Raw genomic sequence first — 106138 nt, forward strand, 5'->3', positions numbered from 1 at the left:
CCTTTTGCTGCTGCTGCTGCTGCTGCTGCTGCTGCTGAGCGGCGGGCCGAAGAGCCCCTGCTGCTGCGGCTGCTGCTGCGGGCCACTGCCACGGCAGTGCCCTGGCGGCGCCTGGAAGACAGCCTGCGCTGCTGCTGCTGCTGCTGCTGCTGCTGCTGCTCTGCTGCTGCTTCCGGGTCGCTGTCCAGGGTCTCCTGGTATGTTGCTTCCTCTGTGTCTAAATCTGCTTCTGTCCCATCTGCTGCTGCTTCCGTTGCTGTGTCTGCTGCTGCTTCTGTTGCTGTGTCTGCTGCTGCTTCTGTTGCTGTGTCTGCTGCTGCTTCTGTTGCTGTGTCTGCTGCAGCTTCTGTTGCTGTGTCTGCTGCTGCGTCTGTTGTTGCTTCCGTTGCCCCATCTGCTGCTGCTTCCGTGGCTGTGTCTGCTGCAGCAACTGATGCTGCATCTGCATCTGCTGCTGCTGCTGCTGCTGCTGCTGCTGCTGCTGCAGCTGAGTCACCGAGCAAGTCATGGCTGTTGTCCACACTCATTTGCTGCTGCTCTTCTCGAGAGACCGGCGAATCGCCCCTTGCTGCTGCTGCTGCTGCTGCTGCTTCTGCTGCAGCTGCTGCTGCAGGGGCATCAGCATTAAGCGAATGCGAGAGCTGCTGCAGAGCTGCATTGAACTCGCCCTTGCTGCTCATGCTGCTGCTGCTGCTGCTGCTGCCGCAGGTTGGGGAGCCGTGGGCTTCAGTAAGCAGGGCATGCAGTCTGCTGCTGCTGCGCTGCTGCAGAGTCGCTTCTGCTGCTGGCGCTGCGGCTGCAGCAGCTGCTGCCGCTGCTGCTGCTGCTGCTGCTGCTGCTGCTGCTCGTGTCTGCCCCACTTTAAATGCAGGAGACTTGCTAGCAGGAGCAGCACGCACAGTCTTGAGGGAGACGCTGCTGCTGCTGCTGCTGCTGCTGCTGCTGCTGCTGTTTCTGCGAGGAGGGGGAAGGGAAGGAGCTGCTGAGCCTGGAGGCCCTGTGCGGCCAAAGCGTGCTGCTGCTGCTGCTGCTGCTGCTGCTCGCGAGGGAGTTGCAGCAGCAGCAGCAGATTCTGCTGCAATAGCTGCTGCCGAAGAAATCCGGTGGCTTGTTCTCATGACCCTAAACCCTTTGTACCACCGAGGGTTTAGGGTTTAGGGTTTAGGGTTTAGCGCTTCGCAACCAGGGGAAACACACCCCATCACAGAAGCCCCGAAGCAACAGCTGCCTGGTGCAGCAAAGTGAGAAGCGAGCTGCTGCTGCTGCTGCTGCTGCTGCGATTGCTGCTGCTGCTGCTGCTGTTGCTGCTGCGGCTGCAGCTGCTGCTGCTTCTGGGGTCTTCGCCGACTACTTCTGCCAGAGGTTGCTGCAGCTGTTTGAGATGCTGCTGCTGCTGCTGCTGCTGCTGCTGCTGTCAGTCACGCTCCCGCAGGGGGCCCCCTGGGGCCCCGAGGGTTTGGCTTGTTGTCTGCTGCTGCTGCAGGTGGCAGATCTTCTGGTGGGTGGGGGGCAGCAGCCATTACGAGAGGGGGAGTGATTGCAAACCCTAAACCCTAAACCCTAAACCCTAAACCCTAAACCCTCGCAGCTCGCGACCCTGTGAGCTGGGAGCAGCTGGCCTCCAGCGATGCCAACCCCAAACCCCAAACCCTAAACCCTAAACCCTAACTTAGATGCAAAAAGAAACATAAAATGGCTGTTGTTGGTCGCTACTGAGAGAGTTGGGGGTCTCGTGGCCCCACCGTCTAGGGTTTGCTGTACGTACACCTGGCGCTGGGGCAAGTGGAAACCCTAAACCCTAAACCCTAAACCCTCAGCCTAAACCGCGGCCCCGAACTAGAACTTTAACGCAAAGGCGCCTCTAAAAGAGAAGAAGAGGCTGAGGGAGCCAGGGGATGGCTTTGGCCCTGGGGTGTAGTGACACCTGAGGGCGGCTGTAGGTTTGCTGCTGCTGCTGCTGCTGCTGCTGCTGCAAGCTGTCTGTACACTCGACGGACTTTTATGCATTTATTTCGCATTTTAAACCCTCAACAAACCCTAAGACCTGCAAACAACCCCGAGCCTCCCGCAACCCCGCAGCGCCACCGCTGCTGCCAGCAGCAGTCCTGCTAGCCTCTGTTTGGACCGAACCCGAGGCGAACTGAATTAAATAAGTTCTTTAAAACATTAAATTAATAAAATGATGCACCAGACATAAGTCTGCGGCCCAACTTGGCGCCGCAACCGCTCCCGCCGGCTGTCCTTCCAGTGTCTGGCCAGCTTGAGGTGTATGTACACCTCACCCTTTACAACTAGTTCTTGCCTCCTTCGACAAAACAGCAAAAGGCATAACTTCACAGTGTTTCGCCTCCAGCCCCACAAGCCCAGAGAAGCCGCGAGACAGCAGCACCGATCGCCAGCTGCTGCAACAGCAGCATATTCCTCTGCAGCAGCAGCAGCAGCAGCAGCAGCAGCAGCAGCAGTTCGTGAAGAGATTCATTTATGCTTCCCTAGCTTTGGGGGACCCCAGTGCATGCGGCCCCCTGAAACCCCTCATTCGCCTTCTTGGCTTTTGGCCTTCTCTCGAAGTCGCTGCTGCTCAGTTTGTCTTCTTAACAAAAAGTCGAAAATGAAAAGTTGGGGTTTTGTCTTAAGAGGAACACTGCAGCTAGCTAGCCTGTGGCGTGCTTCCTACCTAGCCGGCTACACGGGTAGCTAGCTGGCTAGCTGGCTAGCCACCTGGGGAGCTAGCTAACTACTGGACAAGCTAGCTAGCTACCTGACGAGCAAGCTGGGTACCTAACTAGCTTGCAAGCTATTGAGTAGCTGGCTAGCTGTCCGAGTATCTAGCTGCTGCTGCGGCAGCAAATCGCTAGCTGAATACTTCCCATTGCGATCTAGCCAGATCTATTTGACTGGCTAGCTAGCCAGCTCGCTATCTGGGCGAATGGAAGTGGCTGCGTGGTCAGCTAGCTGGGCAGTTCTTGCCACTGAGCTAACTGGATAGCTGCCTAGCCAGCTAAGTGTCCACTCCAGTTGAACTAGCTAGCTAGCTAGCTAGCCACGCAGCACCTACTTCTGTTGCTGCTTGTATTTCCCTTTTAGTTCTGGTGCTGAGGAAGTCTTTGGACCTCGCCAAAAATGAGAGAAAGTTGTGCTTCGGTCAGAGGCGCCCAGGAAGGAAGCAGCAAAAAAAGAAAATTAAAATCTCTTTTGCTGCTGCTGGCAGCACGGCCCTGCTGCTTGTTCCTGGCTTGTCTTTTGCTGCATCTTGGCTTCGGGGACACCTGGCAGCTCCAGTCCTCCTTTTGCTGCTGTCTCCTCTCTGAAAACTCACAAAAAATCCCCCATTTGCTGCTGCTGGGCCTCCTGCTGCTGCAGCGTGTGCCTGCCAGAGGCAGCTGCAGGAATGCATGTGTTCTCCATGCGGCAAGTCAGGCTTTTGGGGATTTTCGCAAGTTTAGAGATCTCTGATGAATCCCGAGGGCCTCTCTCTGTCCTTCTTCAATCCTTCTTGAATATCCCTTCGAGTCCTCTAGACTTCTTCTTAACTAGATTGTCTTCATTTTCTGTTCTTTTGCTGGGTCTCTTCGGGGTGCTTTTACTTCTCCATTTTCTTGCCAAAGGTGCAAAAGCAGCAAAATCTTTCTTTCTGAGGCCACAAAGAGAAGGGCCTGTTTTTCTTTTAATTGTCTTCTTAGTTATACAGTTGTAGGAGGCCTACGGCGGCAGCAGCAGAGATGCACTCAGCTTCAGCTGCAGTCCTTTACGGCAGCAGCACTGCAGCAAAAGTCAATCTTTAAGCTGCAGGCCTAGGAGACTTTCTGCAGGCCCAACAAAGAGGGGGCCCCAACACTTGCTTGAGAACCCAAGTCCAGAAGTACTTTTTCTTGGCGGAAAAGGAAAACCTGAAGCCACACTCCTCCGGAGCAACTCACTGCACACCAGGCCTTCAAACTTTCTTGAGAAGATTTCAGAAAGGCCCTAAAAGCCCCGCGGTTTTGCAGCTGCATGCATGCTCCCAGCGGGGAAGCCCCCTGGGGCCTGTTGGAGGTTCCCTCGGATATCCGGGATCCCAGATAGTCCACCCGCTTTTGTCTTCTTGAGATTTTTGCAGAAAATAAACATCTTTTGTCTGTAGCCCAAAGCCCAGTCGACCCCGTGGCGGTCTTTCAAGTGAGCCAAACTCACCTGTGCTGCCACTTTCTGGCTTTTAAGTCTTTGTCCTTCTGACTACGGAGGTGGACGCCTGCCAGTGCGCCCAGAAGTCATTCCTAAAACATTAAAAGAGTCCAGAGAACATCCTCGTTGGCCAAATTGCCAAAGGACACAGCTGTTCTTTCCTACCTGCAGAGCCCCACGGGACCGCTTTCCCTATCAATGAAGCCTTTTACATGATAATAACTTCCGAATTGTTTTTTGAAATTCAACTTTTTGAGCTGTGGACCCTGAAGGGTATTTCTGGGCTACAAGGAGCGCTGCGCACTCCAGGTGCCCCCAGCCAGAGGCTGTCACAGGAGGCTTCCTTCTCCTCTCGCAACAAAATTTTTCTCTTTGAAAAATAACGAAGTTAAAAAACTTTTGCAAAAGATACTAGTGGGGTGGCCGCATGGTGGCTGTCTCCCTCAATCTGCTGCCGGGGCCTACAGGCACTTGCTTCGTTGTTGTCTGGCCAGTCCTTAAGAGGGGCAGCACTTGAAGATTTTCTTAATCCGAAGACATCGCTGTATTTAGTCTAAATGCCATTTAGAAAGAACTCCGAAATATTCTCTTTAAAAACGCCGGCAGGAAGGCTTAAGTCAAGAGTGCCTTCTATGTCGCTTATTCAGAAAGAAAAAGCACCGGCTTCAGCAAAAAAGCTGCCAAAGAGGGGTTAATGAGTGTTTCTGTCTTGAAATCCTGTTTCATTTCGACAAAAAAGATTTCAAAAAGAATATTAACTTTTGCGGGGGAAAACCCAGTAAACGCCGTTTGGACTCAGCGCGATTGCGGCCCTTATTTGCTGCTGTTTGCAGCATTCTGCAGAAGGTATTTGTTTGGAAAAGGGAAGCAATTTAATTTTCCAAACTACGTTTCGAGAATTGTTTTCAAAGAAAACGACTTCAGAGTTCTATGTGGGTCCTCTCACTGGTACTCGGGCACTTTGGTCTTTCCTTTCCCTCCATATAAGGCGGCCTCAGTAAGCCATTTGTGTTTATTTTCACAAATTGCAGAACAAATTTAAACTTTAAGAAATTTTTTAACGTTTCAACTTAGACTGTGCTGCTTGCAGGAGCAAGACTTGCTGCCAATCGCAGCTAAAGCGGTCCACCAGCGGCTTCTAGAGCTGTGGGCCATTTTCATGTAGTTTAGGGCTTTAGCTTTGGCATTTTTTTAAAGTGGCCTAATGAATTTCTTCCGTTTCTCGCAAAGACAGACAAACATCAAAAAATTAGCTATTCTTCCGGTCAACTTTCTTAGAAAAAAGAGAGAAATAGCTTTTAAAACTTGGCCAAATTTAAAGAAAGATGAAACTTAATACTTCACTGTCACTAAGTGAAGTTTTCCAAAGCCATCATTAGGCAAAGTTAGCCCTTGCTGCAGAGGCTACTGGGGCCCCGTAGCCGTCAAGTATAATGCAGCATTCTTAAGAAATGTTTAAAGTGCCTTTTGGCAGCTGGGGAAGATAAGAAGGGGTTGTTGAAGAGAAAACAATTACAACTTCACTGTTTTGCTGTCTCAAGCTCAAAGGGGGCAGCAGAGCTTTGCTGCAGCAGACGCTGCAGCAGGAACTTGCCGCAGCAGACGCTGCAGCTGCGTTTTGCTGCAGCAGAGTTTTGCTGCAGCAGACGTCGCAGCAGGGCCTTACTACAGGAGACGCTATAGAAAAGCTTTGCCGCAGCAGGCGCTGCAGAAGAGCTTTGCTGCTGCACACGCTGCAGCAGGAACATGCTGCAGTGAACGCTGCAGCAGAGCTTTGCTGCAGCAGAGCTTTGCTGCAGCAGAGTTTTGCTGCAGCAGAGTTTTGCTGCAGCAGAGTTTTGCTGCAGCAGACGCTGCAGTAGAGCGCTGGCGGAAGCACGGCTCCAGCGGTTTGGCTGTGGCTGCTCGGGCACTGGAGTTCAGAGCTTGTGCTTTGCGGGGTTTAGGGTTTAGGGTTTAGGGTTTAGGGTCTAGGGTTTTCCTCACTCTATTCGGCTAGAGATTATACCTAAACAGCATTTAAAACGGCATTTATTACATAACTTAGGGTCTAGAATATAAGGGTCTTGATCCAAGGCATTCTTTTGTATTAGGTTAATCTGTAAGAGGGGCCCCCAGGGGCTCTCGGGGCCCCCAGGGGCCCCCAGGGGCCCCGGGGGCCCCCAGCAGCTGCTTTGGAATCTTTTTGTCTTGTTTGGCTTATGTCTGTAATTGCATTTCTTCTCTTATTAATTCATCAGAAATTCGATTTTTATTTGCTATGGCGTAGGGTTTAGGGTTTAGGGTTTAGGGTTTGGCAATGGGACTTCTGGTGGTTCTCACGCTGCTGCTGCAGTGTTGGGGGGCCCTCGGATTTCTAGGGTTGGGGGGCCCCAGGGCCCCTCGAGGAACGCTTGAAGCCAAAGATGAGGGAGGTAGCTGCTGCTGCTGCTGCTGCTGCTGTTGCTGCCAGTTCTGTTTTTGCTGCTGCTGCTGCTGCAAGTGCTTTTTGCTGCTGCTGCTGCCGCCGCCGCCGCCGATGTTTTGCTGCTACAAGTGCCGCTGTTGTTACGGCTGCTGTTGTACTGCGGATACTGCTATTACCATCGCTGCTGCTGCTGCTGTTGCTGCTGCTCGTGCAGCAGCCAGAGCTGCTGCTGCTGCTGCAGCCGCCTCTCAACTGCTGCTGCTGCTGCTACTGCAGCTAATGATCTCCGCCTTTGCTGCTGCTGCTTGCGCGTGCAGACGTTGTCCGGCTGCTGCGCGTTGAAGAGCTTCAAGCCATCAGCAGCAGCAGCAGCAGCAGCAGCAGCCAAGAGGCTGCGGTGCTGCTGTTCACCTCATGGGACTCAAGCAGCACGTACTAAACCCTAAACCCTAATAAATAGCCCCTGGCAGCAGAGGGTTTAGGGTTTGGGGTTTAGAAGGGAAAAAGTTACTCCTAAGCCTCTCCTGCACTCTTGACTTACCTCTGCTGCCTTGTTTACTTGTAGACTCCAGAGTTTAGGGTTTAGGGTCCAATTTAGGGTTTGGGGTTTAGGGTTTAGGGTTTAGGGTTTAGGGTTTAGGGTTTGGGCGCGCAGGTTGCTGCTGCAAACGTGGCGGCAAGCGGCTCTCGCGTTTCAGCAGAGCCAGCGAGGGTCTCTTTCTTTGTTGTCTTTGTCTTTATCTCTTTTTCAAAAAAGAGACAAGACGCAGCCCGCCAAGCTGCTGACAGCAGCATTTGACTGCGCGCAGCAGCAGCAGCAGCAGCAGCAGCAGCAGCAGCAGCAGCAAGTGCAGCAGCAGCAGCAGCAGGATGCCAGGTCCCTGTGCCGCAGTCTCGGCGTTTCTGCCTTTCCTGCTCTTCTGTACTTCACTCCACAGCCGATACGCCCGACGCAGCAGCAGCAGCAGCAACCGCAGCAGCAGCAGCAGCAGCAGCATAGGCAGCTGCAGCAGCAGCAGCAGAAGCAGCAGCGGTACTGGGGGATTTGGGACGACCAGGAAGATCTCTCTCTGCATCCCCGAGCGACAAGGTAGGAGCTGCGAGAGAGATGAAAACGCTGTTGCTGCTGCTGCTGCACCCTTTTGCTGCTGCTGCTGCTGCTGCTATTTTTGCGTGGTGTTGCTGCTGCTGCTCACTTGCTGCTGCTGTTCGCTGCTGTTGGTTTTACGGTGGTGCTGCTGCCGCCGCTGCACACCTGCAGCAGAAGAAACGGGAGACGAACAGCCCAGCAGCAGCAGCAGCAGCAGCAGCATGGGAAGCGGTAAGCCCTAAACCCTAAACCCTAAACCCTAGTTGCTCACATTTGCTGCAGGTACAAAGGAGACCTCTTGATGAAGGAAGCAATCGTTGATTGGATGAAGCTGCTGCATGCAATCTCCCGCCTGCAGCGGGTAGTTAGCAGCAGCAGCAGCAGCAAGGAGGCGCAGCAGCAGCAACTAGAGGAGCGGCTGCAGCAGCAGCAGCAGGTCATTCAGCAGCAAAAGCAGCTACTGGAGCAGCAACAACTGGAACTGGAGGCGCTGCGTAGGCAGCTGCGTCAGTAGTAGCAGTTGCTGCTGCTGCTGTTGCTGCTGCTGCTGTTGCTGCTGCAGCAACTGCTACTGCTGACGCAGCTGCAGCAGCAGCATCTAACCCAGCAGCAGCATCCAGAGCAGCAGCAGCATCTAGAGCAGCAGCAGCTGCAGCAGCAGCGAGACTAGCAGCAGCAGCAGAATAGCTGGTCGGAGCCTCCGCTTAATACTTCTGTTTCTGGGGAAGTTCCCCAGCATCAGAGCAGCAAGTCGTGCAGCAGGAGCTGCTGCTGCTGCTGCTGCTGTTGCGGTTCTATAAGCAGTTCCTGCTGCTGTAACGGCCAGCGGCGCCGTCACAGCTCCGCTGCTGCAGCTGCTGCAGCTGCTGCAGCTGCTGCTGCTGCTATGCAGCAGCAGCAGCAGCAGCACCAAGATGTCGCCAAAGGTTCGCAGCTTGCAAGGCAACAAAAACAACTAATAAATTGTTGACGCAGCGGTCGCTGCTGCAGCACAAGCAGCAGCTGCTGCTGCAGCACAAGTAGCAATTGCTGCTAGTCGTGTTGCTGCTTTTCCGTTGTTCTGTTTATTGTGTTGCACCAAACTACTATACGGGATGCAATGCTTTGCTGCTGCTGCTGCTGCTGCTTGCCATTCTCTGCGGCTCTGCTGCTGCAGGCCCCAAACCCTTCCCCAATGGTACAGCATTGAGGGTTTAGGGTTTAGGGTTTAGGGTTACTTTCTCGAGGCCGCTGAGCTCGCTGTCGCTCGCTGCTGTGTTTACTGTTTCATTTGTAACAGCAGGAGGGTACAGTTTCGCGCTGCTGTCTACTTTTTGTTTGCTGCTGCTGCTGCCGCTGCTGCTGCTGCTGCTGCTGGGAGATACCAAGGAAGCTCCCTGCACTCGCTGTTCTGCTTGCACCAACTGCTGCTGCATTGCAACGGCTACTTTGAGTGCAAAGATGCTGCTGCTGGTTTCCGCAGTTGCTGCTGCTTCCGTTGCTGCTGTTGCAGCTGCTGCTTCAGCTGCTGCTGCTCCTGCTGCTGCTCCGTCTTCAGCAGCAGACACAGCAGCGGCGCCTGCTGCAGCACCCACCTGCGACGGGGTGGAAAGCATGTCTTGCAGCTCGCCAGCTTCGGCAGCAGCAAGCGCAGCAGCAGCAGCAGCAGCAGCAGCAGCAGCTTGCTTCTCTCTTTGCATCCAGCTTTTAATGGTAAAAACGGCGAGAACAATTGCAGAAAAGACGATCAAGCCAGCCCCACACAAGGAGGCTACATTGAAACCCTCGCCAATGATCAGCTGCTCGCATTCACGCAGCAGCAGCTCCCAAGGTTAGTGGTAGGGTTTAGGGTTTAGGGTTTAGGGTTTACGAGCCGGATGGCTCTGCACGAGTTGAGCAGCCACGGCGTTGGCTTTAGGCCTTGGAAACAAATATACACTGCGGGGCAACGCCAAAGCGCCGCACCGAGGGTTTAGGGTTTAGTGTTTAGGGTTTAGGGTTTAGTGTTTAGGGTTTAGGGTTTACTTGGAAGGAGTAGCTGAAGACAGCATCCAGGTTTTGGACAATGGCGATTGTCGCCGCAGACTCAAACTCTAGAGCGCTTATGAGGCACAGCTGCGCCCCCAGACCCAGACAGGGAAGCACTGCGAAAAAGCGTAAACCACTACGGTTTAGGGTTTAGGGTTTGGCGCTTAGGGTTTAGGGTTTAGGGGTTTGAATCTGTCGACCTGGCAGCTGAAGATGTGGAAGCAGCAAGGACTCGCGGGAGTTCAGCAGGCAAGGGTTTACAGGCAGCTCCGCGTGGTCCCCCGGAGGGGGCGTGGAACCTCGGGTTTAGGGTTTAGGGTTTAGGGTTTAGGGTTTACGGATGAGGGCTGTCCACTCGGCGGGCTCGAGGCTTTTGAAGAAAGAAGCCGTAAATGGAGAAACGGATAGCACCAAAGGCAAAAAGAAAACAAGACCAAAAAACATCATAAACAAAACCGAAAGAATAGGGGGCCCCCTTGTGGCCACGTGCCGCCCCAGAACAAACGACACGCCGTCTGCCCTCCACAGCCACACAAACCCTAAACCCTAAACCCTCAGCCCTCAACCCTAAACCCTAATCCACATACAACCGCCCGAACCCTGTGTGGCCATTCAAAACCCTAGGATTCCACTCCCCTTCTACGGCCCAGCTTCACAGGTTTGAGACTGCATAGGAAATTTACTATCTAAACCCTAAACCCTAAGTCCTAGACCGTTTTGGCTAAAGCCTATGCTCCAACTCTCTTGTAAGCAACACTTTAAAAATGCTTTCTTCTTTTGGCAGGCCTGCTCAACCTCTGAGGGTTAAGGGTTTAGGGCTTAGGGTTTAGGGTTTAGGGTTTACGGAGAAAGGCGCCGACGACCAGCATGATAAAAGCCCCGCCCTTTGTAATGTTGTCAATCATTGCGATCTCACTTTTGGAGTTCTCGGCGATAATTGCTGCAAACAAACCCTAAACCCTAAACCCTAAACCCTAAACCTCAAACCTCGTTCTGGGCCTGAAGCAGCACCATGGCTCCGTGATGTGCTAGGGTTTATATCGCCTCAAATAACAATCCAGGGCTTAACTTGTGCTAAGGACTAGTTTAGGGTTTAGGGTTTAGGGTTTACTGCCGCCCCCGAGGGTCGCGTGCATGAGGCCCGGCTTCGCAATGAGCAGAATGCCAAGGCAGCAAACCAAAACCATACTCCATAACCTGCAGCAGCAACAGCAGCAGCAGCAGCAGAAAAGCAGCAGCAGCAGCAATACCGCCCCCGGAAGCACAAGTTGTCCATTCAGTTTCGTGTTTCTTCAACTCAAAATGTCTGCCCCTACCACAGCAGCAGCAGCAGCAGCAGCAGCAGCACGCACAGCAACGAAACCAAAAAAAGCGGAACCACAGACAGCAGTAGCAGCAACACAGATAGCAGCAGCAGCAGCAGCACAAACAGCACCACAAGCAGCAGCGGCACAAATAGCACCACCAGCAGCAGCAGCCCAAACAGCACCAACAGCAGCAGCGGCACGAACAGTACCAACAGCAGCAGCAGCACAAACAGCCGCGGCAGCAGCAGCAGCACAAACAGCCGCGGCGGCAGCAGCAGCACAAACAGCCGCGGCAGCAGCAGCAGCACAAACAGCAGCAGCAGCACAAACAGCAGCAGCAGCAGCAGCACAAACAGCAGGAGCAATATACCAGCCAAGTCCTTCCTTTTGAATTACAGCCCCAAGAAAAGCGGCCCAAATTGTCGCCGACAGCCCCACAGCTGCTGCATCTCCCAGAGGCAGGCGCGAGAGAGCAACATAGTAGAGAGCTGAAGAACAAAAAGAAAAATTAAAAACAAAATTAAAAACCCAGCAGCAGCAGCAGCCACTGCAGCAGCAGCAATACGAACAGCTCGGCCCGCAGAAACGGCACCAACAGCAGCAGCGGCATCAACACCCCAGTCGGCAGCAACAACAGTGACAGCAGCAACAGCAGCGACGGCAGCAGCAACAGCAGCAGCAGCAGGAACAGCAGCAGTAACACCAGCAGCAGCAACAGCAGCAGCAGCAGCAACAGCAGCAGCAGGAACAGCAGCAGCAGACCGTGGCAGATAACGGCAATGATCCCTCTGGCGAGTAAAAATTTGGCGAGAGGTTCTTTGTAATGGAGATATTTGAAAGGGTTTATTTTGCGGACTTGACAAATAACGACACAGAGCACAGACTGAAATATAAACCGAAAAAGCAAGACCTGCAGCAGTAGCAGCAGCAACAGCAGCAGCAGCAGCAACAACACCGAAACAAAAGCAGCCAACCACGTCAAGAACAGCAGCAACTGGCCCCTCCCGAACTCTTTAAAACGCCTCCCGAAAAGTTCGCCATGAGATTGGGGTGCCCCTGGGGGGTTAGGGTTTAGGGTTTAGGGTTTAGGGTTTACGTTGAGTATAGGGAGCCCGGCCGAACAAACCACCTTTGTGAGCACCCCAGTGCAAGAGTAAAGAAAAGCCCCAATTGCTGACAGCAGAATTCCTTTAGAAGCAGCGCAGCAGAGAGACACGCGGCTGCTACGCTGCTGCTGCAGCGGAGACAGCCGCTGCAGTGCCGATGATATCATTTTGCTGCAGAAGGAGCCGTTTTGCTGCGAGTGCAGCAGCAGAGAAAAGCACAAACGCAAATGTGTATTTCAAGCAGCTGCATTTGGGCGCATGCGGGGCTTCAGTGTACGTACACCTGGAAGTGCATGCACGTGTCATTCATTCATTGATGTCTTTGTTTCCATCCAAAAAAGATATTTCAGATGATTCCGGACTTGTCTTCAAATTCGCGTCACAACGATGTGTTTGCTGCGTTGCATGCATGCAACTGGAAGCAAAAAACACAAGAAATAAATAAAACGTGCACGGAAACCCGTGCACCTTTGCCCACAGTGTGAATAAGCGCAAAAACACACTTTTCTGGAAATGTGCCGCATGCATGCGCGCATGCATGTATTTCCTTGACCAAGAAATGCACAGGCAAAGAAAATGTATAAGAAAAGGCTTGCTCTTACACAAGAATATATACATATATATATAATGTATACTCGAATGCAGGTAAAGATGCATGAATATATTTATATCTTTGCATGCATATATTAATTTCATATGCGCCTTCTCTTGTACCTGTTTTCTCGGCTTTTCCCAAACGCAGCAGCCAAGTTTGGCCCGGAAAAGGAATTGTAGAGGGCCAGCAGAAAAAGAAATCTAGGGTTTAGGGTTTAGGGTTTAGCCTTCAGAGTTTCCAGTGGCTCCAAACAAAACCCGTTCTCAAGCCCAAACGCTAAGAGCCAGGAACGGGGGTTACCGCAGCGGGGAACCTAAATAGAATTAAAAGAAACGGCAGAAAGCGGCAAGAAAGCCTCGAGACAGACGGATCGGGTAAAAAGATTAAAAAGTGCAAAGAGGGGGTTGCTTCGAGCCCCCGAGAAGACCTCGCGGAGAGTTCTTCTTCATTCCAAACCCTAAAACCTAGCCCCAAACCCTAAGCCACCGAGCGGCAGAGCTCAACAACAAAGTAAAGCACTCCGCAGCCGCTGGGCATCATCAACAGCTAGCGAGTTAGCTGGGTTCCGCCTGAAAAGCAAGACAGAAACACCATCAAACCCTAAACCCTAAACCCTACTGCGGCCTGCACGTAGCGACGCTGCAACGAGGCTTGATTTCGCTCTCGTTTCCCTCAAAGATTAACCTCCTGTTCATGGGTAAAAATCTAAAAAAAGGGTTTGTGGCTGAGAGGGAAGGGTTTAGGGTTTGTGCTGCAGGGCGTTGGCAACAGACCAGTGGCACAGGCAAGGCGCCGGGGGGTCGGCCACTGCGGAGAAGGGAAAGGCAAAAAAAAACAAACCCTTAGTCCCCCCAAAACGCTTGTTAGCCAACCTAAATAGAGTTTTTGGCTTAGGGTTTTCTTACTAGGGTTAAAACATCGGAAGACAACTGTTTAGAGGCGCTCTCGCGGTGTTCCCGCTCGCCCAGCAGCAAAAGCTCCTGTGCTGCTGCGGCTCAAGCTGCCACTGGCAAGCCCCAGTCGGCAGTGTGCGCTCGTTTAGTAGTTTTGCCAGGAATTACCCCACCGAATAATTCATTTTAAAGTAATTCTTATCTTGTTTGAGCTGCTCAAATCCGCACTTTCAAACCCAGGCACCAAGCGCTAGGCGCCTGGCTGTGGGTCGGCGAGCTGCGGGATTTTATCAAGTTCAGCGACAACGACTGACAGGGAGTACAAACTTGCATTCTAGACGCTAAACCACGCAAAAACCCAAACCCTAGCTGAATACATGGGTCATAAACGCTTATTCCTTAAAAAGGGATTAGGGGAATTCGAAAAAAAATCTCAGAGCTACAAAAAAGCACACACACAAGGCGCTAGAAGCCGCGCCCTTACTCTTTGCGGGCTTATTCTTAGTGCTTCCAGTTTCCGGCGACAGTTACACTCGTGTGATCCAAGTTCAGCAATTTCATGAGGCATTTGACACTCTCCTATGAAGGTAATACTAAAGTTAGAGGTTCCATGAGGTCCCATACGCCATTTTTAACCAAGATAAACTCAGAAAGACATTAGAAAGGCTTCCCCAAGGAGGCAGGCTGCTGGGGCTTCGGCCAATGATGCTAGCAAAGGGAATAGCAGGAAGAGTAGTGACGGGGAGGTGCCAAATAGTGTCTTTTCCATTTTATTTAAGAGAAAACTCCATCATGTTTCAGCAGCTAGTATGAAAGGGGCTGATGCTACGTAATCCTCTCTGGGCTAGCGACTCTGGAGTTCTTATGTGGCTCAAACTGCACACTTTAGTGGAGGCGAGAGCCGTTCCGCCTCGGCAAAATTTCTTCGTCGTAGTGAATCAATTCCATTGCCATTTTCAGAGAAACAAGCAACAGGAAATCGGATTGTTGCTGAGAAATAGGCAAGTACAGCAACAAAGTTATCCTATTGCACACGCAAGATGCTGCTTTCAGTTCAACCGCCTTTCTGGGGAGCTTATCTATATGCAGTTCCACTTGTTTTAAACGCATTTTAAAATGCATTGGTGCACGCCGACTGGCGTAAACTGAGAGCGAGAATGCACCACCTACAGATGCTGAAGAATTTTAGTTTCTCATTACACGGCCTGTGCCCATGCTGAAATGTGCAGAAGTGCACCGCTTTCCAGTTGTGGACTCGCAGCAGCGTAGATTCTTGATCTGAGCTAGATTTTCTGACCTTTGGTTCACACTTAACAGAGAACAGTGCACCGAAACGCCAATAGATGTTGGGTTTTTCATGTTGTTCAGAGTGGTCTGGGCCTTGTCACCAGTGCCAGCGTAGAGGGTGTCCTAAATCTGCATAGAAGTGTAGGCTAAAAACGTTCTGTTCAACCACACCGATAGACAAAACAATTTCATACGGCAACTGCACCATGGTGGGCAGCAGATAAGATAACGACGCTGGCACACTGGGGGTGGTGAAGGTAGAGTCATTTCCAAGGAACTGCGATGATCATCCGCTCATCAGGTCGCAGTAACCCTGGGGGCTGATGGTGCCAACGGCTCTGCAAGTTTTTTTCTGGATCGGCTGAAGTGAGGCACCTGGCCCTGTTTTATGGCCCTTGACGAGAAAGGAGGCTTTTCTGCGACTGGCGAAGCCAAAGTTCTTTTCGTAGTTTCAACCCTAGTGTTTGCATGCATGAATGCAGAGGCGTAGAGGGAATTGTCTAGGTTAGAGTAAAATTTCGGTTTCTTGTGCGAATCGCAGTTCGGAAAGTTCTGAATGTATTCCGTATGATATCCTTGCTCAGGCAAATTCCTAGAACGGCAATTTCTACGAAGCCTGTAGTGTTATGGATGTACCAGGTCTGCAGGAGCTTGAGGGTTCCTGTCGATGCTACGTGCTTAGATCTGTTCGTGAAAAAGCGAACTGGGATGCTGACCTGATTTCCACCCAGCTAATGCGCAGAGGAATATGCGGAGAACTCCATTTCCTCTGTATGACTGCGAGCTCGTACAACCTGCTTCAAATTCTGGTTTTGTCTTTCCCACTCCCATTGACTGCCAGCCACTAAACACAGAAGTTCAGTATATGTGCCTCCAGAGAGGCCACTGCTAAGAGCAGTCAAGAAATTGTGGAGCTCACGTGTTGGATACCGCGAGAGTTCAGTATATGTGCCTCCAGAGAGGCCACTGCTCAGAGCAGTCAAGAAATGGGGGAGCTCACGTGTTGGATACCGCGAGACTTCAGGCAAAAATTTGCACGAACGATGTCAACTAGAGAAAATCCACACTGCACAGAAGAAACATTCGTTGCGGAATATCGAAAGCAGTGTGCTAGCACGGTTTGCGTGTCTGATGTAGGCAAAAAAACTGAGATTCGAATAATGCGGGTCTGTCGATCTCTTGCTGCATAAAGATTGTCAAGGAAACTGCCATCCAAAGCGAATTGGGATGTCAAGTCTTCAAACTTGTGCCGGGAAGCCACCAGGACGATGCCTTCCAAAAAGAGGACTCGTTTGCCAGCTTGGCTTGCACTTCATTTCAGGCGTTCTCCTTTGTTCTCCGTGCGAGGCATTCCATAATCACTAGGGCTAACAAGCGGGGCCTGCAGATATCAGGCGCGTTGTTTGTATCGCAGAATAAATGAAAAGCATGCGACTGTATTCTGTAAAAGCTGCATCCACAGAGATGCGCTGCCTCGACAAAACTGAATATATGATCAAGCTTACACGACAATAAGCCCCACCAGGGCTCCCAAATCTGAAGCGAATGTTTCTCTTTTGATTCCAAATGTTCCTTCAAGAAACTACGTTCACAACATAGCACAGAAAATGATTCAAGCCCCTGAAGCAGCTCATTTGGGGTTGAGCTCTCTTAGGCTTAAATTTTCCCGCTGAAGGGCCCTCCTTGGACTTACGGCGTCTCCCGAAACATTTTCTCCCTCCTCACCAATGAAGTACTCGTTTTCAAGAATCGTAACGCTAAAAGCCGAAAGTGCATATTTGAATGGTGATAACGCCTGTAACGGAGTAGCACCACTAGCAGCCATATCACTTCACTAAACTGAAGATGTCCCCGTGGAAGGAAGTGCAAGAAGTGGGATTTTTTTCTTACCGCAAGGACTCTAAAAAAGGGGCTCAACTGGTCGATCTGTGTCATGAATCCAGAAAATAGGGCCAGGACAACTTGGATGACTTGCGTCACCGCTAGTGCAACGACTTCCTGGAGAAACAGAAGCAGCGCAACGGTGACAAGTAAATTGGTGAATATCCCTTCTCTGCCATTGTGCCTTTGTCTTGGCTTCAAAAAGTGGGCGCATCACTGCTTTCTGCACATGGAGTTATACTGTTCAGGAAAGAACGTCCTTAGATACGATATGACGCATAGAAATACTCCTGTACGCAGCTTCCGTACAAAATCTATGGGAAAAGTGCCAGCAAGCTATTTTTTGAGGACTGCAAATTGGCGAAAAGCGGCCATTCGTGCGCCATTAGTCTCTTAGTGGTTCTTGGGCTGCAAAGCTTTCAAGCCTCTGCGCTGATGAACTGTTGGAAGGCTACTCGCGAAAAATTGTCAAGCAATGAAGATGGCAAAAACAACACAGGAAGGTGAGCTCGCGCAGCTCATTAAAACGTCCAAAACGGTGCTATGATTTATGAATTACCAATTCGCTGACTTACATCGGTCACAACAGCAGATATAAAGTAGCCGTATGACTGGAGGGATAGAACTGACAGTAGCAAGATGCCCAACGACTGGAAAAATTTGGCTGCCGAGGAAGCTAAACCCATAATAAAAAATGTAATCCTAAAGACAGAAATGAGGCAAAAAATTGCGCATGAAATGAACCAATGTACTAATCGCATGACGTTCGTTAGACAACTGCAGCCTTACTGCAAATGGGTTGCACATATCCCTACATATGGCGGCCAAACTCACAAGTGAAAAATGATGGGGAAAACCAGAAATAACACAGTGTCGCTAGTCGACGTTCCAATAAAATACACCCACATGCGAATAACACCTGCGCACCCAAAGCAGAATGTCCCATGTTTCCCCGTGACACTTTGCGCAGCTAGCTGCTGACGCAGTCGGATCCTAGGCAATGCAAGAAACTTGGAAACTACACGTCCAGTAAACTGAAAATGCGCGCCGTTCAAACGAATTCCATGAAGCTTCACTAGTGCAACTACCTGTAGAATTCACTGCGATCCTACCTGACTCATATTCCCTTTGCGCTACCGGCCGCGCTTGAGGGAAAAGGCTTGCAACGTTAAAAAGGCATGCAAGAGACTGAACAGAAAAGTCAACAGAAAAACAGAAAGCACCGAAAGTTCTTGTTTTATTATGGCCTGTCTTGGGTGGAATGTGGGCGGGCCTGGTGGTACCTGTGTTAAAACGATTTGGTAGCATGCGGAAACACGGTTCCAGGCATCTCCCAGGCTCCATCCCATCCTTCAGAAACACAAACACACTGTTCTTCAAAAGCGTCTGTTTGGCCTCCGCAGCTGGAACTTCGCCTGCTAAGCTCCTGTACTGTAAACTAAACAGGTCATGTTTTTGATGACGAAAATTGCAGAGGTTGTGAATTTGACTTACTGGAAGTATATGAATGAGGGTAACAGCGCTGTAATTAAAGTCGCAGCTAGACGAATATAGGATGTAGATGGGTCTCGCAGTCGCAAAAGCAGCCCTCGCTTTGTCAGGACCCAGGCCTCAGTAAAGGGTGAAATACGTTTGCTCTTTCGGGCATTTCTTGTAGCTCCTACAGATGTTAGTGCATTCAAGACATTTTGCTGAGCCGTAACAGCATCAGCAATCCCATTATTGTTGGCATCAATGCTGACCCTGACGCAATTTTCCCTGCATTGTCCTTCTGCCTCGCCTTGGCCCCTGGATGTACACAATGCAGTCCAAATAGTGCTAATATTGGGTTTTGCGCTGCATGCACTCCGATGACATCCTACAGACTTTCCATGCTGCTGGAGCTCGATTCCACTGTGCAGTAAACATATTTCATCAGCTATATGTTCACCGCGTCTACAGGAAAAAGCCCTGGCCGCAGCTGAGTGGTTATGCTGCCTCCTTCACACCTTGACAGTTGGGCTGGTATTTAGAGTCGACCACACTGTCTACCGTTCCCTTACACAGGCATTCCTTCCCCATCAGCTTCTTCAACTCTGTAGGTGTTTGGAGCTCCCTGCAGTAGACAGCATACATATCACCGCGCCTGGGCACAGTCTACTGCAGGCGGCTAGTGCGGCAGGGCTCGAAGTCCTTCACAGCAAAAGGACCCCACAAAACCTGAGAGGCAAGTAAAGTAAAAGGCTGCCTTGGAATGGCATTCTGCTGAGGCTCTAGCAAAATTATCAAGTCTTTCTATAGTAGCGCTCACCACGGGCTCGAGTATGGACGAAAAGGTGCAGCTGCGCTGCTTGAAGTTGTCTCTTCCTTGTTCTTCCTGCCCACACAGCATGCAATAACCGAAGCGATATGCACATGCACGAAGCACAGAGCTGAGACTGACAAGATTATTGCACAGCACACCGTTGTCCATTTCACAAAATATTGACGAATGAAAAGCGCTGCGGCCCTGCTACTAACTGGGCGCAAAATGTGGCACCCTTTCCCGTGAGGTGTACAGCTTCAAAGGATGCACCCTGGCTCCTGAGTGAGAGAGTAATACCACGCAAAGCAATGGCTGTGTACCGAAGAAGTATGTTGCAGTGCATAAAAGCAACAACAACTAACCCAGTTTTTGAGGAATGCTTGACCGTTGAGCTTCCATGCTTCAGCCCATTCATGTAGGCGCTTCGTCTTTGCTGTCATGTCAAGGTGCTGAAGGGATGTCACTTTCAGAATATATTCCGCTGGATTTGCATCAATTTCACAGGGCTTACCGCCCAAATGTTCCAGCCAGGCAATCGCTGCCAGCCGATCTCCATAGTATAAAACGCGGCCTTCTCCTAATAAAAGCACCTACATCATATGTCCCACACCACAGAGCACCTAGATTGGAAGGTGCAAGCAGCAAGGGGGAACGTCAGGCAAAAAGAAGCAAGCAGATCAATTCAAAGTAAGCCGCCCGACCTTGTTAAAAAGAGAGAAACAAGAACCACTAGGCTGGTGGATAGTGCACACAACTGTGCAACCAGCGGCCGCCAGAGTATACAACTGATCACAGACGGCTTTGGCCATGAAGGAGTCCAAACCACTGGTGGGCTCGTCTGCAAAAACTACTGATGGGTTACTCAAAAGCTCGCTTGCAATGCAAAGCCGCTTCCTTTCGCCCCCCGAAATCGATCTGAGAACACAATGCGAGTATTTGGCACCCTGCTTCCTTAACCGCCCCGGTCAGTTGAACACAAGACGCTCTGTGTATTTTATTTTTGTTTAAGCCAAAGAGATGCAGTTTGAGTACTCCGCGTACCCTCGGGCAGCCTCGTGTGGGCCTCCAATAAATGACTTTGAAATATGTGCCAGACCAAACGATTCCAACAAACACGACGTTGTACGCTTCACTTCCGTATTTGTGGTTCCTTTGGGCAGGCGGAGAGATGCCTGAAAAAGCATGTATGTAACAGTCCCAAGGAATCCCTAAACAGAAGCTTAGTGGCACATTAGAAAACAGGAAAGCTCGGGAAACTCCCAAGGCTTCGTTAGAACAAACCATTCACGGTTCACGCAAAACAGCACTGCCAGCGGCGATGTCCCGAAAAAAAAGGAGAAAATGTGACTTCAAACGCGTAAAAATCGAGACAAACTAATACTGAGCGGCATAAGCAGCCAAAATCGTGTGAGAGCATGTGCGTACTTGAAAGTGCAAATGCTCCTCCACCGTTAAGTATCCGAAAATGAGATCTTCTTGCTGAATAAAACAGCTGAGTTCTTTGCACAGCTGTGGTGTACATGGCCTGCCGTTCATGTCGACTTCCCCTCGCAAACCCGTCGAGACTCTGCCACTCAAGCAATTCAACAGGGTTGACTTTCCGGCGCCACTGCTGCCCATCAAAGCAACTGCGTACAAATATACAGAGCAAAGAAATCAAGTGGCAGTTTGCTTGTCGTCCAAATTCAGTCAATAGACGCAGCTGCGGCTAGGTATGCCTTGCAGCCGAGGAGCCAAATGTGTTACCGAAATCTCCGGGATTAAAAACAAGCTCTATGCCATCAAGACACAATATTTCCTTTCGAAGCTTTCGGCGTTTGTCAGCTTCGACATCGGCTTCGCCTGCAGTTGGCTTTCTGCGATCGCACAGCCTCTTTATTGCCCGGGAGATGAAGGTGCCGTCTTGTGGAATAGCGACTGAGTCTGCAGTGCAGAAGATTCAGAAATATGAGGAAAGTGGGGAGTGCACTAACCGCTCACTCAACCTGTGATGGGGGGTCGTCAAAAGGGGGGGCTGCCACATCAACGAATGGGCTTTTGCCTCACAGTTTAGGTCCTTGCAGTGAAGCACAACAGGCTGGACGCCCTGTTCGTGGGTCTGTATCTGATTCTGTGGAAGTGAGCTATTCGACCTGGCCAAAGCACAAGGGTTTTCATTGGGCAGTGGAGGGGACAAAGATTGTCTGCAGTTTCCACCAGGTGGATTCATGGCCGGCGAAACTTTACCCGAGGTGCCGCCTGAAGGCAGAAAGAGACCTTTTTCTTCACCCAAGCTCCCTTCATGGCCGATGCTTAGAGAAAGAGCAGCATTTGTTGTTTCCACTGGTAGCGTGTTGGCAGGGTATGGGGTTTGCATGTTCGTCCGTGAGTTCCGCGCAACGTGATGACGACCTGTCGATTGCGCTTCAATGCAGAATTGCAGCACTGAAGATTGTCACAGCCGATTAAGACGCTGTGTGCTGCCTGGCTCAGGCAGCTTCAATGTTCACCCTTCCGGGAATCGCGTCGGACGGGACGGAGTCTAATTCTTGGGCGCAGCTCTGCGGCGAGTCTCCGTCTACAAAAAGCTTGAAAATGCATCTAGCATTTGCTTAAGATTCAGGATCATGCACTAACTCCCCCCAACGCTTAGTACTTCTGCGCGTTGCTTGGGGGTACAATCACTGTTGAACCCGCCAGCTATCCTAAACGTTCCCACAATGACTTATGAATGGTGTGCAAGAGTCAGGATTCTAGTTCAAATTGAGCAAACTATAACTAGGGGCAAAATATTATTGCACTGTTCGTCGCATTTAAAGAGATTTGTCTTTCCGATACACGGAGCAGACACGTGAGCGCCTGGAGGTGAGCATGCATGGCGTGTACCCGTCCCCTTTTTCAGCAATTACGAGATGGTCCCGCCCCTGTGGTAGTAAATGAAGAATATCATATTGTGGTGCGTCTGTGACACTCTGTCTATTATCGATGCACGTTGTAGACATATCTACTCAGCGAACAACTGGTGCTCTCTCGCTGCTCGTGTAGTCCTCCGAGAACCACCGCCGTACGATTGCATTCACTGCATTCTGTCATGCTGAATCTTGGCAGTAAAAGTGTGCAATTCTGCGTGGACGTAAATGGTAAGCCCTCGACCGTGCTGACGTAGTGCAGCTAGTGGTGAACAGTTTGCTGATTGGTGAAGCAAGTACAATGTGCACTAGGAAGCAGTCCCCGGAGGACAAAAGATGACACGATCGATTGCCTATGTACATTTAATACTTGAGCCAAAGTAAGAGTGCCTCCAGGTGGTATGCTCAGCTCCGAATAACAGGTCTACGCAGAAGTGCGTACAAAAGAGGCGGCACCTAGGAACAGCTGTGGGTGGCTCCACACAATAGGGAATCATCGTATTGTCGTTATACAATGTGCCCCATTAGAAGATAATGGGAGAAGGCCTAACGTCTTCGCTGGCATAAAACTACAAGGGCATCCAAGAGAACCGCGGAGCCCCCCGAGCATCAAGTATAGCGGAGTGCACTGTCAGAAACAATCTGGGAGTATTTTGCGCAATTTGAAGGCTCTCTTCCTGCTCAGATCGGCACGCAGGTTTAGTTACTGAGTTTTTAAGCCTTTGCGAAGCCGAAAACAGCCAACGTTTCTCCCGAAACGCCTACTTGGTTACTGCCCCACACACGGGCTTCCGACGGAATTGCCTGGTATTCCCTTTTTCCATTAGTTGTGCGTTTTTTAAAACGACTTGGAATGACCCTTTTTGATAAAGGTGCTGACTTCGCCTGACCCAAAGATGCCCGTAGCCAGCATAGGGAGGATCCAGTCGTGACCTTCTTTAGTACCAGAGGACCCACTTAGCTTCTACTATCCACTACAGTTTATTGTCTTTACATTTATTCCGTTTTTATTTAGCTTATCATATAAGTGTTGAATTTATCTCTCGTAACTGGAGATAAATAGGCTCGGCAACACTGCACGCTTTACATCTATTTCGTGCGTAGCTCTAGCGATACTTCTAGTTATTCGAACTAGCCGAGGGTCAGTTGCCAGGTTGCAGAGTCCCGGACTTGACGTATAACGTCACTCGCCAACATTTCGAGTCCCGGCTACGGGGCCATATACGAACGCCAACTTGGATGAGTAGTTTGCTTCGTCAGAAGTCACATCAGACAATATAAGTGCACTGCTTAGGGTATATCTAACTTCTTAAAGCGCGTTTTCTTCAGTTATTCGTTTAATCTGTAGCTCCTAGGAATGCACTGTAGCGTCTCAGGACTGCCATAGCCATTTTTAAGGCAGAACACAGAAACAATGCTTATCTTAGCGAAGAGATACTGGCAAAGGTGTTTCGCCTCCCGGAGTACGAAGAGATTCCAGTAACAGGCCGCAGTCGAATGGGAGTGATTCCAGTAAAGGCGAACCTTACTAATAAAGCCGCAGGAGCAAGACGTAGGCGTGAATTGCAGCATCTAGTTTTCTATCATGAAATTATTTTGCAGTGTTTCAGTGCACTGTAGATCGTTTGTATACCGACCTTTTCATTCGCGCAACATCGTCGCTGTAAAGACTTGCTACCGGACTGTCAGTGCTGCTGCGGGTACCCCATGACGAGGCCCTACACACATCCACAATATAAGTGCCTTGGCTGCTTTTGCTTCTTTGATGACAATTCTTCTGCCCAGCGCCTGAAAGGCTCAGTAAAGAACAGGGCAATTGTAGCGCGCATTGCTATTCATTGCAGAGGCCGAAACATCTGCTGGGACAACTGTTTGTTGCCATATCCCTGGAATTTAGCAGCAAATGATGCTAAAGTTCTTATTTTTCATGAACACAACATGCACCACTCCACGACCGTCCGACCATCGCCTGTCATCGTTCCCCGGATGCAATATTGCGGGAGCCTTGCCATGATATTTATTTGATTGGGAGACCTTTCATATATCCCTAGATGCAAGCGCTAAATAATGATCAGCGCTAGGTGCGTCGGTGCACGTGCCCCCAGCGCTGCTCGTGCTTCTCTCCTTTTGGTGAGCAAAATATACCACCTCTCAAGACCGGATAGATCGACCCCAAGGAGCAATATTTGGGCAATGCAGTTCCTATGCTCTCATCTAGATAATTTGGTAACGTAGTAGCCTTAGGGCAGATGGCCTGACAGCTGGCTAGACTTCCCCGCTATATCCAGACTTTTCACTTATCTCCTGCCCCACTAACAATGTTCACACTCTTTTGTGGTGTGTACAGCATGCGTTATCACAGCTTTCCACGGCGTTTCAAAACCTGAAGGAGTGGTCCCAAGGTGACCTGACAACTGTCTGTCGGGTACACAAATGCTACAAGCAAAGGGCCAAGAAGAAACTCATGCTATTCAATGGCTTAAATGTCGGCTTATGTGGAGTGATAACGCTCCTTCGAGTCGGTCTGAGTTGCCAGCACCGTTTTGGGGCTCAGGTGCAAACACTTGAAGGAGCAGATCCAACCATGCAAGCTGTATATACCTTCCTGTCGGAATCTGAAGTCCGAACATGACGCAACGACTTGGCCACACGAGGATGAGCAAGCGTTACACTTTCTTTCAAAGGAGGTGCAGACCATCGCAAACCTTTCCAGTGCTTTTGTGTGGCATTTATCTCCATAACAACGGAAGCCAAGACGCAGTGTGTACGATTACAATGCTCTGAATTAACAGCCTTCAGAAGTTTTAAAATGTTCTTTTTTTAGGCGTGAGAGTCAGTATAATTATTTTAAATAATAAACAGGGATCTTGGAACACGCCAGTTTCGAAGTGTTCTGCAGCCAGGTCGGCGTTTGGGGCCAATAGTGCTACAGATGCTGCCAGCAGCAACAGGCACATTGGAGCAACTCGAATGAAGCGAAAAGAAAAGAATGGTTTATTCAAATCATTAGTCGATGTCTTTGCTGCTTGTAGAGGTGCATGCACGTCTGCACCAAGCTAGGAGAACTATTTAAGATCTGGGTAGAGGCGATCTCACTACATGAAGCAAACAAACTAGGTTAAGAAATGTAGGCCGTTGCCAGTCACATAGTAAAAAGTGTTTCCAAGCAGCAACGCTGCATCGCGGTCTATTGTTATGTTTTGTTTGGATCTGAGTGGGCGTTTTGTGTAGAACTAACAAGCGATTCCTCGGGCGCACTCAGGGTTTCTTTCTGGTCGCTCTTCCAAAAGCACAACCCTAGGAAGGTACGCTGAACGACCTCTGCCGCTGGAGCGAAGCCTTCAAGAAGTTCACCAAGATATTTGTTGCTCACGCGGACTATTCACACCCTTTAGGCACTACTGGACTGTGGTGGTCTGCGCCACGCCAGCCGTTACGTTCCGAGGTAGTGAAACGAATTCAACTCTCGGTAATCGGCCTAGACAGCTGCCCTAGTGCATTTGCCTTAGCACAACGAAAGCAGAACTCAAGGTACAATAAAGTACTATTGGAGTTTCTGCTCAAGATGACAAACTCTTTGGGATATATGGATCCACATGTGTCAGGATTCGTTAATCAGGGCTTATTGTGTCTCCAGCGCATCAACGGCACCAAATGAGATAAACATCAACTAGTACACGCCAGCCTCTTTCTGTTTTACTTTTATTTATCCACTATTTAGTCGAGAGATATGAATAACACTGTGAGAGACTGGCTAGTTGTTTTCTTTTCGAAAAGCCCGTAGCAAGTCACTGTCCTGTAAGCCACGAAACGGTGGATGAAGGCGAGGTAGTTAGGAACAAACAATACGCAAAACTGTTCATTAAGTAATATTCCACCTAATGGACAAGGCTCTCTCTAGATGTCTCAGCCAGTATTATTAGTGACATTCACTCTGGCGCGGTGTAAACTGTCTTTTTGGACTGCAGGCGCTTGGAGATAATATGGGACAGCACTTCGATTTTAGGTGAGCTCATTTCCCACTGCGAATATATTGAATGCTGTTCGGTAAAACCACATTTTATAGCGACCGTCACATTTTTATTTGGCAGAGGCATATTTTTGGCAATGAATGCCCGCGCGTATTTATGGCGCATGGCCTCTAGCGGTTTACATTGCACTTAGTGAGTCTCTCTGCGCGCTTGCTCAGGGCATGTGTGCTACGAACTCCGCCAATACAAGAGTAAAGCATCAAGTCTTGAAAGCTTATGTTGCAAATGGGCCTGCAGAGACTACCAGCCATAGCATAGCAGAGGAAACACCTGGTCCCATGAAAAGACTGGCTACAAATCCGGCGCCTGTCACACAGGACAGGGTTGGTCCCAAGGATTGCATCTACCAAGCTCACACCAGTGTCTTGCTGGCTAGAACTGAGAGCTATAAACAAGTGCGTATGATTCCATACTCTCATTTAGAGAACTCATCCTTAGGGTCAACTTCCGGGCGCACATTTACGTAAAAGGACAAAGGCTCGAAAGATACAAGTGCAACTAGTGCAACTAGGAAATTTGAAGAAACCCTTAACAAGTGGCGCTAACCCTCATATTTCTGTTTATGACGCGGAGAATCCTAGATAAATACAGGTGAGCTCCTGGGAAACGCAACGCACTGTTTGTTGGAGCCTGTGGCTAGTATGCAGTTGGTGGGGCAATAAAGACACCGTGGCATGCGCTTAGCAAAACAAAAATCACGGCAATAAGTGTGGACTCAAACAAAGTGATGCTGGGACTCTAACAAAGGGCTGCGGGTAAAGTGTGTGTTCGCAGAGCTATTTCACATTAGGTACGCGAAGAAGGTAAGCCGGCAGACAATAGACCGGGAGCGCTCATATGTATGAAGCCAGACAGATTGTACGACTTCTTGCCGTAAGGAATTTAAGCAACCAAAAGTGAAGGCTGATAATTTTAATGAAGGTGTGACTAACCACTCATTCCTTCGTGTACCTTCCACATGCAAAGGATGACCCCGTGCACTGCTGCGCTAAGGCGATAGGTCGATGCCCGCGAAGTCGGTTTGCAGTGGTTCCTTTGGCTTCTGAAAACTCAAAATTCTGCTCCTTTTCGAGCACGGTTCATCAAAACTATCGACAAGTATAGGCAATGCCATTCTATTGCATAGGAGTTGCAGGCTCGAGATTGCTCTCCTTTGTTGCTCGGATCGCATCGGCAACAGCAGTGTACCGCCAGCTCTACGCACCTTTCATTCGCAGCAAAGCATGGCTTTTCTTACCCAGACAGAGGCCTTCTGCACGAGATCAACAGTTTCGAGCGCTTTGCGCGAGGCATGCGCAGTGTTCGATAAAGGTAGGGAGATCTGCTAGAAGTTCGGCTCCTCTATGCTGAAGCTGAGATCTTGATGAAACTCCTTGCATTGAATTGACCGACTATGATGTCATCTATGCAAATTAGTCAGAGTTCTAGGAGGTGGCGGCAGCTAACCGGGAAGGCATTAGAACCCAAAAAGAATGAGTTAGTTTGCTCCACAGGCGCAGTCTCCAACACAAGTGACGTAGTCGATTGAGTGCAAGCATGAGCAGGCTGAAAGCGGAAGCTTCAGGATACAGCCAAAGTAAGCACAGTATCTGTCGCCGCGTATTTGCATGGTGGAGTTGCGTTTGTCTGAGCAAGTTCAGCAGCCGTTCTGTTGCTGAAGCTGCCTTCATTGGACAAAGCAATTTCTCGACGATAGCAGAAAATTGTGTGTGTGTGTGTTTGTCGAAATAATCCCCAATACAATATTCACTGAAAATGCACTCCTGGCCACAAGGTCAATTCATAACGGTCAACCACTGTCGAGCAACTGGTCGATCTGTTAGCCCCGGGGCCCAAGGCCTTATGAAGCTCCACTGACAGCACGAGTAACAGAGCCGCTGCGCACTGCTAGTAAACGTGCTCATAGGCACAGAGAGTGTGTAAGCATTAGAACTCTGCTAACTCAGCACGGCGCACTGCGCACTGCTAAATGCCAACTAACCCGCAGGCGGCATCTAAACATACGTAGAGACACTTCTGTCCCTATCTTTTCAACCGAAGCAGAGTGATCGAGTCAAGAATACGGAAAATTTAGTTCTTCCCCACCTCGTTGTGTACGCCAGCAACTGAGCAGTTGAAGTGCGCTCGCTGGCTAACCCAGCCCCAAGTCCTAGACACGAGCTTTTCGGTGGTTGTGAATCAGAAACAGGACCAATCGGCTACTAAACAAATAAGAAAAGCCAAAACTGTGGGAGCTACGGCTAGCCCAAGAAGCGCGTTGGGCCACCAGGATCGATGAAGCGAAGAAATAACAAATATGAAAAGTTCAAATATAATAATTCTTGAATAATTCAAATGGTTTAGGTTTGTGACTTTGCCCACACCTTTACTGAGGCTTGGTATCAACAGCATCTCGTGCCCAACATGCAGCCCTAAAGCAGAAGAGCGAAATGGCAAGACAGAAAGGTTACACCAACGAACCAGTTGCTGTCTTGTTACCACAACAGTAAAAATGCCTGTTGATAAAGAGAATCGGTTGAATGCAAAGGCACAAATAATAGTACGTCGTCGGACACGTTCGATTCATCATGCTGATGCATGCATGCTTTGCATGCTCGCATGCTGAGTCGGTGGGCTTGAAAGTAAATGTAAAGCACTCCGGAATGGATTAACATGCGGCTGTGACTCCTTTTGCTCATAGAGATGTAGCGGGTCCCACGTATCCGATTGGATAGTATCCTCTGTACACTGTCCTTGTGCTTCTCCCAGGCGACTTCGACAAGAAAATCAGGCAACTCCTGGACATCCGTTGTTTCTTTTGGTAGATTTGCCGTCTGTCGCCTGTGAAGTATGCATAGTTCGTTTCTTTTTGCTTGATTCAACTCCGACGAATGCACCGGCAGCGAGAGGCGTTGATTGATTCCGAGGGCTTAACCGTGGTTCCACTGGAGAATCGGTGCTGTTGGCTAGGAGCAACACCTCTACCAGTGCAAAACTGAGAATACTGCCGTGGCTTCTTCAAGAGTTCGGTGCTAGCGCAGCACTCGCTGTACAGCTTCGTGCAGGCAAATGCACGCATTGCATAGTGTACGCGTAGGCTTGTCATTTGCCCTTCTCGGTCCCCATAGAGATGTCATAAGCGCATTGGAAACACCTAGGGTAAACTCTAATTGATTTCGTTGTTAGCTCGTACTTGGCCTGCAGTATACGTTGCACTGCTCGTTGATGACTTCTGCGTGAGTGCGTAGCGCTGCCTGTGCTTCATGCAGTATTAAGATGAACATGAGCGCCTTCTTTAGGACGCTGCATATACTGGCGCAGCGTCATTTGAGCGACCACGTCTACAGGGTTCTGGTCGTACGGCAACACGGAGCAGTTAGAATCATTTCATCGTACAGCGGGCGCTAAGTGTGGTAGCATTTCCCTATAAAACATTAGCACTTGGCACTTGCTCGATTCAATGCATGCGGTGTCTTCTGTGATCGCAGAGTAGCCCGGCCTTCCAGAGATTTGCAGCTGTTTCATCTCAGCAGGCCGCTGCAGTGGTGAAGAAAGCGGCGGACACAGCAGTCGTGAGTTCAGTTCTCTCCTGTAGGCGGCTCTTTTACGTTGTCTGTATAGCTTGGGCTTTCCAACTCAGATTTAAAGTGTTCTTTTTCCACACAAATGATGGTATTGCCTGTCCCGTGAATGCAGGGAGTATGGGGGAGCTCTGGATAGCCACTATGCTGTTTCTTGCTCTTCCTGTTGTGCAGAAAGCCGCCGACGTGGCGCGTAAGTTCGCGGGTCCGCCTAAATCCACTGGAGGCAAAAAATAAGTTCGTGGCGCCGCTTAGTATGTGGAGATTTGGGGAAAGCACATCTTCAGCAATAACTGTTCAATCCCTGAGAGCAGCAAGGCTTGAGTGTGCCCAGCTCACGACCCACTATGGCTTAAAGCGCTCTGTTGCGGGTCGCCGCAGTTGCCTGCACAGTAGTGCAGGTTCCAATGTGCGAACAGCAAATAGAGTCAGTGCCTCTTTAGGCAATGGAGAGGCTTCCATAGACAATCGAGGTGACGACACAAAAAGGGAAGCCGGAAAAGAAACGGCGGCAGACGCTGCTAGCTGTATAGAGGAAGCCGCAATAACAACAGCTACAAAAGCGAAATCGGAAGGAGCGGCAGATGGGAAAACGCCGTTGCTTCACCCAGTTTTGCCTAAAAATGGAGATTCCGCGCCGGCGTATTGGGGTTTCTCCCCCATTCCGTTTGTGGCACGGGGGAGGTCCATGCCCGGACAACGGCTACTTCCCTGTACCAAGGAAGATGCTGCAATACTTTCGAAGGCGGCGCCGAAGTACCCTTCTCCCCAGGAGGTGGAGGGAGGGATTATTGTGCGTATAATAGCGGCCAAAGATGTACAGAGGGTTACTTCTCCTGTTTTGAGGGTCGTGCGAAACCGCCAATATGGCATTCGCAAAGGGGAGAGGCTGAAACTGGCACTGGGTGGGGTTCTATTTAGCGGTTTGTTGGCATCACTCGGCTTCTGGCAGCTTCGTCGCATGCACGAGAAGAAGGAACTCATCGAATATAAAATGAAACATTTGGCCAGACAGCCAGCAGTAATATCATCATCGCCATTCCCGTGGACGCTCGAAGCTGTCGCGAATGCCAGAAAACGCATGCAGAACCAGAGCTCTGAAGACGAGTGCTCAGAAAGCAACGTGGCGGAGACTCAGCCTGGGCGGCCAGCTGGCAAACTGCAAACAAATACGCTATCACCGCGACAGACGCCAACAGAGAGGACTGCACAGCGCAGTGACGAGGCGACGGCTGTTGCGTCACGCGTTGGCATAGGTGATGGCGGAAACAGCCGCGGCATTGACCAGCACCAAGAAAGCGTAGCGCAATCTTCAAAAACGCGGATTCAAGGCAGCGGCCGGCTGCTGGCTACCACATGCCCCGAAGACGTTGAAGCGTCGGTGACAGAATGGGCGTACACGCCAGTTGTGCTTCATGGAGTCTTGGACAGCAGCACTGAGTTGCTCGTTGGGCCACGGCCTGGGCTTGACGTGGGGAACCCAGGATACTGCGTGGTGTCACCCCTGCGGCTAAAGGATGGATCTGTTATACTAGTAAATAAGGGTCACTTGCCCACGAAACTTGCGAAATTGCCACCATATCCGAAGTCGGTCGACGAGAACGCTGCGCTGCTTGCGATGGTGCAACGGCAACGGAGGCAGCAGCAACAGCGAACTCCGCTTGAAGATGTATCGGCAGAGCAAATTGACCACCAAGTGAGGGCGATGCAGCAACAGCGCCCGAAGCAAAACTACGTGAACTGCGGTGCACAACAATACCTAGAGCATCTGCAGCAGGTGGCTGGAAGCCGGATGGAAGTAGTCGGCCCCGTGACTGTGCGCGGCATTTTAGAGCCAGGAGAAGTTGCGAATTCGAGTTTCAAGTCTTTGATGCTGAGGAACCGTCCCCATGAGGGCCAGTTCAATGTGCTTAGTCCAAGAGATCTTGTCGAGGCTACGCCAGGCATTCCGAACGTCGCAGAGGCTTCTCTCCTAATGGTAAATGCATACTCCATAGTGTACGATGAGGACCTGCTGCATCTATCTACCAGCTCTAACGACGCTGACGTAGTAGGAGTGGCGAACAGGTTTATGAGCTACGAACAGAAGAAGAAGGATGACTACCTGCTGTTTTACGCTGACGAACATACACACTTTAACTACGCCTGCCAGTGGTTCCTAATGGGGCTGTGCACGGCTGCAATGACTCTTTACAAAATAATAGAGGTGTCCAGATGGCGATGGTAGCCAAGGCACGTGGCACAAAAAGACGCGCCACTCTCTTTGCAAGGTCAGCCGTTGCAGCTTTTGCTGCACTGCGTACCTAACGGTTCGTCGACCCCTCGCTTTCTGGAACCTACGCACAGCGCCTGAGTGCTTTGAACACAGAACAGGCTTGCACGCACTTCTGTCATGAGTAGCTGATTAGTTTGTAGCGGGCTTCTACACCCGTCCGAGTTCGAAACACGCCTCACGGTGCAGAAAGTTTGCACCTAGCTTCTGTCCACCGTTACACCTCCGGCGTTAGAGGGGTGGGGGTCACACTTCATTCAGCAGCAGCTGGAAACTATGAGAGGCTCGATTTGCGAAGCAGACGCAGACACAACTCTCCCCTAACCCTGCCCCTCTTCGGCGCCTGATTCGGAAAAGTAGTTATGCAGAGCGTTTGGAGTCCTCTTCCGCTACGCCTCAGCTGGACATCCATGACGTGGATCCTCCTCTTGACGCCCTTCCCATTCGACTATATCATGTCTAATCTGATTTTGGGGCGACATCTGCTGTTCTAGAGGGCTGTCGGCTCTTGTTGAAGTCGTCAGACTGCCGAGTCCTCGTGCCTGAGATCGCAGCTGCAGCCTTCTCAATCGCCGCTTTCACCTGGGGGGGGCATCTCTCATTATACATTTGGACGCACATAGGGGCTGCTCTCTCATAGGCAGGATTGATAACGTTAAGCCAGAGCCAGCCAGCCCCTTTGAACTGCGGGGACGCGAGCCAATAGAATAGCACACACTTAATTTCGTAGTAGAAAGGAAGGTATTGGAAAAGTAGCGCTAAAGGAGGAAACGATTCAATGCAACAGATCCATGAACATAAAATCCAGAACATGACATGTTGCAGGTGGTCATTCTTCAGGGCCCCACTTGGCGACGCCTTTTCATTCAGCAGCAGCTGGAAGCTCAGAGAAGCCGGATATACAAAGCAGATGCAGAAGCACAACAAAGACCCCAAAAAGGGGCCGAAGAGACTGAAAGCCATCTCTGCGGAGAGGTGTAGTAGTCCCAGACCACAGAGGGAATGTGACAGAAGACAACACAGGCAACGCTGTTGCAGGAACCGAACTCAGAAGCGAGCGCAACTCTACTGTCCCTCTCGCTATGTGTGGTACTGAAAGATAAAAAACTAGAGAGCTTACGTTTAGCGACACCCGCGAGGAGCAAAAGCCACACCACAGCATTGCTGTCGCGGGCTGCTAACTTGCGCTGGGGGGGCAGCCTGTTGCCACTGTAAGGGCGTTAAGGTCAATAAGCCTTCTTTATAGTTATGTGCATCGCTACAAAGAAATAACTGTGTTCTATTTACTTGGGTATGAGTATTTCACTGTCTGCATCTGCCTGTTCTTTTCCCTCTGGGTATTCGGTCTATCCCCGCGGCATGCGGCCCAGTGATATATTGTCCCAATCATATTTTCCATGAATTACACATTGTTTACGTAGCCAACGAAGTTAATGGCTTCACTAGAAAGAACATAGAGTATAGAAGAAGACATGTGGGGTCAATACAGACTCATGAATGTAACAGCACTGCTCTTCGAGACCTAGTACATTGGGGCTGCTCAAAGCCGCTAGAAAAGGCATAAGCTAAAGTGCAATAACTAATCTGACTATTTGTGGGAGAGTATTAGAAGGCAAAAGTGAGGCCAGAAACTGCATAGGGTGTGATTTGTCTTGAATACTGCCAGTCCGTAGATTGGCACAGAGCCACAACCACGACCTTAAGCTGCCAGGGTGAATAGCGTGTCTAACGGAGGCACTCAGAACTCTTTCTGACGTCTCTTTCTGCGCTAATGTGGGTAGATGTCAATGGAGACGCATTCTAGATACCAGCGAAGTGGCAAATGGAGAAGGTAACTACGGGCACAGCGTCGCTTTCTACGTTCCTGAATGAATAATAAGCGCATTTCCGGGAAGAGTTAGCACGGTGGCTAGCTCTATATAAAGGCTTCACAAAACTGTAGACACCATGTGATGCAGTACAGGTGATTTGGGAGAAGAGAAGGAGACTCCATAGAAAAGGGACTGTCTGACAACAATGGCCCACCAGAGAGAGCCAGGTAGGTGCAAGGGACTTCCCGAGGCTCCGCCGCTCCCCTCAACATCTAATCCACGTAAACTGTCGGTGAGAAATGCTGTAAACACTTCCAATGAAACTGTCATGGTATGCGTGTGCAAACAGAGGCAAATAGAAACCGCGGCGTGGCTTTGGTGTCTGCTTAACAGGGAACGCATCCAACGACCAGCAACCGACGTCCATTTTGCCCTCTTCGCTACACGGCTTGTTGCACCATCCATCCTTTATTTTTAAACACTGGTGATTTTGCGTGACAGACAAAACAAATCTGTATTCGTTCTAACCCCGCCATGTCTACATTTGGAGAACAGTAGGCTTCCAGCCCTTCTCCATTATTGATACCAAAGATAGCATCCTTTTATCCCTTTTGTGTTCCTCGATACTTTAAGGGTAAGCTGGATCAGTTTTATAGCTCGATCATCATGCTAATCTGCATTTACAACAAGGACCTCAATCTTCTAGCCCTATATGCCTGCTGCATCTTGGTAGGCCGAATTTGTACTAAAATAATCCCCAAAACGTTAATTATGTGTAAATCGGATCAAAAGAGCACAACAAATTTTTCCGACTTTAATGACCGCCGTCCACCTTGACGCCTACTGGCTCCTTTCCTCTCTTTTGGTTTTCCCGCCCACCACAAGAAGCTTGTGCAGGTTTCCTTTCGCCTGACGCTTACTGGCTCCTTTCCTCTCTTTTGGTTTGCCCGCCCGTGGACTACCACCAAACGATTGATGAGGCACTTACACTCTAACATGTTCGAGGTTCCTCCGCGGCTGACCGCCAATCAACGGTGTCCCAAGGGGTTCAAGGATTTTGGGAGCTCCAGTCGCTTCGCAAACGAGCAAAAACAACATTACCCGCTCCATAGCTAACGTTGTATATGTTGTAACTCGTGTGTTGAACCATGCAAACTGATCAGGAGTAACTTATCGCTAATCCACGCCTGCTAATCCCTGGTTGTGTTGCCTCGCTGATGAAACTTTCTTCTGCCACCGACGCCCCACGCAAGAGGGCAGGAGCACGAGAAAAAATCAGTTTAACGAGGCAACTTATCCAAGAAAGTAAGCTTTTCGTGGATGCGTTTACAGTCCGCCTCCACAAACGAGCCTTTTCTGAGCCTCCACCTGAGGTTGCGTCTCGTAGATCTGGATCTTCAAGTCTGCCTGGCACACTCCAAATTGCATGTAGTCGTGGAGGCACAAGTATAATTGGCCCTCGCTTTTGGGACCAGTTTATGTCGTCGGCAGATATTGGCCAGAGCGCCCCATCACTAAAGTCAGCTCCAAAAAGCCCAAACGAAACCCCTTGGGCACTTCGGTCGTAGATATTATATCTGGAAATTGTTGCAACAAGCTTCCGGCACTGCACACTCCGTTCTCGTTTTATGCCATGTAGCCATTTGGTGGCTATGCTGCCCTGAAGCTTGTTGAAACCCCTGCAGCTCCTGCTGGCACTTTTGCTTGACTTATGCACAAGACCCGTTACAGGTTCCACATTCTTCGTTAGAAATAAGCATCCTGTGCACAGAAGCCTTGGGAACTACTTGCTTGATAACAGGAGCTACGAGGAGAAGATTAACCGGATCGTGTTTGCCAAAGGGTGAACCTTTCGTTAGCCGGCGTTATAACATTTCTGCTACCTATTCAAACAGGCCAGAGGAATGGCGTAGCTCATGCTCACTTTTTTTAACCCAAGCAAGACACATGCACACGGCTTCACTTCCTTTTAAAAGCAGGAGCTAGAGGCTGTGGTCATCGTGCATGGTGGTGCTCGGACTGCTATGTACAGTTGAAGCATTTCTAAAGCGCACACCTTGTACAAACTCTTTCACTTCGTTGCGTGCGCTTTATTCTCTTATCAGGTGGAGAACGCAACTACCATAAAAAAAGCTTTTTAAAAGGTTTCAGGCGAGGCCCGCTGCCGCTCACTCCTTTACAGTGAGGGTCACTCCATCAGTCAATGCGACATCCCGGCTGTTCCGTGCGCGTGCACTATTTCTCACACTAGTGAGGAGCCGGGGATGCTTGTATTCACTGCAAACGTGCCGATAACTTCTCCGTGAATCCACCGACGCTTTTTGAGCAGCATTAAGTACGAGACTCATAGCCCAAGACCAGCTGTCCCATTCTCAGTGCATGGAGAGTGTCTCCAGTTGCACGAGTAGACCACTGACAAATACGGCCGCATTGATTGAAGGCACACAACTCATACTTCATAAAGGGCTTGCTTTCTAAGTAGGGTAAGATTCATATGAGGAGATGGAGGAGCGATACAACCACCAGATGGCCTTGCTGCAATTGCAAAGCCCAGCAGCAGTTATTAGATCCCCAAGCCCTGTGGCAGTGACAGCTGCAAGTCTTTCAATTGGGCTTAGCTTTCCTCCTAACATGACGCCGATGGATGCTGCGTAGCCTCTGATGACGCTCCTTAGTGGGAACCTCAGTAGTAGTTAGTAGTAACAGGAACAACTTTGCCTGAGCAGCGGGTGGCATCTCGTAGTGAGCTAATCTAGTTTTGCGTCCACTGGCCTCTCTCGCTCTGATTGCAGAGTCTGAAACCTGCCAGTACTTACTCAAAACGTCGTCAATAAACAAAAGGGGGTTCAAACAAAATCAGCGTAGGTCCGTTATCCCGAGGGACACATACATCTTTCTCGGCGCGTTTCTTCGTTCCTTCGTTACATTGCCGCCCGCTGTGGCTTCGGCAACTCCCCTTGCCAGACACAACAGCGGGGCCGAGGTTCAGACCACACTGGGCCTCATCACTTCATAACACACTTTCTTTGTACGGTAATTGCTTCTGGTTATTGCATGAATCTACGCACCATTGATTTATATATGACCAAGAAAGCTATTTCTGGGCTGCAGGGCAGTTCCGCACACTACAATTTCCCTCTTCTCACAGCGGTTCACTCGTCACTCAAGGAGCATATGATCATTTTTCTCCTTTTTATAATCACTACGCCCTGGGTCCGCTGTGCCCCCATCTTACTTTCTAGCGCAACGTTGTTGGTGCCCAGCTGGGCTCTTGTGTTTTGCGTCCCGTGATATCTCTTTTGCGGAAGGCCTGGCTCGCAGTGTATCCCTCTAGTTATGATCCCTTCAGCAGACTGTACGAAAGTTTCAGTTCGCGCTACCGCTGGTCACTCAGGTCTACGTTTTTCCTTCCAGTTTGCTTTTTCACTTCCCGCCACAACAGATGATGGAATCATTACTTTGAATTGGAACTATACAATGAGGTAACTTCAATTGACATTAGAAACGCTACAGAGAAAGTCAAAACCCTCCGAGTTTTAAAATAGAATTTAGGTCCAACCAAGCGAAAGCGAATTAAGAACCATGCACCATATATGTAAATATATTTCCTACAATAACAATCCTTGTTTTGTCCTAGTACTTTATGTTTCTTCTACGTGGTCATTGATCCCTCTCCTTGCTTTCTTTCAACTGTAGCTCAACCTAGATTGTTGGACACATTCCAGACAGTCTTGGTTTGCAGCAGCGCGTTTCTAACAACTTTTGATTTTACTCACGCAAGCGCACACTGTTCTAGCCCTAAACTCTAGAGCGTCAATGCGTGTTTTATGTCACGCTGAGTGTAGTTCTTTTGCGCAGCTTGTGTCGGCCGCTATACGCAGAACCGCAACGCTAAATTCATAGACGCTTAATCCTGAACCCTGAAGGTTAAACCCTATGCCCTCAGACGCGCTCGTGCAGGGGACAATCGCTCGGCAGAATTCAAATTTTTTGCCACATGAAAGCTATCCAGTTATTTAATGCCCCACCCCGCACTGTTTTAGCTTATCCCCTTCTGCTTTGCTTTTGTCATCAACTCGCCGCTTACTTTTTCCCCACTTTTCTCAAATTACTTCGTTCAATTTAAGACTTGTAATCATACGTTGTGTAGTGCTATATTTGTTTTTTGTTCGTCCTATTCAATTGTCTCACATTTCATTCCCGTGCAGTCTTGCATGATAAATGCACAATTCGTGTGGTGTACGCCTCTACATGAAGCGCGTCTGCGGAAGCCCGTGCACTTAGCCACCTAACGGGTGGGTACGTGAGCGTATGTTTTCACGATCTCGCCCGTTCCACTCCTTCGCGCAGCTGGCGCCTGCCTGTGGCCTCCGAGCTAGCAGCGAATCTGATCCATACTACCCGTTGACAGAATTCAACAACAGTAATGAATACTGCACGGTGAAAACTAGGAAGCTAAGTACACAGGAATAGTGTCTTGGAGCGTGTGAGTAAACAAGGCTTACCAGTGGCAGTTGACCGCTCCGCCGAAGCATCTGGCGTTGCCGTAGAGCAAGGCGGGGAAGTTAGTTAGATATTCACCAGGATTTCTCGTAGCCTGATCCTCAGGGAAGCCCCTCCACTTTACTCGGTACTGACTGACGTTGTTTGTACCCCTCCTATTCAGGGCACAATTAAATTCTTCTGGTACGCGTCTGGGACTGGAGTCTAACAAAAAATGGCTGCCCCTTTCGCGACCATGTGAGTGTCGGGGGACAGTCTGGCACGAATTGGGGAAAATGGAAAAGATTCATATCAAGATTGTGCTATAGAAGCTCTAAACAGTATACCACACTGCAGAAACGCTTTCTAATAGTAAAGGGGCCGTAGGAAATAGGTTCGAACTTGGTGCATATACAAAAGGTGTGCCACAGTGCCAATGCGCTGTGTGGTAGTGGAGGAGCCGCAGGAACAAAGCTCGAACTAGTGAGAGCGCGTTAGCGTTTATTAATAGCCATGCCGTGTCACCTATGATACACTCGATGGCACCACGTTTGGTGTCAGCGTACGCCTTTCGTTGTCACTTTGCTCGGCCAACATAACTCTACTAAGCCCGCAGACAGAGTCGCTCGAACAGTTTGGCCATTTAGAGTGTAAGGGTCAGCGCCCAAAAACTAACAGTACCGAGGCTGGTTACATACGGTTCAGGCTTAACATGATTTCAGGGGGAGAGAGTTTGTGTGAAGAGTGGCCGGCTGTATCGTATGCCAGTTCGAGAGCGGGGAGAAGTTCTTGCTCTTGCTCATCATACTGAATGAAAGTGAGAAGCAGCCGGAGCGAAGTACGAAACAGAGTACAGTTAACTCGTCCCGTTTGTCCATCGTTCTCAAAGTGATAGGCAGAGAATGTGGAGAACTTGATGCTGAACCGGTTGCAGGTCTGTTGCCATAATTCGGACTGAAAACGAGGACATCTTTTGGAATAAATACATAAGGGAACCTATGGTAGCGAGTGAAACGGCTTACTTCGTTCTCTTCACGCACGCCCGGCCAAGATGTGCTCACTTCTCGAAAATAAAATGGCTCACTTGAATGCCACGACGGCGGCATCATTGGCAACCTGCACTCCCTGCCAGTTTTGGGCAAGAACCTCAACGTTGTCGGCTGCTGCCGGCTGAAGTTAGCCATTTTGCGTGAATAAACAACGAACACAGTATTGGAATCATTGCTGGGGACTGTGAAAGGCAGACGAGGCGCCAGGTTTGGAATCAAGTGGCTCCAACGAAGAAAGGGAATGACTGCTTGCTGAAGGAATTCTGCAGGCATCTGATTGATTTGGAGATACAGCGAACGCAGGATTCCACGTATGCTGCAGTATAGTGACGAATGCCCCGCCAATAGTAATGCTTGCTGACGGTAAGGAATGTCCGCTTTTGTATGCGGTGGGCAGCTGCAACGTGATTCTTGTGATTGCAGAGCACGTGCGTAAGGAATTCAAGTGGGTTTGATCCACAGATTCGCCGCATGCTGTGAATATGTTTGGACAAAAGAGTGCCGTTTTTGCTGTAATAAGTGCTGACGTAAGCGATGCAAGAGACTGCAGTGCTGCAAGAGGTTCTGTTGCGCGTGACTGGGAAGCTCCGCAAGGGAAAGAATGTGTGCAACGCTTGTGGAACGAAGGATGCTGGCATTTGGGGTGTCGTGCGTAAGAAAAACTTAAGGCGGTTTCCCGCCAAGGTACTACCAAGTTACACGAAGCCCTGCCGCTGCGGTCTCTCTATACCCTGCGTGACTTCCCCGAGTTGTAAATTGGTTACTGACGTTTGGTCAAGAGCGCTAATGAAGTTATCTCGCCTAGAGTCACTGCAGCCTCAGAGACGCCACTGGTAGCAGACAAGGAAGGCTACCGTAGACTTCGAGACAGCTCATCACCCAATTATATGTACCTTGCAGGCGTGTTATTATGAGAACTTGAGATTCCACTAGAAAACTTAGCCAACGAGTGGTAAGACCACGTAAAGGCTTTGACGCTGTTTGCTGCTGCAAGTGAGAGCCTTCTGGTCGATATACGCGAAGCCTTAGCGGCGCGTAGCAAGTTAAACCACTTGTTCAGAGCGGCGATTAAGGCGAGGAGCTCTTCGTCGAATGGCAAATTTTTGTGCTACACGAGGTCAATTCCTCGGCTGAGGAGGCAAATCGTTTTGTGTGGTCGATGGAGAACTGAACCCGTTGCATATCGTGGTGCGCCGATATAGAACTCGAAGGGCTTTGTAGTGTCGGATTTGTGAGGCCGTATACTCGATTAAGGCATTATCCAGCGTGTGCGTTAAAGTTCTGTCCATTGAGAATGGATGCCTTTGTCTGTGAAGTAAACAGGTGGGCGTATGATGTCTTCAAAGCCAGGACCCACGAACATGCGATAGTAGCATTAGGAAGTCACCCTACTTGTGTCTTGTTAGTCAGCAACCCCCGAGCAGCTGAGCAGCGTATACCTTGTCAGCGGCCGGCTTGATATCTTTAAACCTGATGGTATAGTTGAGGCAAGTGAAATCGTGCTTACGAAATTTGCGCTTACGGAACATGGGAACTAGTTGATGCTTGATGAAGACGCTGAGCACCTTCTGCAGAAAATAAACACTGCGGGGAGAGCGGAATTATAAATCAATGCATTGCCAAGGTACGCAGAGACACACTGGTCTAGCAAAGGGTGGAACTGAGTGTTGATACTTGGATGAGAGATAGCCCGGGGCGCCCTTGAGATAATATCGCGCAGCTCTTTGTTCTCAAGGGCGCCGAAGAGCCCCACGGCTGAGACAGGCGCACTCTTTCGCCAGTCTTCCTTGGCCATGCTACTTTGGTGAAAACAAACTTTGACACCATACGTATAGAAATATGTAGCTCTTTCCAGATTTCCCAGACCAGCTTGAACAGAACGTAGAGGAGGCGTTGAATGCCTGATAGTTGGCGAGCATGCCGCCTAAAGCGTCTTTGCTTTTGTTAAACATGATACTCGGAGCACAGTTAAGGAACTAAGTCGGGCCCACTTATCCATTAGCGGCAACTTCGATATCTGTTACTTGTGCAGTGCTACACATTCCATTGGCACCCTGCGTATCGGGGCCTGCTCGGGAGCTTGTCTGGCACTAGTTGGCTGCGATAGTCATGTTGATGCTTTGTTGGCTGCCCTGCACATAAACTATTTGCGGGCTTTGCTTGATGTTCTTTTAGCAACTAGAGTCTTTGCAGGGGTGTCCTCAGGCGTTATCTGCTCATCGAAGTGCATCTATGGATGGTGGCGCAGGGCTAAGGCTACCCTTGCTTGGTAGTCTTTCCTTGCAGATAGGCATGAAGTGGGAAACGCGACTAGAACGTAAGGGTGAAGTTGCACTGTTCTGCAGATGCACACGGGGGCGGTCCTTGACACTCCCTACGCAAGTGGATACTGGTCAACTTCCTCACACCCGGTAACGCCGTGATACTGTTGAGCTCCCGCAGTGCACTCGGTAGGTGTGTTGTATCAGCCTGAGCCTCGCGCAGGAGCTCCTTCACGAGGAGCCTGAAATTAGCTCTGCGGTTAGCCTTGAAGCGTTTTTGAATGTAACGAAGAAGCCTAGTAGCCTTTGCTGTAGACACGTGGGAGCTATTGGGGCATCACGTTGCAGGCATGCTCAGCTGAGGTCCGTAACCGCGCATTCAGTGGCTCTTTGTGCTGCTTTTTTGCCTCGTGTGTTGGTTAGTAGATAGCTATACACGTTCCAAGCTCATCGGGCTGAGAGTACCGGGGCATCCTATGGTCCAATAGCCAACCTAGCCCTAGGAAAATGTCACAAGCTGCCGGTCCACGAGGAAATTCTCCGCTTCCACAACGCATGCACAGCACCGTCACCTCGCGGCCGGTATGCAGAAGCTGTCCATTGGCAACAGTGAAACGGCAGGTCTCGTGTAGGCGACGTACCTGCAGCCCCAGCAGCTCGCATTTGATTGGGCGGATGAAACTGTGCGATGTACTTCTGTCTAGAAGAGCATAGCACTCATGCCCGACAACCTCGAAGACAAGCACAGCTGTCTTTGCCACATTGCACAGTAGCCCCCGGCTCTCGTCTGTCGAATCGGTATACGGCTGCTCGCGCCACCGCTGCGTTGTGCCTCCAGTTCTTCACTCAAGAGCCCTATCTAATTCACCCTCCAGGTTTTCTTCGGTAGCTTGAGGGCTAACAGTAGCACTTCCCATCTCTGGCGAGCTTTGCTTTAAGCAGCAACAATGTTGCTGTACTCCCCGCAGCGCCTCGATAATTATGGCTCGCCTGTCTCATCAAGTTCCGTTTTCTGTTTACGGCGAATAAACGACTTTTAGCTGTAGCCAGGGATAGCGAAGCCTCCGCAGTGGCGGACCCTTTCGCCTTCATGCAGCAGTGGGGGAGGAGGGGTGAACTATCTCTCCCGCATGAGGTTGCAGACCCCATTAACAGGGAACAAGAAAAAGGATTACTAGAAAACACTGGCAGAGGATTAGGGAAAAGCGCCAAAAGAATGTGCCACACTAGTTCCTGGTTCGTCGTGCCAGTTGCGTCACCTGAGTCCATATGATAGCTCTACGTGGCTCTCGACCCCTATCAATTAAAACAGAGGGAAAATCTAATTGAGGGGTTAGGTTATAAATGTCCCAGCGACGGCTAGTAATAAAGCGGTTCCACTAAGGTTAAGAGGTCGTGAACGCCGATGTGGCAAGGTGACAAAGCGACGAACGGGGCTCCCCCGCTTCTCATCGCACTACAGTGGTGAGAGAGTCGTTTACTTGCAACTCGTTGTGTTCGTACACAACGAATTCAAAGTAAATAAGGCAAATCGCCTACCCGTCTCCAAACAACGACCAAGACAACTGTTTTGAAATGATGCAAGTCCCAGACAAAAGTAGCTTGCCTGGCTGGCTGCCTAAAAAATTACTCAGGTATCACCGCTTCCGCGCTGTCGGGTTAAGGCCTAGTAGGCACCGCTGAACGACGAAACCACCACAGCGAGCTCTCACTTGTTGCCGTAAAGTTGGGCTGTGTTTATGTGCAACAAGAGTTCTACTTAGATCAAGTGAGCCTAAAGCAAGCATACTTCTTGAGGAGGAAACACACCAGTGGTACCAAGAAGCTGCCAATATCCTCTTCGAATGAAGTCTGGGGTAGAGCACACTGTAAATGGTGTGGTCCTCAACCACTCTGGTTCAATTCACGGCATGCACCGATATACTTGCCCACGCACAAAAGGCAGAAGTGCCCACGATAAGAAGTGCGCATTCCAAAGTTGGCACCACATTCTAATACGTCTGTTATTCGAAATGAAGCAGCCACCGGCAAGACAAAAAGCGCGTCACGTCACTGGCGCCACGCTTTGATACGCTTGTTATTCGCCACTGCAGCTGGCTCACTGCCACCAGCAGGCCAACGCAAGCAGCATCCCTTAGTCAGCAATGCAAACGATACAGCGCCACAAGGTTACTCCTTGTCTTGAGCAATGCAGCTTAAAGGCGCATGCCCGGATGCTAGGGGCCTTCTCTGTTGTCGTGGTTTTCAGCACAGCACTCATCACTTCTTTTGTACCAGGCTCCGCCAATCGGCTGTAACTTCAATAAAGTTCGCATTTTGCATTCCTCTACGGCTGCAAATAAGCAAATCAACACAGCTCATCATGGTCGGCACCACGAAGCAATTCCAGAGCCGGAAGTTGCTAACCCGCCTTTGCATTTTCATCGATCTACTGAGGCTGGAGATAATGACATTAACGATGTACTTAAAGGAGTATACAGTGTCCTACCAACACCTGAACGTGGGCGATAATCGAGACAATGGTTCCAGACTCGCTGTCCTTCTAAAATGCTGGAAGGCGAAATCTAACGCACCTGGCCATTTCTCTTTCCTTCCACTCGTCAAGCTTCTTTTGCTTTAATCTCTCTCTTCGTTGCTCGTAGTCCTGTGAGGAGATGAACATGGAATTATTGAAGTTAAGGCAGCTACAATCGAAATCTTCACAGGGCAAATAGCTCCGTCGCCTGCTCACGTGGAGATATCTAGGGCACTGACCTCTTCTTCGGATTCTTCTTCTTTCTCCCTGCTCTTCTGCCACTTCTCGACAAGCTGCATACGTTTCCGTACAAGGGGGTTAGATGAACTGATCTTCTTGCATGCAGAGGTGTTGTGCGGTCTCTTTGCAATCCCTCCACTCACACCAGGCGCCGGCGCTCCATCTCGTGTGGCCGCAGGAGCTGCCACCTCTACCTCTCGACGTCTTGAATCATCTGTAAAACGAGAAAAGAGCAGGAAGTAATGTCGACACATTCTGCATACAGTATGATGTGAGCTACCATCCGCCATATGCGGCACTTCAGTCTGCCGCCACGGGTTCAAAAAGTGCACTTCCGCACTTATGTTTTGCGGCACTTCTGCAGCTGCACCAATACCTGAATCTGCACCATATCATGAGCCTGCCTGAGCACTCCAAGAGCCTGCGATATAGTTGGGGTGCGTCGCCGTGAGGCAACGCGCCCAAAGGGGCGCTGGCAGCCACTGTGGGCCGCTAGCCTTGAAGTGAAAGCAGCAGCTTCTGCTCGCGCGAGCCGCCCCGTTGTTGGGAAATTAGCGGAGACTTTTCGTTTTGCCAGGAGTTGACGCATCGAGTTGCTGTGCGTATGCAGCTTGTTCCAAGATGCATACCCCAACGAGCAACAGTGTGGTACACCGTGCTCTCTGGAGTCAATACTACGCAGGAAGAGCCATGACTAAACTTGAGAGGGTGCAATACAAAACTACACCACTACTAACCATATGCTGAGTTAACAAATACGCCCAATGGGCTGCTTAAGGTCCCAAGGTCCCGGGAGTCAACACATGCAATGCAGCACGAAAGAGTCAAACGGCTGCTGTAGGGGCGTCCCCATCTGAGCGTAGATGGAATCAGGTATAGGTCTTTGACAACCTGGAGAGTGTGCAATACAGCCAGCGACATACCTGCTGCTGGTGCCACCTCCGCTTGTGCAGGTTCTGATTTTGCTGGAGGCACTCCATCTGGAAGCGTCGGGGGTGGCCCTGCAGGGGTAGGAGGGGCAGTGCTGACTGCTGGCGAATCGTCACTATGTTTGCTGCTGCCTCTTGGCGCAGCAGCACCAATCCTAAGAGCACTCATGGGCCGTCCGCTGCCGGCTTTACTCCCGCTGGCTTTATCCGACCAAGATGCCGCAGCGGCAGCAGCTAGACAATTTCGAGGGGACGATTTTGTTGCTGAAGTTGCTGATACAGCTGCAGCGGCAGCGGAATACGGGAAAACTGATGCCAGCTCGTGGTGATGCCCTTGTGCTTTCATGTCTTGAGAAAGGTGTTTCTGCAGTAAGGACATTGAGGAACAAAAATATTCCGAATTAGCTTTTGTCTGAGAGTACAAGTATGAAGGTATGCCACACACGTGCTGCAAGCTACTACAAGCTACTGTCTTGCTTTGCCACGAATAAAGTGGCATTCTTAGCCCTCCGCGCCTCGCATACCTGAAGATCGTGCTGCATCCGCTCAAGCCTTTTTAAGAAAAAGCTGCTACTCAGCCCTCCATCAATCCAGTCATCCTAAGACAAAAAGTTGTGAGGCGAAATAGTAAGTCACATGACCAACGACAAGCTGGGGGCAGATTCCACGTAGCAAAACCATCCCACATATTTGGAATCAGGGTAACAACGGCGTACCAACCGAGCCTTCAAGGCAGCTAACAACGATGAGGCCCATTCTTTTTCCACGTTTCCAAGACGCCGTGCAAGAGAAGACGCCAGTAAGCGGACCTGTAAGACATAAAAAAAACAGACGCAGAAGTGTCAAACGTTTGCGTGGCTTGATCCAGGCCAGCAGATTGTGCAAACTGTTTGTGCGCCTCTATAAATATGAAACCAATACACAAATCCACTGGAAGCCAAGATTGTTGCTAACCTTGGCTTGTTGAGACTGCGTCCCTCTGGACTCCAGTAGCCGCTCCCTGCACGTTTCGCATTGTGAAGTGTCAGTCTGCCGGCCTTGTTGCAGCTGGAGGTCTATGACCTCCTTCAAAAGCTCATCATCTGAACTGCCACCTCGTTCTTCTTGTGAGTGTTTGTGACGTTCAGCTTCATGCTGGCGCTTGGCAGAGAGAAATCGCTGCAGGCGCAGGCTGACGTCAACCTTTCCGGAGGGAACTGCAGAGTGAGCCGTATTGGCCGGTTCACGCTGTGCTTCCAACTCCGACTCGATAAAAGCTAACTGAAGCATAAGCTGCTGCACCTTCTCCGAGCATGTCGACAGCTCTTGGGTCAGTTTAAAGGTAGTAGCAGCCCACTGCCTCAGGTCATGCTCTTCCTGCGGCTGCCCATTTCTCTCCTTTTTAGAGGCAGCGGAACGCACAGTGGCACTTGGAAGCTCCCACGTCACCTCATCAGTATTTGTGTTCCAGTAGTAGGTCTCACCAGAGGCAGGGTCCAGAACTCCCTGCCAGACTGCCTGTTGCTGTTGGCCTTGATCTCCTTTACTTTCGGCTGAAGCTTCACACTCTGGAGTCCTTTGTGACCTTTCACTAACCTGCGAGCTTGTCACTGCCATAGCTTGACTATCGTGCTGTTTCACTGGTGCTGCGCACTCAGTACAGCTGGCCTCCCCCTGCCTTGGGCTTGCCTCCTGGTGTTCCGCTTCCTTCTGGCCGTCAGTCGCTTCCTTCTGGCTGTCAAGCTGCTGGATTTCCTTCATGAAAATGGCGAACTCATCTTCGACACTCCCGCGATCTACTGGCGTTGCGGACCTCTTTTGACCCTCATGTGCTTCTGTAGGTGCCTGAGCAGCTGCGGCCACCGTTAAACTTGACATTTGTGCAGCTTGGGTACGCGGGGGTCTGTTCATATTTCCTGAAGAGCCAAAAAAGATAGGGCACAGACTCTACAATCAACAGCTTGCCTTACCGAAAGCCTCTGACAGAGGCGACACTGGGTGCTGAGAGTGGCAGGATGGAAAGGGCCCTTACTCTTCATTCGCAACTGCCGAGGTAGGAAAGAAGGCGGCGGCATGTCTGACTCCACAATTTCTGTGGATAATGCCTTGTCCACACTTAAAGCAGGTGGATCAGATAGCTTGCTTTCAACGCTTGTTGTGGAGGGCAGGCCAGCAGCAATAGCTATGCCTTCAGAAGATATTGTTGAAAGGCCATTTTCTCCTTTGGGAGAACGAGCTTCACCCATAGATTCCGTGGATGCCGTTACAGGTGAAGAAGGCGTGCTCGAAGCCCAATCTGTTAAACCTGTCTTCGGAGACGTGGATGCAGTGACAGGCTCCGGCGGCTGAAGAACTTCTGGAGAGGCACAATCTCGGTGGTCTGGTTCAGAGCAGGCTGTTCGCTGCACTGTATCGCTACAGTGCTCACTAGCTTCCTCCCCCACTGCATCGTTAGGTTCGTATTTTGGGCTCTCGAGCTTCCCCTCTGACGGAGCAAGGAGGTCGCTGCGCGCGGCCCCCTCGTCAGACCCTGTCATGAATGACGGGGATGGAAATGAACAGGAAGTAAAATATAACTACAGGCCTTCTCTGGAGCTTTTCACAATGCCTCTACTGTGTGGCTTTGACCTCCATGCAGGCTGTCAGAGTCTCTTAACGGTTGAAGTCGACGGGCGCACTGGAGCCGCTCAGAAAGCCCTTTATGGTTTAACGTTCCAGCGCTCTCCATATACGGCTAATTTTAGCTCAACAGCGTGCTCTGGTGCCTCTACTACTGTGATTACACTGAACACATGCAACAAATGAATGAAAGAGCACAGACTCTGCGCATACCATAGCAACTAGGCTCGAAAACTCCAGGCAATGTGGAATCTCACACAATCACTATGAAAAGTAGATACTTGAGCTAGATACAGAAACAAAAGCAGAACTCTTAGTATTCGGAATAGACGGAGAGTGCTTCAACTAAGCTCTGTGCTTGTTGAACAAGCGGGGCTTTCTTAAGCCCCATATCCGCCTATACGGATATTCGCTTTTTCTCTGGCGACAATAAAGCGAAGAGAGTCTGTAATGCGCTTGTTCACAAACATTAGTACGTGAAGCTGATGAAAGTAACCGACTCGGCAGCCACCTGCAGCAAATCCTCCGCAGCGCAGTAGTGAATCTAGCCGATTATGAAATCCCCCGCAAATAAACGTCTTTTGACGGGAAACCAGCCCAACTAATCTGGAAGTTTAATGTTTTCATCAGCAGCAGGTACCGCCTGTACATTATGAGCTCTACTTATGGTTGGCTTACTGAAAGCGCTCTTTCCATTGAGCGTCCGATTCCTCTAAAAGGTGTCTCACAACAGTCTCAGCTTCGCCTGTCTTATATTATCAGGAAACAGCAGGAGAGTCAGCAGCAGCAACTCAATGAGCAAAGGCCGCTTTTTGTCAAGGCGGCCAGAGACGGCAAGCTTTTCACGCATGATGCTCCTTGTTCTCGCAGGTGGACCCGACCATCAAAAAAGGTATTCCAAACGTGATGCAGCTAGTTTTAGTCAAGCATTTGCGTATGCTTTAGACTATGCGTAGGAGTTGTTTGACCGCACTTCATTTTTCAGTAGCAGTACTAGTGCAACGCTTTGTCCGACACTGCAGCCGCTCGATTGGGCAACACGGAAGTTAGCGGACAAGAATGATGGCGTCGGCTTAAGAATCGCTGCTGACGAGCTAAAGGGTGGAAAGTGCACTCAAGACCTGCACTCTGTGGCGAGCCATTTGGATAGAAAGTCTAAACTGTACGACAGACTAGGTGCGTTGCTTCAGCAAAAAAAGCTCAGCGCCTGTCTTTTGATAAATTATGCGCCTTCATTCATTTGCCTTGAAAATGTGCTACTGTGTTGCCTCGCAGTGGGAGGCTTGGAGCACAGCACATCCGCGGTGCAGCTGCTTCAGCTGCATCAGAAGCGTCGTATGACTGAAAGGATTGATTCGCAGCCAGAACCGACAGGCCCCCGTTTGTCGGCCGAAGCTCTTGCCGAGCTCCTAAATTTCAACGAGTAAGCAACAGAATGGGCTCTGCTCTAGCTAACTGACTCTGCTTTGGCTAATGTACTCCGTGCAAGGCGCAAGAAATCGTAGTTGGATGTATCGGCACTATAGAAGTTCTTTGGTCTGTTCTCGCACGGTAAACTGTGGATAGAGTGGGTCAGAATGTAGAAGTTCACAATGGTTGGTGCAGCCGCGAGACATCCTTATGATTCTGGGTGTGCGGTGCAGGGGACTGGTCACATTAGAGGAAACAGAGTACGCAGAAAACGGAAAGCGGTGGCGGGAGTACTTTGTTATTTCTGTTGCTTTTACGGTTAGGACGTGTTACTATGCGCACTTTTCTGCTGGCTTCAATGCTTTGGAGTTCGGATGGCTTTTCCTTATGTAGCAAGCTTGGAGGACAGAAAGCTACACCATCTGCGGTGACAGCAGCAACGCAGTATACCGTGTTTATGGTTTTATTGGCTTGACTTCTCTCTGTTTCTCCTTTGTCATGATGTGTTCCTAGTAGGACTGAACAACAACGAGCTACTCGTCTAGTATTCTTACAGGCAAGACTAAACCTTTACAGACACGTGCTGTCTCAGGACCCAGGAGCAATCTGCTTGGAGACACTGACGAATAGGAGGGTCTTGATCGACTGACCTTACAACTTGCTCTTAGGGAAGGAGAAATTGCACAATGCCGGAGAGTTGCAACGTTCCGTCCGTAAACTTTGGCACTGCATTCGTAGTATTCCCCTTTCGTCGCAGAGTTAAGGAGGGCGTGCTTGCTTGCAGTGTTGCCATTGCTAATGTAGCACACAACCGCACAATGAAGGCAGTTTGCATGAAAAAGCAAGATCAAGCAGTGACAGCAAGAACTGTTGCCAAGAGCGAACGATACTTGAGAAGCTGCAAGAAGCGCACGAAGCGTGAGATGATTTTATTGGGCTACATTTTGTTGGCTTGAGTAGTTCTTCTTGGGTACTTTGAGCGGTGATTCTAGAAATTGATGCAAAAATGAGAGCACACAGGGCGTGGGCGTCAGCTAGCTCTCAGTGATTCCCTATAGAACTTAGAGAACAGGGCACTGCCAGATGCGCCCAAATTTGGACGAAGTGCCTTGTCCATGGGCAAGGATCCAATCTGACTCAGGGATTGCTCATCGTCTACAGTAGGAATGCCTGTAGTGCCTTGGAGGGTGGACCCATTTCGCAGTGTTGCTCAGGTGCACACCGTGCGGAGTTCGCTCGGACCACGAATGTAGCTTTGCCGGCACTCTGACAAGACTTTCTTGGCCGTATCTGTGGCCGGTCTAACAATACCGCTCGAGTCCTTAGTTGCACTTGATGCTGTATGTAGTGGTGTGCAGGACCTGTAAAGGCTCGAACTACACTGTCATGCAACAACTTGTGCCGTTTCGAAGCAGAGAATGGTTCGAATCTATCCTTTCACAATTCGCGTGCTTCTGTTGCATGAAGAGGCTAGTCTGATGTTTCTGTGGACGCGGGAGAATGTGAGCAATCCCGGAGCATCATTGGTGGTAGATCTTCTGAAACATGGAAGGGTAGAGGATCCCGTAAGGCTCGGAGTACTGTTGGGAGTATATATCTGAATGAATGGTGAGGCCCGTCGAGAGTACTATGAACGAAGTCCGGGTACTTGTATTCCTGGCATTCTTGCTGGTCAGACAGGTGCATTACTGATATTAATGGAAAATTTAACCTTATATTACTGAATATTGCCTCTTTTAAGGAGCTCTGTTCCTCTAGGAACCCGCCACATCACGGAGCGCTACAGAGCTGGGCCCACAGACAGCCGAGCGAATCTTGACACTAAACATTGTCGTTGCACATAAGAGAACATTATTTAAGGAATCAAAACATTTACATCGAAACACGAAGCGTGGAACTGCGTGCAGTGCAGACGCGAGCGGCAACTAGAGCAGTCTCAGCCTCCATGACTAACCGGAAAAGGGAGGGCTCGCCCAAAGCTGTTTCGTCAAGTTTTCGCAGCTATAGACTCCTGCGCAAAAGGAAAAATCAATGCATATCACTTAATGCACATTAATTTGAAACGCCTTGAATATTAGGAGATTTCGATGCCACCTTGGCGACTATCGCTGGTACCCGTGCTACGACGACCAGCAGCTCTCGAGGCTTCGCAGAAGGAATGCAGCCGGACCAAATCCCACCACATGGCTTTATTTACATGCCTCTAAACCAGAAGTAATTTTGTGTGCTGAATTTATTGAGGCACAGCCAATTTTTAACACCTCCAGAACAGTGTTCACTCCGAAAGCCATGTTAACCAATGGTTGACCGCCTCATCCGTCTCTTCGCTAGACTGTTCAGTGCAAACGAGCATGCATCCTTCTACCAAAGACACTCATGTGATGAAATAAATCACTAGAGATTCATGTCAACGTGGGATTCCCCGATTTGTTGCGGGCGCCTTCTGTTGAAAATCGCGGCCCCCCGCAGGGCTGCATCTCGATCAAATGAACGCACTTGAAGACTCTCTATTTATAATTGAGAGAATTAAAGATACGTTTCAGATGAAGCAGGGGAAACGGCAAGGCCCGACAACCATGGCCAACTTGAAGACGGAGTTAGTCTCCACCTTGCATATGGCTACGAAACATTGCGACATTCTCCCACATGGAGCCCCCACTCAAGGTATAAACCCACCCAGCCCACTTAATCCTTTGGCAGCGCTTGCAGCCTACATCGATGTGAATTTCACCGCTGCTCTCCGAATGCTACGGACAGCGGCATCTGCTGCAGTCGAGGAGGCAAAAGCTGCAGTGTTCTTTGGCAGTAAAGGCAGGTTCAAAATTTCCAGTTTCCTGCATGGAAAGCTTCAAAAATTATGGCTTCAAGCCTATAAGGGGTCCATGCAGGTCCATATCCAACAAGCCGAGCATACGTGCGTCAGCGGCTTACAGCATCACAATGAAGTGGCCAAGCGGAGCACAAGCAAAGCTGCAGGCATAATCGGCAATATGCCAAGCACGATCCACCACAGCCAGGTGTTGTCAAGCAGGGATATAGACAAGGAAAGCCCTAATCCAGTGTGCGAGCAATCCGCGGAGCGGATGGGCGCCACTTCCGGACACAATAGGAATCTATCTATTATCCAGCAGTTGCCAGCCAGTTGGCGTCCTCTTCGGAGAGATGACGGTACATTCGTAGCACCTCCTGTGCAGCTCTTGGCTGCCTATGCAAGCGACGGCTCAAATCACGTGCCATCGGTCTTTCGACACGGCTTTGGTCCGAAAGAACAGGAGCTTTCGGCAGCTGGAGGCAAAGCAGCACCTCAACAGGCCTTTGAATGCGTCGTCGGTCTTTGCGTTCGTAGCTTATTAGACCTTTACATTCAGGCTGTCCGTTCACTCCAGCCTGAGCTATTGCCTGAGGGATCTGTAATTCTTGTTGGAGCTGTAAACGTCCCGATGATGTTTAGGGTAATGGAAGAGCATCGTCTGATCGTGCAGCCTCTGGACCTCGACCCTCACACTTTGATGCCCACCCCTCAAAGTTTGAAGCAGGCAATGAGGTGTTGGGGCTCTCAAGCTAAGGCGCTTGTTCATTCTCACCTGTACGGCGGGCTATGCGACTTGCAGCTTCTGGTGAACTTTAGCGCCGAGCACAGGCTTCTCCTCATTGAGGACTGCGCGGAATCCTTTGTGGGGGAGCTATACCGAGGTCAGCGACGCAAGCATTTCGTCGGCGTTGACTTTAATTGCAGCAGTCAATAACAAGCGTCAACTCGAAGTACATCCGCGTGTTGCTTTTCCGCTGTTGCCGTTTTGTTCAGGTCATCCTTTGGCAGATATCAGTCTTTTCTCTTTCGGTCTAATGAAAACATGCACTGCAGCAGGTGGAGGCATTGCTACAGTAAGCTTGTGACTTAGTTCTGCACGGGTTAACACGAAGAGATGATTTTGCTTTCGGTAGCAACCAAACGCTCTCTCTCTATTTCTTCTGCATATGGCTGTTTTAGATCGAGATATGCAAGGTTTAGAAAGGGCAAGGCAACCACGGTTGCTATGTTGGATTTCAAAATGCACTGGTCTTTTGCAGGTGCGTAGTCGGTTCGTCGCTGCCCGTATGCGGTCCTTGCAAGCGTTGTACCCATTTAGCAGCCGTTGGACATTCTTTAAGAAGCTTTGCGTCACTCTCGGGGCCTGCGGATTGCAGAATGAATTCATAATGAAGACTTTCCTGAGACTGTGCTAGTATGACAGGCCCAGCTTCGTCGAAACTCTTATAGGCTGCTACTGGCACTCAACTAGGTCGCTTTCACAGCCACTAGAGCTGGATACGTGTGACTGCAAGTATTATCTTGTTTCGCTTCATTTGAAAGCTCTCCTGCCTTTTGCTTTTGTTCTTGCGTTAGTTTACTCCATTGGAACCCAGGAACGTTTCTTCAATCATTTGTGAGTCTCCACATATCCTAGAGCTGGAATTCCCGCTTCTTAATTAGAGCTATGTAATGCCTCGTGAATTTCAAAAGCGACACACGTAACCATACCCTGAAATTCGGTATCTCTGCACTGCGACTGGCCTGTGCAAAGCAGGTTCGGGGTTTCCCTTCCACAGGTGAACTTTTCAAGCTTCTCCGGGTCCAGCCAAGCGCCTCGCTCCTCGCAGTGCTCTTGTAAGGACCCAAAACCTTCACATTCCACGGTGTCACGCATTACATGTGTTGGCGATTTGTGGACTTCATGCCTGGTCATTTATGCTGCTGTGAATGCGAGCTATTCAGAGAGAGGCTAGAATCTTGGAATTTGGAAGAGTTTGTCGAGCAGCAGCTGGCCACTTTGAGGTTCGCTTCGAGGCTCCAGCACTTAGGTTTTCGCATTCCAGGAAGTGGTGCTAGTTTCAAGACATTTTGGTGAGGCTTCGCATGGCAGTTTTAGTCTCACTCTACATAGGAACTACGTGGAGACCAGTTAGTTTGCTTTACTTGCGCATCTCTTTTGTCGCATTTGTTCTTACTAGTTGTCGTACACTAACCACACTTCTTAAGTTACGTAATGCTCTTCTTATCACTACAGGCTGTTCCCGATCGTCGTGCCCGAAGGTGAAACTTCTTCTGAGCTCGAGGCCGTTCTCCTGAAACATGGATTATTTACCGCCAGCGACACGACAACGCTAGTCTGCTACAATGTAAAGCCAAATGCTGCAGGAAGCGTGGGACTTCCAACAGCGGCGGCTGAGCTGATGCAGCGCATTGTTTATTTGCCGGTTAATCGCACTTCTACGCGTCGACAGCTGCTGCAAATTGAAGCAGCTTTGGCTAAAGCCTATGGATGTAAACCGAATATGCATATTTGTATTAAACAGAAAGACTTGTCGATTTAAGGGGAGCACCAGCGAGAGCGGGTGCAGTGCATTGAAGCGCTGGCACGAATGATGAACACAACGATTTAGCAGCCTGAACTGCCCGTGAGGTACAGCTCTTCACCGAATCATCGCGGCCGTGCCGACCGTTTTTACTAGTATACTTCTTGTGCGTCGGACGATGCCGGGCCACTTAGCAAGTTTATTTTGTGGCACAAGACGTGTGATTAGCATACTGCCGATTTAAGGATGCAACTTGGCTTTAGCTTGTCGTTGAACATACAGGAAAGAATTTGTTGCGATGCATGCAGTTTTCTTTGCGTTTAGGTCGGATAGGAGTTTTTTAGGTAGAACCACTGGCTTGTGCTATGCTCACGTATGACTGTATCATTGCGATTCAGCATAGTTGATCTCAGTGAAGCTGAGACAGTGGATGGCTGACAGATGTCTCATCTTGCCTGTTTTTAGCTACCCACATGGCTTCCACGGGTAGGAAGCGGAAGAAAAGATAATCGTTGAAGATGGAAATGAGTGTTGTCTACTCATTGTATTTGTGGTTGCCATTTACTACACATTCGGTGATTGGGTGAGAAGCCTGTCAGTGGTATTCGTTATTTGCCCAGCATGCTATTGCCCCGTTTCACAGAGCAGTGCAACACTGCGACGAATCCACTTCTCAGGGTCATCATCTGCAGAGATGCACCCAAGCAAAACAAAACGACAATGTCTGGCAGGAAACACAGCTGACCCTAGTGGACGGTGGGCGGAGCAAGGGCCTTTGCCCACGAGTTGGCAGCAGACCTGTTGGTAAGTCTAAGAAGGTAATAACCTCAGAGCAGGCCGTCCTGTCAGCCGTTCTGTATATGGGGCACCTGTGGATTAGGTCATACATTGGTGAAATGTGGTGCGTTAGGACTGGAATTGTCATTTGCCAGCTATCTGAGGGTTTCTCGCTTTGTTTCCTCGAGGCGCGTTGCGGAAATGCCACAGTGGCTACACTTACTTGTATTTGCTTTCACTTGCCACGCAAGACATCTTCGGGACCAACAGAATTGGCGGCATGTCCTGAAACATTACCTTAGGCTTGGCATCAACAAGCTTTTTGTTTTCAAGCGACCAGGCAGCTCCCTGCAGAAGCAAACAAATTGGTTCATCCTGAGCTGGCATTAACATTATGCATGGTTAACTAGGCTTGCATTTAGACAGAACAACTTTGTGTATTATCTGAATTTGTCGGGTGGTGGCAGCAGGTTGCGCTCTTCGCGAAGCATCGAAGCTTCGAGCTATGCGTGGAGCGCCTTCATTACCTGGAGAGAGAGACCTGTGATACGAGTTCCCTCATCAGCAGCGGCGTGTACATCAACCACTTCCTCAGCATCAGCAAATTCAGCAGACAATGAAAGATCGGAGGGCGGCTCCTGAACGAGATGGAAATGCACAGTGCCGCAGGTTGGATTGCTGGCGTGTAAGACTGAGCAGCTTGAGGCACTGACTCTCATGGGCACTAGATCTATTAATTTATATGCGTAGTAGGTGAATAGATTTTATGGTACGTATATATGTAAGTATGTATTCGTGAGTCAAAAACTACCGTGTATTTCAGTGCGTCGTAGCACTCCAGCGTATAAGATTGAGATGTCCTCTTAATTACTTGCTATGCTCTAGAGAGTGAACTGAGGATTTTTTCTGGAGTAAACGTGCAGTTGTGCTAAATAAAGCGTGCCGCTTCCAGATTCCATCGTTTTGTACCTTAATTTTTCGGGCGACAACCCTTAAAGTGGCCTTGAAGAAGCTCTGCGGCTTGTAAAACGCTGCAATATTGAAGACACTGGGTGGTCCATTTTGAGCCCACTGTCGTGTGCTGCTAACGCGAATACTGAGGTCATGAAGCCATGCCCCAAGATTGAGCTTAGAAGGATACGATGATAAAATCCAGGCTCTCGGGACCTTCTGGAAGTAGAGTGCCTGCCCAAGGTTGTCCAGTTCCTCACTCATTACGATCCATCCGCGTAGTGCCTGCCCAGCATAGTGCTTATGGACTGAACTGTGAATTAAGCTTTTTGTATCATGCATACGAATTATTCCTGCTCTTGAAGCCCCACATTTTCCAAAGATGAATCCCTGTGAGATTTTAATTGCTTGATTAAAGCCTGCTCCCTTGTGTGATCCATTCGCCGCTGCGCTGAACGTACCTCGAGAAGCTGTGTGAGAGAAACTTGGATAAAGGTGAGGAGAGTATTGTAACACTGAATCTCTCCCTTAAGAAAGTCGCTCAAAGGGCTTAGCTCACTCAGCCCCGTTTGTACATTTTCGTGCAGCTGGAACACGCTAGTGTTGGATTTCTCCGAGGAAATATCAGGAGGCAGCTTGCAAAGTATATCTGATATCGTGCTTATTAGACTGTCATCTTTGTTTCCTCCAGTATGCGCCTGCATTTCTCGATGTGCGCTGATGAGGGAGTCTAGGAGTTGGCTGCTCTGCATTTCTTTGTAGCTGAGACACAGAAACGCGCCAGTAGATCAAAAGATAACTAACTAGGTGGCTCTTAATACGGCAAACGGAAGCGGTGGAAAGACCCAATTTTGGGGGAATTTTCTGTTTTTTGCGTGCGTACACCACGGCAGCCCCTGGGTCGAGGCCTAAGATTTCAGGAGCTGGATCAGCCGGCAAGCACATGGCGAATTCGGCGATATCTTTGTAACAGTAGTCAGATGGAAGGACATAACCCTTTAGAGCCGGGTCTGCTGTCTGAGATTCCGGGTTATTTGCAGCAAAGCAGCGCTTTAACAATGATTTCAGCAGCCTTTGGTCCATTTGGTCTGTAACGCGGCCTCCGTAATGGATATCAGCTGTCAAGAAAACAATTCTGTCCCATAGCGTCCCCACTTCATTGATACAGGCACATTCGTACAGACTTTGTTGAGAAACCTGTGGAGCCATAAAACAAACAGCAACACGTTTGTCAAAAGGCGGAAATAACATTATTTGGATATCACATTCTTGTTTCCTGTCCCTCTGTATTCACACGACCGTATTCAGCTATCAGCAACTCAGCAGCGTTCAGGGACAACTATGCAGTGTAAATATTTGGCGCAGCACTGTCAGCTCACTCGAAAGTCAAAAACTGTCCATTCGTATGCCTTGTTCCACCCAAGGGCTCCAAATTTTCGACGTTCTAGGATAATCGAATGGAAAAGTGCCAGTGAAAAGAGCCAACGCTTGTAATTTGGACAGTCCGGGATGTCCTCTGCGCCGCTGTTGTCTAGATCGGTGAAGGTCTGCAAAATGTTGTCTCGAAGCCCCTGAATTTAGAAGGCGAAGGCAACGGCGAGCTACCCCTGTCGGTGGAACTACAGGTTCTTCGTTGAGATGACGAATCCCTCAAAAGCACGCGCTACCACCATCAGTGGATTTTGGATTAAACGCAGCCTGGACTACATAATATCCAATTTCTTCGAACTCAGGGCAATAGGTCAAAATAAACCTACAGTCGGTGGCTCAGTGACGATTTTGATGCCTTGCTTTACTATACTAGTTGGTAGGATATTGGTAGGATGGGAGGTCATAAAAATTCGGAACTGTTGATGCATTTCTTTCTGCTGGAAGTGTTCGTACGACTGCTGCAGATAAGGCATGAATGTTTCAGCCAAATGGCAATTCTGAAGGCAAACCCAGCCTCCGTGTTCCCTAAACGGCGGAAACGGCACATGGCAACAATCAATAGCATTAAATTCACGAATTTTGCAGACAGTTGGTGTCCGGAATATTGGAGCAGGAGCGCATACGTTCGCAAGAAAGCATGAGGTCTTATCCCCAGAGTGGCATTAGAGATTTTGCTTACCCAGCCTCCTGCAACAGCTTTTGGGCTGCCTTAGTTTGTCCCTGGCCAAGCGAGATGATATGCAGCTGGTCTTCCGGTAATGAGCAATGATCAGCTAGGACTTTTATAGAGCCGATAGGGTCGCTTCCAGGTGACAGAATAAAAATTAATGGCGTTAATGGACTAGAGTCGTCCAGAGCCTTTGAAAGATCCTGCTGGGGTGGACTCATATATCGCGGGCCCAATACGTTCTGCACGTATAGTTGGCACCCGAAACGCAATTCGCTCCCCCTGAGTATACCAAACGCAAGTTAGCATGATACAGCTAGCAACGTATATGCCGTGGAATTGATATTCTAAAGGTGTGACGTCACTGACAATTCATTTCAGAAAATCTTCTTTGGAAACTGTCAAGAAGCCATGCCGAGAAGTCAATGAGCGCACCTTATGGCTTTAAGAGCAACTAGAGAAGCAAACGGCCCCAGATCTTCGCCATTAATTTGTGGCATAATCGATGGGAATTCTTCATCCCTCTCAAGTACCTTTCTCCAGTCGCCTTCATCATCTGCCACTTCTTTGGCAAATCCTTTGAAGCAACCTCCGATGCTGTTGTCGAGAAAGACAATGTTGCGCCAGACTTCTGGGCTTGTCCAGACTGGCTGAGTGTTAAGCATAGTTTGCATAACTCATTGTAAACTTACGAATCCGGTGCGAGCTGCACAACACTTACAGAAGAGTCTTGCAATGCGGCAAACGCACATGGGATCTCAACATGCCAAGCCGTACCTGAGGAGGGCATGCATGGCCTTTACTTTCCTCCGTAATTCCCCTCAAAAAAAATTCAAGCACTTTCCGCGGAACATTGCCTGCTTCAGTATCAAGGGCCTTGGCAATCATAAACGCGAGGACCAGCTTGTGGGACTCGAAGAGTCCTCTGCAAGTACTGCAGTATACCTCCCATGTGAACAGTTCCTGAAGGCTTTGCCCACGGGTTTCGCTTTTATCTTGGCAGCTCTGCAATGTTGACTGTAGCTGAAATTTAAAAGCCTCGAGGGACCACTGATAAAATGGGTTAAGATGGGACAAAGCTCGCAGTACAAGGTACAACAGTGTGCCGCGATGAGAAAGCAACTTATATAGTTGCCTGGTCTCCTCAAGCCTGTCCGCTGTGGCAGAAGCCTCCTCCATACGTCTTTCAATCGCCGCATACGTTGTGCGCGAGTCTCTCAGGGTGTTGAGAAATGTGTCGTCCGCCAGTATGTCGCCTTCGGCGTTGGCCAAGAGCTTTGCGCACCCAAGAAAGACAGAGGGAGCACAAATGTTGCTATTTTCAGCTGCAGTGCCTTCCAACACTAAGCAACACTAAGCAGCTGCTGATTGACGTGAAGATTGACATTATGCTGAAAGAGTGCCAGATGCGTACTTTTAAGGCAAAGGCTGCTGTTCAATATCTCACCAGGAGGATTTTTTCCTGAATTGCAGCTTTAAGTTCAAGATCTTTTGCAATACTCGTTACGAGCACACTGCGCTGCTCTTCCAGATGTGGCGCTTCGTGGGCAACAATCTGATTCAACAGCTGTTCTTCAAGGCTTGCTGGAGTAACCCGGAAATTCACGACGCTCAATTGGGTGTATAGCTCAGGAGCCAGCTCAGATGGAGATAATTTTGTCGCCAAAACCATTTTGAAGTGTTGGTTCCAAATGGCCGCGTGGTCTCCAAGATGAACAATTCTGCGTTCCTCTGGCCAGCTCTTCTGTATAGCGAAGGACAAGCAACTAATGCCACGCTTGTAAGTTACTATATAAAGGCGCTCACATCATTGCCTTGGACTTAGTTACTGTGCATTTCCACCGTCTTGTAAAGAATTCGAAACCAATCCATGAAGTTTGTGCGCATACCACTGTTCTCAGCAGAGCCCCAAGCGCTGGGTCCAGAGTCCCCTCAGAAAGAATGACAAGAACGATCATCCCAGCAGTGACAGCTTCAGATATGAGTCGCAAAGCATCATCGTCGACAGAAGAAATTTCTTTGAACTCTCGTGTAAAGTTCCTCCTTCTGAACCAACGGGTACCCTGCTCTTCAGGGTCAATCAGTAAGGGACATTTTGAACAGTTGCAGACCAGAATAGCATTCTCGATTGATGCAGCATCCGACGGCAATCCTTCAAGTGACCACTGCCTCATTTCAGAAGGCGACGACAAGGTCCGAGCGATGGAAAAGTCTTCTCTTACAGTCATGCCCTCTTCAAGGCAGATGCTCAGCCAGTGACGACTTAATTCCTCTCGGTATTCGTGCGTGAATGGCCCAAAATAAGTGAGCATACCTGCAGATGTTCAAATATCCGCACCGCAAAATGTTCAACCTAGAGTGAAATGTGCTCCAGTGCAAATTCCTCGGCAAGTCGCTAGCATCCTCCTATGATGCGTGGAATGAAATTGACTGGAAGTAATTGGGTCTGAATAACATGTCTATGCTTGTAAGCAAAGACACATTACCAGCTGCCATGAGAATGTCGCCCAAAAGGTTCGACATATCTTCCTTCACGGCTTCTGCATCAGTAGCCCATCTCTCTCCCTCCACAGACACTCCGGATAGGACTTCTCCAGCCCTGGCAAGTCTTTGCTCTGTTACTTGTATTTGATTTTCCAGATCCTTAACTCTCTCCTGGCATTCACTGTACTGCTCTATTAGTGATTGGACCCTGGTCGGAGGATAGCAGCGCACGCCCCTTGAGCGAATTACGTTACGTGTTCCAGCACTCTAGTGGCACTTTTGCATATCGATTAAAGCATTTGACCAACATTTTGAAGATACGGGGCCCCAAAGCGTTGGCTCACCTCCCTTGGACATGATCAAGAGACCGCTGTTTTTCGGCCAGATCATCTTCCGCCTTCTTTAGAACTTCCTCTGCGTCTGAAAGCCTCTTTTTTTTTGGCTCCATGACCTTGAGAACCTGAAAAATGGTAATTGGCCAGTGCCGCTCAGCTTATACACGTACGTCTCTGTGTAGGCTTCCTAGAAGCTCTCTCGCTTTTTGCGTTGCTTACTTGTGCGTAGCTTTCGACTGCTCTCACCCACATGCACAACGAAGTCGCTGCCTTCGACACATTGGCGACTCTCTCCGGGAGGAAATCCTCAAGTGCAGTGTATTTGCTAAGCTGCTGTAGAACTTTGGGTGAAATATGATCTTTGTCATATTCCCGTAGAGTGGTTAGCAGAGACGTTTCATTTAGTACTTTCTTGGCCTCGTCCCATGATTCTTTGCGTCCAAGAAGGACGCAAACAGCATTCATCACGGTTTCGACAAGCGCTGGAGGGGAAGGAAAGGACTTTACTTCATGTAAGTCACGTTTGTCAAGCGCTTCAAGGGCCTTGAGTGCTTGATGCAGAAGGGGCATTACTTCATCAATATCCCTTTGACAGTCGTCGCGTATGGAATGAGCCTCTATGCGGGCTAAATTTGCTGCTGCCCTCTCAACTGAACAGCTTTGTTCCATTACTGCTGCTTTCTGCATGGTTTCAACAGCGAACAGCGAGCAGCCTCTCCAGAAACTAATTTCATAAATCTAACGTGAAGATCTTCATTCGGAACAAAAATTGTGCACAAAATGCTCTTGTGTTGATGGCTAAGCTCCACAAGTAAAACTACCATAAGACAGACTTCTAGGCCAAATCCCTGCGGACCTCTTTATCTTCTGCTAGTGAGGCCGCCACAGTCTTTGCCTCTTCTCTTGATTTTTCGAGGAGTGGCTGATCCGCCAGGAGCTTTGCTTTCATATTTTCCACCGCAGAGGACGTTTCCTCCAGCCTGCGGATCCCCGAGGTATATTTTTGGAGGCGCTCATCTGCATGTCACACGAGCTTTGATTGCTTACGCGGCTAAGGACCTGGAACGAATATGTCTCCCTACACAATCAACGAAATTGACCTTTGACAATATGTCTACAGCTCACCTAAATTCTTTTTCTTTGTTGCAAAAAGCATCAAGTACTGCCGAACTAGCTCCACAAAGGACGTGCACGTCACGTGAATAGGCTCTCCAGTCACAGTCATGAACTTTTCCGTTATTCGCTCAGTAGCCGAGTACATTTCCGCTGATGCACTAAGAATGCCACAATGCAGGACATCTGCTTCTCCACTAAGCTAAAAACTTTCGCGTAAAGACGTGTACTTGCTCTATTTGGAACACGCCGGGGCTGCGGGGTTTGCCGCTTGCCTTGAGAGCATACGCGTCTCGTCAGCGCTTAGCAGTGGAGACTTTGCCAAAATTTTTGTGCCTATTGCATGCAGGGCAGATCGGGGCCATGGGTCGTAAAAGTCGAGTATGCAGCCACTCAGTAAACCAGGAAGGCGGCGGCACCTGGATCTGTAAGCACGCAGTGAAGCGGTTCACGTAAGAAAGCCTTCCATACCATTTTAAGCGTAACACATAGATGCTGAGCGAGTATATTCAAAAACATAGTGCGAACATGCAATACTAATCACAAAAACTGTACTACTTCGAGTAAGTGATGTGATTTCCTTCAATGCTCAGAAAATATAACAACATGACGCGATTTCTGCTAATTTCCATAGCTGCATGTGATGCGTTGAAAGCACTTGCCTGAAAGCCTCGCCAGAAGCGGACATGCTAATCACGAAGTGTAGCTTCCGCTGAATTAGAGACACAACTGCCTCCCAACCATCAGCGGAACTTCCGGGCTCCGGCTTTTCGGGGGACCTCACTTGAAACGAAAGTTTTTCCCTATCGGACTGATCAAAGATTCCGTATATCTCTCCTGAACATTGTACAACTGCTGAGCCATATTTGAATGTAGCAGACAAAAAAAAATCTATGTGAAAATGAAGGCTGCGGCAATCACTGTGAGCAGCAGTCAATACAACAATTCACCTGTGACAATCATGGTAGTTATATCTTGCAGCCATTCGTCATGCTTAATTTTAGATTCTGAGACGCGGAAAACTAGGTCTTTCTTGTCTGCGCAGATCTGAAGAATAAGATCTCTTAAGTCCTCCCGCAAGTCGTTAGGACCCCACCGAGACCTTGACGAAATAGTAACGGCGCTGAAGTCCATTACGGAAGCAGCTAGGTTAGACAAACTTTCACGGCCTGTCAATACAGCGCATGTATGTATAGAACTCGAGATTGGTTGGATGCGTTTGTCTCACAAGAGAACGCAGATGGACTCTCTCTCTGGGTAACTCAGCAACCACCGTGCCAGCCACAGACGGTGGACGGAATTTTCCCCAGAAGGCTTTCGATCATTCTGCGGGACATGGGAGTCTGACCTGAACCATTTGAACCTAGAAGAAGTGCATGCCCCCCAGGGATTCTCAGTATCCTGCATAGCCTAGCGATATGCTTGTTTGCGTGTTCGAAAAACACCAGGTCGAGGGGTGTTTTTGCCACTGCATTATACTGTTCAAGGTACCTATTAAACAGCAAAACAATTAAGCCAGCAGTATGCATTAGTTTCTTTTACGAGTCACCGTACTACACCATTTTAGTGTTTCATAGCTTCCACTTTCACTTCTTATGAAGCCCTTCTGGTCTTGAACTGGGCTCAAAATAGAAGGCCACGATTTCTTAGAGCATACCTAGAGAGAATGACATTCATCTCTTCTTCTGAAATCGAAATCTCTGAGTAATTCTTGCGGGAACCTATCTCGGCAAAGTCGCCGAAAAGTATTTGGGAACAAACGCAGTCCTCCAACTCATCTTTTAGGTCAAGGGAGGCGGAAATTTGCTTGAGCAACACCCTTTCCGTCCATTTTCGGTCCTCTATGGAGATCAGACGATCTACAAACTGCCTCTGCATTTCGTGGAGCCAGAGCCTACTCATAATGCGACAGTAGACAGACCGCGTACAGAGTACGACACCACTTCGCTCGAGAAAATCGGGGCAGTGGCAACACTTCAGCTTTCGTCTCACCGAGCAATGTCAATTTGGGTGGTGATTTTACTGGTATCTGCCATGAGCATGACTTCCAGTGCTCTTGAAACTTCGCGCACTGTAAATGTGTAGTGGCACTTGAGAGGAGTCGGCAGCAGATGTCCTTTGATTCGCTCGTATGCTGCTACAGTGGCATCAATCATGACTTCTGCATAGTTGGACAATGCTGGTAGGCTATATTCCCAAGCTCCGCGAAGGATTTGTGTAAAGATGTACTTTATTTCTGCTGGGGCATAGTCGTCTTGAAACAAAACATTGAAATGACGGAGAAGCCTAGCACCAAGACAAAAAAGAAGCCCCAACACCTTGCGCTTCAGTTTACATTGAGGCGTGTGTTCACAAATTTGTTGCAACAGCTGATGAGCTTAGAATAAGAACTTACCTCATGTCGGTGGCAACCCCTGCCACTTCTGTTGCTCCGGAAAGGATAGTACTTGTATCTTCGACATGAATAAACTGAAAGCGTGCCCTTTCAAAAAAACCCCCATACTCAACAATCTGTCTTAACAATTGGTGGGGTCTTCGTGCTCCAAATTGATCTGGGATAGGTACTGCTATGTTGTCAATTAGAAACAGCATTCGAGAGCCATAGGGCGGTCCTAGCGATCTCCGGTGCCGCTTCACGAAACGAGACAGCACGAAGTCTTCCACGTCGTCTGTGGTAGTTCGTTGTCCTAACGACATTTTGCAGTACATCTGTGAAGTTCCAAGTGCTCTTGTACACTGCTTGAGGTAAGCGCTCTTTCCAGTGCCAGGTTTACCAGAAAGCAGAACCCCGTATCCGCCCTGGAAAGGTTAACATCAGAAAGCTTTCACTTTTGCAATCTGCGCGAATACACCACTGGGAGAAATTTGTCTCGCATGGTACTTCCCCGTAGCCACAGGCGCGCGAGTCCCGGAAAGCCTCACCTGCGCAATCGTTTGAAGCATCTGCAAGTTGGCTGTTGTTCGCACTGTTGGCACAAACATGTTGGTAACTGTAAGCCCGCTCTCGAACGCATACTTGGGCACCAAAGCGTCATAGGTTGTCAGCTTCAAAGTAGTTACGTCCGGCGTAATGTCGTAAATGGTTGCCGAGGAAGGAAGGCTCTCAAGCTGCTTGCAGACAATGCGTAAGTCTGGAAGCAGGGCTTTTGAAAACTCAGTTCGCTGCTCATGATTCAAGAGTCCGCCAAGACCCCATGCCATTGCAACAGCAAAATACATGCGTGCCACATCATCAGTGTGCTCCGCGGCTATATGTTGCAGGGTAACTTGATTCAGCAAAGCTGTAAGAAGCCGGCACACTGAGGCAGCAAGAAACAAGTCACTCCATGGCATTGCCAACTGAGCAAGAACAACACGCACATTCTCCAGGTAGACACTGAAGTTTCACTGGGATAGTCCTATGAGTGGGTTGCTCAAGGAGTGTGCGTGAGCCAGAACTCGATGTGGGCTAGACCGGAACCCATCGTAAACTTCAATCGACAATGCAGTGTTCACAGGCCAAGCAGCCGTATGCAACCAACCTTGCAGTTCCCATGAATGTACTCAAGGCCTTTCTGGAAAGTGGAGATACACCAAAGCTCTATCTCTGAGGAAAGGGATGCAAACTTGTTCTTTTGGGCTTCATATGATTGTCTCCAGGACTGGAATAACAGCGACCATCCTCGGTGCTCGGGCTCGATGAAGACAGTTCCACACCTACTGACTGTAGCAGGAGAAGCAGCTCCTAATTCCTACCTCACAAAGCCAAAACAATGGAAAATCTCCGAAGTAATTTGGCTTTTGAAACGATGACCGCCGGTGTGGAAAGGCTTATGTCACAGCAGGAGACGAACGTTTCTTTTTAGTTCGGCAAAGTTCCGAGGAACCACCAAAGCACTGTTCTTACAGCTACTTCAAAGAAAATCTTGAGGTTTTCGGGCAGGACAATACGTTCCCCATTGCTAAGGCATAACAGCTTATTGTCATCTAGGGCCGAATTCAAATTTTCTGCCCAATTTGGATCTAATGGGCCGTCGAGGACTAGCCAATTGTGAGTGCTCCTCTGCGACGCAACGGCGTCTCTAACACGCTGTAGGCAAAACCGAAATCCGCAAGTATTCCCACACTCCACAGCCCACTAGACCTTATTGTTCCACAGAAAACTATTGTGTAGAGCTTAAGAAATATCCAGCAAGCCCAATGCACTGAACCCACCGCTGCTACAATTCCATCCAGCCACTCGGTGGTATTGGAGTCAATTTTTCCAAACAGCAGACTCTCTTCCATTGCTTTAGGGTTCACTCGCAACACCTCACAGTTACCGGTGATACCGAAGCTTTCATGCTGAGCACTTCCAGGAGAGCACGAATTATTCTGCTTTTCGAGAATGTGAGACATTGCTCTTGACAAACCGAGGATTAATGTTGATTTGCCCACTCCGGGTGCTCCTACCTGAGAACAGGTCTAACTACTTTGCTTGTTTACCCAGGTCCACAATGGTATCCGAGACCCCAAAATCATGTGAGCATTGTATGATTGCTTACTTTCAAAAATCTGCCTGCAAAATTCGAGAATTCGGTGCAAGAATTCTCTGCGAGTCGCTTGTTTTTTTCCACTTACCACAAGCAAACCATGTCTGAGAAGCTGGGTTTCATAAAGCTCCATTCCCTTTTCTACAAAGCTGGGTATAGCTTGGAGATGCTGCTCTTGAAGAACTTTTTCTAGTGCGGCTTTCATGGGGCTGTCACTTGCCTTAGGTAATCTTTGCTGGGGAAACATGTCAGCTATAAGTCCTAAGTATACAGGAACGTCATCCGTGACAAGTCTTGGAGTAACCGATCGAAGAGCATGCATTACTATACTTGCCTCGTCATCTTCAGGCTGATTTTTCTTCATCTGTCCTGCCCAGAGTCACGAGCGAAGAGGACTTGGCGAAGTTACCGTGTAACCGTCTCGTCGCATCTTACAGCACTACAATCGCCCATAGTCTAGTATTTGGTAAAACAGACTTACCAGCAGCTACCAGAACCGTTTTCATTGCTCGAAGTCCCCAATCATAATGCATTTGCTGGCTAAGTAGAGCGCTTGATATTGAAAAAACCTGCGCTACTTTAGTTGACAAAGAGCTTGCCGTAAGAAAGCCGCTAGCAAGCATGAGAACCTCAGCAATCAGCGTAAAGTCCGGTTTGACCATGGCCACTGGCCTGAAAAGCGACTGAAGATTTTCAGGCAGTTCTGTCCTTCCAGCATATCCTGGGTTGTTGGTAATACATACTCCTACCCTGACAGACACCCCATGACCAATAGGCACTTTTGGAAGCCTTGAAAGCTTCCCTCAACCGTCCGTGCGCTTCGAAAAGGCAAAATGTCCCGTATTTGTTTCGCTTGCCTGAAGTCTACGTGAGTAGTTCTACCGTCGAATTCGACGACATCCTTTTGAGCCCTTACGGCTGTTTGGATCTTTAAAAGCAGCTGCGCAACAACCGATAAGACCTCTATGTCAATCCTGTTAAATTCATCAAAACATGCCCACGCGCCAGTTTGAGCCAAGCCTCTAAAGAGGCGAGCCATAGTGTGGTGGTCTAAGTCCTTTGAGCAATTAAAGACAAGACAGGGCAACCCCAAGGCTTTTGCTAAGTCCTTCACTGTTTCAGTCTTTCCTGCATTGCGTAGCAAGCACTCAGCGCACGCCTTTGGTAACATCGCATATCCCATGCTATTACATTTGTAGTGTGGCGCGTGTCGGCCCGGGTATAGAGGAAGCTTCGTCCATAGGGTTTAAACAGCGGGTATGCCTTCAGCATAACAGTGTACGCTATACCTGTTCCCGCAGGCCCAGCAGGAGCTCCACCATACCCAAGTTGTAAGGCCGAAGTAAGGGTCACGAAGCACTTGTCGGTCAAGGGTGTAATAACCAATCTCGATGAGCACCCGAGAAATTCGTGCCTGTATTGGAATCTGTAGTAGCAAAGACGACAAAACGCAGTGGGAGAATTAGACGGCTTAGCTTGGCATGTAGCTTTCTGATGCGATCTCAAAGAAGCTAAAAAACTATATACTGCCTTTTTGCTCAGTTTGCGCAATAGCTGCCATCATACTTTGCCTGCAGCTGCTCAATATTGCAGTGCTCTTCATCAGTTTGCCAGTAGTAGCGCAGCTGTCTATTCCATTCAAAACACAAAGGGCTGATGTTCTTCGCCCGACCCAAAGCGCTCAAAATGTCACGGGCATGAACCATCAAAACAAGCGAAGACTGCGCCAATTTTTGAATTGACGGAACATTTGTCTTTGAATTGAGCAATGCAAGCCTGAAGGCAGAGACGGTGAAGCACACGATTTCGCCAAATCTTCTACGCGCGAACCGCTCAGTGGCTGATCCACGTTGGCGCATTCTCAACAAATTACATATCTCTTCGCAAAGGCACGCCAAAATCATGCCGACGGCCTTGACTACAAAGTGCATATCAGCTCATTACCGATGATCTAAATCACTGAAGTGCGGCATTTATTTTTCTCACTTTCTACCAGCAGCAAGGCCGCCTAAGTGTATATCTCACTGTTGAATCTCGTTGTTGGTGTCTTCCAAGCGCTCTTGAAAGGCGCCAAGTTCTCCTTGAGAGTGCGCTAGGTGAAGAGCATCCTCCGTTCGGGAAAACCAGTGAATCATTGCTGCAGTCAATATGCACTGAGGAGGGTGTTCATTCAGCCATTGCTCCAAGTCGACTCCTGGGTCCACTTTCGTTTGAATAGCAGCCTTCAAATTAATCTTCAACGACTCTATCATAGCTTCTTCAAGGGATGCAAACCATTGTTCGACGGGTGCTAGCGCATTGACAGGCAGTAGGAGGTCCAGTTTGTATGCATCCTCGGAATACAGGGCTTCAATTGAAGTTCCATTTGGTGCCACAGCCACAGCATGGACTCCATCGAAGCACTTTTGGAAGCATTGTTGCAAGGCGTTGGGCTGTTTGGCTTTCGAGATTATCTTGACCAGTTCCTCTCTGGAGAGAAAATAAAATCTTGGGAAGGCCGAACGCTTCAGATCAAGGTAGTCCTGAACCAGTGCATCGAACAAAACACTAGCTTCGGAATCCACAGATATCTACTCCCCATAAGAAGCCTTTTGTCCAGTTCACTCTATATATTTGCACTTTGGTGGGTTCTACCAACCAAATTACCTCTAGCTTACGCTGCACTGCAGCTAACGTTTTGTTTTTTTCCTCAAGGATCTCGAATAGCCCTTCTTCTTCCACAACTGTTATGACGTTGGATTGCTCATTTCGAATCTTCCGCAGATACGCCCTCCAAAATCCATCAACCCTTTCAAATGCTTCTGTCTCATCCGGTAATTGTTCTAGTGCCTCAGCGCTGCCGAAAATGCTCTGAAGGCCAATCCACTGGCGCTGAAGTTGTGCCAGCTCCTCTGAAGCACGCACATCGCAAGAACGCCCCCCGCAGAGCGACAATAAACTGAAAACCAAAGGCAAACGACTCAGCATAAAGGCGATTAGAGCTGATGCAGAGCTGGCCAACAGTAGGTTCTTGTCTCATACCCAGGACTTGTTGCGCCAGGTCAAGTTTCCCAGCCCAGAATTCCACTTTGTCCTTGAGAATGCCAACATATGAGTTGTGCAGCATGCGCTGCATGGATATTTGATGCTCTTCAATTGTGGAAAGTACTTCACTCAGGTCCGCTTCACCAGAACAAGAGAAAAGCAGTGGCATGATGCATAAACGGTAGGGAATCTGCGCGGGGTTATAAGGTTGCCATTCTTCAGAACAACTTCGCCGACTGGTTTAATAGTCGCTGCAGGCCTACCAAGGATAAAGGCATTTGGATCTTCATCAAATGGTTTAATCTGTAATTCGCGCGTTTCCCAAGCGGCTGAAATCTTATCCATGGTCTGGACAAGAGACTGTTGTACTGAGGCAAGTGTTGATATTTCATTTATAAAGTCCCGTTTCGAATATATATCTTTCTGATCTACTTCTCCCAAAGACACTGACTCTTCTGTGCCAGGAATCCTATGCAGAGTTACCACACCACCAAGAACGCGCCCTCCAATCTAAAGTGAGTCTGCAACAGTAACCGCAATGCGTCTTCAGCCATTGCTTGCCGCTTACTCAAGCTCTCCAAGAATCGCCTCCCAGTGTCGCCGTTTGAGGGCAGGGTTACCCAAATCCATAATAAGCGGCAAGCGGGCAATCCAGCTCTCAACTTCTTTTTTGAACTCTACTGCGACGGAGTCGGTTGGAAAGTTCTGCAGAGCTATGCAAGCTTCCTTCAGGTATCGCTTCACCCTAGCTTCTATTTCTTCAGAGTTCAATGAGGACAAAGGCAGGCCAAGCCACTATAAGAACACGGGAAGACAGAGCAATCGCATCAATCCCATATCAGCTCCATTCTAGTTCCAAATTATTTTGTTTTTTTCAGTTTACCGGGAAGAAACACTGGTGTGCAGGGCTGCGGTTGATGTAAGCAGCTCAAAGTTATCCTAACCTTTGACGTGTCGGCCTGCCAAGAGCAGATTTGCTGCCACATTTCCACCTTTGGCTTTATTCTGCGGAACGTTTCTTGAGTCTGCTTGGAAATAACAGCAGGACTTTCTGGAGCGAGGAGCTCCTTCATGCCTCTGAGCGTCTCTGCCTTGCCATAGGCGAAGTCGATGCGCTGCTGGTATTCCTTCAGCTGCTCAAAGCACCTGGTGGCGTTCTTCAATGCATCTAGCCGTGTGTACTCATCTGGAACATGTGAAGACGCAGTTAGAGCAATTTTGCAATAAGGGCGGAGTGCTTCCGCCAGTCCAGGCTCTAAACGGGACGCGTTAAGAGACACTTTGGCACTCCATACTCTGTGACTTATAAATGCAGACAGGATTCACCGTCATTGACGAGCCTGTCTAGGTCCTGTATCTCGTTGTCCACCTCTTGAGTTTTTGCTTTCAGCTCAAGCTTCATAGCCTGAATGTTGTTCCTGCGCAAAGAAAGAATCAGCTGCGCCCACTTCTCCGGGTTTCCCGCTCTTTCCAGACTTCACTTTCCGACAGAAAGCTATCTACTGCGGAGGAATTTGTATTTAGTCTGAGTCAGGAAACCCTAAGTTTGGGTACCTAATGTGCTCTGCTGCATCCAGTAGCTTGAATGTCTCAAACTCGTTTGCACTCTTCAGCATATTTTCCAGCTGAATGGTGTCTTCGACAGCCAGCCGGACACCGTATTGTTTCAACAAAGCAAACATTTCTTCAGCATCTGCCTGTATAATAAACCAGCGTCCCCGGTAAAGCTGATAGTATCTGACGAGGTCTCTCTGAGCAATATTGGTCTGTATATCTCTGCGAAGGCATGCCTCTGGGACGTTTTGCGCACCTTGTCTCGATCTAGGTCTTCAATTTGAGACTTGATCTCCTTGCAGCTACTCACGAAAGAGGCAAAAGACAGCAGTTTCGTAGGGCGTTCATCTAGGCGCCTGTTTATGGATTCGAAGCGGCTTGCAGTGGCTCGTACCTAAAAAGTTAAGCAGTCGAATGGCATAGGGCAGGAGAAGATGTCAAAAGCGCAATCAAGGAAAAAGCCGAGGGCTGGGGAAGCTGAAGCTTGGCATGCATTCCTGGCAGTATAGACGTTAAGGAGAAAAATCCCCCACTGAAACTTGCAAAATGTTACGAGTTCTAGGACTCACGTGCTCTTTCATGAGTTTCCACAGAAGGCGTTTCATAAAAGTGAGGGCTCTTTCCGTAATGGGCTGCAAGGAGGACTTAAGAGTCCTCGCTTCTATTGAAAATAGCCCAACTGCGTGTACGGGGTTGAGTTTTTCCAGTTTCTCCTCAAACTCTGTTATTAACTCCATTTCACTGGACAGTTCATCGTGGCCAGTTATCGAATTGGCGAATTCCGTCTCGTCCCAATTCCGTCCATATTCGTAAATCTGCCTGTTTCAGGCAAGCAATAAGTCAACAAAAGGCGTTTTCCCAGGGAAACGTACATGGTAAAAGTATTATTATCTTCGAGGGAGCCCAAAATGAGCATATCCAAGAGACAGCCTTGGCTGTTCATATAGCGACATGAATTCTTCACCTGTATATTCCGAAGTACGACTCCGAGTACTTTTGCGCGCGGTCGAAATCTTTGAAAAGTCTCTCTTCAATTCGTTTCTGCACAACAGTTTAGTGTTGTTGCCCTCTTGAGTCACATGACATCACCAGTGTGATTGCGCTTCTGGTGTAAAGCTGTTCTATTGCAGCGCAAAAGCGTTTCATCTAGTGAGAAATTAGTTTTGAACGCATGAAGTACGAAGGCGTTCTGTTAAAGAAAAATAGCTAAATTTTCTGTACTGCAAGGCATTCAATAGTACCTTCATAACCTGCAAGTGCTTGGACTTCGATAGCAGCGATTCCAGACTTAGCGTTGGCCCCTGTGCAACTGAGTCTTCAAATTGGCGGCATTGGCTAAGTAAAGGGACACTGCTGACGGTGGAAATGACGCCTGTGTTTTCACGGAATACTCGCCGTCGATTTGTCTTTGAGTCGAAAAGTTTTAGTTTGATCTCCTATTAGTGCGTACATCTCTAAGTTACAGAGGTGTCCTGGCCTATCTGATTATTGGCAGGCTGCTCCAAGTGTGATGCGGAATCGCTGCGGAGTTGCTTGGAATGCCAGCTTAAATCTTGTGTACTGGCGCATGTGCATTTTGGAGGCACACCTTCAAGTGTAATTTCTTACCATCCCACCACTCCTGATGCATGGAGATGAAGTCCAAACGGCTAGGGTCGAGTTCAACTTTCTTGCTTCCAAAGGACACGTTAACTGAGAAGAGCTTCGAGCAGTTTTCTGCTGTGCCAAGACGTTCTAACATCTTGGCTGCTGCGTTAGTGACGGCCTGCACGGGGGTAGGATATAGACACGATGTATGACTGCATATATTTCCCTCAACCCCAGAAAGGCTCCTGCTGTAGGGCTGTTGAACACTGCACACGTTTTTCTTATCCCCTCATAGGCGCCCACTACAAAGCCGCTAAGCAGCAGACACGCCGTCTAGGCAGAAACAATTTCTGCATGAAAGTGGGCCTGCAGCTGCTAGAGAGTCGCACCTTTGCAAGTCTCATGGTGAGGATGAGATCGACAAGAAGTATAAATTGTCCGAAGAGTGCTTGGTTCTTGTATGCTAGCCGTATACGTCTCTGCTGCTCTGCCGCCTCTCTTTTTGCCTGGAAAATTGACTTTCCTTTATTTGTAGAACAAGCTTGCATGGGATCGACCTCCGGAAGTTGTGTTGCCTCGTGGAGCTTCTGCATCAGGGCGGCAAGCAGACTTCGTGCTTCGCTATGCTTGGCCTGCAACCAGTAGAACTGATAAAGGAGCCTGTCGATTCAGTCACTGGAGAGACGCCCAATTTTTTGTCCTAGGAGCCTCAAAAGGCCATTGGACACGCTTCTGTACAGGCGGCCAGCATCAATGGGGCTCTATGTGAGCCGTCAATGCTCTTCTACTTTGTGCTGACCTCCAGCTCTTTAGTTGCTCCAGTCTTCGGATCCGAGCTAAGAGCCTGTTGCTGGGCGATGAATTGCGAAATATCATAGAGTGTGGGTTGCAGCTCGACTAGTTTAACTTCGCTGACGCCGGCGAGTACTTTGTGAATTTGCAGTAGGTGTTCACAATATATCGGTTTGGCTACGAAAAGCGTTTTACATAGCGTTTCCCTCCGCTCGTCGAACACGTGTTTCCTTGAAGCATGACTCCACAAGCATAAGACCTTCCGAGCGACAAAAGTCTTGAAGAATGGCAGAGTCCGCAGCAGGGAATGGACGAATGCTTGTCTCATCCACTCGTCCTGCCTGAAGCACTCTGACGGCTTTCCTGGGCAAATATGCATTACTGCCGTTTCCGATATGGTGAAGTGTTCTGGATTCACTTCATTCTGTGGCACAACGACTAGCTTGTACGGATCAAATACCATCGGATCTGTGGGTGCCCTATTACAGAAGAGAAATTTGGTTTTTGTTGTGCTTCCATGCCGTGCAAAGAACGCCACGGCATCCCGCTCCGTCTTTACTTTTGTTAGATCCGCATAGCCCTGTTCATCAAGATCTTGATTCTGCGCTGCCGGATTTTCTCCTTCAGTCTGCATTGCCATTAGGCGTTCTAACTGCTCGTTAGCAGTATATCTTACCTCTTCAGCTCCACCGTTATTGGGTGAAGCAGTGGTATTCACGAACGCATCGTATAAAAAGCTAATGTGTTTAGGCACAGCTGATCCTGTGTTAACCATCTGCTGCAGAGTCGAAAGAGACTTTTCACGATCGTTCCTTATCTTTTTTCTGATGCTTTCGCCCTGTACTTGCTGACAATCGTTCAGGAGGGAATGCATAATTGGAGGTGAGCGTTGTACTCTAACACCGTCAATATTGTGTTTTGCCTCTCTCAGATGAGGCAGAGACCAGTCAGCGTTCTGAACTAAGCGATACGGAGCTGTGCATCGCAGCGCTTCCGCAACTAAACTATTGTCATTGTCTCGTTCGTGAGGATCTGGAAGATATCGCCTATTGCTAGCCAACGGCCTCGAGCAACAAGCGTCAAGGCCGCCCTCAAGTGGTCCGTCTTCGCCTGCTCCACCGCTAACACTCTCTACAGGAGTATTATTAGAAGGCGAATGGCGGGGGAGCTCGTCAGGGTTCATCTTTGTGTTAGTGGCTGAACGCTCGACACCTGAATCACTCCCGTTCCTCTCGCCCCCTTCACGCGAGGTTGACAAGTGTCTCATTTAGGCTGGCCCCCAACCGCAACTGATAAGCGTCAGTGTTGATCAGTACTAATGTTGAAATGAAGCCCAAACCACCGCACTGAGCCAGGCGCTTGGCTATGCCTACCATGCAATGTAAGGTTGTGCACCAACAATAGCAGCCATTGACTTCTTACGAGTTCCTTCTAACCCCAAAGTATCAAAATGATGCTTACAAGTGCTCTCATTGCATGGTAGTTTCCAGTTTCCGTCCCAGTCGGCACTCTTTTTCACCATCCTACGGAAGCCTGCTGCTCTGTTAATCAGCCACTTTTACAGATATGCCTGACCTTCGCCGCTACACTCACTCCACTACGTTGCCGTCCAAATAGGATGGCTGGTGCTGTCTTGTCTGTTGTTGTCGCTTTTAATGAGGCAAACTGCATTCTCCCCTCCTGCCCTTCCCAAGAAGTGGTAGGTGGCGTTGCACCTTGCTTTATTTGCACTATACTGTTCCGTCCTCAAATCGCAAATGATATGCGTGTTATTTGAATAGAACAGCTACAATTCCTCGTTTGGATAGGCTTAGCTGGCAGTTACCACAGTGAGACAGCTAAGGTTGGGTCTGCAGCTTCGGCAACGAGGCGCCGTTTGCACCAGGTGTTTGTACAATACTGTTCAGCAACTCTTCGAGTGGAGAAAAGAAGTAATGGGTGCGCTGTATGCGTTTCAAATGCTGCTGTGGATTGATGAAGAGCAGTCTCACTAATATCTCCTCATCTTGTGCTGTACGTGTCGGACAACCGTCCATGCCCATCTGCGTACCGCTTCCCTAAACGAGATCCCAGAAAATTTGCTCCTGAGCAACTGTTTATGGTTCATTGAATATCTTCAAAGTAATCATTTCAAGAAGGTGTTGGGCGAACAGGAGTGCGACCGGCGATTCCAGCCCTTCACGCCTGCTCAATCGCCAGGTGTGCAGCAGAGCAGCCCTGCCAAAAGGACTTTGCCTCTCCCGAATAAGGAAACCTTATTAAAGTTTGAAGTTCATTGCTTTCACTTCCTCAGTATGCACATATGCCGTCCCACACGACCTTCGTCCACGCTGCAAGCGTTATCCGCAGGGTGTGAGCGAAGCAGTGCACCTACATATTCCGCATCTCGTTTGTAAGTCTTTCTAAAGCTGATCAAGAAGTTTGATACCATCAAATACTCGGCCAACAAGGAGAAAGTATGGCCGATAGCTGCACGGCTCATGAAAGTTGGTGTCAATCGGTTGGTACCTAGCTGAACTGCGATATCCCATGCAAATATCTGAAGCGAAGCGAAAAACTTGGTGTGCTTAGCTGTGGAGCTCATCACTGGAGGCTGGCATGGACAAAAAAATCCAGCTAAATGCTTGCAATCTACACGACCTGCTGTATATACCTCTTGGCGGGGATCGGGAGAAAAGCCAACACAAATGCTTTTTCCTCTTCCGTCCTAACTTCTGGCACATTTTTCTCTTGGAGAAGGATACAGTGATGCTTATTTCCCATCTACAGCGCGACAGCGAGTCCCGATAGTGTGAGATCTACTGGAGTAGTGGGTGCATCACAGCACTTCCCCGTTTGATCGTATAGATTAGCAGCAACCCTTCGCTGGCCTCTGCTCCCTGCGAGCTTGGCTTCTCTTCCTCCTGCATGGTTCTTGGGCACCAGCTGAGGCGCATGCGCCATAGGGAGTTTTGCTTGCCGGGTAGACGAAACACTTGCCGCCTTCCGATCTTGCGATTTCCTCAAGCTTTTGCTGGTACTTGCGAATCAGCTCCAGTTCTTCTTGACGAGCAATTTCAGAGGCTCGGGCTTCCCTCTCTTGGATTTCCTTCATACGGCGGACCTCTTCGTCGTAGATCTGCTGCTGCGTTTTGTGCGCATCCTCAAGAAGCTGCAGTAGACGCAAGGGACAGGAAGGCCAGCTGGGGTCGACCATTTCAGATCTTTGCTCTATGTCTGTAGGCGTCGCTGCCGCTGCACAGGCTTGCAAATGTAAGGGCTCTAAGCGAACCCCCGTTTTTGTGCGTATTTGTCCAGTTAACATCCTAGCCATTCACAAGCCTACTACCTGTCTGTTCACGAATATCCTCTCACCCTGTTCCAGTCTTGGATTTGTTTTTGTTGTTCCTCCAGTCCCTGTTGGTATACGGCCTGCTGCTTGACATACTGTTCCTGGAACTCCTTCATGGCCTTTGCATAGTTGGCACTTTGCTCTTCTTGGTCAGCGCGCAGCTTCTCCATCCACTCCGCCTGGTCGTCTGTGTGAGAAGGCAACCAAAATATTAGATGAGACACAGAGTTTGCAAGGACGCGCGGCGAAATCAGAAAATTCGCACTGGAAGCTGTTACATATAGGCAGCGATGTACAAAAAGCAAGTGTGACGTAACAGTATACGAACGCTAACAGTGGCAAACAAAGATAAATGCAAAGTGTGAACAGGGAAAGAACCACATGCAAAAAACTGGGATCACCTACCAGCATGAGTGTCAAGTATCTTCTTGAGCCACACAACTGCAAGGCTCTTAAAATCGTCCACGTTGAGGTTTGCATCTCCGAAGAGGCGAGTAGTCGCAACCCCAAACTCCGCCAGCTCGTGGCGCACATGAGAAGGATCAAGGGCACCTGCGCAACAAAAGTCACAGCAACACCAGTAACTGCAGAGTTGGGTAGTCATACGAAGCGCTACGTTGTGTGGCCACATATCCACATGAACTCCATGAGAAGAATAATTGCACCAGTACTAACGATCCGCGTGTCATATGCATGAATAAATATGGCTTGCGATGTGATACATTCAGTGTGTAGAATTGTGCGCGTGCTTGTGCGTTTGGTGTGATGTACAGTTCATATGTATGCATGCATAGATAAGACATATAATGTGTGTAAATGCGTGCAGTATGAATAGTAAATGTGTGTGGGAACTGTGGTTCGCCGCGCATAGTACCGGGCGGGTGGGACGCCCTTGTGCTCCGTAGGCCTTTTGCCTTGTACACTTACCAGACTCTTTGCTAAATCTTGTGACGTACTCAATCAGCCCATACTGCATTAGCAGATGGCGAATAACGGGCTCGAGAGTAGCGTACGGAAGCGTCAGAGTGCCCTCCACGTCGTGACAGCTAAATGCCATCTCTAGCTGCTGCTCCAGGCCGGGGTACAGAGTGTATATTTCACGTTTAATGTTGTGTTTCTCCTGGGTAGTGAGCGACTGACCCATCTTCCGAAGATCTTGAGGAAGGAAAAAGGGAGAGCGCCCTCTTTAAACACTGAAAGCGCACAGTGAGGGAACGAAGTGAAGCCCAGTTCCTAGACGTACGACCCAACAAAGAGAAGTGACAAAGAACGGGCTGCAGGAATATTTATCAGGCCCCAGCTGTTCGGCTTTTGCCTTTTGTATTTTGCCTGCAGAAGCTTCTTCACAGCCCTGCGCACTGGTGGTGTCGGCTGTGGAACAGCTTTTGCAGTTTCCGCCTTCTATCTGAGACAATTCTAATGAAATCACAACTCTTCATTCCAGTCTTAATTGAAAAAGGGAGATAAAAAGGGAAAAGTCTTCCTGAGCCTCACCGGGTTGAGTGCGGCGAGCTGCTGTGCGCGTTGTCGGCCCCCCGTGATAGTAGGCTGTATGTATGGAAGAGGTGTTACTTCTGCTGAAGGTCACAGGGACAAGTACATGAAAAAGATGTCGGATTGCAAGCAGGAAGAAACACCACAAACAGGTTTTAAGCTAGTTAGATATGAGCCCGAGGCGATGGCAGGCCCGCGCAGCTGTTCTGCAACTGGCTGACTTGAATTTGCACCGGAGAAAGCTTCTTTGGGCGTGAACTGTCAGCAATAAGGAGGCAGTTGAGACAGCTTGAATTCAGAAGGTATTGCTGCGAAAAGGAAGAGGCCAGAGTGGAAATGCAGAAGCCTATCGTCGGCGCCTCAGCACAGAGAGCCCCTGACCGCTCACCGATGCTGCCGCGGCTAGCCGGTGGTAAACCTTTCTCCCTATCTGTCTCCTGCTGCGCCTCGTTACCTCAATTTTGCTACTTTTTCAATGCATCTATGCACTTTAAGCAAACTGAATTCAATTATATATGTCCTTGTCCTTAGACATACACCACACAAATAAAACCCACTCGCCTGGCGCGCAGCCAGCCGTCGAGTCTTTCAGCCAACCAATCTTGCTACGCAGCAGTTCCTGTCTCAGTTTCTGCCTACGAATACCTCCGTTTATCGGTACATTTATAACGAATTGATCCACTAAATTAGTCGTTGTGTGAGAATCTAACTTCGCTAGCGTCGTTCTTGCACTGCCCAGCCTAGACAGTAAGCAATTATTTGCCTGTATTTCTGCTAAAGCGTGCATCCTACTCCGTGAATCCTTGAATACATGAAGCTGGCTATTTTACTTGCAGGCTAAGAAAAATAGATTAGATCCAGCCGTTAGTTGTAGCATCTACTACCAGCCAAGACCATCCCAAACTACATTTTGGAGGGAAAGAAAGACCTACAGAAAACCATCTTCAGTATCCGTCTCTAAACAATACCAGCTGAAACGCGCAATATGATAGCCCCTAAAAATATACATTCTGCGTGAGGCCCCTCGGTAGGCTGAAGTGGCTACAACCCAAAGCAAGGAACAAGCAAGATGTACAGATGCAAGGGCCATTGCACATCAACAGACCTGCGCACGCGCTCTTTCATGCAGCTCATGTAAAGAACTTGCTACATCGAAACGCGGATTCTTCTTAACCAAATCTAAACGGCTTTTCCGAAGTAAACGTGAATGAAACACACAGTACAATTCTAATTAGATGAAAACAATGAGATAGTTCTAAACCCTCAGGGTGTTGCGCAAGCCAGCCGGTACGGTGGAATGATTGAGGTCTCGTATCAAGCCCAGGGTGAAGGGCAAAGCAACCTTGGTGAAAGGTGCTTTACGAGCAATTAACAACTAAGTACTGTCTATACTCCGGAAGCACTTCGGAAAGCGCTAGAAGCTAAAATAGCAACAAAACGACGTTGTGCCCATTCGCAGTAATCCGGGTAGACGGTTACAAACTTGGAGCACTACCTCTTGTAAAGTTCCGAGTGTAGAGCAGAAGATGGCGTGGATAGATCATGTGGCAACGTCTGCCAAGCCAGGGGGTGATGGACCAGCGTGCATAAGAACAGCGTAACCTCGCAGAGAGGTCCACGTACCTTGCACACACTTCTCCCCAGTTCTGCCAGTTGTGGAGTTGCCTAGTGACGTTGATTGTGTACAGTTACAGTGGATCCTGAGTCCACTCCCTTTGGTAATGTTTATGAACCGGTGACTGTCACGAACTCCGCCATTCAACTCCTTACTAATTTGTCGGGTGCTGCCTTCTTTGGTGCGCAGCTGTTCACACTTGTGATTAGCACCTATGCTTAACTTAGGCAAGGCAGGAGCAAAACGTACCTCGGCAACACTCGAGAGCTACGGTGGAAACAGTTTCGGAACTAAATGGGAGCTTTGCCTAATTGTCTTATCGCGCCAGGTAGACGCCATGCTTGGCGCTACAGTAGCAGCAGCGAACTGTGACAGAAGCAGACCAGAGCGTTTATCGCTAAGGCTGTTGGGCGCAATATGGAGAGTTCAGTGTGCAACAGCAGCAGCAGCGGGAACGCCACCAACATGCGCCTTCATGGGGAAAATTTTCCCCTCTGTTGATGCCGCTTTTGCTGCTGGTGCTACTTTTGCCCGGGTAATAGGTAATACGCGTGGGCACAGCACCTGTTCTGAATAGTCGGCAGGAACATGCTGCAGGGAGCAGCATGTTCCTGCTGCAGCAGCTACTGCTCTTGCAGCAACTGTGGACAGTAATGGCAAAGCAGAAGGCCGTTATCGCAGTATCAAGTGAATTGCTTTTGGGCCGCTACATTCCGTGGTGCTGCGCCCGCGGTGATGGGGGAAAAATAAAGCAGCGACTTGCAAGGCAGGGATGAAGCCACACAAACGCAGACACAGAAAAAAGACAAAAAACAGTGCCATTGTGCTTTGTCCGGAAAGGGAATTGTGGCAGGCAGCCCAGAGTGAGCAGCTCCTTGCACACATTTCAGCGGTAACGGGAGCTAGGTTCAAGCACGACGAGTTCGGCGCAGAAGGACAAGAAAAGAAGCAGCTCGTAAGAAAGAGGCGGGCAGGCAGCGCCAGAAAAAATAGTGAATGAGCTCGAAAAAAGCACTGTTGGCAAGTAGTTAAGTCAAACGGACAATCGAAGGCAGAGAAAATGAGGCAGGGAAAAGTGTCGGGCGAGAGGAATGCCATAGACTCATTTCTGATGCATCACAGCCGGCTCTCTTACCATGCTTCATGCCTCTGTTCAAGTCTCTGTCTGGCCTTCATCTGCATCTATTCTCTTGAAAAGGAGAAGATAGGCATGGTCAGTGTTGCAGGTTGGCACCCTGAGCACCTTCTCATCATTATACTGCAGCCAGCAGCCGGGATCTTCCGAACTGCGCACATGGCAAATGTAGTGACCTCCGGAGACGCTGGAACCCAAGTGCGACACAAACGCGAAAAGTCGATAGACTCCAGCGCCGTCCCCTAGACCTCGCCGGCACCGTTCCAAAGGGGATAAGCCAGCTATTGCTGCCTCCTCTTCTGCTCTCTCTCGTGCCTCAGTTTCGCGCTCCTCATCTCTGGCAACAGGAGCAGCAGTAGTTGCTGCTGCTGCTGGAAGCACTTCGTCCACAGCCGCGGCAAGATTTTGGCCTTGAGACAACAGCCAGTCAGCAGCACGACCAGAATCAAAGACATCTGATTTCTGCGTTCCTCCCGCTGCACTCAGCTGTCTCCTTGTCGCGAAGAATGCTGCCCTTACACTCCGCTCGTCAAATCCCAAAGCAATCAAACTAGACACAGCTTCTGCATCCGGCTCTTCCCCTGCAGCGCCACACGATGTTCTTGCTGAGGAAGGAGGTGGTGTAAGCGGAAGAGGGTCGTTTATGTCAGGGTCGTCCAAGTGGCCCATAAGCCACTCCACGCAACTTTCAGCAGCAGCGCCCCCAGTGGCCCGAACAGCACGTCTGTGAAAAAGCCACAGCAATGTGGCCAATGATGGTTAAAAGTAGTTATAAATATATTGATGGAAAGAAAAGGAGGAAATATGTCAAAAGGACGTAGGATATGCACGTGTACTTCGGTTTGGTTGCACCCTCCCATTTCTTCCTATCAATCTACCTCTTCAATGCTGCCTCTGTCTTTCTGATTTTTCGCTTATTTTCTTTCCTTCTCCTTTCCCATCATCTCCGAGTGCCGCATTTGCCTGTCTGTGCTTATATTCTTTTAAATGTGCCATTGTTGTTTGTCTCTTCTTCCCGCGTGCATTTATGCTATCCCTTACTTGGCGGCATTGCTGGAGAAGCCCATCGATTCCAGCGTAGCGACAACTTCAGAACCTTGTGCATCTTCTGCCGCTTCTGCGGTTTCTCCTTCTATTTTTGCCTCTTCTGAGCTGCTCTGCTGCTGCAGCTTCTGCTGTTGCGTGGACGACGGCTTGTCGGGCAGTTCTTGCTCCTCTGGCTGAAGTCCAAACGCCCGAAGCTCCTCGAAGGAAACCTCCTCAGGAATCTGAAGGAAGCGTAAACTTTCAATCCTAGTCAGAAATACAAAGCGCTAATCACACAGAATGCAACCCCAAGCACCCAATATACAGTGAAAACAATGGGTGTGAACCATAAACATTGTTGTACTGCTTGAATCATTTTTCACGTAAGTCCAGCACTCCATGTGAAGCAGTATTCTCACCACATTCGTAACTGCCACTATCTCTAAACCTTATCTACACGCATCGAAATCTCATCGCAAGCACATGAGACCTACACCAGACCCTCAACACTCCAGATGTTCCAAATGTTGTTCCAAATGTTTCCTGCCCACCCAGTGCCCCTCTGTCCACCAAAATATTTGTCCGAATACACCTCATTCCGAAATGTTACCATAACGCTGGTAAGTGAAGCCGGGTATCTACGCGCCGCACCCTGAATCCTCTGGCATTTTCCTGCTCTTTACCTGTACTGAGCACTTGAGCTTCTTTGGAATCCACCGGTCGCTGATATAGAAGCGCTTGAGGAAGACAAGCAAATACTCAGGGTAGTTCGTCAAGCGCAATGTCTTCTCAGCATCGCCTTTGCTGCCTGTGGCAGGAGACAGGTAGTCCTGAACTACAGCAGCAGCGGCTGCTGCTCCAATGCAACGCGAAATAGGCACAGAGGGCGCAGCAGCAACAACCTTCTCTTCAGATTCCCCATGCTATGGACAGCGCAACGCATACAAAAAGCCTCAAAGTCTTCAGTAATAGACAGCCACTAGTGAAGCAATAAGCCAGTGGAGCGAGGAGACAGGAGTTTAAAGTGGAGCGTAGAGATGTCGACACGAACCCATAGCGTGAAAAGACAGACGTCACAAAAAGATGAAAATAAAACAAAATGGTGAAAGATTCTGCCCGTGTTACGGAAAAGGAAGTGCCGGGGAGCAAATCTGCTGCTGCCACTGCAATAGCTGATGTGCGCACTGTCTCCGTCGTGTCGCCGCCCGTGTCTGCCCCGGTTTCCGATTCTGTGGGTGTGCCTTCAGCGCCCTTTCTCCTCTTTTGCTGACGCTGCTGCTGCTGTTCTTGCTGCTGCTCCTGCTGCTCTTCCTGCTGCTGAATATCCACCGGAATTGGCAATGCCAACACCTGCTGTTGGCTGTAGGTATATCGCACCTGGTGGGACTGCAGACACTCTAGACGCTGCTCCACCTGCAACATGTACGCATGCATAGAAGCAGCACACGCAACATCAGGAGATGCAGCAGCTACAACAGGCGTGGGGTTATAGGTAAGCCAAAAAAACAGACGCAGCGCAGCAACCCTGTCAGATTACGAATCGCAGCAGTAGAATATGCTGCAGTACCCGCTGCACAATAACCATGCCGTCACTGACCCCAAAGGAAAAGAGCGAATCCACCGTGCCTCTCCCACTAGCCTCTTCTGCGGTCTTGAGGGTCTCGTCCGTGATCCCCAGTGCAGAAGCAGCAGCAGTAGCAGCACAGCAATCACCCAGCTGCAGCAGTCGCCTGAGCTGCTGCAGTTGCCTTCTGTCCCCTGCCTCTCGCTCAATGACCCATGACAAGAGTAAGGACAAGAACTCCTCTGAAGCATAAGCAGTAGTGCACATTCCAACAGCGAAAATTAGTCCCCTTTTCGCCCTTCAGCACCGTCTGCAACAGTCGCGACGGAGTCGTCACAGAAAAAGTAAGCGGAAGAGCAGCAGAAGCATTCTAACCCGCATCCTGTTGTCTACTGCTAGCGAACTCCGCATGCAAGGAGCCAATAATCGCTCGCAAAGACAAAGGTGAGACCGAGTCGTGAGCCATGTATGGTAGATCTGCAGCAGCAGCCGCAACATCCATGCAGCGCTATCTCTTCACCAGCAGCGTCAGAAACGCATGAAGTGGCGGTACCTAATGCTGAACACCAAGGTCGTCCCGCTTTTCCCCACCCTGCCCCTTTAGTTGCTGGTGCACAAGATAAACAACTCTACATTGCAATTTGGTGAGTGCAAAAGCAACTAACACGGAGACCGACAAAGTCAGCGTACCATCTAGTAGCTGCTTTTCTCCAATTTGCACATCTCGCTGCTGCAGCGTCTTTTGCAAGAGTAGCAGCCCAAGAGACTTCTGCATGCAAACTCGGCGTGTCTGCAGGGCTACGGCAAGGGCCCCTAGCTGTATAGAGAGACACTTTGCCGGGCCTCCCGCTGCTGCTGCTGCTCCCGGGAGACCCTGGCCGCAAATTAGAGGTTCGTACAGCGACAAAAATTTTTCACGAAAACGTGGAATGCTAAAAAGAGCCTAAACGCACCCACACATACCGTCTGCTGGGAAGCCGACGTCCTGTACCTCAAGCCCCAAACCAGAAGCCCGGGGTGTTCACAAGAGAGAGTCGTCTTTGCTACCCTACTTGTTTTGCTGGTTCAGCTTCACCTCACCTGGAGCACGGAATTTACATAGCAAGTATTGCCCAGATTTCTCAGGCCCACAGCGCCGGCACCCCTCGGCTGCTGCTGCTGCTTCTGCTGCTCCGCCGCAGAGGCCGCAAGAGAAGCCCAATCGTACTTGCAGTTCAGGTCTATCGCTAACTCGTTTGTGCTACGCTCTGTCTTCCGAAGCTGTAACAGTGACCACGCAGCAGCGCAAATCCCAAACATGCCCGCAGCAGAACAATAAAGTGCAACAGCAGCTGGAGCTGCTGCCCTACCGATGGCAACTGTATCGTGGCAGCTGCAGTAGCTGCTGCTGCTGCTGCTGCAGCTACTGCAGCAGTGAAGGCAAGCATCAGTGCCACTAGCTGCTGTTGCGCGTATGTTTATATCCGTGGAACCATGAAAAATACCAAAATAGGCAGCCGCAGCACCAGTTAAACCATAATCATCAGAAGCATGCAAGAACACATCACGAGAAACGCAGTCCTCATGAGGGCAGCAGCAACGCAATATCTGCCACTCGAAGCACGCCATTTCCAGTTACAGCGATAGCATAACCGCCAGCGGCGGCCGCCCCATCACCAAAGCATGCACCACCGGTAGCCCCACAACCAAGAACAGCAGAAGCAGCAGGAACAGCAACAGGGCATGCTGACTTGTTGTGTTTCAATTCCAAATCTGGCAAGATGCTCTGGGAGGTTCGGGTCAATGACTGTGCTGTCTTCGTCAGGGGCGTAAGAAAACACGTCAGCAGAGTCCGGAGAAATAGTCCCTAGTTTTACAATGAGGGGATAAATAGAACCTGTTTCCTAAACAGGACAATGCAAGTGCAAAGACACAAACGGTGGCGGGGAGAGGCACACTGACTAACGTACAACTAAACGGAAAAGATGCAGTAAGTTAATTCACCTATTTGTACACGGCTGAATAGTCAATACATGCACGCATTCATGTAGAGGTTAACAAGTATGCAAAGTTACGCCTTCGCTAAAGAGATAGTTGCAAGGGACACATAAAAGGATGTCCTGGGACCGACAGCAGATGAAGAACACAGCCCTATGCATGAGCTCGTAAACGGAGATAAAGGCAGATATGGCGTCTGCAAAACTACAGGTAGAGAAATGCAAAGGCGTGGGAGCAACTGGAAGGGAGTGCAACCAGAAACAAAGAACGGTACAAACGTGGACAAGCAGGGAGGCTACGGCAGAAGTAAACAGCAACGCATGACGCAAACACGGAATGCCACGTCGAACTGCAGCAACAAGAAAACAGTTACCTAGACACCAGAGCAAAATTAGCAACAACAACAGCAACAGCAGCACCTTGTAGTGCCTGATGGCGGCTCCCTCTCTCCCGTCAGCACAACCCCCACCAGCTCCATACAGCTTTCGGCCACAGCCAATAAACCTGAATTAAAAGCAACAAGAACAGCAGCAGCAGGTACAAACGTTAAAAAAAGCACGGCTGTTTCACCAGCATAAGTTGCCTCAGCAACAAGAGCATCATCCGGAACTGCAGTGCCGGCAGCAGCAACAGTTCACCTAGCTACAGCAATAACTCCGGCGTCAACAACAGCAGCACCGGCCGTCCCAGTGACCGCCGCAAGAATAACAGCAGCAACAGCAACTACGGCAACAACGGGACGGACCCATCGGAGAGGTTGAGCCAGAGGTTGGTCGAGGCGCCGCAATCGGCACACTTCCAGTTTGACGGAGAAATCTTCGGCGGGTCCTCGATGACGGGCAAATTGGCGGCGTACTTGCTCGGCTGCACATATATCTCCAACAAGGCACAGATGAAATGCTCGTATGGAAGCAGCAGCACGAACACATACAAAAAAGATGTTATTTCAGCGCTGTCAAACTGTCAAATCAGTTTTCGAAAACCAGCGAGGCCAAATACCACACATCAGAGCACGAGCGGTGAGTTATGTGTGAACGCCAGCAGCGCGGACACAAGTCCACGAGCTACAGGAGACACAGAAACGACAGTGGCCGTCTTACAAAGACTTCTTCGACCCAAGCTGCAGAAGGGGCTGGATCGGCCACTGCATGCTTCATCTCCGCGAGGTGCTTCGCTGCTGTAGCAACAGCAACAGGTACTTCTGGGTCATCTAGGGATAAAAACGAGAGCTGCTGCAGCAGCTGCTCCTCGTGCTGCTGCAGCAGCTGCAAGTCACTGCGCCACTGCTGATGCTGCTGCTCTTGCGCTTCCTCATCTCCCTCAGCGCGCTTCTGCTGCTGCTTGCTGCTGCTGCTGCCACCGCAGTACAAATTTGCCAGACTCCTTGCAGCAGTGGCAGAAAGTTCTCTTGCTGGGGTGTAGACACACAGGCGATACGAAAGTGTCGGCTCTACAGATGCAAAGTTCCCCGCTGGGTCAATCATGTCGCCTTCCGCACTGAACCTGGAACAGGCGCAAAAGCGGCAATAACGAGCAGCGATTGCGGCAGCAACAGCAGCAATGAAAAAACAGAAGCCGCATCTTACATCCTACACAGATAAAATAGAGTGGCGAGGAGCCGCACCACTAGTGCCACCAATGGCAGCAATACCAGCAATGGCAGGTGCCGTAGTGTAGTGTCAACGGTACGCACCCGCCCTCCACATCAATGGCCATCTTGGTGGGCTTGCCTTTCCCTGTCGCTGCAGTACTTGTATCTGTTTGTGATGTGTTAGTATGAGCACTGCTCGTGTTATTTGTCTGTGCTTCCGCTTCTTTTCTTCTGTTGTTCGCTGTCGTGGCGTTCAGCTCGTGAACGCTGGAGCTGAGGTGGACATACACCCGAAACCCGCTGAGAGCCGCATCTGCAGGAAGAGATTCCAAGGAAACGGACAAATATGTTTTCATATTTATGAAAAGGCCGAACGGGCCATGCACCATGTCCAGCCTGAAACACACATTAACAGCGACAGAGACACAGAAATATGCAAAATAATGAACCACCAGGCAATGCAAATGCAGCTAAAGGCGCACGAGGCACCGCTGGCGCACAGGCGCATAAAGTTTACACGCAAAGCTAGAAGGAAACAGGGAATGGCTTGCACACAGGCAAGTACAACGACAGAAGCCAGAGGAAGCATAAACGAAAGACACACAGACGTAAACAGTCACACACTGCAAATGCCAGAAAGAGCTCAAGCAATACGACAGCAAACAATGCCTGAGGTTTGCCCCAGATATTCCAGAAAGTGGGAGAAAGCAGGGGGAGAAAACCAGAGTAAGCAGTGCGGCGGCGTCCCACGCTACTGCTGCCCACGCTGCTACTGCAATTGTTGGAGATTCTGCTGCTAACTGAGGGAAAATCGCGTTTAGCTCTGATTCAACTGCATCTGTGCTATAAGCACGTACGAGTAGTCGCTGCATTGTTTGTTTATTCTCCCTGAAGCTCGTGTTGTTGCTGCTGCTATGACGGCTGCTTCCTGCTGCAGCACGGCGAGAGCCGCGGCGCGTTCAGTCCCCTGGGCTATAATGATCTCCATATTCTGTTGCTGATGGCACTCCAGCTGCTACTGTGGTGGAGATGCGCCAGACCTGCTGTTGCTGTTCTTACTGCTGCTTGTTTGTCCGGGGGTGGCGTGTAAAGTCCTGCGGCTGCGGTTTCTACTGCTGCTTCTTGACCACCTGCTGCCTTCCCACACGGTCTGAGAGAAGAGCAGAAACTAGCAGCACCACTTCAGCAGCAGCCACAGGCGCAACGCCCGATCCCCAGCATGAACAGCTGCAGCAGCAGCAACGTGTGTCAGGCTGCGGGGATGACACCTAGGAGGTTCCCACGGGTTTCTCACTGATTAATGTTTTTGCACAATTACTTCTGACGTTGGGGGGAGGACAGAAGAGACTGTGTGTCCCTGCTACTGGAGATGCTGCTGCACCACCACTGTCGGCTGCAGCAGATTGGGGCCCCCGTAGGGTCCCGTATGCCCGTGAGACCGCCTAAAGTAAACGGGCACAGCTACAAGGCAACGCTGAAAACTCTATGAAATACAACTTTTGTAAGGCAAACAGCGTGAGCATTGAACACAGGGCGAAGTCGTTGTACATCTTGGCCGCCATGCTCTCACCAAATTGGAGTTGCTGGCCTTAAGAGCAAGATTCACTCCATAAAAAAACAATTTTGCTCATTGTTCTTTCCAGCAAGGGTTTGCAATGCCTTCCTGCAATGCTGGTCGCCGATTCTTCTTCGGTCCCCATCAACCCCTCCCTGCTGTTATCTGAGGACTCGGCCCTTATTTACCGTGCATATGTGCACACAACAACATAAAAACAATCATCGGCCGGATAACATATATACACAAGCAAAAAATTTCGCCCGTACGCTCGCCCTAAAGTACAGACACCAAACTAGCTCGACAACTCCCGTCCATCTCTACGGCTCCATGAGACCGACCTAAGTGACCCCAGTTGCGTAGTCCATGAGTCTTTAGCTAGTCCCTATATTCTTTCGCCGTGTGCTATCCGCAGGCTACTGCCTGGAAGAGATATGTGTCCCCTCACCCCAAATTCCTGCCCCCCTGCATCTCTGCACCAGCCCACCGACTCCCCTCTACGTTTGTCCACTCTTGTTTTGCTCTGTACTACATAAATTTGCTCTCCCCGGGCCCGAATATGCGTTTGCGCCTACTCGCATGCGGCTGATTTTCTTGCATGCATACACATCTTAGAATCTACATGCTGGAGCGCCACATAGTAGCCAAACACTCAGGCTGTACAGCACGTCTGATCATATCCATGCAGTGGGCCGTCCTTTAGCCTTGATTAGCAAAACCCGAAACCAACTTTCTGGAAGTCTGCTCTCTCCCAAAAGCCCCATAAATTCGTTCAGTAGCCTGGGCTCTCCAAACGGACGCAGCAGGGTTCGTACTAATTATGTGCACATACTTTGTACATCCGTACTTAAATTTGTACACGCAACAGCGTAAAACACTAGCCGCTGTCATTAACGATATTTAACAATGAACAATATGCCTATGGGGGGGCCCCCATGCGCGTCAAACGTTTCCCCGAGGGCCCCCGTAAGTACCTCGAAGGCCCCGAAGAGTCGCCAACAACAAGAGCACCACAAGGGGCCAGGCGCTGAACGACCCTTAACACGCCAAACAAGCGCTTTTAAACGGACCATTATCAGCCCCAAAAGGAATATTGTGCTGCCCACACAGCTGCACAGAAACACTTGCAAACTGGCTTCCGTCGCTGATGGCAATGCCGCTGCTGTTCATTTTGCTGCGACTCCCGACAACTTTGGCTCTCTAGCGCTGCTGTCGCAGCACATCGCCTGTTGCTGGCAAGGCTGCTGCGCCCGTTTCAAGAGGCCCCACAGTAGTAACAACAGTGTTCATGCCTCGCGCTTGAACGAAGCGTTACTCTGCTTGTATTTCTTGTTGTTTCGCTGCTCCCTTAAGGATTGTTGCTGATGCTGCTCGTCTTGCCGCTGTTCTTGCTGCGAAGACTGTTGCTGCCCTTGTGAGTGTTGTTGCTGTTGCCTGCTCTTTTCCATGTTGGGAGGTGCGGGCCTCACTTGATCCATGTGGATACGTGACATCCCCCAAAGACGCTGGCTGAAGGCCAGAGCCCTGTTCCCTTCTACCTGTACGTACGCAGCAAAGCCTAACCGTGATTCCTGAGTCGTGACTGCGGCCTTCACAGGGCAGGCCATCGGGCTTCTTCACCCAAGCACGCATCCGCAGAAAGCTACACTTGAGGGCGTAGGATTAGACGCTATTGGTGGGGCTCACCTGAACAGATATTTTCTTTTTTCCGTCTGTTGCTCTGACGAGACACACTGGAGTAGCTTCGGGCTTCTCTTCACAGGTGAGCAGCTTCCTGCGCCTCTTCGCTCCGCGGCTGCCGCCGACCTCGGGAAACGCTGCACAGAGTCGCACGGGTCTGCTTTTTGCGACCATTGTTTGGGGTTTGCACACACGACTGCCATAACGCACGACTCCCAGCAAAACCCCCAGACACATATGGCGCATTGTCTAGCTGTGCGCGCCAAACACATCCACAGCTCGAGGCGAGAAACTGTACACCTTACATCCTGAACCCTCCACTTCACATCTGTGCTGTCAGTTCTGCACGCTGCAATCTGTCACGTAGCAAAGATCTCCATGCAACCTAAGTAAGGTAAAGTGGCTTAGGGCTCAGGGTGAGGAGCATATTTAGCAATTCGGGCCATGGGTGTGTGGGTGTACGTACTTCTCTTGAATGTAATCCATACAGTCCCGCTGTTTTTGCTTCTGCTCTCCTCATAGAGGCGCCGCAGCGCCTCCAAGAATTCTGCCTCTCCAAGCAGCCCCATTACCCTAGTTGGAATTCTGCTTCATTTGCTGCTGCTGCTGTCACGGCGGCTGCGGTTTTCGGAACCGATGGCGTGCCTATGACAGCTTCGACAGGATATCATAAGAGAAGACAACGAAAAGGCGAATTAAATCTGCAAAGCCCCAGCCAAGTGCATGCGCCGTTCCTGTTGCCGCTCAGACCCTAGCATTGGCCTTTCCATGATGAACTCAGAAAGTACATTAAACTAGGCGTGATTCTTTGCTAAATTCTTAACTTCAGTGTGTCTTTCGACAAAAACAGCAGATATATTTTTGTGCAAATCTCAACATAAGCAGCAGCCACAAGTCTTGGCGCACGACGCAATACTATCTCAGCATGCCCGGGTACAGCGGCAACATGAATTTTTCAGAGCGAATGAGAGGTTGCCCATGCCACTTACCAGAACCTGACACAATTTAAAGGAAATCTGCCCAAAATTTAGTTTTATTCAACCCATGAGTGCAATTCTTGAGTGCACAGCTTCCAAATAGTACGGGAAAGAAACCACACAAGGTCAACGACCAGTGACATAACCAATCATTGAATGCGATCACCAATCACTGAATACGTATTTTTCAGCCTTACGCGTTAGTCGTAAGCGGATGGGTCACTCAATACAGTAAACACGATATTTGGAACAGACTTCTGAGCTTTTGGAGGCAGCTGCTGTGGTGCTGCGCTATAGATAAAGCCCCACAAGGTCCTACATCCCACTAGACTTAGCACAGGCAAAGTTGAGTGTAGTTTCAAGTGATTCGGGCATGGCTTATAAACACTGGCAGTCAAGTCGCTGCAACCCAGCAATAAAACGATGAAAAGTATTTACGCTAGATCATGGTCCAGTCCAGGACTGCCCAGGATGCGGGAAGACTTTCAAGGGACCATGGAGTTAGTGAAACATTGCTAAGAGGGATATAGAGGTTCCACGGGCCCGTTAAGCTCCAATGCCAGTACTTAGGTTTCGACACATTATGGGCACCCTTTGGTAGGTAGCCGTTCGCACACCGTAATTTCCTGTGGCTTGTTGGGATTGCACTTGCGGCCTCTAATTGAGACGAACGTTATTAATGCTCTCCACTAGATGCGAATTTGCGTCATTAGCGCAGCCATGTTCACTCGTGGATGCCACTAACACCTTCTTCAACGTCTGCCAATAACTTCCACCATGAAGAATTCCTTTGATGAACAAGGAAAAACGTTCTCCAATGAAGCCCGAAAGATGGTGGAGCTGTCGGCAGATAAATGCAACATTTTAATTTGCTACAAGCAAATGATAGGTACTGAAGGAGATGGATCTGTCCAGAGCATTGAGGCTTCGCAACAAGGGAACGATGCATTGATGCGATACCAAAATTCCAGAGAAGCCTTCAGCTACAAGCGGATAGGCAAAACTGGGAAGACCTGTGTAGATACAACGCGGCGCCGATCCAGTACTCTTTGATTGGAGTACTTTGTATACACATCAAGGGTTCCAAGAAACACTGAACTGCTAGAGAGACATTACGGCACCATGCATATCCTCCCTGTTAGGTGTAAACACTTTTGTGAGCTCTGAAAGTCATTTAATGTTTTTTGGCAGCTCTTCTTACAGGGCTTCAAGGTTGACTAGGGGCAGTGGCTGCTTCTACGAGGTGGACCTGTAGCTGCCTCTGGTGCTCGAGCGCTTAACAGCGCAGGCACTAGAGAAAAAAAGCTGCTGTCCGGATAGCTGATGCAAAGCCATGCCTCCACATTCGTGTGATACAGTGGCTAGGAAAATTTTGATTACGAAGCAAAAGGCCTATAATGCGAATGTTGTTGAGACAAGCATAGGAAAAAGGCCAAGATGCCATTTACGCACCTACGCGGATAACACAGTACAACACGGTCACGTAAACAGGCAGAAGAGCATGGCGACCTATGTAGACAGCGTAGTGCAATGGTATATCTTTCGTGCAGATGTAGGAATTTGACAGCCAGTGCCAGCACTCACGACAGAAGCAATAAGGAGCTTGAACACAGTTTGGGCCCTCGAAGAATCAATTCAAGTACCCCTATTTAAACAGTGGCGTCGTATGTAACGATGAATATGTACATATGAGCATTCTGGACAGGATCTGTAGTGCGCTGGCGCTACAACAGGGCTTGCTGGGGAACTATAGAGGATAGGATAGCTAGCTGGGGACCTATAAGCGCCTATGATGCTAAGATGCTGATCGAGCGTGGAAACTTCTTACTAGCAAAATAGAAATGCAATTTATCAGCAAAATAAAATGCATAAACTAGAAGTGTCTACGAATACCCTAAGATTGGGGCTGGTGACAACGCCGGCGCCGGTGCGGGTCACCTCCTTACCGGGCCAAGAAAGCAAGAACCATGAGTGAGCGACTTTTTTGAGAACTTGGAACAGAACTGCCTTTTGATAATTTGATAGATATTTCACGACAGATGCGTCGATAGTAAAGAGAATTTCACAGAGTGCCCAAGTCGTGGTCCAGGTAGCATCGTAGTCGCTGCAGAGAACGCGGTGTACTGCATTGGGGGGCTGTTTCGGAAAAAAAAGCTATTTTTTCCGGACCTGAGGGTAGAAATACTTTTCCCTACTAATTCGCACGTATATATCTTAGCTGAGTAAGGGATGCACATACGCAACGGACGCGTAGTCGTTCCTATGCAACAGGAGACTTCTACACTGCCAGTAAACAAGTTGCCCAGTGGAACACCAACCCATCCTCGTCATGCTACTCCGAAACCCACTGTAGCATGGCGGCCGCATGGGCATAAGGAGACACCCCAGCAGGTGTCACCTATAACCATAACAACTGTTAACGGTATTCCAGGGGACAGTCCGTAGGTCACGTGCGACCAATTCCACTCTGTGATGGATGTGATAAGGAATGTTATAGGCGGGTCTGGAGATTCGAGCGCAACGTTGCCTACACTCCCTGAAGACGGCAGCACTATGCAGGCCTTTTCGATGCGTATCGAACGACGTTACACCCAGATGGAATTGGAGACCCGTGGGTGGGGAGCGCACTTATCGACCATCTTGTGGGCCCCGCTCAAACTTATTGGATGTATCTTCAGCGAACTATCGACCTAAGCGATTGGGCGACGGTGCAGCGCGAGCTTCTGGAATGGTTTGAGAAAACAATATCGCAGAGTCAATTGCTGACGGAGGTGGCTAAAGTATGGTGGAATGGTAACCCTAAGGACTGCACCAGTTTGCGGCTGTAGCGGAGAGTGGAGTGGAAATCGCCCCCGACGAAGTCGCTGACTTCTACTGCACCGGGGTACCGACGGACCTCCATCTGCTCATAACAAATAAAGGCCAGGTGAAGTATTCCTCTTGGGAACAAGCGGCGACAGCAGCAGCGCGACTCTACGAACCTAAGCAGACCGTGGTAGAGCTACGAGGAAGAGCCTGTCGAGCCATCAGAGCCGCTATTGAGGTAAATGGACCCCATCGGAAGCAGGAAAACGAAAATCGGCCTTGGGGAAATCCCGGAAACTGCTGCGAGTGTCAGGGGAGTGGACACCCGGCACGAGTTTGTCCCAGCAAGGGAGAACGTACCAAGCATCCGGGCGAGACCTGCAAGAAGTGTGGCAGTGTGGGACACTATGTTCGGCACTCTCCTATATACGACCTCGGCTGGAGCAAGCCGGAGGGCAACAGTAATAGGCCGACCGCCCGTCCCCGCACTGAGAGGACTGAGCGTTTAAACGACAGGGCCTAGGCGTGGTTGGAGACAAACATCCTACGCCACTGGGATGATGTGTGCGGTAGCGGCAGGCCCTTGCCATTGCAGTCTCTCTCGAGCGGCGGAACCGGATCCTCAACACGGTAGAAAAAACTAAAACGAGGAATGAGGTCGCGCAGAGGACTCAACCGCCTTCGGAAACGCGGTGGAAGTCAGGGACGGCGCCGATCCGGAGTGAAGAACCTCCATGCGAGAAGACGCCTAACAGTGGTAACAGAAGAAGGCTGCAGGCCAGACACAACAGAACTTGTGTCGCATTGGTAGCGGGGAACTTGTGCTAAGGAGCCATAAGACTAAGGGGCAGCATTGTGTTATGTGGGTGTGACAGCGATACTTCGCGTTGAGCTCACAGGGAGTGCATGTGAGGAGCACTTGGACGCTGGGGAGTCAAGAAGTTTTCTCAGTCCTAAAACAGTCGAATGACTGCAGCTCAAGGTGCGAAAATTTCCAGAAGAGCATAGGTTCACCGTGGCTACAGGTGAACAATTACGCATTGATCGGGTTGTGACGGAGTTGACGATGTGGTGTGGACATGCACGCTTTTCGGGGGATTTCTTAGTGAGAGCCGTTCCCTATGACTTAGTCTTGGGGTTGGATTGGCTGACTGAACACAAGGTGGCTTGGTACTTCCAGTCAGACAAGCTGAGTAACTATGTGAACGGCAAGTGGTGCGAGTTACCGGCCGTCAGGACTGGTGAAGAAAAGATGCAGCGAGACAGTACTATCGTGGTACACCGAGGGACCCCTGCAGGGCGATAATATGATATTGGGCAGGCAAGTGGCGGGCATGTCAACGAAGGAGGCCTTTATATTCTTACGCCCGCCACCCAAAAGATACAAGTTTCATGGCAAGACAAAGACGAAGGTACGGGCATCGTCCCTCGTTCACCAGGCGTAGGCTGGCACAAAGAGTCTCAGAGCACCACTGCACGGTTTGCATCTCTTCCTGGCTTTGCCCGACGTTGGCTCGTCAGTGGCACTGAGGTTGTCGGACGAATGGCAAGGCGCGTTTCGCCGCGCGTTGATCGGGACTCGACCCACATCCTCCGGCTGGGGTAGTCCTTTGGCGTCCACCGCCTTGACGGCAGCTGTAGTGCAAAGCACCTACTGCTGCGACTACGCTGCTACCTGCCCCTCGAGCAAGCCTACAAACTGGACCTAGCGTAGGCGCATTTCCTGGAAACTGTAGCTTATTTTCATCGAAATACAATAATTCTTAAGTTTTTCAAAATCTGTCTGTTCTACTCGCGCCACTCTGGGAGCTCGCCTCCTAGGCCCTATGGGGAGGACGCCTGCACTGGTGCCGGCGCTATCGCCGGCCCCAGTCTCCACCCATTTTCCACACATTTCACGTATGCATATTAACTCATAGACAATTTGCCTTACTTTTATCCTAGTAGGAGGGTCCTGTCCTCCTCCAGTGTTGCGACCCCTTGTAGGTTGCTAGCTAGCTATTGTCTCTAGGTCACTAGCAAGCTGTAATGCACAGGCACTACAATGGGGCTGGCTAGTGTCCTAGAGATGATAGCTAGCGAGCGACCTACAAGGGGCCGCAACACTGGAGGAGGACAGGACCCTCCCAATAGAATTAAAATAAGAAAACTGTCTATTAGTTCTAATGAATACGTGAAATGTACGGAAATTCTGTGGACACTGGGGCTGGCGATAGCGCCGCCTCCAGTACGGGCCTCCTCCCCATAGGGCCTAGGAGGCGAGCTCCCAGAGTGGGGCGAATCGAACAGAGAGATTTGAAACACTTAAGAACTCTTGTATTTCGATGGAATAAAGCTATAGTGTCCGAGAAATGGGGTCATGCTAGGCGTAGTTTGTAGGCCTGCTCGAGGCGCCGGAAGCGGCGTAGTCCCAGCAGTGGGCGCCGCGCATTACACAAGCCCCATTGTAGTGCCTGTGCACTACAGTAGCGGAGGGTGAAAAGGAGTGTCTCTGGCCTATGGCGAAACCCGCCCACACTCTATTCGACAAATGGACAAATTCGACGGAGGCACAGGCTATTCCATGTGAGATTATCCAGGTGTTGCAGGAGTATCGAGCGGCCTTTCCCGATAACTTACCTAAGGGATTACCGCCGAAGCGCCCTCATGATCACCATATCCTACTGGTTACTGGAAAACTTCCAGCAAAATCTACCATATACCGTATGACTCCAGATCAGCTCACTTTCCACAAGCAGGAGATAGCTAAATTATCGGACACTGGCTGGATCGGACCAACCTATTAGCCTATTTGCGCTCCTACGATGGTGGTGGACAAGCGTGATGATGGCTCCAGGGAGCGGAAAATGCGTATGCTTGTTAATTACCAGGCTCTGAATGCCCTTACGATAGGCCCTGATTTTCCGCTACCTCCCATACAAACCATTCTGCAGATGCTGGGAGGCGCCAAGTATTTTTCCACTTTGGACCTTGAAGCAGGATTCCGTCAAATGCGCATGGCTAAGGAAGATCGCTAGAAGACGGCTTTCCGCTCCGTTCTAGGGCTATTCGAATATCGAATTATGCCCTTTGGCCTTACGGGTGCTCCAGCTACGTTCCAGGCCAGCATTAATGCCTATCTACAGCCTTCATTAGGACAGGGCGTTACTGCGTACCTAGATGATGTACTTATTTATAGTTCCCACCTCTCTGGACACGTTTCCCTCCTGTGACAAGTTCTCAGTGTTTTTTTGCAAAACCGATTCTACCCAAAATTCCGCAAACGCAAGTTCGCTGGGCAAGCAATCACATATTTTGGTTATACCATCACTGGCGAAGGCATCAAACCTGCAGAAGACAAAATCGAAGCTATCCGGCACTGGCCAGAGGTGCTGGAAAATGAAACGCAAGTGCGGCAGTTCCTCGGCACCATAAATTACTGTCGCATGTTCATGGGGCCAGATTATGCCGACGTTGCGCAGCTTCTGGTTGATCCTACACCTAAAGACGTCAGTTTCAAATGGACAGAGCTTCACACAAAGGGGGTGCAGCAGCTCAAACAGCGCTTAATCGACTTCACTACTTTACAGCTTCCTGACACAACGAAGCCCTTCGAGTTATACACGGAGGCCTCCGGCTATGCAATCGGAGCGGTTCTAGAACAAGAAGGCAAGCCCATTGGCTTCCTCAGCCAAGTCATGAACCTTACATAAAAGAAATTCTGGATCTACGATCAGGAACTCTTGGCGTTGGTCACGGCTCTGGACAAGTGGTCACATTTGCTCCGTGTCGCCAGGGTTACAGCTCATGCAAATCACCAAGCTCTCACCCATCTCCAACGACTCCAAGCATCGAAGCCTCGGCGCGGACGCACCGCCTTGTGGTTAGATTTCCTGGCCGACCTCCCGGATTTGCACATCACTTATGTTCAAGGAGCGCGCAACCGAGTGGCAGATGCCTTGTCTCGCCTTCCCGCTCTCGGCTCCTCGCTCTCGTGGTCGGCCTGCTAACTACAGGGAGCTCGCCCGCATTCGTTCGCGACGATCCAGACAATGCACCTTGCCATCACCACCTTCAACTCAGCCGCCTGAGCCCAATCGAGAGGCGGAACATCCTATACCTGCAACGGAGACACTAGCTGACCCTCCTGAGGCGCCTGAATGGCCGCAAGCCTCCCCGAAGTGTCCTGTTTTGCGCGCTTCCTACGAAGTCGCTGCAAAACAACCAGGAGGCGCTATACAGATAGAGTTTCGCAATCGTCACGTCACCTTTCGCTATGTGCCGCCTTACTTGCACACTTGTATTCATGGACTATGGCGAATCTGTGCTCCACAATTCCCTGAGTTCCTTACGCATGCCTTGCATTCACATCACGACCATGTGACCGCCGGCCATCGAGGCCAAAAGAAGACCTTCACGGCTCTGAGCAAGCACTACTGGCCAGGGATGCGTGCTTACACTACTGCGTATGGTGAATCCTGTACTCACTGTCGTACGTCTAAGTCTCCAAGCCAAAAACCTGCAGGCCTTCTTCAACAGCTACTCATCCCTTCGCGTCGGTGGGCACACGTGAGCATCGATTTTATCACGAATCTTCCCTTTACAACGACAGGGCAAGACTCGATTCTCGTGATGGTCGACTCCCTCAGCAAGATGACTAATTTCGTTCCTGCAAAGAAATCATTCAAAGCAGCAGACACCGTGCAGCTTCTCGCAGACCGTCTTATCCGTTACCATGGATTTCCAGAGGTACTCATATCGGACCGCAACCCCGGCTTCCAGTCGGCCCTCTGGCAACAACTATGTCGCCGCTTTAACATCAAACGCGCCATGTTCTCGTCCTACCATCCGCAAAGTGAAGGTCAAACTGAAAGGGTTAACCGCACACTGGAGCAGCTGCTTCGTACCTACATCCAATCTGACAAACGCGAGTGGGAGCGTTTGCTTCCGGCCGTGGAGCTTGTCTACAACACGGCAAGCCATTCACCCACCAAACTCTCTCCCTTCGAGCTTATGGTCGGCGAGAACGCGCTGACTGCTGCGAATCTTGACATCGTAGGCGCGTTAGCCCCTACGCTCACTCCTCCAATGACTAAGCTCTTCCGGCAGCTCTGCGACAAAGCGCAGAGTCACATACAGAAGGCAAAACTTGAGCAGAGCTATTACGCAGACACAAAGCGCCGAGCTGTGGAGTATGCAGTGGCGACAAGGTTTGGCTCAGCAGCAAGCATCTACCGGTTTCATCTAGCTGCCCTGAGTTCGAGCCCCGTTACCGAAGACCCTTTGAAATCATTGAACGAATAGTCACCATCGCTTACCGTCTTGCTTTACCTCCTACTTACGAATGCCACAACGTTTTTCATGTTTCGCAGTTAGTTCCCCACCGCCCCCGCCCTCCAGACTTGGTTCCCCAGGAAGCCGATACCGCCTGGCCGCCTATCCGCCATGCACAGGCAATTTGATAGAGGAGTATGAAGTTGATTATATTATGGACCAACGCGGCTCAGGCGCCGACGCCCAGTACCTCGTCAAGTGGAGCGGCACCCCCGAAGATCAAGCCACGTAGGAGCTCGCAAACCACCTTTCAGGATGTCAGGCTTTGCTCCGTGCTTGGCACCGCCGCCAGAGAAGATGTCTTCAGGCTCGAAACCATCTTGCTCCTTCCAAGGCGTAGCGGTTTGGGTCCGTCAACTTCCGCCACATGAGGGTCTTCAATGACGAGGGGCGGGAGGAAGCGCTGCGCACCGCATGCGCTCATGGCATTAGCTTCAGAAGGAAATGGAGACTGAAAATGCAGAACTAATGTGTTCTCGGTAGGCCGGTTCAATCCGGCAAGGGGGGAATCTGTAGTGCGCAGGAACTACAATGGGGCTTGCTGGTGACCTATAGAAGGTAGCTAACTGATGACCTATAAGCGGTTAAGAGGTTGAGACGCGGATTGAGCGCTGAAACTTCTTACTAGTGAAATAGAAGGGCAATTTATTGGCAGATTAACATGTATAAACTAGAAATGACCGCGAATGCCCTAAGATTGGGGCTGCCGACAACGCCGGCACCGGTGCGCGTCACATCCTCACCGGACCAGCAAAGCAAGAATGATAAGAAATGACTCTTATGAAATATGGTTTCGGGAACTTGAAACAAAAACGTCTTTCATAGAGTGCCAGAGTTGTGGGTCGTGCAGCATCGTATACACTGTAGAGAACGCAGTGTACTACAGACGCGCTGATAGTAGAGAGGATTTCATAGAATGCCCAAGTTGTAGGCCAGGTAGCATCGTGGACTCTGCAGAGGACGCGGTTTACTACAGGTCCTTTAGAGAACCCGGTGTACTAAAGTTCCTTTCTCGTAGCTCTAGCAGGTCTGCTTAGGCTCGTAAAATCGCGCTGCGGCTGTCGCTGCTTGACCTCAAAAGGGGTAGTTCACATGCCCGTTATTGGCTATGTGAAGATGGAGGTCCGTCGGTAGCCCAGTGCAGTAGTAGTAAGCCAGCTCGTGGGAGGCGACCCCCAAACCACGCTCCGCTACAGCCGCAAACTGGTCCTTGTATTCATTAGGGTTGCCATTCCACCGTACCTTAGGCAACTCCATTGGTAATTGACTTTGTGACACTGCTTTACCGAACCGTTGCAGAAGCCCGCGCTGACGAAGTGTTTCTATCCTCAGATCGGGAAAAAAGGTTCCACTCCCGGAACAGTCGCCAAATGTAGTGCGCAGCTTTATCTGCTGCTACTACGGTGCTATTTGGCCCACAAACAGGGCACCCTTCTGCCAGATCATCTACATGCGACTCATACCTTATAAAATCATACCAAATAATCAATAAACCGTCATCTTTCAAAATTTTAAATCCAACTTTCTTAAAAGTGTCCCCGTCATAGTTCTTGCTTCCTTGGCCCGGTTAGGGCGGTGGCCGACACCGGTGCTGGCGTTAGCGCCAGCCCCAATCCTAGCGTTTTTACAGACACTTCTAGTTTACACGTGCTATCTTTCATATAAATCGCCAGAATTTGCTACTAGTAAGGTATTTCTGCGCTCGTTCTGCATGCTGACCTCGTTATAGGCTGCGTACTAACCTCGTTATAGGTCACCCGCTAGCTACCCTGGCTAGCTAGCTGTGAGCCCTATTGTAGTGCCTGCGCACTACAGGTTGCACGTAAACGGGGAGTCCGCGTACACGCAGACTTTGCGTTTGTTCTCTACTCCTGGCTCCCCGAGTACTGGAAGCCGGCTTTTGAATTTGTCCGCTAGCACTAGCGAGGCGGCCGCTATTAGGAAGTTACCGCATTATCAAAGCAGCTACTGGGAGCACTTGGGTTAGTGGCTTCGAGATGGTGCATCCGCAACTACTTATGTGGCTGTGCCACGGCCTTTTGAGGCCAGTGCTGTAGCCTGATGGATTTTGTGCGACTTGAACAAACCTTTGATCTCAGCTTTTGGTTGGTCTTCTTAGAGGCTCACTGAGGATGTGCAGGGCGCTCGCTTTATAACCATCTCTGGCAAGTGCTGTCCTGTTGCTTCAGTGACCTGTCTGTTACGCAGGCGCTAATCCCACTCGCTGCATGGCATGCCAAAGCAAAGTCTTACCGGGGAAGCGTAACATAGGCAGCAGGGCCTGAAGTTTACTGGTACGCTTCACTACAATTAAGGTACGTAGAATACATAGCTGTGGAGACGGGAAACTTGTTGATTTTAGGGGAGCGAACTCTGTTAGGTGAAGGAAGAGCCGAAGGGCTCGAGGCACTGCTTTCAGGCGGGAGCCAGTCAAGCAGTATCCACAAAAAGTAGGTAAATGAAGCAATGCTTTACTCACTCAAACGTGCGCAGAGTAAGGGACGCTAAAGATATTCACTTGCAGGTCGATATGAGCTTGAGCCCCGTGCAGCAAAGACTGCACTAAGGATGCCTACGTACTTCGTGCTAATGACTGCAATGTGAGGTGCCCGAATTTTCTTGTTGGCCCGCTTAATTGGATGGCGCCATGCTTTCACGTCTCGCATCCTTCCAAGGTGTCTTTCACTCCCTAGAAAACACAATAAACAGTACGGGTGAACACTTGTGGAATAGCGGAGCTCGCTCTCAAGTGAAGGATTCTTGGGCTTCTGCTCGTGCGCTGGTAGGGGACGTGGAACGAAAGGGCGTAAAGCACACTGAGGCCGTAACATTATCTAATTAAGTGACTTCGCCGCTTGTTTTGAGCATAGATGTCTTTATTTTACCTGATGGCTAATTTTGTGTAGCTACAGAGCACTTTTCATGCTTCCATGGATACCTGGTTAACAACAAGCCCCTACAGATATTGTACACAATGCTATTTTGGGCACCTGAAACACTGACGCATGAGCCAACTCCCTACAGAATGAGTTTGCCGACGTTTGCCGTCAAGACAGACTTCGGACTTGTTGTAATACTTCCAACGATGCACTGTTCACTCACCTTGCCTTTCGGGTTGGCTTAGTAGGTCCGTAGCACTTCACAAAGGGGCACGCCTTTAGGGTGAGTCTAGCCACCGTAGCACATTTAAGGCACTCTTCGGTCGCGCTGCATTACTTTTGGTATCTAGCAATATTCCTACGCCACAACGGAGTAATGCCGAATTGGTTGTGGTGTTCAAAGCTATATGTAGCGGTAGCCCAGTTGCGTGAATCACGCTTTTTCTGCGGTCACTTCCCTTGAACTAGCACTGTAATGCGTAAACTGACTCTGAATTGCACCGTGGCTCGGTGTACCGCTTGCTTGAGGAATTTGAAATATTTTTGGAACCATATGCGTCTCGTTGTGCCGGATATTGACAGCAATTTGTGCGTTGCTGCGAATCTCCAGAATCACAGCACTGGATCTTAGGGCTACACTCCACCAAATTCCAGTGCGTTTAAGCGGTAAACTCAAAATGTTGTACTTGAAATTTTGAGCCTTTAGTTTGCTTGGATTTCTAGCTACGCCGCAGAGGCTTGCACTATGCACCCTCTGGGTTTGACAAGAAGGAACAAGGAGTAATATACTACTATTACGTCACATGTGCATGCTAGCCTACAAGAGACAAGCCATCTACCCTAGTTCTTAGTTTGTTCTACCTTCGGTGAGTGTTCCATTAGTATATTTGGCGGTAATCAGCAGGCATAATACTTGACTGAGAAAATTTACCGCCTCAGTGGTTATCGATGTGTTCGATAAACTTGTTTGGTATCCGATCAACTCATTTGTTTTCTTAAATGTTAGACGACGCATGTTCCTGCAAGATGGAGAGGATAACACTTTCTCGTGATGTTTACTGTGACGATTTCTGTAAAGTTAGCATTAGAAAAAACTGGCGTTTAACCGGGTCGCCTTCTGAAGGAAATCTTCGACGTGAATTGGTTAGTGGTCTTACAGGAGGAGGCCTCTAGACAGATAAAAGCATGTGCAGCAGGATAGGCTCTTCATCGGTCTCTCAGAGCTACGTTCCTAGTTTTCTTCCATGGCAGGCTCAGCTAACTTTGCTCGTGTTTGTGGCAATTTGTGAGTGCACTTGCTCCGCTTGATTATCATGCGGTTGCCCTAAATACTTCACCATAAATGAAGGTACTGCTAGGAACCCGAATCGCGCAGCTCTGAAATGAATACTGGATCGGTCGGAGAAGGGTATTTAATGTGCTAGGAAGGCGTGCACACCGTCAACACATTGCGCAGAGCACGATATAACGTTCGTTTCAGAAAGCTTGCTGCAGCTATGTTTGGATCACTGCTCCACACCGCGTCAACTGGTGCTCCGCAGATCTGGACGTGATGATAAACTTGCCATAAAGATAGAGGCATCAATACACACTTTAAAATGAGTAATCACCACCTAACGAGCTGCTGGGAATACATGAATATTCCCTGCTTAAATCGCCACACTGCGAGGCACCGTTCAGTGGACAAAATTAGTAAGCAGCAGGCCTTCTTCAAAACAGACATTTCTTTGAAGAACGCTACCTGAGAATGGTATATATTCTGCCCAGTAATGTTCTGTCAGGTGTGCTTTCAGTGTCCAAGTATCAAGAATAGGGCCAACTACTGTGTGGCGCGCCAGAAAATTTCGAAAAGCCGAGGGTCAAGCCGATCTGTGCGCAATTAAATAATTCCTTCTCCCACCTGCAGGCGCATGCGCACTCCAACATGCAGGATGGAATGCTGTACAAGCTTGGGCGCGCCACTCTCAAATCGCTGTAATAAAACGTCTCTCTCCAGAAAACGTCACGAACACTTGCAAATGCAGAGTCATCAAGCGTCTCTTCATTCTTTGATTTTTTGAGCAGTAACGTTAACATGTGCATGCTAGGATTGTGAATGCTCCGATACGCGCAATGAGAAGCATGAGCTGGTCTTTCACCTTTTCCTGGCAAGCAAACCAATCAGGCAGCCTCTGTAAAACTTGCCGGAACTGTTGAACCATTGAAGCTTGCGAAGTAAGAACGGCATTCTGAGATAGTCACTGCGAAGAAGCCACTCGTTGCTGTGATGAGATGGAACAAGCTGCAGATGTGCTGCTGTCTTTTTTCTGAGCCATCAGACGTAGCTCACGTTGCGGCAGGTGCTACGCATCACAGAGGCAGCTAAGATAAGTAGATATAGTTGCTTTGGTAATTCGCAAGCAATAAGTGCTGCCATCTCTTGTTCCAAAAGAGTAGCGCACGTCCATTGTATGTATTCGGACCACGGCAACTTATAAAGAACCACATGCTAAATTTCTCAGAGTGATAGCTTGTGGAGAGTTGCAAGCGAAAATTCCCACAACGACTGCAAAAATGCATCCAAGGTTTTTCGTCTACGTTCCCTTCGATTTTTCTTATTTATTTGTTACGTAATCACCAATGAGCTATTGTCTGCCTGGACGCACATGCTGAAGTTTAGTGACAAAATCTGTGTTGATTTTGGTCACCAAAGCACCACCAAATGTGCTACATTGATATGCGGAGCAGAGAGCACGCGAACCTACTAAAGAAATTGTTACGTAATCACCAATGAGCTATACTCTGCCTGGACGCACATGCTGAAGTTTAGTGACAAAATCTGTGTTGATTTTGGTCACCAAAGCACCACCAAATGTGCTACATTGATATGCGGAGCAGACAGCACGCGAACCTACTAAAGAACTTTCAAGTCAACCCGCTTCGTCAAAAAAATATTGCTCGCGCCGAGGGCTGAAGTGCAATGACTTCGCTAGGTCTCCGCTAGTGTCGATTGGCGTCTTTACCTGCTTGTGGGCTGCGCGATTCGCTTCATGCAGAGCCTGCAGCTAAAACCGAGTGCGCGAAAATTCGCCCAAAGTGCAGGAACCAACAAGGTCCATTGAAAGAGGATTCACTAGCATGCCATTCGTTTGCGTCGAAATGCTGCGGAAGTGCGAGATGGAACAAAGCTACAAGACGCCACTACACACTCTCTAAAGCAGTGGGCCAAAACAGCAGGTTGACGCCATCTACACATTTACTGGGTCGCTGCACGAAGCCGCAAAACTGTTCGTCAACACCTTCCATACGAGAGATGCGACAGCAAAGGCAAAGGGAACAAAGCGCACGCCGAATGCATCGATGCATCGAACGGGATTCCAAAATACATCGACGTCTCAGCCCGAACCTGACATGCACAGAAGACATAATCCAGAAGGCGATAAATCCAAAGCTCAGCAATATCTGGCTGTTCAAGTCAACTTCAATTCCACGTTTGTAGTGTGCGAAGGTGGAAAATGCCCTCGTAAGGTAGGCTTGCCTCCAATCTCTCTTTTAAAAGGCCAAGCTTCTGAAACATGCAGCAGTAATGA

At 49.6% G+C, this 106138-nt stretch overlaps 21 protein-coding genes across 21 annotated transcripts; 7 read left to right on the top strand and 14 right to left on the bottom strand.

Annotated features, from left to right (window-relative positions):
- On the bottom strand, positions 1-1118 carry ENH_00083240 (AT hook motif-containing protein, putative; the record flags this gene model as incomplete). The annotated part of the gene is made up of 1 exon (XM_013583398.1): positions 1-1118. A coding segment is annotated over one exon (1118 nt), but the record flags the coding sequence as incomplete, so codon positions are not given.
- A 5342-nt stretch (positions 1119-6460) lies between these two features.
- On the top strand, positions 6461-8172 carry ENH_00083250 (hypothetical protein, conserved; the record flags this gene model as incomplete). The annotated part of the gene is made up of 4 exons (XM_013583399.1): positions 6461-6575; positions 6886-7000; positions 7224-7658; positions 7941-8172. 4 exons carry the CDS (start codon positions 6461-6463, stop codon positions 8170-8172), a joined length of 897 nt encoding a protein of 298 aa, XP_013438853.1.
- Positions 8173-8292: 120 nt separating this feature from the next.
- On the bottom strand, positions 8293-10852 carry ENH_00083260 (hypothetical protein, conserved; the record flags this gene model as incomplete). The annotated part of the gene is made up of 6 exons (XM_013583400.1): positions 8293-8592; positions 8876-9436; positions 9663-9781; positions 10004-10180; positions 10510-10605; positions 10777-10852. 6 exons carry the CDS (start codon positions 10850-10852, stop codon positions 8293-8295), a joined length of 1329 nt encoding a protein of 442 aa, XP_013438854.1.
- A 115-nt stretch (positions 10853-10967) lies between these two features.
- On the top strand, positions 10968-11746 carry ENH_00083270 (hypothetical protein; the record flags this gene model as incomplete). The annotated part of the gene is made up of 2 exons (XM_013583401.1): positions 10968-11349; positions 11556-11746. 2 exons carry the CDS (start codon positions 10968-10970, stop codon positions 11744-11746), a joined length of 573 nt encoding a protein of 190 aa, XP_013438855.1.
- A 4608-nt stretch (positions 11747-16354) lies between these two features.
- ENH_00083280 (ABC transporter, putative) lies at positions 16355-21374 on the bottom strand (the record flags this gene model as incomplete). Its single annotated transcript, XM_013583402.1, has 16 exons — positions 16355-16435; positions 16547-16648; positions 16744-16851; positions 17310-17436; positions 17569-17653; positions 17847-17922; positions 18018-18084; positions 18229-18522; positions 18777-18829; positions 19025-19090; positions 19381-19608; positions 19774-19933; positions 20060-20190; positions 20444-20646; positions 20765-20941; positions 21065-21374. 16 exons carry the CDS (start codon positions 21372-21374, stop codon positions 16355-16357), a joined length of 2268 nt encoding a protein of 755 aa, XP_013438856.1.
- Positions 21375-29192: 7818 nt separating this feature from the next.
- On the top strand, positions 29193-29734 carry ENH_00083290 (hypothetical protein, conserved; the record flags this gene model as incomplete). The annotated part of the gene is made up of 3 exons (XM_013583403.1): positions 29193-29273; positions 29405-29488; positions 29672-29734. The coding sequence occupies 3 exons, from the start codon at positions 29193-29195 to the stop codon at positions 29732-29734; spliced, it is 228 nt and encodes a 75-aa protein (XP_013438857.1).
- A 451-nt stretch (positions 29735-30185) lies between these two features.
- On the top strand, positions 30186-31724 carry ENH_00083300 (hypothetical protein, conserved; the record flags this gene model as incomplete). Its single annotated transcript, XM_013583404.1, has 1 exon — positions 30186-31724. The coding sequence occupies one exon, from the start codon at positions 30186-30188 to the stop codon at positions 31722-31724; it is 1539 nt and encodes a 512-aa protein (XP_013438858.1).
- An 11782-nt stretch (positions 31725-43506) lies between these two features.
- On the bottom strand, positions 43507-47572 carry ENH_00083310 (hypothetical protein, conserved; the record flags this gene model as incomplete). The annotated part of the gene is made up of 8 exons (XM_013583405.1): positions 43507-43663; positions 43946-44016; positions 44127-44341; positions 45051-45420; positions 45581-45655; positions 45773-45865; positions 46011-46951; positions 47068-47572. 8 exons carry the CDS (start codon positions 47570-47572, stop codon positions 43507-43509), a joined length of 2427 nt encoding a protein of 808 aa, XP_013438859.1.
- Positions 47573-48306: 734 nt separating this feature from the next.
- ENH_00083320 (hypothetical protein, conserved) lies at positions 48307-49580 on the top strand (the record flags this gene model as incomplete). The annotated part of the gene is made up of 5 exons (XM_013583406.1): positions 48307-48546; positions 48677-48830; positions 48930-49077; positions 49298-49382; positions 49578-49580. 5 exons carry the CDS (start codon positions 48307-48309, stop codon positions 49578-49580), a joined length of 630 nt encoding a protein of 209 aa, XP_013438860.1.
- Positions 49581-51550: 1970 nt separating this feature from the next.
- On the top strand, positions 51551-53291 carry ENH_00083330 (hypothetical protein, conserved; the record flags this gene model as incomplete). The annotated part of the gene is made up of 3 exons (XM_013583407.1): positions 51551-52757; positions 52870-52949; positions 53136-53291. 3 exons carry the CDS (start codon positions 51551-51553, stop codon positions 53289-53291), a joined length of 1443 nt encoding a protein of 480 aa, XP_013438861.1.
- Positions 53292-55025: 1734 nt separating this feature from the next.
- Positions 55026-58892, bottom strand: ENH_00083340 (hypothetical protein; the record flags this gene model as incomplete). The annotated part of the gene is made up of 11 exons (XM_013583408.1): positions 55026-55087; positions 55200-55270; positions 55402-55526; positions 55706-55816; positions 56148-56414; positions 56591-56891; positions 57013-57326; positions 57509-57700; positions 57887-58085; positions 58240-58509; positions 58663-58892. The coding sequence occupies 11 exons, from the start codon at positions 58890-58892 to the stop codon at positions 55026-55028; spliced, it is 2142 nt and encodes a 713-aa protein (XP_013438862.1).
- Positions 58893-58944: 52 nt separating this feature from the next.
- ENH_00083350 (hypothetical protein, conserved) lies at positions 58945-59899 on the bottom strand (the record flags this gene model as incomplete). The annotated part of the gene is made up of 2 exons (XM_013583409.1): positions 58945-59502; positions 59675-59899. 2 exons carry the CDS (start codon positions 59897-59899, stop codon positions 58945-58947), a joined length of 783 nt encoding a protein of 260 aa, XP_013438863.1.
- A 130-nt stretch (positions 59900-60029) lies between these two features.
- On the bottom strand, positions 60030-63516 carry ENH_00083360 (hypothetical protein, conserved; the record flags this gene model as incomplete). The annotated part of the gene is made up of 9 exons (XM_013583410.1): positions 60030-60541; positions 60714-60919; positions 61056-61171; positions 61266-61727; positions 61903-62063; positions 62172-62320; positions 62846-62996; positions 63110-63382; positions 63495-63516. 9 exons carry the CDS (start codon positions 63514-63516, stop codon positions 60030-60032), a joined length of 2052 nt encoding a protein of 683 aa, XP_013438864.1.
- Positions 63517-63782: 266 nt separating this feature from the next.
- ENH_00083370 (Dynein heavy chain 2, related) lies at positions 63783-65360 on the bottom strand (the record flags this gene model as incomplete). The annotated part of the gene is made up of 4 exons (XM_013583411.1): positions 63783-64056; positions 64152-64445; positions 64555-64958; positions 65082-65360. 4 exons carry the CDS (start codon positions 65358-65360, stop codon positions 63783-63785), a joined length of 1251 nt encoding a protein of 416 aa, XP_013438865.1.
- Positions 65361-66000: 640 nt separating this feature from the next.
- Positions 66001-67332, bottom strand: ENH_00083380 (hypothetical protein, conserved; the record flags this gene model as incomplete). The annotated part of the gene is made up of 4 exons (XM_013583412.1): positions 66001-66228; positions 66354-66590; positions 66759-67039; positions 67152-67332. The coding sequence occupies 4 exons, from the start codon at positions 67330-67332 to the stop codon at positions 66001-66003; spliced, it is 927 nt and encodes a 308-aa protein (XP_013438866.1).
- A 448-nt stretch (positions 67333-67780) lies between these two features.
- Positions 67781-69863, bottom strand: ENH_00083390 (hypothetical protein, conserved; the record flags this gene model as incomplete). Its single annotated transcript, XM_013583413.1, has 5 exons — positions 67781-68096; positions 68237-68446; positions 68696-69192; positions 69317-69561; positions 69617-69863. The coding sequence occupies 5 exons, from the start codon at positions 69861-69863 to the stop codon at positions 67781-67783; spliced, it is 1515 nt and encodes a 504-aa protein (XP_013438867.1).
- Positions 69864-70258: 395 nt separating this feature from the next.
- ENH_00083400 (dynein beta chain, flagellar outer arm, putative) lies at positions 70259-74810 on the bottom strand (the record flags this gene model as incomplete). The annotated part of the gene is made up of 11 exons (XM_013583414.1): positions 70259-70489; positions 70639-70880; positions 71021-71112; positions 71249-71391; positions 71505-71642; positions 71818-72067; positions 72213-72289; positions 72490-72620; positions 72857-73013; positions 73225-73467; positions 73635-74810. The coding sequence occupies 11 exons, from the start codon at positions 74808-74810 to the stop codon at positions 70259-70261; spliced, it is 2880 nt and encodes a 959-aa protein (XP_013438868.1).
- A 1665-nt stretch (positions 74811-76475) lies between these two features.
- ENH_00083410 (hypothetical protein, conserved) lies at positions 76476-78102 on the bottom strand (the record flags this gene model as incomplete). Its single annotated transcript, XM_013583415.1, has 4 exons — positions 76476-76778; positions 76982-77145; positions 77364-77510; positions 77886-78102. 4 exons carry the CDS (start codon positions 78100-78102, stop codon positions 76476-76478), a joined length of 831 nt encoding a protein of 276 aa, XP_013438869.1.
- Positions 78103-81220: 3118 nt separating this feature from the next.
- Positions 81221-87749, bottom strand: ENH_00083420 (ubiquitin carboxyl-terminal hydrolase, putative; the record flags this gene model as incomplete). The annotated part of the gene is made up of 13 exons (XM_013583416.1): positions 81221-81926; positions 82244-82470; positions 82912-83151; positions 83414-83641; positions 83826-84034; positions 84168-84269; positions 84483-84735; positions 84873-85052; positions 85523-85675; positions 86189-86273; positions 86515-86633; positions 86870-87272; positions 87463-87749. 13 exons carry the CDS (start codon positions 87747-87749, stop codon positions 81221-81223), a joined length of 3192 nt encoding a protein of 1063 aa, XP_013438870.1.
- A 2452-nt stretch (positions 87750-90201) lies between these two features.
- ENH_00083430 (signal recognition particle 14 kDa protein, putative) lies at positions 90202-91164 on the bottom strand (the record flags this gene model as incomplete). Its single annotated transcript, XM_013583417.1, has 3 exons — positions 90202-90453; positions 90602-90732; positions 91062-91164. The coding sequence occupies 3 exons, from the start codon at positions 91162-91164 to the stop codon at positions 90202-90204; spliced, it is 486 nt and encodes a 161-aa protein (XP_013438871.1).
- Positions 91165-98988: 7824 nt separating this feature from the next.
- Positions 98989-99922, top strand: ENH_00083440 (hypothetical protein, conserved; the record flags this gene model as incomplete). The annotated part of the gene is made up of 2 exons (XM_013583418.1): positions 98989-99566; positions 99733-99922. The coding sequence occupies 2 exons, from the start codon at positions 98989-98991 to the stop codon at positions 99920-99922; spliced, it is 768 nt and encodes a 255-aa protein (XP_013438872.1).
- Positions 99923-106138: the final 6216 nt, after the last annotated feature.

This window comes from Eimeria necatrix, genomic scaffold (assembly GCF_000499385.1).
Source record: "Eimeria necatrix Houghton genomic scaffold, Enh_scaff92, whole genome shotgun sequence".
NCBI lineage: Eukaryota > Apicomplexa > Conoidasida > Eucoccidiorida > Eimeriidae > Eimeria > Eimeria necatrix.